Source organism: Helianthus annuus, chromosome 14 (genome assembly GCF_002127325.2).
Source record: "Helianthus annuus cultivar XRQ/B chromosome 14, HanXRQr2.0-SUNRISE, whole genome shotgun sequence".
NCBI classification, from domain to species: Eukaryota; Viridiplantae; Streptophyta; class Magnoliopsida; order Asterales; family Asteraceae; genus Helianthus; species Helianthus annuus.
Genome location: NC_035446.2, coordinates 157473696 through 157615669, shown reverse-complemented (window position 1 = coordinate 157615669; position 141974 = coordinate 157473696). Strand labels below are relative to the sequence as shown.

The 141974-nt window shown below is 38.4% G+C and overlaps 13 protein-coding genes and 1 long non-coding RNA gene across 25 annotated transcripts; 4 read left to right on the top strand and 10 right to left on the bottom strand.

Moving 5' to 3' along the window:
- Positions 1 to 42166: 42166 nt before the first annotated feature.
- Positions 42167 to 44419, bottom strand: LOC110888533 (F-box/LRR-repeat/kelch-repeat protein At2g27520). The gene is made up of 2 exons (XM_022136057.1): positions 43356 to 44419; positions 42167 to 42320 (listed from the first exon to the last, which is right to left on the bottom strand). Exons 1-2 carry the CDS (start codon positions 44417 to 44419, stop codon positions 42167 to 42169), a joined length of 1218 nt encoding a protein of 405 aa, XP_021991749.1.
- A 2229-nt stretch (positions 44420 to 46648) lies between these two features.
- Positions 46649 to 49100, top strand: LOC110890686. Its single transcript, XR_004879725.1, has 2 exons — positions 46649 to 47058; positions 47154 to 49100. It is a non-coding gene; the product is annotated as an uncharacterized LOC110890686 (long non-coding RNA).
- A 1488-nt stretch (positions 49101 to 50588) lies between these two features.
- Positions 50589 to 51548, bottom strand: LOC110890685 (zinc finger A20 and AN1 domain-containing stress-associated protein 5). Its single transcript, XM_022138308.2, has one exon. The coding sequence runs from the start codon at positions 51247 to 51249 to the stop codon at positions 50770 to 50772; it is 480 nt and encodes a 159-aa protein (XP_021994000.1). The 5' UTR covers positions 51250 to 51548; the 3' UTR covers positions 50589 to 50769.
- A 3667-nt stretch (positions 51549 to 55215) lies between these two features.
- On the bottom strand, positions 55216 to 67466 carry LOC110890684 (nifU-like protein 4, mitochondrial). 9 transcript variants are annotated; one of them, XM_035983437.1, is made up of 10 exons: positions 67315 to 67466; positions 67119 to 67234; positions 66405 to 66733; positions 66092 to 66320; positions 65856 to 65966; positions 57894 to 58050; positions 56102 to 56277; positions 55921 to 56024; positions 55725 to 55836; positions 55312 to 55636 (listed from the first exon to the last, which is right to left on the bottom strand). In XM_035983437.1, exons 5-10 carry the CDS (start codon positions 65961 to 65963, stop codon positions 55568 to 55570), a joined length of 726 nt encoding a protein of 241 aa, XP_035839330.1. In that variant the 5' UTR covers positions 65964 to 65966; positions 66092 to 66320; positions 66405 to 66733; positions 67119 to 67234; positions 67315 to 67466; the 3' UTR covers positions 55312 to 55567. The 9 variants fall into 9 exon arrangements, with proteins under 9 accessions (XP_021993999.1, XP_035839333.1, XP_035839330.1 ...); XM_035983438.1 differs by having other exon boundaries at positions 66405 to 66506; positions 66713 to 66733; positions 67119 to 67459; XM_035983434.1 differs by having other exon boundaries at positions 66405 to 67234.
- Positions 67467 to 67768: 302 nt separating this feature from the next.
- On the top strand, positions 67769 to 73937 carry LOC110890682 (R3H domain-containing protein 2). The gene is made up of 5 exons (XM_022138306.2): positions 67769 to 68293; positions 69994 to 70681; positions 70751 to 71111; positions 71868 to 72220; positions 73692 to 73937. The coding sequence occupies exons 1-4, from the start codon at positions 67945 to 67947 to the stop codon at positions 71916 to 71918; spliced, it is 1449 nt and encodes a 482-aa protein (XP_021993998.1). The 5' UTR covers positions 67769 to 67944; the 3' UTR covers positions 71919 to 72220; positions 73692 to 73937.
- Positions 73938 to 76078: 2141 nt separating this feature from the next.
- Positions 76079 to 79616, bottom strand: LOC110890681 (probable aspartyl aminopeptidase). The gene is made up of 10 exons (XM_022138305.2): positions 79352 to 79616; positions 78911 to 78998; positions 78563 to 78698; positions 78201 to 78473; positions 77968 to 78100; positions 77178 to 77414; positions 76953 to 77085; positions 76665 to 76846; positions 76431 to 76543; positions 76079 to 76328 (listed from the first exon to the last, which is right to left on the bottom strand). The coding sequence occupies exons 1-10, from the start codon at positions 79544 to 79546 to the stop codon at positions 76223 to 76225; spliced, it is 1596 nt and encodes a 531-aa protein (XP_021993997.1). The 5' UTR covers positions 79547 to 79616; the 3' UTR covers positions 76079 to 76222.
- Positions 79617 to 81416: 1800 nt separating this feature from the next.
- LOC110890679 (probable sodium/metabolite cotransporter BASS4, chloroplastic) lies at positions 81417 to 84422 on the top strand. 3 transcript variants are annotated; one of them, XM_022138303.2, is made up of 14 exons: positions 81421 to 81665; positions 81804 to 81915; positions 82016 to 82123; positions 82205 to 82272; positions 82420 to 82498; positions 82585 to 82643; positions 82743 to 82811; positions 82888 to 83001; positions 83223 to 83244; positions 83340 to 83407; positions 83522 to 83607; positions 83772 to 83901; positions 83990 to 84091; positions 84202 to 84422. In XM_022138303.2, exons 1-14 carry the CDS (start codon positions 81480 to 81482, stop codon positions 84274 to 84276), a joined length of 1278 nt encoding a protein of 425 aa, XP_021993995.1. In that variant the 5' UTR covers positions 81421 to 81479; the 3' UTR covers positions 84277 to 84422. The 3 variants fall into 3 exon arrangements, 1 of the variants encoding a protein (XP_021993995.1); XR_002564686.2 differs by lacking the exon at positions 84202 to 84422 and having other exon boundaries at positions 81417 to 81665; positions 83795 to 83901; XR_004879723.1 differs by having other exon boundaries at positions 81427 to 81665; positions 82016 to 82272; positions 82888 to 83098; positions 83191 to 83244.
- Positions 84423 to 84462: 40 nt separating this feature from the next.
- Positions 84463 to 88269, bottom strand: LOC110890680 (diphosphomevalonate decarboxylase 1). The gene is made up of 10 exons (XM_022138304.2): positions 87873 to 88269; positions 87358 to 87556; positions 87153 to 87216; positions 86334 to 86397; positions 86146 to 86226; positions 85975 to 86061; positions 85369 to 85526; positions 85223 to 85271; positions 84974 to 85098; positions 84463 to 84892 (listed from the first exon to the last, which is right to left on the bottom strand). The coding sequence occupies exons 1-10, from the start codon at positions 88086 to 88088 to the stop codon at positions 84664 to 84666; spliced, it is 1272 nt and encodes a 423-aa protein (XP_021993996.1). The 5' UTR covers positions 88089 to 88269; the 3' UTR covers positions 84463 to 84663.
- A 4214-nt stretch (positions 88270 to 92483) lies between these two features.
- Positions 92484 to 101749, bottom strand: LOC110890678 (proline-, glutamic acid- and leucine-rich protein 1). The gene is made up of 13 exons (XM_022138301.2): positions 101419 to 101749; positions 100656 to 100772; positions 100442 to 100506; positions 97770 to 97869; positions 97473 to 97544; positions 96951 to 97010; positions 96708 to 96837; positions 96446 to 96624; positions 95363 to 95547; positions 95142 to 95269; positions 94814 to 95052; positions 94464 to 94707; positions 92484 to 93289 (listed from the first exon to the last, which is right to left on the bottom strand). The coding sequence occupies exons 1-13, from the start codon at positions 101686 to 101688 to the stop codon at positions 92652 to 92654; spliced, it is 2427 nt and encodes an 808-aa protein (XP_021993993.1). The 5' UTR covers positions 101689 to 101749; the 3' UTR covers positions 92484 to 92651.
- Positions 101750 to 105504: 3755 nt separating this feature from the next.
- Positions 105505 to 108167, top strand: LOC110890677 (protein trichome birefringence-like 36). The gene is made up of 5 exons (XM_022138300.2): positions 105505 to 105854; positions 106235 to 106406; positions 107187 to 107368; positions 107443 to 107601; positions 107709 to 108167. Exons 1-5 carry the CDS (start codon positions 105523 to 105525, stop codon positions 108010 to 108012), a joined length of 1149 nt encoding a protein of 382 aa, XP_021993992.1. The 5' UTR covers positions 105505 to 105522; the 3' UTR covers positions 108013 to 108167.
- A 3000-nt stretch (positions 108168 to 111167) lies between these two features.
- LOC110890676 (germin-like protein subfamily 3 member 2) lies at positions 111168 to 112081 on the bottom strand. Its single transcript, XM_022138299.2, has one exon. The coding sequence runs from the start codon at positions 111927 to 111929 to the stop codon at positions 111279 to 111281; it is 651 nt and encodes a 216-aa protein (XP_021993991.1). The 5' UTR covers positions 111930 to 112081; the 3' UTR covers positions 111168 to 111278.
- A 1108-nt stretch (positions 112082 to 113189) lies between these two features.
- Positions 113190 to 114072, bottom strand: LOC110890674 (germin-like protein subfamily 3 member 2). Its single transcript, XM_022138298.2, has one exon. The coding sequence runs from the start codon at positions 114029 to 114031 to the stop codon at positions 113381 to 113383; it is 651 nt and encodes a 216-aa protein (XP_021993990.1). The 5' UTR covers positions 114032 to 114072; the 3' UTR covers positions 113190 to 113380.
- Positions 114073 to 122474: 8402 nt separating this feature from the next.
- Positions 122475 to 125975, bottom strand: LOC110890673 (zinc finger BED domain-containing protein RICESLEEPER 2-like). The gene is made up of 5 exons (XM_022138297.2): positions 125834 to 125975; positions 124765 to 125072; positions 122993 to 124680; positions 122846 to 122919; positions 122475 to 122704 (listed from the first exon to the last, which is right to left on the bottom strand). Exons 2-4 carry the CDS (start codon positions 125069 to 125071, stop codon positions 122854 to 122856), a joined length of 2061 nt encoding a protein of 686 aa, XP_021993989.1. The 5' UTR covers position 125072; positions 125834 to 125975; the 3' UTR covers positions 122475 to 122704; positions 122846 to 122853.
- A 3809-nt stretch (positions 125976 to 129784) lies between these two features.
- LOC110890672 (choline/ethanolaminephosphotransferase 1) lies at positions 129785 to 134754 on the bottom strand. 2 transcript variants are annotated; one of them, XM_022138295.2, is made up of 20 exons: positions 134599 to 134754; positions 133632 to 133796; positions 133489 to 133498; positions 133336 to 133386; positions 132958 to 133035; positions 132741 to 132816; positions 132617 to 132639; positions 132427 to 132527; positions 132213 to 132307; positions 131595 to 131663; positions 131439 to 131508; positions 131238 to 131301; positions 131115 to 131155; positions 130942 to 131026; positions 130792 to 130854; positions 130644 to 130702; positions 130458 to 130510; positions 130284 to 130356; positions 130154 to 130199; positions 129785 to 130069 (listed from the first exon to the last, which is right to left on the bottom strand). In XM_022138295.2, the coding sequence occupies exons 2-19, from the start codon at positions 133766 to 133768 to the stop codon at positions 130178 to 130180; spliced, it is 1170 nt and encodes a 389-aa protein (XP_021993987.1). In that variant the 5' UTR covers positions 133769 to 133796; positions 134599 to 134754; the 3' UTR covers positions 129785 to 130069; positions 130154 to 130177. The 2 variants fall into 2 exon arrangements, with proteins under 2 accessions (XP_021993987.1, XP_021993988.1); XM_022138296.2 differs by having other exon boundaries at positions 134477 to 134672.
- Positions 134755 to 141974: the final 7220 nt, after the last annotated feature.

Here is a 141974-nt window from a genome sequence, read left to right as displayed (position 1 = left end):
GAGAAGGTCACAGGTGTCCTATATTGCATGTAAGTTGATTGGTGAGGTTGGGAGGTGATGAAAGCTGGCTTCCACTCGCAAAATGGACCCAAATAGCTGCTGTTCGCGGATTTGTGGAGCTGGGCGTGGGTCGCGGCCCGCTTAAGGGTGCCCAGGCGGGCCGCCTGGGGCTTGCAGACCCACAAAAACTTGTTTAAATGTTGCAGTTTGGTCCCTGATCTTTGGCTACGAGGTTTTGGCCATTTATCTTGACCCTTAGACCCTCAAACTTAATTTTTAAGGACCTTGGGACATTTACCAACATGGTAAAGTCCTCGGTTAACTTTGCGCTCACCCGAAAAGTCACAAAATTCGACGTTGACGCTTTTAACCCTTCATGTACGGTTTTGGTCATAACTTTCTCATACGATAACGAAACTTCATGAAATTTTTACCACATATTCTAGTGAGTATATTTTAGCATTACAAAGCTTCGGGTTTGCCAAAAGATCACTCAGAGGTATAAATTCAGCATGTTGACACATTTAGCCCCTGTAGTTTGTAATTCCTCACTTTCTTACATTTTCCGCTTTGTATGATCCATGATTTAACCGTTTGAGACTATAAACATTATGTAGGGTTATTTTAGAGCCTATCTTTCCATTGTTGACACTTTGGACCCTTACAATTCCATAGTTTCACTGTTTGTCAACTTTAGTCCCTCTAAAGTATGTTTTCACATATTCAAAGCTTATGCCACGTGTCAATACATTATTGGCCGTAAATTTCCGAGGTGTTACAGTTGCCATTTAGTGTTGTTAAGATACAAAAACTGCAACTGGATGGGCCAGTTGTGTCGCACCCAAGGCCATTATGCGACTGGATGCTCTAAATGAGCCTCTTTTGCAACATCCGTGACACCCATTGATGCTCAACTCGCTTAGGCGTTCCATGCCTAGTGCTACATGAATTATAATATACCAGATTAGACATGTGACAACGGTGCGTCTGATCATATGGTACCCAACAGTGATATTGTTCCAAATTTCTATCCCACTCAAGGTAACAAACATTCTTACTCTGGTAATGGACAATCTTTACCTATTTCTCATGTCGGTAACACAAAACTTCTAATGTTGAAGGAAGGTTGAGATATGAAGAGCAAAGGAGAGGAGAATAAGATAGGAGGAATTGGCAGGCCATACATTATGGCCGACAGCTTGAATCCGAAACAGGTACGATTTCGCAAATCAACAAAGACACCATAGGGATTTCATTGAAGGAAAGCCCTACACTAAGTGATGTGCACAAAATGCAACATATAAATTACATCAATTGTGGCATAAAACTAACCCTTTTTTAGTACTAATGTTGGAAAAAGTGTGCTTTTGTCTTCCTTTTGTGTTTTCAGGATTAAATGAGCTCAAATGAACAAAAGAAGCAAAAAGGCAACTAAATCTAACACAAATACAAGAAAAAGAAGCAAACGTGGCATGCCCGACCCCCCGACAACATCTTCCCAAGCAAAATAAGGAAACAGAAGGCTGAACACGCCCCGTGCTCAATGAGCACGGGGGCGTGCCCAAGTGTCAGCAGAAAAGACAAAGTGGTAGAAGCTTCCATTGCCCACCACTGGGCCGTGCTCAGCGGACACGGGGCCATGGTCAACTATAAGATTCGCGAAATCCAGGCAAATCTTGATAGTACAAAGATGCTTCTGCACACGGGTCGTGCTCAGCGGACACGGGGGCGTGGTCAACTAATGCAGACAAACTGCATTTAATGAAGAAAGAGAGGAGGATGGACACGGGGTCGTGCCCGAGCTTCTGTTCAGCCTATAAATATGAGTGCTTGGAGCTCTTGCAACTCATCCCTTGGCACACCACCTCTCTCACACTTCACCCACCACCATCACAACACCATCATCCATTGTCCATCGTAGAGTGTGTGAGTCGTCTCGGGATCCAAGATTGATCGTAAGAGTTCTTGACAATCAAAGGCCATGTTTGCCTAAGTCTCTTACATCACTTGGTGAAGACAAGTGTTTAGTGTAATACTTTTTATTTTTAATCATTTGCACTTTTTATTTGGTTATGTATTAATGACTTTAATAACTAGTTTCTTATGTTGAAGGTGATTCTTCCTTATCGTTTGTCCGTGGTGTCTTGGCATTATTTTACTGTCTATATAAAATAAAAGATTTTCACCATTCATATCTCCACGGTCTATATGGAGGTATGTTGGCTACCTGGTCGGGGGTTAAGGGAACGGTTTGGTAAGAGTCTTGCCATTGTTCAGTGTATAGATCCTGCAAAGGACCTGGGTCAAATTTAGTAGGACCTCCTTCAATACCCACTGATATTAGATGGCGGGGGTCCAAACTCTTTGATCCCCAATTACTATTAAAACTTTAACCCGGTTACTTAGGACTGTATCCTTGCTGACTCAGACTACTTAGCCGAGGGTAACGTCGCCTTCAAAAGAGGGGCCTACCACATTATGCATTAATAACTTAATTAATTATCTTTCAATAATCCAACCCTTTAGGATTGTATCCTTGCTGACTCAAACTATTGGGTTGAGGGTAACGTCGCCTTCAAAAGAGGGGCCTACTACAATAACTAAGATAATCTCTTAAACAAGTGCAAGAGTGCGAAAATAATCAAAGGTTACACTACACACGAGTCGGATCCAAGTGATTCATCTTGTCTATCTGTTTTTACTTTTATTTTATTTTTCAGCATTTTAGTTAGTTTTATTTTTCTAGTTTAAAAACACTTTTTCTAACATTTTGATTTGATTAGACGTTGAGGATAAACCGGTACTAAAAGCTCTTGTGTCCTTGGACGACCTCGGTATCTTACCAACACTATACTACGTCCATGATGGGTGCATTTGCCCATATGTGCGATTAGTGTTCGTAAATATCGTGTTTTATAAATTTAAAACTTGGCTAAAAAGTGTAAAAAGAGCTTAAAATATACACTTAATATATATAACACTTCACACGCACCACTAAGCAATCGCCTACCCTATACCCAGACCATACGACCAGTAACAAATCAACGACTGAGATCGCCTCATATCTTCTCCAGTTTTACACCCTTGACCACTGGTTTCACTTTAGCGATCACCTCATTTCCCATGGTCTTGATATCAAAGTTACAAGCTTGTTGCTCCAGATATTTGTGGGTCCCACATAACGTTGTTCCACACCTGCACATGAACCCCATCAAACCCACACCATCGCTTGCACGACCCGCACCTGTTCCGCGGTTGCGACTTCACAGCCACTTACGTCATCACCAAATTGATGGAAACGGTGGCAAGTATGAAAGCCAGAGAGGTGGATTACGGTTGGTATTCCGGCTGAAATATACTCTTCTTGACGGCATGTCTATTTGGTTACCTGGCTTTTGCTTTAGACATTGGCATTTCATGCTGAACTTATGTTGGCATTTGAGTTTTGATGACATCTAATACTTTACATTTCGTTTTTTGTTAGGCCCTTTGTTGTGTTTGATTAAGTTTAGTCAAAAACTACGTGTGGTACAATTTTGCCACAAGTAGGGTTCTCGGGTTTTATAGCCTTAGGGTGTAAGGGGTGCTCTCGTCGTCTCCATCTAGCCAATCACACTATGCCACGTTAACTGTAAGGGGGCCCCTCTCCACTCCCTAGCCAATCATAGCCATTTGAGGGGTCAGGAGGTCAAATAAAATCAACATGGCACAAGTGGTGAGTAGTCCCTAGGTGTTTGAGTTTGCCGCACACAAAATGGGGATGGCGGCGGTGTTACCATGTAGTAACACCATCCCCCTAACACCCCGTTCACCCTTATAGTAAAAAGTACTACATTATTTCCCTTTTTGTTTGGCTGATCAAATGAAAGACATACTTGTTATTGTTACCTATTTTTTTAGGTTAATAAATCTTAAAATCCCCAAAAAAAAACGTCCATTAACAAATGACATTTTTTTTAAAATATTCACTCTGATTAAAAATTATATAAAATACTGGCCGAGTTACATCAATATGCCTTGCCTTTATCACTTGGTCTTTAACCAAAAATTATGATTACCTCGAAGAAATCATTTAACCAAAAGTCTTGAACATATCAAAAGATAATCAAATACGTTTACAAAAGTATTTAACATAAGTTTTGTTTTAAACCGAAGTTAGAAGGAAAACCGTGGCTTGAGATTTACTTGAATAATGGATATATTGTCTAAGACTTTAATGTGGGTGTAATGTGTCTGCAGGACTAAGGTTTGGATTTATACCTCAACAAGAAGAGGAAGTCGGTTGAAGTGGTTGGTGTCAGTTAAATCGGTTTTATGGTGGTGGGATTGATTTTAGAACTCGCCTGAAAACTCCACCGAGTGGGTTTTCTAATAAATAAATTTGACACTTTAGCAATTATAAGTGACCACCAAGGCTTCAGCATGGATCCAACTTGTTGTTTTGGATCCAACTTGTTGTTTTTTTTTTCAAATCTTAGTCTCCTCCTGGGCTCAGAGTTTCCTTCACATCGGATAACTTCATCGGTGACTGTCTATCCCCGGATTTTGAAGACGATGAACTGAATGGGTCCACGGATGAATTGAGTCGAAGAGATTTGTGAGAGCAAGATCTATTTCGAATGCTACCTGTGGAAAAGAAAACCATCATTATCAAGATGAAAAATGGGTCTCACTCACTTTATTATGTTCCATATGTATCAAGAAAAAATTGCAGACGTCTCATTTTTCATCTTGATAAGGATGGCTTTCTCTTCCACCGGTAGCATTCGAAATGGACCTCACTCTCACAAATCTCTTCGACTTAATTCATCCGTGGACCCATTCAGTTCATCGTCTTCAAAATCCGGGTATGGACAGTTATCGACAAAGTTGTCCGACGTGAAAGAAACTCTGAGCTCGGGAGGAGACGAAGATTTGAAAAAACAGCAAGTTGTATCCATGCTGAAGCATTGGTGGTCACTATTGATCCAACTGCTAAAGTATCAACATATCAAAATGTGAACAAGCATATTTTGGAGAATTAAACCTTTGGGGTTAGCGCCAATGAACTTGTGGATGCTCACAATAGAGCAATGATATATGGGCTTAAACCCGTTTATACATCCTTGAGAAACAAGTCTACAAACGTTCTGCTTCTAGGAGCAATCCTTCTGTTGGTACTTTAGTAGTTGGATCAACAGGACCACCAAGGCTTCAGCATGGATCCAACTTGTTTTTTCACATCTTAGTCTCCTCTTGAGTTCAGACTTTCCTTCACGTCGGATAACTTCATCAGTAACTGTCCATACCCGGATTTTGAAGACGATGAACTGAATGGGTCCACGGATGAATTAAGTCGAAGAGATTTGTGAGAGCGAGATCCATGTGATCGCACCTGATTGCTTTTCAACAACATTAAGCACCTTCTTCACCAACAAGGGGCACTTGTGGTTCATGTGATCGCACCTTATTGCTTTTTCGAAATGGACTAGAAAAATATTTTGGAAAATCACTTTCTAATGATTTATAAGTTACGCTTTGAAGAAGATTTTGAGTTTGTAATCGTTGAGGCCAACTCAATTAGCTTTGCTACTATCCAAGAAAATGGGGAGAATGAGGCTTTTGGGGTTACGTTTTCAAATTTTAAATATGCGGTTTGTTATTTTACACTCATATTCCATGTTTTTTGTACTAAAATCTTTTGCCCCTGTCATTAGAGGAAAAACTACTTAATTTGATTTTTATGGTTAGGCTAAAGGTTTACCACCATAGAAATGTAAATGAATATATGCATTGTTGAAAACATAAGATTACTTGCTCCCGATCCTAGTTTTAAAGTGTAGGAGTTAAATAAAGTTGAATAGACATTGTATTTGTTTCTCTCAAAAGTCAAAAGCAAATGCTATGATATTTTTTTGAAAAGTTAACTTCATTCAAGGCCGGCCCCATAAAAATACTATGATATACATAAGGATGTTTTGGTAGTTGCATTAGAGGTGTTAAAACTGAGGTAAGTCAATGTTAAGTTGATTGGCTGCTGGTGAACTTTTAACTTTTAGTTGCAAGCTGATTTTTTTTTTTGAAAGGCCAACATATTTTTATTCGACTTGATCCAACAACTGTTAGATCACACCAAGTACAAACGTAACAATTACAGGTTGCAAACTGGTTTAGGCGTATAAAAAGTTAAGTTGATTTTTCATATTTTGTGGCTTTCGTTGAAATGCTAATTGTTTGTTTTCTAGTTTTTTCATATAAAAAGTTAAGGTTTTTTTGGCAAGTATAGTTACTTGATCTATTGGTTTACGTTTTGTAGGGAGCCTAGCTATCTACTTCATGAAGGTTATGATGTCTCTCTTTTCAACAAGCCCTATATATACATACATCTGGACACCTAAGGGTGGGCGAAGTGGGTTCGGGGAGTGGAGCGGGGAGGGGACTTTGCCGCGCGGTGAAGTGGTGCCGGCCTTCAATCGGTGAGCGGTGAGTGGGTTGGGCGGTGACTTGTCACCGGCTCGGTGAAGAAGAGAAATGTGGGAGAGATATGGTGAATGGTGGGCCCCAACCCCTTTCAACTAATCACATTTTTTTAAATTGTTTACCACTCTCCATGTGTTTGACCATTGCTAGTGATTGAGTGCAAAATGGGGAGTGAAGTGGAAACTTGACATGACATGACATTATTGGTTAGAAAATTGTTTAAATACTCACCATTTGGTGACCACTCCCTCCACCCTAAGTGTTTTCATGTTTTTGGTTTTGGAGAGAAATTATGGTCATCTTGTTTTGTTTTGGTGATGAATGATGAATCATGGTTGCATCTTTTGAAGCTCTGTTAATCGTTTTGTTTTTATTTGGGATTGGTGTGTTTGTTTGAAACTATGTTTGGATTTATCGTTGTGTTTGTTTAAAATTATGTTTGGATTTATGGTGTCGTTTTAATTTGAATGTTGGATTTATGTGGTTTAACCTATAGATGCTTTTAATTTTTAGTGTGTTTGGGGTTCTAAGCATTTATGCTTTATATTTGGCATAGTTATATGAAAAGAATTGACATGTCTCATCTTCACACCTTCTTAGGGTGTAAGGGGCACTCCTCTAAGTGGGGAGTGACCTCTCTTACCCACACAGCCAATGAGCACGCGCCACGTCAACTTCCCACTTAACTCCTTCCACATCCTCAATTTGATGGTGGCACTCCTCTCTTGGGGACTTGGTTTTATTTTTTTTATATAAATATTTTTATAAAAGTATCACAAGGAAAAAAAAACTCAAGTTTCACACGGTGAACCCTCCCCGCTCCCCGATTTGGGTCACCGAGGGGTCGGCGGTGGTGTTCCCGATCGGGGAGTACACTCACCGCACCCCTCCCTGCAGGCGCCCGGACACCCTTAATTAATATCAAGCTTAACTCATTCTGAATACACGCATACAATTAAGTGCATATGTCTGTTAAATGCATGATGCTTGCTTGGAAGGGGGTAGGCCCAAGAAAAAGTCTTGTAATTCTTTAGTGGCCCAGACTCTTTTATGTAATGTGTGCCCCAACTTGTAAAAAAACAAAAGATTAAGGAACCTTTGGCCACTCAACAATCGACATGATGCTATCTCCTGTAGTAAACATTCTTTAATTATTTATTGTTCATGATACAATTTTTTTTTCTCCGTTTGAAACTTGCTTACTCTTGGTCCAAAACTGAGATCTGGAAGAGATTCACGATTCTCACAAAATTCAAATAAAGTATACCACCATAGTAAGTTGCTATCAAATACTTTTAGATTATAAAAGGAATTTTTCAAAAGAATAATCTTATTTTCCCAACAATCTCAAGTTCTCGTAGCTAATTAAAAAAGAAGGTTCTAACACGTACGTACCAATGAATTTGGTTTAGAACTACCAATCTACAAAGAAGGTTCATAATAGCAATCGTGATTATAGGGACTATTATTAGTAAATATTTGTGATTATCTTGTATCCATAATTATTGGCATTCCCTTGTATTATATATTGAATAATGATCAATGAGAAAGATACGGTTCATATTCCTTTATGGTATCAAAGACCAGGTTCTCTTCTAACCCTACTGCCGCCATCCATCTTTCTTCTCCTTCTTTTGCTCTTATCGACAGCCCCATCCTTTCTGGTTCTTCATGGCTGGCGATGATCAACCCCTCACCAACACCTCTAATTCAAACAACACCTCTCCCATTACCATCAAATCCACCCTGCCACCACTGTCACAAATATTAAAACCATCATCCCTTTCATTCTTGAGATTGAATCCAGCCAATATTCTTCTTGGGCAACCCTCTTTACCCTCCACTGTCGCGCACACCTTGTTGAAGACCACCTTAAGGCCAAACCCGAGACCACCACAGCTGAATCCTCCTCCGCCACCGCCACATGGAATCGCTTGGACGCCATTGTTTTACAATGGCTCTACAGTACGATTTCTAATGACCTCCTTCACACCATCATAGACAAAACTTCAACCGCACACGATGCATGGGTGGCCATCGAGGAATTATTTCATGATAATAAGGCCTCGAGAGCCATCTACCTTATGCAAAAATTTTCAAACACCCGGTTGGATGGATTTCCCAATATCTCATCCTATTGCCAAGCCCTCAAAACCTTAGCCGATCAACTAGCTAATGCCGATGCCCCGGTAACCGGTGAGCGGTTGGTTCTCCAACTTATTGCCGGTCTTAACGATCAATATGAAGGCATTGGCACTATCCTCACCCAACAACGACCTTTACCATCTTCTACAACGCCCGTTCACAACTTATCCAGGTTGAAACCCGTAAAAACGAACAAGCCTTGTTAGCCTCTAAGACCGCCTCGACCGCCCTAACCGCTCAAACCACCCGCTCCACCAACTCAGACTACTCCCGTTTTCCATCCGAGCCTACCCGTGGCCGAGGCCGCTCAGGCCGCCGAGGCCGAGGCCGAGGCTCCTTTGGCCGAGGTCGATTCAATCAGTCTCCCTATTACCCAAACCAACCATACCACCCATGGCATTCCTACTGGCCCACTCCAAACTACAACCCATCGGCCCAACACCCAGCTTACAACCCATCCGCCCCGCCACCTTATTGGCCTGCCCCACCATGCCCATACCCATCCACCAACCGGTCCTCACACCCTACTTATCAAACACAGCAGCCTGGCCTGCTAGGCCCACGTCCACATCAAGCCCACACTGCTTACAGCCCAACTAACATTGAACATGCTCTCTATACTATGTCTCTGCAGCAACCGGATTTGACTAAGTACATGGACACGGGCGCCACCTCCAACATGTCTAACGAACAAGGTGACTTTCATACTTTTTCTAATTCGTGCATTTCAAATAATATTCTTGTAGGCAATGGCGATACCATACCAGTTCTTGGCCATGGCACCAAATACCTACCCAAACCTTTCCCACCCTTTATCCTTAAAAATGTGCTTTATTCACCCAAACTTGTTAAAAATCTTATTTCAGTCCGTAGGTTCACTACGGACAACTCTGTTTCTGTGGAATTTGACCCGTTTGGTTTTCTTGTGAAGGATCTCAAGACCAAGACCCCGCTTCTTCGGTGCAACAGCAGCGGTGATCTCTACCCTCTGGTGCTCGGGTCATCTTCCACTCAACCCACTGCTTTGGCTGCTATCTCTTCACAACTCTGGCATCACCTACTTGGTCACCCAGGACGGCCGTCTTTGCATAAATTAAAAACTTCCAGTTTAATTTCTTTTGATAAATTTAAGAACCATGTATGCCAGTCTTGTGTTTTTGGTAAAAGTGTACGTTTGCCATTTTTTGCTTCCAATAATATGACTCGTAAACCCTTTGATATTGTTCATAGCGATGTTTGGACATCTCCAATCATCAGCTCCACTGGCCATAAATATTATGTATTATTTTTGGATGATTTTACTAATTTCTTGTGGACTTACCCAATCACTAATAACTCAGAAGTCTTCTCTTGTTTCTCTCACTTTGCCTCTATAATTAAAACTCAATTTGAATCAACCATTAAAACTTTCCAATGTGACAACGGCCGTGAATATGTTAATTCAACCTTCCAAAACTTTTTCGCCACCAATGGCATCCTTTGCCGTCTTTCCTGTCCCTACACCTCATCCCAAAACGGTAAGGCCGAACGTCAAATTCGCACCATCAACAACATGGTTCGAACCTTACTCGCACATGCCCACCTTCCCACCTACTTTTGGCACTTTGCCCTCGAAACCGCCACATATTTACTAAACATCCTACCCTATACACAAACCCAAAAAAAGACGCCCACTGAAATTCTATATCAAACCACACCCACTTATCATCATCTCCGGGTATTCGGGTGCCTCTGATACCCGCTCACACCATCCACCACCATTCATAAGCTCGAACATCGCTCTCGACCGTGCGTGTTCCTTGGCTACCCGCCAACCCATCGTGGCTACCGCTGTTTCGACCTTTCAACCAACCAAATATTTCTATCACGTCATGTTGCTTTTGACGAAACGACATTTCCTTTCAACCAAACCATAGGCCCTGCACCGGTTTATGATTTTTTAACCGAGCCCTTTCCTTATCACCTAGGCCCTCATATAACTCCCCCTCACCCCAACGCCACATCGCCCAACCCACCTCAGCCTACTGCCGGCCCACCTAACCTACCCACCGGCCCATCTACATCCCAGCCACCTACACATACACCACCACCCCAGGCCCACTCGACACCTCCCCAACCCCACCATCCCTCCACGGCCCGTTCAGCCCAACAACCTCAGCCAACCCTCTCGGCCACCCAACCCAACCCAACCCATCGACCCATTCTACTTCACATACTCACCCAACTGCCCCACCCACGAGCCTACCTACCCGTACCATTCACACCCGTTCCATGAGCGGAATACATAAACCTAAACTGCCTTTTAACCTGCTTGCAACCTCTGACCCACCCCCATACGACCCATTCCCAAGACCCCTACCGATGCCTTACGAGACCCGGTATGGTACTCTGCCATGTCTACTGAATATAATGCATTAATTAGAAACGGTACATGGGAGTTAGTACCGCGTTCGCCTGACATGAATATTGTACGAATTATGTGGTTGTTTAAACATAAATACAGGTCTGACGACACTTTGGAACGATATAAAGCCAGACTCATATGCGATGGTAGGTCGCAACAGGTGGGTATCGATTGTGGGGAAACGTTCAGCCCCGTAGTTAAACCAGCGACCATCCGGACTGTTCTGTCGATCGCTTTATCTAAGGAATGGGCCGTGCATCAACTGGATGTCACGAATGCTTTTTTACACGGGAACTTAAACGTGACAGTCTACATGCATCAACCTATGGGGTTTCGAGATCAAAAGTTTCCTGACTATGTTTGCCTATTGCGCAAATCTTTGTACGGGTTGAAACAGGCACCTCGCGCATGGTACCAACGCTTCATAGATTATGTTCTCACCATGGGGTTCCGTAACAGCAGATGCGATGCTTCCCTTTTCACTTACAAACAGGGGCCTGATACGGCATATTTACTATTGTATGTTGATGATATTCTTCTTGTCACCTCCTCTGACGCTCTTCGTCATCGTCTTCTAGCCACTCTTGCAACTGAATTTGCAATGAAAGACCTTGGTCCTCTCAGTTATTTCTTGGGCATCTCTGTTTCTCGGAACAAGAACACCATGTTCTTGTCTCAGCAGTCGTATGCCACCGATATTATCACTCGTGCAGGGATGCAGTCTTGCAACTCAGTTGCTACCCAATTGACACAAATGCCAAACTCAGTACCTTATCCAGTGACCCGTTTCATGATCCTACTCTGTACCGCAGTTTAGCAGGGGCTCTTCAGTATCTTACCTTCACTAGACCAGACATCACATATGCGGTTCAGCAGATTTGCATGCACATGCATGCCCCTTGTGTAGATCACTGGAATGCATTAAAGCGGATCATACGGTATTGTTTGGTCTCACTCTCAGTCCATCTTCTTCTACTTCCCTAGTGGCATATACTGATGCTGATTGGGCCGGGTGCCCTGACACCCGACTGTAACACCTCGAAAATTTTGTGTCCAATGATGTGTTAACACGTGTCATTTGATTACACGTGGCATTGATATTAAATAAAGGACTAATATTGACAAACCTTGAAAGTATATAAATTCGAGGGTTATAAATGTCGAACAAGGGTAAATATGTTGTATAGTAACCCTAAATAATGCTTGTACCTTCAAACGAATAAATCATAGATCGTACGGAAGCGAAACGCGGAAGAAAGTGAGAGATTACAAACCACAGGGGTTAACTGTGTCAACATGTTTAATTATACCTCTGAGTGACCCTTTAACGTTCCCGAGGCTTTGTAACAGTTTAATACACTCACTAGAATGCAATATATAAATTTCGCGAAGTTCCGTTTTAAAACGAGAAAGTTATGATCAAATTCGTAGGAGAAGGGTTAAAAGCGTCGATAATATAATTTAAGGCCTTCCGAATAATAAATAAATTAACCGGGGGCTTAACGATACGGGTAAATAGCGCGAGGTCCTTAACTGTAATTAATCAAGGGCCATATCGCAAAGTTACCCCTTCAAACCCGAAAGGTCAGGTAATTAATTACCAAGATTTTATAATCATTACTAAAAGATTTAAAAAGATTTATTTTTAACCCCTTACGGACCGTAAAGGGTATGCCTTACGGACCGTAAGGAGGGGGAATGATTGCTGATGATCCGCCTATGGCTTACGGACCGCAAGGCCGAAGCCATACGGTCCGTAAGCGACGCCCAGCGACAGATTGTTGGCTGTTGGCTGATTTAAACGGCCAAACAAGGAGTAATGGGTTTCTCAGAAGTATGGATGCCCCCTACTCGACCCATAACTCTCAGAAACACATGCCATCCATCCATGATCAGTTGTAGAGTGATGTGTGATGATCTTAGGTGCCTTGCTTGACTATAAATAGGCCTCTTATGCTCATAACTTTCATCACAACTCAAAACACTTCTCTGGTCACTTCTAAGAGCTCTCAAGCATTCCTCTTTGTTCTCTAAGCAAGTCTCAACTTCTGTAAGTCCATTAGATCCTTTGTGGTTTGATTTATACTTAGTAAATAGCTAAAAACCAAACCGTCGTAAATACGGTTTGACTTCAAAATAAGTCCGTAATGGCTCAGGCTTATGACGGATCAAAAGTAGTTATGAGTTGGTATTTATGTGGGTAATAAACCTCAAAAAGGGTTCCCTCTGATCACCACTCTAACTAGCTCAAATGTCGAGTCAAACGAATGCTTAAAAAGTCAACAGAAAGCTATTTTTGCGATTCTTACATAATCTGTAATGCATATGCTATGGAACCTGTTTAGACACTCATAAAACATGATATTAAGTATATAAACTTGTTTGCACTCGTTTGAATCGACCATTTGCCATATTGACCCGGTTCGGAGCCGAATGTCGCAAAAGTTTGACTTTTGCTTTGACTTCAGTTCTGACCCGTTTTAGTGAGGTATAGATATGCCTTAGGACTCTCTTAGGACCAGGTTACATGATGGTATAAACCTCTGTGACCGGTTCATAATTTGTCCGAGTCTTTTACGCATTTCTGTTAATCGCCTAAAAGTTGACCGTAACGGCCTTTTTAAAATAAAACGGGTATTTCGGACACGTGAACGGACCATAACCTTGCTTACTAAATTATAAGCATGTCCTTAAAGTTTCACGTCAATCCGAGGTCTAGAATGAGAGTTATGCTAAATAGCGCATTTATAAGAAACTTTCGTAATAAACGGCGCAATTAGCATAACGCCTATCTAGACCAAGATTTCGTCACCAAAACTTTTACCACTGTAGGAAAATAATATTTTTAGAATTTTAAAGATTTTTAATAAATTTTACCTTGCTCATAACCTGCGGTTATGGCTACGGTTCGGTAAATACCGAATATGCCCTTTTCGGCCAAAACTTGAGTTCTACAAGGTCTTTTGATCCGATTCCAGTTGCTACTGATTTTAAATAATAAATAAAGTATTTTAGACTTTATAAACTGTTCGGGAAACTCAGATTTCCTGTAGAACTCGAAAAGCTCTTTAAAAGTCTTTAAAATGACCGAAAAACCCCTACGGGGCGATATATTAACTAAAACTCGTTACGGGCATCACGGAAGGTATCCTATTGATACCACATCCTCTTTAAGGCATATTGACTTAGGAAATAAGCGTAAGACTCTCATGATTAACCGTTTCGCCTATTACGCGCACGGTTCGGCTTATGAAACTAGTTTTCATAAAATAGCCGATACGGGTCAAATTATATTATTTGGACCCCAAAATCCGGAGTGTGAACCTTAAACCCATCTAAAACAAGTCTCTGAACTTGTTGGGTCAGAATCACACTCCATTCTCGGTTTTCGCCTTTTCGCGCGATTAAACCGTATTCACATATCGGAACCAACCGGTCTAGGCTACGGCCAATATAAAGACTCGTTAGGATTCTAATAGGTTAATTAAAAGCTTCGTTCCAGAATAGGAGCCCCAGTAAAAGCTATCGGTGATTTAATCAAATTAAGGATAATACTTGCAAAGGTAAATACTTTTAACTTATTTTCCCTATACGGGCTTGGGATACGGTATAATATTTACCGCTTGATTGAGCATCATATCTTCCATCGCTTAGGTGGTTAATTGAATAATATGATCGGCTCATTTAAACAGTTTTGTTTCTTAAAAGCCTTTGGGGGGTTAATGACCGTTGTCCCGGATATCCTTGGCATCATTTTACGAAATGGCCACGACCTCGACATCCCGGTGTAGGCGTACACCCGGTATATTATGTCGACATTATTAGTTAAAAGACGTAGCTGTTGGTTTTTATACTACGGTTTTACGCAATGTGGTGTGTCTATTAATCTTTAACCCGGACAGTGTCACACCCCCAAAATCCACCCGCGGAGTACCACCGCTTGGGAGCGTGACTGACCAGGATCAAGCCATCAATCATATCAAACATAGCATTTAATATAAAAGTAATTAATGTAACTCATCATGACATGATTGATATTTCAAAACCACACATCGTTTAAGTAGCGGAAGCATAGTATGTAATCTCAAAATAATTATAAGTTCGAATAACGTTCATGAATCCAAATCCCACAACGACCTGCTCCTCCCTGTGCAAACTCCATAAAGTACCTAAGGTCCTGCAAGGCATGCAGCAAATAATCAACAAACTAGTTGAGCGAGTTCACAGTAAGTTCATAGTATAGTGTGCATGTTTAACTAGTGGGGGTTTCCCAGACTAATGTGTACTAAAGGTGGGGGCTTCCCATGTCTATCCTGGCTAATGAGGGCTTCTCATTAACGGTACTTACTAGACTAACTTCCGACCATGTGTTCTTCTTTACCGAGAACAGGAAAACGTACAGGGTCACGTAGGCTTTACGTGACGTGCCCTTCCCCGAGGACAGTGGTACGCGTGGGGGCTACGTAGGCTTTACGCAGCGTGGCCTTCCGACCTGGAAGCCAGTGGATGGTATTGGGTTACGTAGGCTTTACGTAACGTGTCCTCCCGACCCGGGAGACAAATGGCAAATAATCTGGGTTACGTAGGCTTTACGTAACGTGTCCTGACTAACCTGAGGACGATGGTCTATAGTCTAGAGAATGCGTAAGTACGAGTAACTCTTTTAACGATAACATATCCAACCCAATTCCCAACCCGGGAATCCCATGCCTTGGCTGTGTGAACTCACCTTGGTTTGCTCGGCAGATACACAAAGAGTACAGGTAGTAAGTAAATAGTCAACCACGTCCTATCATGGTTATTATGCAAGTCAGGTTCGTATATAGCACGTATATTCATGTATGCTATCAAGTATGATCATGGCAAAACACATACACGTATCAGCAGTTCATGTCATGTAACGAGACCAAGTAGTCGGCCCAAACAGATAAGCAGTCCAATTAGCAGTCAAGTGCACACTTGTGCGTGTTAACCCTGGCCCAACATAACCCGGCCCAAAAAGTAAACACATACTGGTCCAATTATCAAACAGTCCACAAATCCAAATCGTTGGGCCCAAATGATTGGACCCTGTGACAGTGAAGGCCCAACAGTGTACGTGCATTAACTCGCAATGGTGATCTCGAGTCGCAACCGGAGATTACGAGTCGCAACCGCTGGTTACGAGTCGCAATGGTGATCTCGGTTCGTCATGGTCTGGTTACGAGTCGCAACGGGACTCGCAACCATGGTCTCGGCTGGTGCTGTTTGTGGTCTCGAGTCGAGACGGTGAGGTTTCGACTCGCAATCTGAGTCGCAACCGTGTGTGTAACTGGTTTCCATAATTCCTGTAACAATCATTCCGTGATTCTAGCAAACAACTTAGGCAGTTTCACAATTCAGATCAATTAACAGTTTTTCCATAATCCAACAAGCATACTATCGATCAAACAGGACTTTTATCATGAATTTCGTATGAACATTAATAATCCAAAATCAAGAACATTTATCTAAACACATAAACACATCCGATTCTAACATTCACGAAGCCAATCAATGAGCATCCATTAATCCGATTTAGTTAGCATATTAACCAGTTACAATCTGATTTAATCACGTATACATATAGCCGATTACAATCATACAATCACCTATATCCGATTCATGAGCAAGCCAAATTTTATGAACACTAACTATCATTGATCAAATCTTAAAATTATCATGCAAACATAAACACTTCACAACCGGTAATCATACATCAATCAAGCAAACATACTAACCGATTACAAGTGAAGAAGGGTGATCCGAACAAGAGGAGGATCGGATGGTCTTGTGCCGTCGGGTCCTAAGCAAACCGAGAGAGAGGTAGAAAGCAATAGGGTTTGTGTGTGTTATGAAAGTTGTAACAATGGGAGAAACCAAACCCTTACCAAAGATTTGTGTTTGCGAGTGGGGAGTGGGCCGAGCCCAACTCGGTTACCAAATGGAGTCCGATTTCAAAGTGTGGCCCAAACGGGCTTGTGTGACCGGTTTGTGTAATTTGGGCTCGTGCAACACATAGCATACATACACACATAACAAATATTCATTTAAAATCATATAATTCAGTTCTCATAAGCACGTAACGTTACATCAAAGCAAGTCGAAAGTTCGAGTTGTCACATTATCCCCAACTAATTGGAAATTTCGTCCCGAAATTTGGTATGCACTCACTGAGGAAGCTAGGTAAACTGTATTCTTCACTGATTTTCCTGGGGTGTCACATCCTCCCCCCGTTGATCTGGAATTTCGTCCCGAAATTCCGAAGTAGTAGCTTCAGCCTCAGTTGTGGTAGCATTGGTTTCGAATAACTGGGGGTACTTTTCTGTCATCCTGTCTTCGCGTTCCCAGGTGTACTCTGGGCCACATTTGGAGTTCCAACGAACTCGAACAAGAGGGATTCTCTTGTGTTTGAGGACCTTCACATCCCGGTCCGTGATTTCCACTGGTTCCTCGACGAACTGCAACCGCTCGTCGATAGTAAGTTCCTTAAAAGGAATGATGAGGTTTTCATCTGATAGGCACTTCTTTAAGTTCGATACATGAAAGACATTGTGAACTGCCCCGAGTTCAGCTGGTAAATTCAACTTGTAGGCTACCTTGCCAATCTTTTCTATAATTTCGAATGGTCCGACGTACCGCGGATTTAGTTTGCCCCGTTTGCCAAAACGAACCACACCCTTCCAGGGTGAGACTTTCAATAAAACCCGGTCCCCGACCTCAAATTCCAATGGCTTTCTACGCTTGTCCGCGTAGGCTTTCTGACGGTCGCGTGCTGCCGCCATGCGTTGTCGTATCTGTGCAATCTTTTCTGTGGCGTCCACAACAATCTCTGGACCCGTGATCTGACTATCTCCCACCTCTGCCCAGCAGAGGGGTGACCGGCATTTACGTCCGTACAATGCCTCGAATGGAGCGGCTTGAATGCTGGTGTGATAACTGTTATTATACGAGAACTCCACCAAAGGGAGATGCTTTTCCCAGCCGTTGCCGAAATCAATAACGCATGCCCGAAGCATGTCTTCAAGAGTTTGGATCGTTCGCTCAGACTGCCCATCCGTCTGAGGGTGATATGCTGTGCTCATGTCTAGTCGTGAGCCGAAAGATTTATGCATCGCTTGCCAAAGTTCTGACGTGAATCGTGCATCGCGATCCGAAATGATGGATGTGGGCACCCCGTGCCTCGAAACAACTTCTTTTAGATATACGTCTGCGAGAGTGGAGAACTTATCCGTTTCCTTTATAGGTAGGAAGTGTGCAGACTTGGTGAGTCGATCCACGATGACCCATATGGTATCATTCCCACGCTGGGATCTAGGTAGGCCTGTAACGAAATCCATGGAAATTTCTTCCCATTTCCATTGAGGTATCTTAGGCTGCTGAAGTAGGCCAGCTGGTTTCTGATATTCGACCTTGACTCTCGCACAGGTCAAGCATTTTCCAACGTACGTAGCAATGTGGGCCTTCATACTAGGCCACCAATAAGTAGTGCTGATGTCGTGGTACATTTTATCCGACCCTGGATGTACCGAGTAGCGAGACTTGTGTGCTTCGTCCATCACAAGTTCGCGTAGACCGCCATAAAGTGGAACCCAAATACGCCCCGTTACATAGTAGGCGCCGTCTGTCTTCTGTTCCATTTGCTGACGTGAGCCGCGTAAGGCTTCAGCCTTGACGTTTTCGGGCTTCAATGCTTCTGCCTGAGCATTTCGTATCTGTGTAGGAAGGCTAGACTGAATCGTAAGCTGTAGCGCTCGCAAGCGCCGTGGTAAAGTGTCTTTCCGACTGAGGGCATCAGCCACAACATTGGCTTTGCCTGGATGGTACTTGATAGCGCATTCATAATCGTTTAGTAACTCGACCCACCTTCGTTGACGCATATTCAAATCCTTCTGCTTAAGAATATGCTCGAGACTCCTGTGATCGGTGTAAATCGTGCACCTGGTACCGTACAGGTAGTGTCGCCATATCTTAAGCGCGAAAACAACCGCTCCCAGCTCTAAATCGTGCGTCGTGTAGTTCCGTTCATGAACCTTGAGTTGACGAGAGGCGTAAGCGATAACCTTGTCGCGCTGCATTAACACACATCCCAGTCCCCGAATGGATGCATCACAATAAACCACGAAGTCATCTGTGCCCTCTGGCAAAGAGAGGATAGGTGCACTGCAAAGTCTATCCTTTAGGTGCTGAAAAGCAGTCTCCTGGGGCTCTCCCCAGCGATAGGTAACACCCTTCTGTGTCAGTAGCGTAAGCGGCTGAGCAATCTTCGAAAAGTCTCTAATAAACCGTCTGTAATAACCTGCCAGACCCAAGAATTGGCGTATTTCTGTCGGCGTACGCGGTGCAGGCCAGTTTCTGATCGAATCTACCTTGGATGGATCAACATGGATCCCATCCTTGTTCACTACGTGGCCTAGAAAGTGGACTTCACGAAGCCAGAAGTCGCATTTAGAAAGCTTGGCGTACAGCTGTTCCTTCCGAAGGAGTTCCAATATCAGACGAAGATGCTGCTCGTGTTCCTCCTGACTCTTGGAGTAAATCAGAATGTCGTCGATGAATACTATGACGAACTTGTCTAGATAGGGTTTGCACACCCTGTTCATAAGATCCATAAATACAGCAGGCGCGTTCGTTAACCCGAACGGCATGACAAGAAACTCGTAGTGGCCGTAACGAGTTCTGAAGGCTGTCTTGGAGACGTCCTCATCCCGGACTCTCAGCTGATGGTACCCAGACCTCAAGTCTATCTTCGAATAGTAGCACGACCCTTGCAACTGGTCGAATAAGTCGTCGATGCGCGGAAGAGGATAACGGTTCTTCACCGTTACCTTATTCAGTTCACGGTAGTCGATGCACATCCTGAACGTACCGTCTTTCTTTTTCACGAATAGTACTGGAGCTCCCCAAGGCGAAGAGCTTGGACGTATAAAGCCCTTTTCCAAGAGCTCTTGTAGCTGCTTTGACAGTTCCTCCAATTCTGATGGAGCTAGACGATATGGTGCGCGAGCTATGGGTGCTGCTCCTGGAGCGAGCTCGATCTGAAATTCGACCTGACGATGAGGCGGTAAGCCAGGTAAGTCTTCAGGAAACACCTGAGGGTAATCACGTACAATTGGAATATCCTCCAATTTCTTTTCTTTTGCTGATGCGTCTGTAACGAGTGCCAGAATGGCAGTGTGCCCCTTTCGTAAACATTTCTGAGCCTTCAAGAAAGAGATGATGCCAACCACAGCACCACTCTTGTCGCCTTGGACTTCGAGAGGTTCCTGACCAGAACGAGGAATGCGAATAACCTTCTCGCTGCATAAAATTTCTGCCTGGTGTTGAGATAGCCAATCCATCCCAATCACGACGTCGAAGCTACCCAAAACTATGGGAATCAGGTCGATAGAGAAGGCTTGACCAGCTAAGATAAGATCACAACCCTGAACTACGTGCGTGGCTTCTAGACTTTTACCGTTAGCTAACTCTACTACATGTTTGGTGGGTAAAAGTGTTGGTGCACGTTTTAGCAGTTGACACATTTTCACAGACATATAGCTTGTATCCGCACCCGAATCAAATAAAACAGTAACATAAATATTGTCGAGGAGAAACTTACCCATGACAACGTTGGGATCGTTCACTGCGTCTCCTCTTCCCAAAACGAAAGCTCGACCTCTTGCCTCGTTGCCATTATTGTTGTTGTTCCCGCCGTTGTTGTTGTCGTTGCCCTGGTTGTTATTGTTGTTGCGGTTCTGGTTCTGGTTCAACTGAGGGCAATCGCGTTTGAAATGACCTTCAGCCCCACACTGGAAACATCCCCGGTTTCCACGCTGTGGCTGCTGCTGCTGCTGTTGGTTCTGTGGAGCGGGTTGTTGCTGCTGCTGATTCTGATTCGCAGGACGAGGGCTCCTACAGTCTTTGGCCTCGTGCCCCATCTTAAGACACCTTTGACAACGACCCTTGTTACACGGGCCGTGGTGATGCCTGTTGCAGTTGTGGCACCTAGGTTGACTACCCTGGTATCTCCTTTGTCTGTGACTACCAGAGGATTGCTGGCTAGGACTCTGGTACTGGTCAGTCTTCTGTTGCTGAGCTTGAGACTGAACGGATGCTGAACCTCTGCTGGAATCTCCATCCCACTTTCTTTTACTGTCACCAGATGTAGCAGGAGTAACTGAGGTGGTGACGTTAGCAGTAGCATTAACACGTTTGGGCAGTCTATTCTGGTCCACTGCCTGATCGGTGATACGGTGAGCGAGACGCTGAATTTCCTGGATGTTTTCGAGGTTAGCCGACGTCACGTGGCTCTGAATTTCTGGCGCCAATCCCTTGAGATACAACTCAATGCGCTTGTATGGAGGGTCCACCATAGTAGGACACAGAATGGCCAGCTCGTTCGACCGTTTAGTATACGCTTCGATCTCTGATCCAACCATTTTCAGATTATACAACTCGTCTTCCAGCTTGTGAATATCTTCACGCGTACAATACTCACGCTTGATGAGTTCCTTGAAATCGTTCCATGGGTGGCGTTAGCAGCTGCCAACCCTAAGATCTGAACTTGAGCGTTCCACCAAGTCAGTGCTATTCCCTCCAAAGTACCGGTGGCAAACTTGACCTTGCGAGCCTCAGGGCACTCGCACATTTCGAACACTGATTCTAGCTTTTCAAACCAATGGAGGAGTCCCACTGCCCCCTCAGTGCCACTAAAAGAATTTGGACGACAGTCCATGAAGTTCTTGAATGTGCAGACAGGCTGCTGCGCGTGTTGACCTATTGTGTACGAATAGGACGAAGTTAAATACGAGAGTTAATGTAGGATCTAAATATCCTAGTGTGTGCCTATACTGCAGGATATACTACCTGCTTGAGCTGCTGCAACTGCCGCAGCAACTTGAGCTTGAACGAGAGCCTCTAGCTGGGCTTGTGTCATGTTGATTCGTCCAGACATGATCTTCATAGTAACAAGTAGCATAGGTAAGAATGGTTCGCGAATAGGGCGATGACAGAAAAGTGTAAGCACGTAGGGTTTCTCATGCTATAGTATCATGTGTATCTAAACGTAATGCGAGCAAAGTTCTAAACAGTTCTAGCAAACAGGCAATAAACATAAACCTTATTACCTAGGATGTCGAGTCTTGCACGTGGAGCGAAGCGTCGTTGTGGATCGTTGAGAGCACTGTTCTGGTTATAGTCCGGTTTTAATAAAAACGTTTTCCCCATATTAAAACCAAGTTCTCTATAACCAATGGCTCTGATACCAATCTGTCACACCCCCAAAATCCACCCGCGGAGTACCACCGCTTGGGAGCGTGACTGACCAGGATCAAGCCATCAATCATATCAAACATAGCATTTAATATAAAAGTAATTAATGTAACTCATCATGACATGATTGATGTTTCAAAACCACACATCGTTTAAGTAGCGGAAGCATAGTATGTAATCTCAAAATAATTATAAGTTCGAATAACGTTCATGAATCCAAATCCCACAACGACCTGCTCCTCCCTGTGCAAACTCCATAAAGTACCTAAGGTCCTGCAAGGCATGCAGCAAATAATCAACAAACTAGTTGAGCGAGTTCACAGTAAGTTCATAGTATAGTGTGCATGTTTAACTAGTGGGGGTTTCCCAGACTAGTGTGTACTAAAGGTGGGGGCTTCCCATGTCTATCCTGGCTAATGAGGGCTTCTCATTAACGGTACTTACTAGACTAACTTCCGACCATGTGTTCTTCTTTACCAAGAACAGGAAAACGTACAGGGTCACGTAGGCTTTACGTGACGTGCCCTTCCCTGAGGACAGTGGTACGCGTGGGGGCTACGTAGGCTTTACGCAGCGTGGCCTTCCGACCTGGAAGCCAGTGGATGGTATTGGGTTACGTAGGCTTTACGTAACGTGTCCTCCCGACCCGAGAGACAAATGGCAAATAATCTGGGTTACGTAGGCTTTACGTAACGTGTCCTGACTAACCTGAGGACGATGGTCTATAGTCTAGAGAATGCGTAAGTACGAGTAACTCTTTTAACGATAACATATCCAACCCAATTCCCAACCCGGGAATCCCATGCCTTGGCTGTGTGAACTCACCTTGGTTTGCTCGGCAGATACACAAAGAGTACAGGTAGTAAGTAAATAGTCAACCACGTCCTATCATGGTTATTATGCAAGTCAGGTTCGTATATAGCACGTATATTCATGTATGCTATCAAGTATGATCATGGCAAAACACATACACGTATCAGCAGTTCATGTCATGTAACGAGACCAAGTAGTCGGCCCAAACAGATAAGCAGTCCAATTAGCAGTCAAGTGCACACTTGTGCGTGTTAACCCTGGCCCAACATAACCCGGCCCAAAAAGTAAACACATACTGGTCCAATTATCAAACAGTCCACAAATCCAAATCGTTGGGCCCAAATGATTGGACCCTGTGACAGTGAAGGCCCAACAGTGTACGTGCATTAACTCGCAATGGTGATCTCGAGTCGCAACCGGAGATTACGAGTCGCAACCGCTGGTTACGAGTCGCAATGGTGATCTCGGTTCGTCATGGTCTGGTTACGAGTCGCAACGGGACTCGCAACCATGGTCTCGGCTGGTGCTGTTTGTGGTCTCGAGTCGAGACGGTGAGGTTTCGACTCGCAATCTGAGTCGCAACCGTGTGTGTAACTGGTTTCCATAATTCCTGTAACAATCATTCCGTGATTCTAGCAAACAACTTAGGCAGTTTCACAATTCAGATCAATTAACAGTTTTTCCATAATCCAACAAGCATACTATCGATCAAACAGGACCTTTATCATGAATTTCGTATGAACATTAATAATCCAAAATCAAGAACATTTATCTAAACACATAAACACATCCGATTCTAACATTCACGAAGCCAATCAATGAGCATCCATTAATCCGATTTAGTTAGCATATTAACCAGTTACAATCTGATTTAATCACGTATACATATAGCCGATTACAATCATACAATCACCTATATCCGATTCATGAGCAAGCCAAATTTTATGAACACTAACTATCATTGATCAAATCTTAAAATTATCATGCAAACATAAACACTTCACAACCGGTAATCATACATCAATCAAGCAAACATACTAACCGATTACAAGTGAAGAAGGGTGATCCGAACAAGAGGAGGATCGGATGTCACACCCCGATTTCCACGTGTCTCACCGGTGGGCCCGGTGGGGGATTATCGTGACGTAGTTGGCAACATTATAGTCAAACCACAATATTTAAAATGCACAGCGGAAGCATAAAGATAATTATATTTCAACATTCAGCGTAATATCAATGTATCACCATTGTCGAAATAGTAATCCACAGGGGGATCGAATTTAGAAATAACAAAAATATTGTTCAACAGACTTCGGCATCTAAAGCTTGCGAGACTTCTAAGATGCTAAGGAGTAATCCCAGCCAAATTACGCATAGTACCTGCATTTAGTCTTTTTGGGGAAAATACGTCAGTTTACACTGGTAAATACATTCAACCGACACTTTTGAAAAATGTTTATTAAAATTGATTTGAATGATCAAGGCACAAACTCTTTTATAACTTGGGAGAATTATTTAAATATATAATCTTGTGAACGATTTACATGTTTCTTATGCGTCCAGTAGCCCGAGTCAAAATCGGGTTAAAGATTAATAGACACACCACGTGGCATAAAACCGTGGCGGGTAACCAACGGCTATGCACTTATTTTATGGACATAATGCCGAGTGTACGCCTACACTCGGATGTCAGGGTCGTGGCCATTTCATAATGCTGCCAAGGATATCCGGGACATGGTCATTAACCCCCCAAAGGCTTTTTAAGTAACAAGACTGTTTAAACGAGTCACATTGACGTACCCAACTACAAATGAGTTGGGGGCAATTGCTCGATCAAGCGGTATACTATATACCGTAACCCAAGCCCGTATAACGGAAAATAAGTTAAAAGTATTTACCTTTGAAAGTATAATCCTTAATTGAGTAATTCACAAATAGCTTTTACTGGTCTCCTATTCTGGAACGAAGGTTTTAAATAACCTATTAGAATCCTAACGGGTCTTTATATTGGCCGTAGCCTAGACCGGTCAGTTTCAAAGGATAGATACGGTTTAATCGCGTGAAAGGCGAAAACCGGGAATGGAATGTGATTCTGACCCAACAAGTTCGGAGGCTCGTTTTATGTGGGTATGATAATCACACTCTGGAATTTGAGGTTAAACCGATAAGGTTTGGCCCGTTTCGACTAACTTATGTAAACTAGTTACATAAGTCGAACCGTGCGCGCAAACGGCGTAACGGGTAACCGTAAGAGTTTTACACAGTTTTCCTAAGTTAATATGCTTTAAAGAGGTTGTGCTATCAGTAGGATACCTTCCGTATTGCCCATAACGAGTTTAAGTTCATTATACGCCCCGTAGGGGTTTTTCGGTCATTTTAAAGACTTTTAAAGGGCTTTCCGAGTTCTACAGGAAATCTGAGTTTCCCAAACAGTTTAATAAGTTCAAAATACTTTATTTATTATTTAAAATCAGTAGCAACTGGAATCGGGTCAAAAGACCTTGTAGAACTCGAGTTATGGCCAGAAAGGGTATATTCGGTATTTAACGAACCGTTGCCATAACCGTAGGTTATGAGCAGGCTAAAAATAATTAAAAATCTTTAAAATTCCTAAAATATTATTTTAAAACAGTGTGCAAAAGGTTTGGTGTCGAAATCTTGGTTTAGAAGGCGTTATGTTAATCGCGCCGTTAATTACAAAAGTTTTCTTAAATTGCGCTATTTAGCATAACTCCTATTCTAGACCTCAGATTGACGTGAAACTTTAGGGACATGCTTAGAAATCAGTATTCAAGGTCGTGACCCTTTCACGTGTCTGAAATTCTCGTTTTAATTTGAAAAGGGCGTTACGGTCAACTTTTAAGCAATTAACGGAAAAGTATAAAAGACTTGGACAAGCGACGAACCGGTCACAGAGGGTTATACCATCATGTAACCTGGTCCTAAGAGAGTTCTAAGGCATATATACATTACACTAAAACGGGTCAAAACTGAAGTCAAAGCAAAAGTCAAAGTTTTGCGACTTTCGGCTCCGAACCGGGTCAATATAGCAAATGGCCGAATCAAATGAGTTTAGACAAGTTAGTATACTTATTATCATGTTTTATGAGTGTTCAAACAGGTTACATATCACCTACATTACAGATTATGCAAGAAATCGCAAAATGACTTTCTGTTGACTTTTTAAGCATACGTTTGACTCGACATTTGGCCTAGTTAGAGTGGTGATCAGGGGGAACCCTCTTAAGGGTTTATTACCCACATAAATACCAACACATAACTATCTTTGATTCGACAAATCACCGGACCATTCGTGATTTATCGTATAGTCAATCGTTAATTACAACGGATTGACTTTTAAGCAAAACTAAGCAAAAACTAAACCATAACAGGGTTAGACAACTTACAGAAGCTTAGTGCACGACTTAGAATGATAGAGGAAAGCTTGAGAGCTCCAAGAATGATCAAAAGATGTGTTTTGAGGTGTGATTTAATTATGAACTATGCATGGCCTTTTATAGTGAGAGAATGGCCTCTAGATCATTACACATTAGCCTACAATGGAGCATGGATGTTCAGCGGGTGGCCCTTGGTGCTAGGAGGCAAGTAGGGGGCGCCCATGCTTCATTTATTGCCTATATGGTCGTTCACTAGCTCAAAAGCAAGTCAGTCCAAACTTTCTGCATCTGGGTGGTTCACGCGGCCCGCATGAAGGAATCATGCAACTTGTTCGCGGGCCGCCTGGATCTTTAAATCAGGCGCGTATAATCAGAAGGCTCGCGGCCCGCGTTAACTTACTCCAATTATTAACGCAGCCCGCGTTAGGTCAGTTTTTCAAGATTTTTAAATCCTTTATAATCATTGCCTAAATCTTTGTAATTAATAACGAAATCTTTGGTAATTAATAACCTGACCTTTCGGGTTTGAAGGGGTAACTTTGCGATATGGCCCTCGGTTATTTACAATTAAGGGCCTCGTGCCATTTACCCGTACTGTCAAGCCCCCGGTTAGTTTAATTACTATCCGAAAAGCCTTAACTTTCATTGTTGACGCTTTTAGCCTTTCTCGTACAAATTTGATCATAACTTTCTCGTTTTAAAACGGAACTTCGCGGAATTTATACAGTACATTCCAGTGAGCGTATTTTACTGTTACAAAGCCTCGGGTTCGTTGAAGGGTCACTCAGAGGTATAATTAAACATGTTGACACAATTAACCCCTGCAGCTCGTAATCTCTCACTTTCTTCCGCGTTTCGCTTCCGTACGATCCATGATTTGTTCGTTCGAAGGTACGAGCATCGTTTAGGGTTACTATACAGTATATTTACCCTATGTCGATATTTATAACCCTCGAATTTACATACTTTCAAGTTTTGTCAACATTAGTCCTTTATTTAATATTTAATGCCACGTGTAAACTCATGACACGTGTTAACACATTATTGGACACAAAATTTCGAGGTGTTACATCCTCACTCCCTTAAAATAAATCTCGACCCGAGATTTACTCAAACAAATAAGGGTATTTTTCTTTCATCGTGGCTTCAACTTCCCACGTGAATTCGGGACCTCTACGGGCATCCCATTTGACCTTTACAATCGGTACATGCTTCCTTCGAAGCTTCTTCACCTGTCGATCTTCAATCGACAAAGGCTTCTCTACAAATTTCAAGCTCTCATCTATATGCACATCTGTGTGTGGGATCACCAATGATTCATCAGCGAAGCACTTCTTTAGATTGCAGATGTGGAACACATTGTGAATTCCATTGAGCTCTTCTGGTAAGTTCAACTTATAGGCAACTGACCCGACACGTTCGATAACCTCAAAAGCTCCTATGTATCTCGGGCTCAGTTTGCCCTTCTTACCGAAGCGCATCACCCCCTTCCAGGGTGATACTTTTAGTAACACTTTTTCACCTACCTCGAAGTGAAAATCCTTACGCTTTGGATCAGCGTAACTTTTCTGCCTATCTCGGGCAGCTTTGAGACGCTCTCGAATCTGGACAATCTTGTCCGTTGTTTCGAAGACTATCTCCGGTCCTGATAATTGGACCTCTCCAACTTCCGCCCAACATACAGGCGATCTACACTTTCTACCGTATAATGCCTCGAAAGGCGCAGCCTTTATGCTGGTATGGTAGCTATTGTTGTAGGAGAATTCGATTAGGGGTAGGTTCTTACCCCATTACCACCTAAATTGATAGCACATGCACGCAGCATGTCTTCCAACGTTTGAATAGTACGCTCACTCTGACCGTCCGTCTGTGGATGGTAAGCCGTACTGAAACTCAAACGTGTGCCCAAAGATTGCTGGAAACTTTTCCAGAAATGCGACGTGTATCTAGTATCTCTGTCGGAGATAATAGACACAGGTATGCCATGTAAGGCTACAATCTTATCCACGTATAACTGGGCTAACATATCGGAGCTATAAGTCTCCTTGATGGGTAAGAAATGCGCTGATTTAGTCAGCCTATCGACTATAACCCATATTGTGTCATTTCCTTTCCTTGTTTTGGGTAACTTGGTAATGAAATCCATAGTTACGCACTCCCACTTCCACTCGGGAAGTTCAGGCTGTTGTAGCAAGCCAGACGGATTTTGATGCTCGGCTTTGACTTGCGCACAAGTCAAGCATTTGGCTACATGGGTGGCTACAGACTTTTTCAAGCCTATCCACCAATAATTTGCCTTTAGGTCCTGATACATCTTATCAGCTCCAGGATGGACAGAATATTTGGAACTATGGGCTTCCTGGAGGATAACATCTCGTAGTCCCCCGTAAATTGGAACCCATATTCGTCTGTTCAATCTTAGGATTCCATCCTTACCAAGAGTTAAGTGCTCCTCAGTTACTCCTAGTTTCTCATTTGGATAGTTAGCTTCCAACACAGCTTCTCTCTGTGCAGCTAACAACCTTTCCATCAAATTGTTCTTCACTTCAATGCTTTTGGCATTGATTCGGATAGGTTTCACCCTTTCCTTCCGGCTCAAGGCATCAGCGACTACATTCGCTTTGCCGGGATGATATCTGATTTCACAATCATAATCATTCAAGGTCTCCATCCATCGGCGTTGCCTCATGTTCAGCTCTTTCTGATTAAACAGATGTTGAAGGCTTTTGTGATCAGAATAGATCACAAACTTAATACCATATAGGTAATGCCTCCACAGTTTTAGTGCAAACACAACGGCACCCAACTCCAAGTCATGGGTGGTGTAATTCTTCTCGTGCACCTTTAATTGTCTCGAAGCATAGGCAATAACCTTGCCTTTCTGCATAAGCACACATCCCATGCCCGTGTGCGATGCATCGCAGTAAACTACGAATTCTTCAGTACCTTGCGGTAGTGTTAGCACAGGAGCGTTGCTCAGCTTTTGCTTCAGAATTTCAAAGGACTCTTGCTGCTTAGGGCCCCAAATGAACTTTTCTTTCTTCTTAGTCAGGGAAGTTAGGGGTGCAGCAATCCTTGAAAAATTTTTAATGAATCTACGGTAGTATCCTGCTAATCCTAGGAAACTACGAATCTCTGTAGGCGTCTTTGGCTCCTGCCAATCCATGACGGCCTCCACTTTAGCGGGATCCACCTGGATACCACGCTCGCTTACAACGTGACCTAAGAATTGGACTTCTCGTAGCCAGAATTCGCATTTAGAGAATTTGGCATAGAGTTTCTCATGATGTAGCAGTTTGAGAATACAACGAAGGTGTTTCTCATGGTCATCTTGATTCTTCTAGTATATAAGAATATTGTCGATGAAGACGATGACGAATTTGTCCAAGTACGGCTTGCAGATGCGATTCATGAGATCCATGAACGCAGCTGGTGCATTAGTGAGCCCAAAAGGCATCACTAGGAACTCGTAATGACCATAGCGAGTCCTAAATGTTGTTTTATGCACGTCTTCATCTCTGACCTTCAATTGATGGTAGCCTGACCTTAAGTCAATCTTCGAGAAGTAACTTGCTCCTTGCAGCTGATCGAACAGATCGTCGATCCTTGGCAAAGGATATCTATTCTTGATGGTGACTTTATTCAGCTCGCGATAATCGATGCACAGACGCATTGATCCGTCCTTTTTCTTAACAAACAGGACAGGTGCTCCCCAGGGAGACGAACTAGGTTTGATAAAACCTTTTGCTAGCAGTTCATCTAGTTGGGTTCTTAATTCCTTCATCTCGGTTGGCGCTAGCCTGTAAGGCGCTCTAGCAATAGGTGCGGCTCCCGGGATGATGTCGATCCTGAATTCCACTTGTCTATCTGGTGGTAAACCAGGTAGTTCTTCGGGGAAAACCTCGGGGTATTCAGAAATGACTGGAATGTCTTCCATCCTTGGTTTAGGCTCGTCAACAATTACTTGTGCCATGTAGATGACACAACCTTTCCTCAAGCACTTTGAAGCTTTGAGCATAGTTACATGCTCAGGCAATCCGTACTGGGTATCTCCTTGAATGGTAAGTGATTCGCCAGACGGAGCCTTTACCACTACCTGCTTTCTATTGCAAACGATTTGGGCCTGGTTGTGGGATAACCAGTCCATACCCAGCACTACGTCAAAACCGGCCAATTTAAAAAGAAGTAGAGATAGAGGAAAAGAGTGGTTCCTAATGGAGATCTCACATCCTTCTAACACAGTGGAGACGGTTTCTATGGTGCCGTCTGCTAGCTCTACCTCATAATTCACATTTAAGGCTTTGACAGGCATATTCAGTAGTTTGCGAAATTTATGGTCTACGAAGGACTTATCAGCGCCCGAATCAAAAAGTACTCTTGCAAATATATTATTTACGAGAAAAGTACCTGTGATTACATTGTCGTCCAGCACTGCTTCCTTCGCATCCATTCGGAAGACTCTCGCATTGGTCTTCTTGTTTTCTTTCGGCTTTCTGGCATTCTTAGGGCAGTTGCTTTTAATGTCCCTTTCTCGTTGCAACCATAGCAAGTTGCGTCTTTGATCTTCTTGCAATCCAAGGTCTTGTGATCCTTGGACTTGCATAACCCGCATGCACGCGGCTTCGATTGAGCCTGCGAGTTTGACTCGAACTTGCACTTTCCAAAGTGATACTTCTGGCAGTTTTTGCATTTGGGCTTCTCACCAGACTGCCCATCCCTTCTTGACTCTGATCCTTTCTTGCCATCACCGTTTCCACGGTGTTTCTTGTTTGACCTTCGTGAAGTGGCGTCTTCACGCTTTCTCTTTTCCGCCTCTTTATTCTTTAGCGATCTCAGTCGGACCGCGTCCATCGTGAGGGATAAAGAGAGGTCAGTCACAGACCTGAAGGTCGTTGGCCGAGAGGCCTTCACACTGGCTTTGATTTCGGGTTCTAACCCCCAGATAAAACGAGCGATTCTTTTCGGTTCTGGGGTTACCAAATATGGAACCAACCGGGACATTGTATTAAAGCTCTTCAGGTAAGCCTGGCAGTCAAGATTTTTCATCACCAGTGATATGAAGTCGGATTCAATCTTCTCCACCTCGTGTTGAGGGCAGTAGTTCTCTTTGATGAGGGAGATGAATTCCTCCCATGACATGTTGTATAGAACAGCCTTTCCCGATGCCTGAACCAGTGACCTCCACCAAGCTAGGGCCTCGCCCTTAAATGATTGAGACACAAACTTCACCACGTCCCTTTCCGCACAGCCGCTGATGTCCACCACGGTGTCCATCTCGTCAAGCCATGTCATACAGTCGACCGCTCCTTTCTCCCCAGTGAAATCCCGAGGTTTGCACGACACAAAGTACTTGTAAGTGCAGCCTCTGGCGCGAGATGCGTCAGTATATACTCTTTCTCGACGGACACTGTTTTCGTTGGACGAATGATCTCATCGTCCTTTTTAGGTTTGGACGGCGGTTTGCTGTGAGATCGCGAGTGTGTTCTTGGTTTCGAGTGAGGTTTGGATGTAGTTCGGCTCCGAGATTCAGTATAATCGCTGTATTGTCGATCTAAAGCTGCCTTAACAGCATTATCGACTAGAGCTTTCAACTCTGCGCCCGTCAGATGAACTTGGGCGTTGTCATATTCGTCTTCTTTTGAGTGGCTATTTTCTCCGCTAGGGTCAGCCATGGTAACTTGTATCTGTTACAGAAGATAACAAAAATTTTATTTAGGAGTTTATTATGGAATTGTCTTTTATGACAATTTATTAACCATGGTAACAGAGACCATATCTGGTTAGCTTATTACTCACTTAGATTTAGGATTTGAATATATCCTATTTTAACTATAACAATAATGTTAGCGGCACAAAAGCCTAGTCACGAGGATGTTTTATAATATTAGCCGAGATTACAGAGGATCAAGGCACGGAGGTCTGAACCGCAGTTCTTTCACCTCTCCGACAGGGAGTCATAGACCACTACTGTCCTTTGTCTTATAAGACAATTATTACGGCCCGTGGGCACGACATCACTAATGGATGTTTAATGGTTTGATCATCTTTATTGATGATTTAACCCATGATTTATAAATCATTTAGTTGGGCTTTTGAAATCCTTAGAAGGATTTTTGTACAGAATGACATGTGCGATTTTTAACGAATCACATCTGCCATGGACGTTAACATGATCACAGAGGTTAACATAGATCTGAATCTTTTAATCAGGTCTTACCATCTTGGTCGGGTCTAAAAGACACTAGGCTAGGTTTCACTCTTTAAGATTCTTTATATATTAGGCAGATCAATTGAAGAGGAATGGTTTTGATTTATTTCATATATAGTAATATCAAAGATGAAATTTATAACATACATTCCATAAGCTTTTAAATACGATTACACGCTGCCCTAAACGGGACTTTTTAAACAAGCACATACCTACATAGAGGCTAATAAGAGACAAGTCCACACAGGGACTAATACAAGATAGGCGTCCTCGCAGGGACTAAAAAGATAAGTCCACGTAGGGACTGAAATACGATAAACGTCCACGCAGGGACTTATTTCAAAATAGAAATTACATTAGTACATCTATAAGGACTAATGGTCACGTTTCTTTTTCTTGCCTTTCAACAGGTTTGCTAGACCCTTAAGGAATCCCCTGTTGTTCTTCCTTTCTTCCTCGAATTCTTTTTCCACACGATTTAAACGGTGGAGGATTTCTTCTTGTTCAGGAGGAGAGAAACGTGGTTGTGGCGCCGGTTGCGGAACTGGAGGCCTAGGAGGTGCTGGATACCCATGAGCTGAGTAATCCGGTATCCCTCGGTTTCCAAGAGCTCCGTCGGGGTAGCGGGCATTATACCTCGCCGCTACCACATATGGGTCGCATTCATAGTTGTAATTGTAGTGTGCGTGCGACGACGGCTCGAACGGGTTGTATGCCGTTGGACCTGTGTATGCAGGTATTGGGTGGTCATACCCAAATGGTGGCGAAGATGGCGCAACTGGTGCGGAGTTCGCCTCCTGCACTGGACTGGAAGGTCCTTCTTCTTGTAGAGGCGGGTAGTGACTACTACTTGAGTGTCGAGGGGTGCTGAAGTGGAATTTCCCTCCTCGGGTGGACATACGAGCACCCGATCTTCTTCGCCTTGGCGGATCAGGCATTACTGGTTGAGCCGGTGGCGGAGGTGGTGGCGTAACTGCCACAAAATGTGGATCCTCGGAGGGATCTCGCGGATGCTGCTGCTGTTGCTGCGATGCCTGCTGAGATGGCGTATGGTACCACTCATGTTGGTTGAATAACGCCAGGAAGCTATCTGGGCCCTGATAAGGTGTCCCATGAAAAGAAGACCCATCGGAGATCTCGATAGGATGTGTGGGCGTACCACGAGCAGGTTCTGTTGGATCTGTGTCCTCATCCATGTGGTCTTCTGAGAAGTGATCTTGTGGTCCTAGCGGAACAAAGCCTGCAGGCTCCTGAATGTAATCAGCTGGATTAAACTGACCTCTGAAGTATGGAGTGGGATCGCCAAAAGCACGGTGCGACACCGAGCGCTGCAGAGGTAGATAGGATGGTTGAGGGTTGTTGGGATCTTTTTCGGAATCTGGTCCGAAAGAGTGACGGTACGATGGCGTTGAGCTATGCGAGGTAGAATGTCTCGCAGGTTCGAAAAGGTTTCTCCGTCTTTGTGGTTCTTCACTCCTTGTGGTCGAAGGAGCTCGCGTATTGGAAGGTCCAGCTTCGTGATCATTGTGAGTAATGATCTCTCCTCTGCCTCTTCTTCCTCTTCCTTTTCCTCGGAAAATTACAGGTGGCATATTTCCTGCTTTCAGAACTATTAAACCAAAATCACAGTAAAAATAAAAAGACAATATTCCAGTTTGTCCTATGTTCTTGTCTAGACTCAAGTATGTGCAATTGTGTCACTGAGATTAAACACATTAAGATAGTGTTTAATTCACTCAATGTTGGCTCTGATACCAACCTGTCACACCCCGATTTCCACGTGTCTCACCGGTGGGCCCGGTGGGGGATTATCGTGACGTAGTTGGCAACATTATAGTCAAACCACAATATTTAAAATGCACAGCGGAAGCATAAAGATAATTATATTTCAACATTCAGCGTAATATCAATGTATCACCATTGTCGAAATAGTAATCCACAGGGGGATCGAATTTAGAAATAACAAAAATATTGTTCAACAGACTTCGGCATCTAAAGCTTGCGAGACTTCTAAGATGCTAAGGAGTAATCCCAGCCAAATTACGCATAGTACCTGCATTTAGTCTTTTTGGGGAAAATACGTCAGTTTACACTGGTAAATACATTCAACCGACACTTTTGAAAAATGTTTATTAAAATTGATTTGAATGATCAAGGCACAAACTCTTTTATAACTTGGGAGAATTATTTAAATATATAATCTTGTGAACGATTTACATGTTTCTTATGCGTCCAGTAGCCCGAGTCAAAATCGGGTTAAAGATTAATAGACACACCACGTGGCATAAAACCGTGGCGGGTAACCAACGGCTATGCACTTATTTTATGGACATAATGCCGAGTGTACGCCTACACTCGGATGTCAGGGTCGTGGCCATTTCATAATGCTGCCAAGGATATCCGGGACATGGTCATTAACCCCCCAAAGGCTTTTTAAGTAACAAGACTGTTTAAACGAGTCACATTGACGTACCCAACTACAAATGAGTTGGGGGCAATTGCTCGATCAAGCGGTATACTATATACCGTAACCCAAGCCCGTATAACGGAAAATAAGTTAAAAGTATTTACCTTTGCAAGTATAATCCTTAATTGAGTAATTCACAAATAGCTTTTACTGGTCTCCTATTCTGGAACGAAGGTTTTAAATAACCTATTAGAATCCTAACGGGTCTTTATATTGGCCGTAGCCTAGACCGGTCAGTTTCAAAGGATAGATACGGTTTAATCGCGTGAAAGGCGAAAACCGGGAATGGAATGTGATTCTGACCCAACAAGCTCGGAGGCTCGTTTCATGTGGGTATGATAATCACACTCTTGAATTTGAGGTTAAACCGATAAGGTTTGGCCCGTTTCGGCTAACTTATGTAAACTAGTTACATAAGTCGAACCGTGCGCGCAAACGGCGTAACGGGTAACCGTAAGAGTTTTACACAGTTTTCCTAAGTTAATATGCTTTAAAGAGGTTGTGGTATCAGTAGGATACCTTCCGTATTGCCCATAACGAGTTTAAGTTCATTATACGCCCCGTAGGGGTTTTTCGGTCATTTTAAAGACTTTTAAAGGGCTTTCCGAGTTCTACAGGAAATCTGAGTTTCCCGAATAGTTTAATAAGTTCAAAATACTTTATTTATTATTTAAAATCAGTAGCAACTGGAATCGGGTCAAAAGACCTTGTAGAACTCGAGTTATGGCCAGAAAGGGTATATTCGGTATTTACCGAACCGTTGCCATAACCGTAGGTTATGAGCAGGCTAAAAATAATTAAAAATCTTTAAAATACCTAAAATATTATTTTACAACAGTGTGCAAAAGGTTTGGTGTCGAAATCTTGGTTTAGATAGGCGTTATGCTAATCGCGCCGTTAATTACAAAAGTTTTCTTAAATTGCGCTATTTAGCATAACTCCTATTCTAGACCTCGGATTGACGTGAAACTTTAGGGACATGCTTAGAAATCAGTATTCAAGGTCGTGACCCTTTCACGTGTCCGAAATTCTCGTTTTAATTTGAAAAGGGCGTTACGGTCAACTTTTAAGCAATTAACGGAAAAGTATAAAAGACTTGGACAAACGACGAACCGGTCACAGATGGTTATACCATCATGTAACCTGGTCCTAAGAGAGTCCTAAGGCATATCTACATTACACTAAAACGGGTCAGAACTGAAGTCAAAGCAAAAGTCAAAGTTTTGCGACTTTCGGCTCCAAACCGGGTCAATATAGCAAATGGCCGAATCAAATGAGTTTAGACAAGTTAGTATACTTATTATCATGTTTTATGAGTGTTCAAACAGGTTACATATCACCTACATTACAGATTATGCAAGAAATCGCAAAATGACTTTCTGTTGACTTTTTAAGCATACGTTTGACTCGACATTTGGCCTAGTTAGAGTGGTGATCAGGGGGAACCCTCTTAAGGGTTTATTACCCACATAAATACCAACACATAACTATCTTTGATTCGACAAATCACTGGACCATTCGTGATTTATCGTATAGTCAATCGTTAATTACGATGGATTGACTTTTAAGCAAAACTAAGCAAAAACTAAACCATAACAGGGTTAGACAACTTACAGACGCTTAGTGCACGACTTAGAATGATAGAGGAAAGCTTGAGAGCTCCAAGAATGATCAGAAGATGTGTTTTGAGGTGTGATTTAATTGTGAACTATGCATGGCCTTTTATACTGAGAGAATGGCCTCTAGATCATTACACATTAGCCTACAATGGAGCATGGATGTTCAGCAGGTGGCCCTTGGTGCTAGGAGGCAAGTAGGGGGCGCCCATGCTTCATTTATTGCCTATATGGTCGTTCACTAGCTCAAAAGCAAGTCAGTCCAAACTTTCTGCATCTGGGTGGTTCACGCGGCCCGCATGAAGGAATCATGCAACTTGTTCGCGGGCCGCCTGGATCTTTAAATCAGGCGCGTATAATCAGAAGGCTCGCGGCCCGCGTTAACTTACTCCAATTCTTAACGCGGCCCGCGTTAGGTCAGTTTTTCAAGATTTTTAAATCTTTTATAATCATTGCCTAAATCTTTGTAATTAATAACGAAATCTTTGGTAATTAATAACCTGACCTTTCGGGTTTGAAGGGGTAACTTTGCGATATGGCCCTCGGTTATTTACAATTAAGGGCCTCGTGCCATTTAGCCGTACTGTCAAGCCCCATTTAGCCGTACTGTCAAGCCCCCGGTTAGTTTAATTACTATCTGAAAAGCCTTAACTTTCATTGTTGACGCTTTTAGCCCTTCTCGTACGAATTTGATCATAACTTTCTCGTTTTAAAACGGAACTTCGCGGAATTTATACAGTACATTCCAGTGAGCGTATTTTACTGTTACAAAGCCTCGGGTTCGTTGAAGGGTCACTCAGAGGTATAATTAAACATGTTGACACAATTAACCCCTGCAGCTCGTAATCTCTCACTTTCTTTCGCGTTTCGTTTCCGTACGATCCATGATTTGTTCGTTCGAAGGTACGAGCATCGTTTAGGGTTACTATACAGTATATTTACCCTATGTCGATATTTATAACCCTCGAATTTACATACTTTCAAGGTTTGTCAACATTAGTCCTTTATTTAATATTTAATGCCACGTGTAAACTAATGACACGTGTTAACACATTATTGGACACAAAATTTCGAGGTGTTACAACACATGAACCCTCATTTTGTTGGATGGAAAAACATACACACCACTCTAACCTTACTCCTTAAATCCAAACCATTGTCTTGTCCCCCTAGGACTTGAACGCTCAATCTCACGGATTGGGACGCATCTTGATACCATTTAGTCAAAAGCGCTTTGGTTCACGGAACAAGCAACTATCTTCAACAATATACCCTTTATATTGTTGGATTGATGAATTCTGTAATTGGTTGCGGAAATGAAGTATGCTTGAATGGAGGAACGGTGTCGACTATTGGTTTGAAGCTCGCCAACTTATCTAAGACAAAAATATGAATCTCCATACTCATCATCTACCATTCATTATCATATCCTCTTACCTCATCTATCCTTAAGCCATGTAAAGTAACTACCATAATGAGCATAAATTGAAGGTTCATTTCTCTCAATTGCGTATATAAATCCAAGTTTTTATGTACAACTGAAACGATAATCTAGGAACAGCAAACGACTCAACCGTTCTTCTCTGTTATACGTATATAACTCAAAGAGTTAAATGCCCGGATAGTCCCTGTGGTTTGTACTTTTTTCATCTTTAGTCTCTAACTTTCTAAAATTACCGCTATAGTCCTTAACTTTTGCAATTTCGTTCCCGGATAGTCTCTGACGTGGATGAGAGTTAGTTTTCTCAGTTAAGTTGGTGTGAAATGACTATAATGCCCTTGCTATTAAAAATTAATAATTAAAACATAACATCAAAGATTAAAAAATAAATGTGGCCCCACCTAAATTACCACTCACCTCTTCTTCATCCCAACACCCCTGTTCATCCACCCACCTCCACCATCATCTTCAACCTCATCCCAACATTTAATGCGACCCCTTATACAATCCCACCCGCACCTGCTCCCGTGAATGCTCCTCTGTCTGCCCCACCTTCTGCCACCCAGAATATTCCCCTACACTATTGCCCACCACCATCCCGTACGCCACCTTAATGCCGCCCGATCACCACCACCACTAACCGTTCTATCTCCCCTTAAAAATCTCCTTCGTGTTCCTCATCGCCACCTTTATTTACACCCTTTATAAGTTTTACACCATCTGGTGTCGATCACGACCACAACGTACGATCTCGCAGCCAGAGTTGGTGGAAAATCAAGAATCTAATGTTGTTGTTGGTCACCCGATATGGTATATCAGGACCACCGGTCTTTAACAGCCCGTGATCAACGGATTAGCCATTGTGAAGTTTAATAAAGTCGACGGTGTAGGAGTTGTTGAGGGGACTGATTGTACTGTTTGTTTGACTGAATTTGAAGAAGATGACACGTTAAGATTGTTGCCTAATTGTAATGATAGTAATAATAATACGGTCGATGCGACATCGTTTGAGCAGAGTGATGGTGGTTTGGGGGCTATGGGGGATGATGGTGTGGGGGTTAAGGGTGGTGATCAAGGGGAAGCTAGTGGGAGTTCTGGGTTGAGAATTGGGGAGAATGATGAACAGGGGTATTGGGATGAAGAAGGTGGGTGGTAATTTAGGTGGGGCCCTCATTTATTTTTTTATTTTTTAATCTTTGACGTTATGTTTTATTTGTTAATTTTTAATAACAGGGGTATTATAGTCATTTCACACCAACTTAACTCAGAAAACTAACCCTCATCCGCGTCAGGGACTTTGCGGAAACGGAATTGCAAAAGTTGGGGACTATAGCGGTAATTTTAGAAAGTTAGGGACTAAAGGTGAAAAAAGAGAAAACCACAAGGACTATCCGAGCATTTAACTCTAACTCAAAAGTGATATGTACAATTTAAAGTGGACTGTATGATTGATTATAAAGAATATACGTTGCTGAGTGAGGAGGGTATGTTGATTTTTTTTTTTTGGGGGGGGGGGGGGAGGGGGGAATCGCATGCCCTATTTTTCGATTGAAATAGGGCGAGTTATTTAGGTTTACTTGAGAAGGGTATTTGTATATATTTTTTGCAAAGGAGGATATCGCGGTCAATGTGTAGTACAAAAGTTATAAGAAAAAAAATTACAATAAATTATGTGGAATTTAGGTCCCAAAATTCTTTATACATATATCGAAGAAAATGATGTGGAATTTAGGTACCAAAATTCTTTATTCTTTATACTTATATCATACTCGAGAGTTGTGCAATTCTCACAATTAACACTCATTGTAAGTTTGCCTAGTCACTTAGACCATGTGTAGTGGTAGTGGGTTATAATGCCCCCACCATGGGCATTATCCGACACGTGGCGTCCTAGTCAGCAATGAGGCATTATAGTAAAAGTGACGTAGTGGGGCATTATGTCAATAACCCCCATTCAATCATTTCACAATTATTTAGTTTAATTTAAAACATAAAAAACTTCATTAATTTAAAAAAATTACATTACTTGAAATAAAAATAAAATAAAACTGAAAATAAAAAAAAACTGAAAAAAAAACAGAAAAAAAAACCGAAAAAATTAAAATAAAGTTAAAAAAATAACATGATCTAGAGTCCATATTTTTCTCTAATTTTTTTGGCAACGCATTTGCGCAAGAATCAACGCATCGCCTTGTAGGTGGTCGATAGGTTTGGACAAAAACTCAATGTCCTTTTCCATTTGCCTCGCCTCTTGCATCTCGTTAAATTTTTTGGTTTCGGCCACTCGTTCCTTCATAATCTCATAACATTGGTGGCCGAGGTCGCGAATGTCTTGGAGACGACGGTTCATCTTCTCGAAATCTTCCTTTAACTCGAGATCGGAAGACGACTCGACCGTTTTTTCCCGGTTCCCTTTCTTCTACCGGTGAGTCGGACCAACTCTTCTTGAATTCCCTCGTCAACGTCCACCGCCTCATTTAAATCAACATTGCGGGCATCTGATGTCGGAGTTGACGGGTCAACGGAGGATGATGTTTTTGACCTTTTAGCCCGACGTCTACTACTAGACGTCATTGGATTAACTACCGCCCACTTTGGACTTTTTCGTAGTAGCTCCCAACACTTATAGTACGTGAAAGGGCATTTTGTCCTCTCGAACTCCTCCAAAGTCTTCGTTAAAACCCCGACGTCACCTTCACCGCTTGGGCGATTATCGTAATTTCGTTGGAAGACTTCTTGGAACGCATGACACTTGTTGTTGATGTCGGTCCATTAGCTAGAAATGGAATCTTGGTCCCGATGTTCGCCTTGACCCCACGTGCTAAAGAAGAGTGCACGAACCCTATCCCAAAAACCGGGCCCGTTTGAAAGTTTGCTACAAATAAAAAAAAATTATAAGTTGTATGTTAAAAAAAATAAAGTAACAAAATAAGTAAAATAATATATATATATATATATATATAAAATGGTTACCGGTATCTTCGTCCTCCGAAATATCGAGCCACGCCCGAGTCAACGTGAATTCCTCTTCCTTCGTCCATTTAATGATATTTTTTGTACGCCGTGGTGCGTCTTTTTCCTTCTTTTTATGCGACCTTTTGCCGCGTTTCGTTGTTTCTTGCACCGGTTCGGGTTGCATCTCCGGCACGACTTCGACATCGGGTTCGGGTTGTGACGGTTGAGACCCGCCGGCTTGACCATAGCCGAAAGTGGGAGGAACAAACGGAGGGGCGCCACTCAAGTAAGTCGCGTACGTTAAAAAGCTCGGGTCCATGTCTTGAAGGTTATACGGGGTTTGCGGTTGGGTTGTGTTCGGGTTCGTGGGTCTTGCGGGGACACCAAAAGGGGGGCGGTATGGATGCATGATTGTATAAAAAATAGGAGGAAGTGGGTTTTTTTTTATAAAAATTAATTAGAAGAAAGTGGGAGAGAAAGTAGGAGAGAAAGTGGGGTTTTTATAAAAAAGGTGAGAATGTGGGGTAATATATATATATAGTGGGTAATATTTTAAATTAAAAAAAAATATGACCGTTGTCAACGGTCAAAAAGTGGGGCCCCTCTCATTTTAAGCGTTTTAATTAAAACGCCGAACCAATTTTTTTTCGAAAATAACGCCCTATAACGCCGAGTGTAGTGGCTTATGGGGCGTTATAGGGCGTTTTATTTGAAATTTTTTTAAAAAAAACGCCCCACTACGGACGGCCTTACTAAAGTGCATGCCACAACTGCATTTAGTACTGATATATAGCTAAATTCTCATTACTTGTTCTAATTATGTAATGGGTCATTAATTAAATAATGAATTATACATCGAAAATAGTAATTAAAATACATTATGGCCGACAGCTTGAATCCGAAACAGGTACAATTTCGCAAATCAACAAAGACACCATAGGGATTTCATTGAAGGAAAGCCCTACACTGTCGCCTACCTCAGTAACAAATCAACGACTGAGATCCCCTCTTATCTTCACCAGTTTTACACCCTTGACCACTGGTTTCACTTTAGCGATCACCTCCTTTCCCATGGTCTTGATATCAAAGTTGCAAGCTTGTTGCTCCAGATATTTGTAGGTCCCACAGAACGTTGTTCCACACCTACACATGAACCCCATCAAACCCACACCATCGCTTGCACGACCCGCACCTGTTCCGCGGCTGCGACTTCACAGCCACCTCCGTCATCACCGAATTGATGGAAACAGTGGCAAGTACGAAAGCCAGAGAGGTGGATTACGGTTGGTATTACGGCTGAAATATACTCTTCTCAACGGCATGTCTTGATTTGGTTACCTGGCTTTTGCTTTAGACATTGGCATTTCATGTTGAACTTATGTTGGCATTTGAGTTTTGTTGACATCTACTGTAATACTTTACATTTCGTTTTTTGTTAAGTCCTCTGTTGTGTTTGATTAAGTTTTAAGTCAAAACTACGTGTGGTACAATTTTACCACAAGTAGGGTTCTCGGGTTTTATGGCCTTAGCGTGTAAGGGGTGCTCCCCTCGTCTCCATCTAGCCAATCACACTATGCCACTTTAACTGTAAGGGGGCCCCTCTCCACTCCCCAGCCAATCATAGCCATTTGAGGGGTCAAGAGGTCGAAAAAATCAACATGGCACAAGCGGTGAGCAGTCCCTAGGTGTTTGAGTTTGCCGCACACAAAATGGGGATGGCGGCGGTGTTACCGTAACACCATCCCCGCTAACACCCCGGTCACCCTTATAGTAAAAAATACTCCATTCTTTCATTTTTGTTTGGCAGATCAAATGAAGGACATACTTGTTATTGTTACCTATTTTTTTAAGTTAATAAATCTTAAAATCCCCAAAAAACAACGTCCATTTACAAATGACATTAGTTCCAAAAATATGCTTTGCCTTTATCACTTCAAGTCTTTAACCAAAAATTATGATTGCCTCGAAGAAATCATTTAACCAAAAGTCTTGAACATATCAAAAGATAATCAAATACGTTTACATATCCGAATCTCATGAAATGAAACTAAGAAAATCATAGATGTTTAAAAACAGTACGTCTCATAAGATTAAAAAAAAAGCATAAGGTTGTGTTAGATAAAACACATTTCAGAAGGTGAAACCCAACTTTCCACGTACTCGATTGAGCGTACAAACTTGAATTGAGAAGTACCGTATACCCCCTTGCAAACAAAAATCATCCTGTCGATATGATCAAGAGTTTCCAAAGCGTTGAGCGTCTTATATGAATCTTTTGACGTGTCATAGATAACAAATTGGATTGAGCTACATGTCATAAGAATTTTTCCGTTACCCAAAACACAAATAGGGTAGAACCTGTTACCTTCCAAACCGAAATTGAATGAATGTGCTTTCATCCACGAGTTCTCATCACACTGTTGTTTCATCAACCACACATCAAATCCAGTAGTACTTTTGTTAATCGTGCAAAGGCATCCACCTATGGATCCCAAAAGAAGCATTTCAGGGTCGAGTCCATGAGAAAGTTTTATCTTCAAAAATCCCATCTCCTTAACATTGAGGGCCAAGATGTTGAAACAGTGTTGTATTGAAGTTACCCAATACAAAAAGCCATTTAGAAACACACCCGCATCACCCCAAAAATAAAATTCCCGTTCAGTGAATTGTGGTTTGCTCCATGAACTAGTTTTAAGATCAAAGACGTCCCATCGGTAACATTTGGTACGGAGCATATAGTCAAATCTAACAATCTTTAAGTCATGTGGGTTCTCACCATGGCCAAATCCAAACACATCGGATAAAACATGACCAATGAAAGAATGTTGTTTCATATTCGCAACTACCTTGGATGCACGTGTTAAGGGATTGTATAGGATCAAGTCACACATAAGGAACCTATAAGGACAAGGAATAGCTGGAGGCCGCCTAATAGCCAAAAGCACAATGCCACTGAATGTTCCAACAATGGTAAGTTCTGATACTAATTCTGGTTCTAAAGGAGGAGGTATTCTGACCATGGAATGAGTATTGTCTTCTACCGGTACGTTTTCGTCTATAGCAACAAGAGGCTTTAGTAACGGGAAAAGGACCATTCTACGTGATCTCGACTTCATAAAATATGGGTCTGAAATTAGACGATTCCAATGCTTTGACGCGCATCTGAACCGTAGTAAAGGCTTTCCTGGAAGTCGAGCAAGGATGCTGCGAAGGACGTCATCGCCTATATAGACGTTCGCCATAGATTGATACTCCAGTGTTGTTTTAATGGCAACGGAGGGAGGAGAAGAAGATGATCGGCTGATGAACGTGTTTATTAGGAAGGATACCCTAAAGTATTCGGAAATATTGTAATCATTGAATTCTTAAAAATATTATATAGCAAATTAATATATCTTTCGGAGCTTATATATTTGTGTATTTCGTAATCCCCTTTTATTGGTAGTTAGGTATTTAATTATCAAAATTTACATTGAGATCGTTTGGTAAATATGATTTTATTAATAGGAAAATGGTAAAAAAAAAAATATGTTTTGGATGATAAACTCGTATCGTTGTTTTTTCTAAGTTAAATTAAATGTTGATAAATAAATACTCCTAATAATTCAACTTAACTGTTTATCCTAAGTTTCTTATTTCTTATACCCGTGTATATTATTTTTAAGTTATTTTAAATTTTCTAGCTACAACTAATTTATCATATATTTTCAGCTATATTTGTGATGCATTAAACTTAGAAATAATCCCTCAAAAGTAATTTACATACATGTGTTATGTGTTAATATCTTGTTGGAACTTTAAGATTTAACATTAACTTCTATTAAAGTTATGTTAAATTTGTGTAAATGGGCCTGTTTTATAACAAAAGTTATGTAATAGAATTAATTATCCCCTCTAATTAATATTAATATAAAGTAAGATACAAAAATAACCCGGTTGGTGATAAAAAGGTATTTTTGTCAATTTACACAAACTTAATGGTAACTAGTGTTAGACCTTAAGATCGTAACAAAATGAATACAAAAAACTCATAGATATATATTTTCTTAAAAACTTAGACATCAAATGTGCATGGGCGGTTCTTAGAAGGCATGTGCCAGGGCCACGGCCCTGGCAAGTTTTTCGGCCGTAGTGCTAATTTTCCGCGTTTCGATCGAAATTTTTTATATATACTATGTTCGGCCCGGGCATTTTTAGTGCCCGTGTCTTTCAGCCCTGGGAAGTTCAACGGGCAAGATCCGCCACTACAAATGTGTGATTAAAAACAAACTCACAAACCACGTAGGCTATTATTGTTAAAATTGTATACACTAAAGCTATGTAATTTCTAAAAAGTTTTTCAGATTTTATCTTTTTGTATTTGGAAAGTAACATGCTATCGAATGAATATAGGAAAAAGAAAATAAAGCAATGATAATGAGAGGAGGTCTCATGTTTTTAACCTGGGCTAGAGATAGTTTAAATTTATTTATGTAAATTTGATGTTAAAAAAAGTTGTTTAGATTATACATTTTCTGTCTTAGATTTCTTATTTTAAAGTACGCATTGATAAATAACTTCCAATAAATCAAAGTTACCACTTCAAATATTACTTTATTATATATTCTTAGGGTTGAGATCCTGTACAAACAGTGCTAATTATAAGAACCGTAAGAACAGATCTGAACCATTGATAATTTAAATCAAGGGTTGATATTGATTATAAATAAAACCCTTATAATTAAAAATTACTACTAACAAATTAGGGGTAATTTTGTAAAATTGCTAGTCATTTGACTATTTTCCATTAAATACAAATTCCACCAAGGTTTTTTAAACTAAAATAACTTTTATATATTTCATTATTTTTTTAAAAAAAATATACCATAAAATCAAGTATTTTTTTATCTTTAATATGAGTACCATATTGCTATACCTTTTTTGTATTTATAAAAGTGATTTTTAAAAAAGTTAACAAAAGATGTTTTATAATTGTGCTGATAACGTGCTGATTATGTGTTAATTACAAAATAATACAAACAAACATCAAAAGTAGATATAATCAGCACATCTGGTGTGCTAATAATGGAGAACAATTGAGGATGTTGTGCTAATGTCGTTTATGTTGAAAATGGAGAACGATTGAGGACGATGTGCTAATAATGAAGAACGATTAAGGATGTTATGCTAATTATATAGTGTTGTGCTGATTATATTTTTTGTAATTATTTTTAATTAGCTATTATTAAATATGGTCAAAAGGTCTAAATTACCCCTAAACTAATTTTTTATTGATGGACACTTGTCAATTATGTGTTGGTTCTTACGGTTCTTACAAACTTAAGTGTTTGTATTTGATCTCATTCCTATATTCTTATGTTCCCATTAAAGTCAATGGGAACAACATGCAATCTAAACCATTGGATCAAATTAAGATTAAATCCTCACCATTATAATTCAGAAAAACAAGGAGAGGTTAATTGGCGGTTAGGTCAAAGCCAGAAATTTAGTACATCCTCTCTCCCACGTTTCCACACTCAACCCTTTCAAAAGTTTTTCTCCACTGCGCATTTTTCACACTCCGATCGTCTTCCTCCTCAGTTCTTCTTTTAACCTTTTCTCACACTCCGTCCGGGTCATCATAGATAACGAAGATTACTAAGCCTTAACCGTTCTTTTAACCTTTTTTCTTCTTTTTTGGACTCAAGGCTAAATTGGTCAAATCGAAAGGTTTGTTTGTGTGATTTTGATGCAGTTAACCTTAAAGAAGACTTGGAAACGAAGGACAACCACCAATAGCCACCATCGCCAGCCTCTACCAAAAGAGTTCCAGTTGAAACAAGGCCACGATTTCCATCGCATCAACCAGTACCGATCGATTGTAAGTTAATCGAGATTCAAGGTAACAACTCCAATTCGTAAATAGATAGTTATCATCGTTATTAAATTTCTAGAAGTAGAATATAATACCATATGTGTTAACAAATTGATTTGCAGGTCTGTTGTAATGGTGTTTTGGGAAATGAATTTGAAGGTTCCTGTTGATGGTGGTTCTTTATAATTAACATCAAGATCATCATGTCAACTTCGTATTCGCCATATGTTGATAATTAGCATCATAATTTCATTGGGATTTTTGCCTATTACCTTTTTATCTTATGTTGTAGATATCGTTTTTTTTTTTTACATAAAGATATAAGCATCTAGAGTCTACGTATATTGAACTTGCTGGTAACTCTACTCAATGTTTACACCTTATATATAGCTTTGCATGAAATTAAATTGTGACGGAATCAATATTCTGGTGTTTGATTGCATGTTGGTTAAAGGAATGTCTATGAGCAAGAGACTTATCATTTAACCCTGAGAAGAAAGAGACAATGCAGGTTCTTTTTATGTTCCATACATATTTTCTTTTCTATTATTATTTTAATTAACCTGAGTATAATTTCAAGTTCTTGGTCACAAATAAAAAAGTTTGGTAACAATGTAATTATGAAGATCAATTGTGAAATTTATGTATAGAGAAAAAATCATTCTACAAAGTAAATGCACAAGAAACTTAAGGTTTACAGCTGAAAAATCTTTAAAATGGTTAGAATTGTGACATTTTACTGCACAAGAAACTTAAGTTTTGTAATCTATTCAGTGGCGGAACTAGAACATCAACTCAGAGGTATCCCAATTTTTTTTTATCGTGCAATCATATAATATTAAAAAAAACATGCCGCCCAATTGCCCAAATCAATAATCATTCAACTTTGGGCTATTATTTACTTATTTGGGCTTAGCAAATGTGTTATTATTTACTTATTTGGGCTTACCAACATCTTATTATTTTGTAAAAAAAAAAAAATTAAGGGGTGTCCTCGTACTTGTTCAGGGGTGTCCTATGTATAAAAATCGAAAAAAATAAAAAATTCAACACTACTAGTAAAAACTTGAGCCGTAGCCCGGGCTACGCCCCACATAACTAAAGATCCGCCCCTGAATCTATTAATGGGTCGGTACCGGTTTTACAGGAACTTTATGTCTAAAAGTTTCGTTTTTCCTTGTAATAAATAACTACCTAAGCGCAGCAATGGGAGACATGGAGATATGCAGGTGCTTGGAGTAAAATAAGCGCAACAATAGGGGACATGGAACAGGACTGAATTCTGGAGAGACAAGTGGTTGGGACATATACCGTTGAAAGAGGTCTTTCCCAGCTTGTATGACATGGAGAAACAAATATCGTGCCTGATTTCGGATAGAATCTTCGTCGGCAAGGATAGTGGCAAGCGGGTCAAATGGTGTTGGAAGATAAAAAGACTCCCGGGTATTATGGTGGAAGATATAAATGACTTGGAAGAGCTAATTATGAGTTATAACTTTACGTTAGAGGAAGACGGATAGGGCTGGAAGCTGGAATATTCGGGCGTCTTTTCGGTTAAATCTATGAGGAAGGCAATGTTAATGGACGATGGAGGAACATATCCAATGAGAAATTTTTAAGTGGATTTGATGGGTCCCATCTAAAGTCACGTGCTTTATATGGCATCTAGTGCAGAACAGAATCTCGGTGGCATGCAACCTAGGGGGTAGAGTTACCCTGCCATCTACAGTATGCAGCCTATGTTCAGCTGAGGAGGAATCTAAAAGCCATTTAATGCTCGAGTGCAATGCCTCTACGGATATATGGAATAAAGTTGCTTCATGGATCGGAATGGATTAAAAGAAGAGCAAAATCGAAAAATATAGACAGGGAGCTTTGGATTACAGATGGTAAGGAGCACTTAGGAGGCTTTAGGACCTTAGGTGTTGAAAGTGGGGTCTGGAATCTGGATTTTATTTGGATTGGTGTACTTATTTTCAACCTTTTAATATGACATTTCATTGCAATACTTATAGATGTAAGCCTTTTGTTTGATATATAGACATGGAAACCTTTTTTCCCCTTCTAAACCCATTCAAGGTTATTATTAGTGTAAAATGAAAAAAAGTATTATGGTTACTACTCCTTTGCAGTCGGAGGGAAGGGGCCTAAAGATGAAGTTCAAATATATATATCTGCAAATGAATGTTTTTTATATTAAAATATTCACACAGTTTTTTGGTTTTAAACAAATAATGTTTTGTTTAGATTACAAACAATAAAATACATGTCATTGTACCATCAATATGTCCGTCCACCGGACGGGTATAGAACTAGTTTTCTATGGGTTTTAGCTACAAATATATTTATCAAATACTTTTATTCAAAATGACATGATACGATGCTAAATTATATTGTTTCTACAAAAAAGAATTCAGGTCGGACTAGACAATATCAAGTACTTCCAACCTTAGAGCATCTCTATCGTTGGAGACAAGTTTGAAATCAGACCCGCCACCTCAGCGGGCCACATCATTCGAAACATCTACCTTAAACAACTATTTTTCCTTCACCACTAAACAAATCCAACCTCCACCTCACACTCTTTGTATAAAAAATATATATTAAAATAACAGTGTATGTGTGGTCCCCACCCCTTTGGATTCGGACGACTTCGCCACATCGGACCAGACCACCCTTTTTCCATCTCCTCCAACACTAGCTTGTTTTGGTTTGATTTCAAACTTGGTCCGGTTATAAGAAGCGATGGAGATGCTCTTAGACCCTAGTTGTAACCAAAAAAAGATAAAAAGGTTGGCGGTGATGAAAATCTATCCATGGCAAACAATGAAGAAGTTTGGATAGTGTTGTTGTCCAATATAGGAAATGAATCAAGGTTATTTGATGCTAGAGGTGACCCTTGGTTTGTAACTTGAGAGTGGGCTTTAATATGTTTTTTTTTCTCATTTGGGTCACTTTAGGGCTGGTCAACTTAAGTGATCTTATGGGCTGGCCAACTTTAATGGTCTTTGTCAATTGTCATGGGTGCCGATTAGATGGGTGAGGGGCTGTTTGTCAATATCTGAATGGTTAAGTACTGAACCAGTAAGATGTCTGAACCATTAAGTGCTGAACCAGTAAGAGGTCTAAACTATTTAGAGCATATATAATGCTTAACCGTGTTCAGAGGCAAATGTCTAACCAATTCAGGTTAGAGGTCTTAACCATTCAGACTCTGTATAAATCTTAACCACTCAGAGACAAATGTCTGAATCATTCAGACATCTGCTCGTGAAACAAAAAGTCTGAACCATTAAGTATTGAACCAGTAAAAGGTCTGAACCATTAAGAGACTAATTAAAAGGTAAACAAACAATCCCTGAGTGTTATTTGTATTGTGGAAATTCAAATATACACTCTATGTTTGGTTATTACATAGCAAGTAAAATATTTGTCATTTAAGCACATTTACGTATATTTTGATTAAGATAAAGATCAATGATGTATGTGTGTGATTATATAAGTTTCAAGTTGATATTGTAAGACTTTATAAACCAACTTAGTTGTGACATCGAAAATAATGGTGTTATATAATTCTTTGGATAAAAGATAAAAAAACTACACAACAATTTTAAAATATAAATAAAAAAGTACTCTTATAACTTATAAACATTCAATCAAACAGAACACTCCCCTCAACATCCCACCCTGCCCAGACCATATGATCAGTAACAAATCAAAGGCCGAGATCGCCTCGTCTCATATCTTCTCCAGTTTTACACCTTTGACCACCGGATTCGCTTTAGCGATCGCCTCTTTCCCCATGGTCTTAAAATCAAAGGTGCACGCGTGTTGCTCCGGGTACCTGTGGGTCCCACAGAACGTGGTGCCACACCTGCACGTAAACCCCGTGAGCCCCACGCGCCGCTTGCACGACCCGCACCTGTTCCGCGGCTGCGACTTCACAGCCCCCTCCGCCACCACCGAATCAGTTGAAACAGGAGCAAGTGCAGTTGCCAGAGAAGAGGAAGATGATGATGATGATTCTATTTGGTGTTGCGGCTGAGAAAAGCTCTTCTCAACGGCGATCTTTGCGGTTGACATATGTTGTTCTTTCACACAATGATCTTTGTAGCACTTGGAACAGAGGTTGAGCGTTGTTGGGCTCCCGAAGAACCCGCAATTATTCGCACACGGTGTGTGATTGTTTGTTTCTTCCCAGTTCTGTTCCTCCGCCATTATTTGTTCCTCGTGAGCGACCGATTTAAACTCAAACCAATCGCTCAATCACACGTAATCCAAGGTTAATTATCAAATCAGAATGAAAACAGGTATGAATAGAGAAAACGAAGGCTAACCCACCAGGAGAATGTGTGATTAAGTAAGGGCAGATAAGGAGATGATTGAATTGCGGGAAGGTAGGGAAGGAAGGAGATTAGGGAAGAAAATATAGAAAGGTGCAGGTAAGGTGTTTGTGGAAATGTCTAAAAGAGGAGAAAACAAGGAATAAACGGTGGTGAAGGTATTGGGATACGTGGTTATAGGAAGATTCCAAGAAATGGCTTGTAGGGTATGAATGCCTCAAAGGGAGGAGTCAATTTTGACTTTTTTTTATGGCTGATTCAATAACTTATTCATTTGTTTGGTGTGTTTGGTTCATATGATATGGTAAAATAATATTTGTATATTGTTTAAGAAATTATATATTTTTTAAAATAATTGTCTTTGATGAGTCACTAGATGTGCATTATTGAACAAAAAGTCAAATTAGTAATTAGCTTTGTTGTCATTGGAGAGTATGATTGCTAGATTAAACTAATAAAATTGTTACAAAAAGATACAAGTAATAAAGAATAGGTAAAACTGCAAATTATTGCCAACATAATTTGTGTTATTATATGTCACAATTTTTTAATTGAGACAACCTACAATAAAGAAAATGGCCAACCTACTATGTAGATTTAAAAATAAAGGCAACGTAACCGCTTTTTAATTGTTTTTTTCGTCCCTGTGGTTTGTAAAAAATCACTATTTCAGTTCATTAGTTTAAAAATTGCGATTTCAGTCCGTGTGGTTTCACTTTCGTAACCATTACAGTGCATCTCGTAACCATTTCAGTCCCTGTACTTAACAGAATAATGGATTGAAATGATTACGAAAGTGAAACCACAAGGACTAAAATGGTTACCAAAGTAAAACCACAGGGACTGAAATCGCAAATTTTAAACTAATGGACTGAAATAGTGATTTTTGACAAACCACAGGGACAAAAACAGTAATTAACTCTAAAACCTATGCATCAAGGTCTAAGTTTTGTTCCAAATAAAAACATTATAAAAAAGAATCTTCGTATTCTTATACAGCCTCACTTACCCCATGTCCTACACTTTATTACAGCCTCACTTACCCCATGTCCTACACTTTATTAGAAAATAATCAATTTACACCTCTTTGGTTATGTTGTAAAACTTTCACACATGTATCATTTACTTTCACGATCAACAAGTTTCTTTCCGCGTACCATCATTCACTCACCTATAGTGTAGAAAAGCGCATGAAATAAACGACGCATGAGTCTGAAACGTTTCAACTCAATCGCATGAATATTGTGTCTAAAATGTTGTTGAAAGATCTTAAACGGTATGTTCTTTTTCAAATTATGAAATTAATGGTTCCCGTGGATTAGACAATCGCTGGTAGATGTAAGCTTTTGGAGATAAATTCTACACGTATCTTTTGGAATGAATTGGAGTTTATAAGGAATTCGAATTATTCAAAGATAAATGATAAGGTGTTTGTGTAGGATCGTTAAACGACCTGACGAGTCGATCAGAAGAGTGCTTAGACTGAATCTGAGGCGGAATTCATTGATTCAGTCTTTGTTTAGCTTGATTTCACTATTTAACGTCTCTTTTATTGATCTGCTAACAATTTACAAGCTCTGGAGACAAACTGGCAGGGCTTCGCCGTTACACAACTTAACTACTGCTTAGATCCGCTTATCAGTCACCTATTTATAGGCTGATGGGTTCGCTTATATGGACATGTCCATATAAGCGGACCTCATATGTACGAATAAGCGAACCTACTACCTAATGACCATATAAGCGAACCTATATGGATGACACATAAGCGAACCTACTGATTCATGTGTTTCCTGATTTTCGTTCACTGTACACTCAGCCCTAACCTAAGACTCGAACTAAGATGTAGTCGACAGACAACTGCACCAACAGTTTGGTTAATAAATATGTAAAAGGCATTGAATTGCAAAAAAAAAATGGTTTACCTTCAAATGGTTGAGGAGAAAATGTTCCTAAACCAAACATATGATGGTTTTAACAACCACTAGTAGTGGCCTAATGTAAAAGGTGTATGCCCCTCACCCAAGTAATGTGAAGTTCTAGCCTCATTTAAGGTTAGGTTGACGTGAAGTAGGATTAGATTAGGGCCGTTAAAAAAAACATAATGGTTTTAAATCGATAGTGTTCAATCAATACTTTCTGTTCCTAAGTCTCATTTAACAGGGAGAGAGGATGGAAAAGAGAAGAAAATATGAAAAAACCACGTTACCGAGTTTTATTTAACATGGGAAGGGAGGGAAGAGGAGGGAAAAAGGAAGAAAATATGACCATATATTCATCCTCCCAAATTGGAGAGATTAGGAGAGAATTTTCCTTCCCCTCCCCCTGTTAAATGAGACTCCGGAACATTGATGGTTTCAAATCCAGAAGTTATTATGGGAAGGATGCTTACCCAAAACTCCCTGTCGTTCATATTAACCAGAGCGCATCATTCATTTTCATCTTAGTCAACGATTGAAAGAGATCCTACTAATTGTGATCCATGGGTCCTGTCCTATGTTGAAAAAAATACGACTACAATGTTCTACGATTCTAGGAAAGAAATTGAGGGTTGCATATCCATCATGACTTATGTGTCCTGTGTGTTACTTTGATCTCGTACGTGTTGGATACTTGGATCGATGGTTGTAATGGTTTCATACACATAAAAAATAACCGACTGACATGATTTTTATGAGGTTTTTTTTTGTTAAATAAAAAGGAGTGTATAAAAATGATACAAAGGTAAATCTGAATAAGTAATACATGCTTTTTAAGACCATGTGTAGTGGTGAACTAACATAATGCCCCCACCATGGGGCATTATCCGACACGTGGCATCCTAGTCAGCGTTGAGGCATTATAGCAAAAGTGGTGTAATGGGGCATTATGCCAATAATGCCCTTCCAATCATTAAAAAAGATTTAAAAAAAACAAAGAAAACTTATTTAAAAAGCTTTTTGCCCTTCCATGTCAGCCCACTTGTCCACCATACTCCTTCCCATTGGTATGCCCCCTTCTAAGTCAAACATGATGTCAGACAAAGCAACAAGTTGAGCGTTTTAATCAAAACGCCGAAGCACCTTTTTTCAAAAAAAAAAGAAAATAACGCCCCATATAATGGTAGTGGGGGCGTTTTGGGGCGTTATTTTTCAATTTTTTTTAAAAATCACGCCCCACTACGGATGGTCTAAGAACTTAATTTAAAAGATGCATTTATGAAAGGGTAAAACGAAAGTTACTGCCACTAACTTTTCAAAAAAACTTAATAAAAAATAAAATTATGAAATAGAAGATTCATAGAAAGTTGAACGATAAATATATCACTAAACAATCTGCTCTTACTTTAAACTTAAAAGAGAATTTTCCATCGAAAATATATTCACCAAATAGAACTACAAAAAGTTGCCCACAAAGTATGATTGTGACTTCTCAACCATAAAAAAAAAAAAAAAAAAAAAAAAAAACACAAGAATCAATATCAATTTCCACACAACAATGTTGGTTACCTTTCGTCCTTCATAAAAAAATATTCTAGAATATGAAACATGGATGCCAAACATAACTTAAAATGACCATGCCACCCCACAAGTCAGCCGGACAAAGAACCAAGCGTGTGAACCAGCTCTAAAAGAATAAAACCTTGGACCAGCACGACATCTTAGGGGCGTGGTTTAATGGGGTTATTTGGACTTCAGGTTATACACGACAAGTTACCAGTAAGTATCATACATGCAAAAAAAGGTTTTATGATCAATACTTAATATGTTATTTTGGGTACGGACATTTTCTACACCCTTACAACTTTACACATTTCTACACCCCTACAACAAAGGAAAATGGGCAGATCAAGCGAGCTATGTAACCGGTCAAAACAAGTAATTCTTACAAGAGTTGAATTATTTCACTACAAACGGTTCCTTGGGCTTTGTTATCAAAAGCTTATGCAAGGGAAAAATAAAGAAAACAACTTTAAAGTCCGAAAGAAAAAGTGTCGAATAATAACTCTAGAATGCCCTTGGACCAGCCAAAATGCTCCTACAGCCTATATGTGTGCAATTATTGAGTTGCATGACTTGCATCTAATGATCAGAACATAGAGTTGCATACAATACAATGGTCACAAACCAATGTTGAAAAACTTGGTTCTGATTTTTCTGTTTTTTTTTTACTCATATTAGTGTCCATTTGATCAACAAAGAAATACAGTCACCTCAGTCCAGCTGGCTCGTTAATTCTCCATTTTCATCTTCAGCATCAAATTCCTGTTCCACCGCTTTAACCTGCAAAACAAGCAAGTTCAATAACTATATGTGGCAATTTCAGCTCATAAACAAAAAAAAATGAGCAGCAGCGTCGAATAACGGTTACCTCCGGCACATAATGCATCAGCATATTTTCAATTCCTGATTTCAAAGTGACAGATGAGCTGGGACACCCGCTACACGCTCCTTGCATTTTAAGCTTCACAACTCCAGATTCTCTGGCAATTGTTAACAGATGAAAATTTTAGATAAGTTAAATGAATGTATATAGATATGATAATCAGATGTTCAAAGAAGCGTACGGATCAAATCCTATGTACTCAATGTCCCCGCCATCATCCTGCACAGCAGGTCGTATACGAGTTTCCAATAGCTCTTTAATCATTGCAACAGTTTCTGAGTCATCCTGTAACATCATGACATAGGATTGGTAACTTTAACGATCAAATATACAATTAATTACTGCGACAGAGAAAAATTTACTTCATGGATCGCTGTATCCATAGAAGCCGAAGTAGCTGCGTCCAGAAATAGTGGCTTGCCAGACGAGTAAAAGTCCATAATTGCTGCAAATATTTCAGGTTTTAGAAAATCCCAAGAAGCATCTTCAGACTTTGTTACAGTTACAAAATCTGAACCGAAGAACACACGAGTAATTCCTGCACCATAAATGGATAATATTGTTAATGTTGGCTCAACCTTGTAACTAATTAACCATGAAGCATAGCTGTCGATAGCGAATAGCGACAAGGCACCTATAGGCTACGTAGCGAATAGCGACAAATAGCGACGGCTATTTTATAAATAGCGATTACACTAGAAAAAGAATTTTGAAAATTTATATATATATATATATTAAATCAAAATACCCTTGTATATATGCTATTTTACATGTATATTTAACAAAAACCTATAAATCCAGCTATTTTATAGCTATATCTAATTATTATATATATCAAATGCTAACGTTAGGTTGCGCCAGCATAGTATATGGTTATTGGGTTTTGACACCAAAGTTTTGTTTGGTATATATTGGCCCCTTCTTGGTTTATGTGATTTAATTATTGCCGTTGCTTTTCAAATGGTTGACTGTGATTCAATTTGGTGGACAACTCATAGTTCTTTCTATCAGCTCACTGTTCTCTTCCTTCTTGTGTTGTGGTTTTGATTTATCGGAAGTTGCGAGAACTTAGAAGGTGCTGATTTCTTCATCTTTTGTGTACTTTAGCCGGTCGACTTTGGAGCCATGACGGTAACGAGTGTTCACCTGAGTTTTCCCTTGGATCTTGAACTGGGATATATGTATTGCTTGGATAGCCAATATGTTACTTAAAATCGATTTTAAGACTACCGGTGTTCTTTACTAGTGAAATTTATATGTTTCTTGACTAAAAATTTGTACCCTTTCTATTTCATTTCAGACAATTGAAGCTTGATTTTAAAGCAATCGAGGTTCTTTACCAGTATGTTTCCTGATTTTAAATCTGTCCACCAAATAGTTGAAGCTATTATGCGTATCTGAGCTTCAAATCTATTGACCTACACACCAGGTGTATGATGAAATGCTTTGATCATTAGAATTTATTCTTTAACCTGGATTGTTGGTTTTATTTGTCATTCCGATTATAACGGTTATTATACGACATGTGTTTGGTGAAAAGCTTTGTTCCTTTGATGGCTATGATGTTCGTACTTTGAAATTCTTGAAGCTTCAAAGGCTATGATGGTTAACAGAGCCTTGGTTGTTGAGTCTGTTAACCTAGAAATGTGCACATCAGGTATTCTTTGAAATGGTTTCAACGATGACATTGACGACATGGGCTTATCAATGAAAATCTATGTTCTCTAAGTTGTTAATCAGCTGCATAAAACCTTATCTTTAGTGATTATAATGTTTGTCTAAGTGCTCCTTAACAATAAGAATAAAGAACAGTAGGTGTTTTACTCATTTATGTTTTTTGATAACCCAAACCGATAACAACCAAACTCATGTCACGTTGTGTGGGGAAGAAACAACCAACTCCCGGCGCGAAGCGTGGGGAACAAACTAGTTGATATTAACATCAAAAAAAAAAAAAAAAAACCTAACTGTCGCTAAGTTCGCTATTTATCGCTAAGACCCATATAGCGACACTTGGTCGCATGGCTACATTTTTTTTGAAAGGCAGTCACATGGCCCATATAGCGACATAGCGCGCTATAGCGGTCGCTATAGCCGCTATTAACAACTATGCCATGAAGGCATGAATAATATTATAATACATGACAAACTCACCATCGATTCCATAAAGGGCCTTTGCTAGTGGAGAATTCATAGCCGAACGGGCATTTGGGAAGTCTGCACTCCCAACTTCCATCACTGGCTTCCCGGGATAAAACATTAATGATAGAGGATTGGGAGTGGATTGTGTTTGGATAAACATTGTCCTCTTCTGTCCTGTCAAAAATAAGGTCAGAATACACCAATAAAAGTTGTGATCAATACCATAACCATATCCATCGGTCGTTGTAGACGGCGACGCTATTTGTTTACATGTATAATATAGAAATTCAAGTGAGGATGTACTTCAAAAAACAATGGAGTTTCATACATTAAAGCCTAAAAGCAGCTAACAGAGAAGATAAAAGCAAGTAAAATATTAAAATTTAATAATATATTAATGTATAGGGGTTGGTTAACGTACAATTGGCCTTAACATACGATGGGTACGCTGTGAAAATATAACATGCGGAATTGAGGTCATAAACTTGGAAGACTCACAAACCCGGACGATTCATCATGCGCCTTCACAACCCGGACGATTACAACATGCGAATTTCACAAACTCGGACACTTTCAACATGCGGTTTCATAAACTCGGACACTTCCAACATGCGGTTCATAAACTCGGACAAATTCCAACATGTGACTATTTTTTTTAACATGTGGAATTTTGTTTTTTTTCATGTACATGCGAATTTACCTCCCATCCAGAAAACTGCATGTTGTATACCCAGAATCCGCATGTTATAAATTCTCAGCGTACGCAGCGTACGTTAAGCCTAATTGTACAATACACTTTCTCTTAATATATAGGGGTTGGTTAGCGTACGATGCGTACGCGATGAAAATATAACATGCGGATTTGAGGTTATAACATGCAGATTTGAACGTACAAACTCGGAAGATTCACCATGCGACTTAACAAACTCGGAAGGTTTCCAACATGCGGACTCACAAACTTGGACTCACCAAACTCGGAAGGTTTCCAACATGTGGACTCACAAACTCGGAAGGTTTACAACGTGCGGAATTCTCATCGCGTACGCTTGTACGTTAAGGCCAATTGTACAATACACCTTCTCTTAATATATCTCACCTCTTCAATAGGTAACTACACCATAGACCACTACCACGGACCTTTAAAACAGCCATTGCAAAAGTATATATGGATCAGTTACAGCTTTACATAGCATGACATCTTAGCAAAGTTGTGTTAATTAACTTAAAATCTGCCTTGAAGGTGGCATCATGATTGCCATTTTATATGAGCCAAAAATCTTCCATATCAACACACAATATGTAAACTATGACTTACCACTCCGCAAATAATCTATATCCTTATAATCTTATGGTAGTAATCCAATTGTAAAAGAAAATGAAGAATCATATCATAGTCAAAGGCTTCTATTCTTGGGAAAGTAAGGTTATTTTGTGTACAACAGATCAATATATAACTATTGACAAAGAAGTGTGCAATCTATATCATGAGAATCATCAAATGATCTTCGTTTTGACGGTCAAGCAAGTGAACTAGTGAAGCAAATTCCATTTTCCATAGTTGTATCCTTTTCCTCCCTAGAAATAGTGACTCACAAGTCCAAAGCTCAATATAAACTCCACCAAGCATTGAATTGGCATGGATAAGGAACTAAACCCTGTATGGAATCGGGTATTAGGTTTACGTTGATGGTTCAGTCCAGTTTAGAACATGTTCAATCTCAAACCTTGGGGCTAGTGATTTAAGTCTAATGCCCTAATTCCATACCAAAGTTGTTAAAAGACATCGCCTCTTGCGCCTAGGCCCATTTTTCAGGCAAGGCGAGGCAGTTGCGCTTTGAGTCGAGGATTTTTGCGCTTTAATTCTCCAGGTGATGGTTCAGACATTCCGGCGAGATTCCTAGATTCCGAATAGTTTCCGGCCAAATTCTCTAAATTCCGACAAGATTCTAGCCAGATTTCTACTTTTATCTAAAGAAAACTATTTTTCTACACTAATACATTAATATTTTTAGAACTTTTGGTTCTAAATAGATTATATATAGTTTTATATAATAGATTTTGTTTATTTTATTTGAAGAATAGTATTCTTTTTCTAATACATAGTATATTTTTTACTTTTTTTCATTATGCGCTTGATTTTTCTCAGACCCTCGCTTCTTTTGCGCTTTGCGCCTAGGCCCCAGGCGAGGCCTATGTGCCTTGAGCGCACTTAGCGCCTTTAATAACTATGTTCCATACCTAACCAAGTCGTTTCCTTAAATAAAAAAATCAGTTTTAAAACCGGACAGGAACCGAACTGAACAGTACGAATACCAAATCGAAAAGTGAAGAATTTCAAACCATGGACCATAAGCCAGACTACATATAACCAGAGCGATCTTGGTTGTGACTTGTGTTTTCTGGAGTTTGGAGTTGGACCAAGTTTTGCACACCCCTAGCTTCAATTTTCGTCTTGCCTACAACAGGTCCTCGTTCTCCTGTTTGGCACACCACTAAAAAAGAGCTTTAGCGATCAATAGAACATTAATGCCCTGCTCTAGATGAAGAATTTGCCAGTTACCCCTCCTTAACATTGTATATTACATGCGTGTTTTGGACTTTTTCACGACTTTCACAACAGGAGTCGTTTAAACTTTAAACGTAACTTTCATTCTGCCAAAACCTTATTTACACTCTTATAAGGCCCGTCATCCTTAATCTGGTTCTCTTTAATTTTGCTAGTCCACAAGTAGATGCTGACACCATGATAGTATGATTTGGAATCACATTATTCAATAATAACAACAACAACAACCATACCCAGTAAATCCCACAAATAGTAGAACTATTGGTAGGGTCTGGGGGAGATGGGATGTAGGCAAACCTTTCATCTATCCTAAGAATAGAGAGGCTGCTTCCTGAGAGACCCCCGGCTCGAAAACAACCAACAGGCAGATAGACAAAAGATGAATAAGTAAATAGCGTAGCAGTAGTCAGATAGATCATCAGCAAGCAACATATAAGCATAAATACAAGAAAAATCATCATATATTGGCCTACCTAAAGTGTAAAAGAAATCTAGCCCCCCTTCCCAAGGCAAAGCTTTGACACGTCTATACCCTCACCTACAAGTCCTTGACCTTAATCCTACGTCTCCACAAACTCCTATCCTGAACCATGTCCTCAGAGAGGTGCAACTCTACCAAATCTTGCCTAAGTCTTTCATCCCAAGTCAACTTGGGCCTGCCTCTACTCCTCCTTCTTTCCACTGTTATGGTTTCCACTGCTCTAACTGGTTCTGTCAACTGTCTCCTCTTCACATGCCCAAACCATCTCAATCTCCCCTCTTTTAACTTGTCTGATATACTAGCTACTCCTAACCAATTCCTAAAAACCTATGAAAATAAAAGAACACTGGGAACTTGTAAAAGGTATGCTCGCAATCGATGTTAACAATCATACCGGCAAAACTGTGCTAAAACTAGGTGCTTTCACAGTTTCACAGCAACCAAGACTAAACTTTTGAGTGATAACTGATATGTATGATTGTCAATATTGAGTCGGCATCTAGTTCAGTTTGATTAGTTAATACAAGTAAGATCTGGTCCTCATAATCGATAGTGATTTCTATACATCTCCTTAAAGCTTTTCACTTCAATTTTCATATTCTAGCTAAAGTTTCCCCTATTAACCAAATAAACATAAAGCATACAATCATAAGAGAATCAATTTCGACATTAATAGTTGTAAGTTTGAACCAACGAACCTACGAAATTGCTTAATCCAGAAGAGGCGTAGGAAGAAGGAACAGCAGGTGTAGAAATTGGGGAAGTGAAACGACAGATAACATTATTCGAAGAAGAAACTGATAACAGACGACGAGAGGTGTGTCGTGCAGCGAAGTTGTCGATGTAGGGTTCTAATCTCCGGTGACGATTGACTCGATGGGCTGCTACTAACCTCCGTAACCCCCTCATCACCACCGTCAAAATTGTTTATGTATTTCTGTTTTAGACAAGAAAGGTTTATTGTTGTAACGACGACTGGTTTCACAGGATATGATTTTGTTTCTGGTTTCACAGATGAAAGGTGTTGTTGATGTCGGTGGTGTATTTCAACATTTTCAGCGGAATCCATGTTTATTACCATTTTGTCCTTCGTCATTTGAGACTTTTTGTTTTAACGCGCCAACGAATTCTCCAAATAGGTTATTGGTGAAATTCACCACATCGGGATACATTCGCCTCCGAATATAGGAAAACTCTCACCTATGGCCAAAGCCCGTGAACACTCGCCCGAAGGCACGACAATACGATGAGATAAAACCCGCTCAGTTAAAATATCGAACTACCGATCTCCATCTATTCGCCTAGTCTCCCATCATCACCATGTGTCGTATAAAATAATGGGGAGGGCAGGAATATCGAACCTAAGGAGCTGTTTGTTTACCTCTTAATGGGGCTCTTAATGGTTCAGACCTCTTACTGGTTCAACACTTAATGGCTCAGACTGTTTGTTTCGCGAGCAAATGTCTGAATGGTTCAGACATTTGCCTCTGAATGGTTAAGAATTATGCAGAGTCTGAATGGTTAAGATCTCTAATCTGAATTGGTCAAACATTTTCATCTGAATGGTTAAACATTATACTGGCTCTTAATGGTTCAGACCTCTTACTGGTTCAACACTTAATGATTCAGACCTCTTACTTAGGCCTGTAAACGAACCGAACGTTCATGAATTGTTCGTGAACTTGTTCGGCGGGAAGTTCGTTTATGTTCGTTTATTTAATAAACGAACGAACACGAACAAAAAATTTTGTTCGTTCAATTAAATGAGCGAACATGAACACACCTTGTGTTCGTTCATTTATGTTCGTGAACATTCGTTTATGTTCGTGAACGTTCATTTATGTTCGTTTTAAATTTTAGTACATAAATAGTTATATTTATATAAATATTAGGTTTTCTAACTACTTTTATAAATATTAGGTTTTCTAACTACTTATATAAATATAACTAATTAGTAATTGAGTTTTCTAGTTATAAAAATGAAATTTTAAAATGTAACTGATCATTTACTTAATATTTATATAAAAAAGTACGTAATTTAGTGTCTATGAACCCTAATTTAGATGTGTTTTCGGATGAATTGTAATATATTAAACTTGTTCGTTTGTGCTCACTAATGTTAAATTGTGTTTGTTTATATTTGTTCAATTACATTCATTTGTGTTCGTTTATGTTTGTTCAATCATGTTTATTTATGTTTATTAAAATATGTTCAGTTAAGTTTTTTTTTTTTTTTTTTTTGGGTTCGTTTATGTTCGTTTAAGCTTTAAATGAACGAACATAAACGAACACGAACATGCCCGATTTCTTAATGAACGAACACGAACAAAAATTTGTGTTCGGTTATATGTTCGTGTTCGTGTTCGCATTCGGCTAAAGTTAAATGAACGAACACGAACATGCCTATGTTCGTGTTCGTTCGGTTCATTTACAGGCCTACTCTTACTGGTTCAGCACTTAACCATTCAGAAGTTGTTAAACAGCCCCTAAGTCCCTTAAAACACCAAATCTCTCCCTTACCGCTCCACCACCACCTTATTGGCGAGACATTTTTTTAGTGGATTCAAAACTAAAAGTTTATATTAAAAAAAATAAACATATATTTAACTAAATCTTATATCAAAAGTAAACAACAATAATTTTAAGGTCAGATTTTCATTTTTTTTCTAGATTTTAAATTATTTTTTTTAATCTTTTGAATTTTTAATATTTTTTTTATTTTCTTATTTTTTTCCAAAATTTTATTATTATTTTTTTTTGCCTATCATGACCAAAACCAATATTTACCCAAGCTCATCCTAACATTTTTCTTGATAAACCCATCTTAACCCAAACTCATCTTAATATATACCTATCATAACCTTTTTTTCTTAAATAAAACTCATCCTAACCCATAATCCAAACTTACCCAACCCATCACTTTTGCCACCCCTATAGTACTTTTTAATCTCCTTAGCAGTTTAATTATAAGTCAATAAACAAAGGGACATAGGGTCAGTGAACAACTAGTTTTTTTCAACAATATATAATTTTTTTCATTGTGGTCCATTGCATCTTGTAACTAAGACAATGAATTTGAAATGATCAATTATGGTTTTACGTTGACCACTTTTGTTTAGCTGTTATCTTACTAGGCTAAAAACGCGTATGGGTTGAATAAAGCCTAGGTTAAAAAAACTATTTGCAAAAGTGGTTGTGTTGATATAAGATCCGAGTATTTAGGTTTAATGGTTTTTTATAACATGTAAATGCATTGTAAAACATTTCTTTTTAATTTTCAATTTGACAAAGAAGACACGTGACATATTAGATCTTTATTTATTAAATAGTATAAATATAGATTATGAAATCAAATTATGTAAAACATTTTACTTGACAGGAGGAGATACAAACTCGTATTAACTTTGTATTTGGAACGATGAGTTAAATGCTTGGTTGGTCCTTGTGGTTTACAAAAATTGCAGACTTGGTCCTAGTGGTTTACTAATTACACCCGTGGTCCCAAAACTTGTAAAAAATGAACTCGGTTGGTCCCCAGCCCTAACCTCTGTTAAATTTCTCAGTTAACTATGTGTGAAATGACTATATTACCCTTGAACAATAAAAAAAAAAGACATACCCATCATCTTCTTCTCCACCATTTCCTCAAATCAACCTGCAACACCCCCACCCAATCGCCACCTCCTCACCTTCGTCGACACCCATCAATCCCGACAACTGATTCAGTTACAATTTGACCCATTTTACACTAACGTAATTAACTGCAACTGACTCATTTCAAATTGTAACCCACCTGTTATTGTGTTATCTTCCCAAATCAGAAACCAAGAGAGAAACCCTAGTTCTTTAAACAATCAAATTCTCGTAACACAACAAACAAAACACTTGTTCTCTGATTCAAAACGAATCGAAAGATGTATATTAGGCTTACCGGTTGCAAAACACAGTGAGTATCGAAGGATTCCAGCGAGATAACGTTCTTCGGCGAAACTTGCAGACGCGAACACATAACGATTTCGAGGAAAGATTGAAGGTGGTAAAGGTTTTGGGGATTGATTAAGTTTGGTATTTATACAAATTCGATAGGTAACAGATTAATTTGAGGCCTTGATACGAATTTTGAATGGTTACCGAAATAGAACGATTTTGGTAAGATTACAAACGATTCGGTCTGATTTCTTGTAAGGAGGTGGTGATTGTCATATAGTGAGCGGGAAATAGAAATGGGGGATTGGGTGGGGGTGTTGCAGGTTGATTTGAGGAAATGGTGGAGAAGAAGATGATGGGTATGTCTTTTTTTTATTGTTCAAGGGTAATATAGTCATTTCACACATAGTTAACTGAGAAATTTAACAGAGGTTAGGGCTGGGGACCAACCGAGTTCATTTTTGACAAGTTTTGGGACTACGCGTGTAATTAGTAAACCACTAGGACCAAGTCTGCAATTTTTGTAAACCACAGGGACCAACCAAGCATTTAACTCTGGAACGATCAATTATGTATTTTCATGTTGCACTAGTGGTTAGACCCGCGCGCGTTGCGGCGCGGGTATGTCACAAACATTGAATGGAACGGGTATAGGTATATTGCAAACATCATATGAATAACCTGACGTATTAGGTGTTCACTATGTTTCGTGAAGCAAAGTTGGTTGCTTTATATTGCAAACTATAGATTAAATACTTTGGTTATATTCTCATAACATTAGTGTCCCTGTCATGTTTTTTTAATACAAAAGTTACAACCTTTGTAATTCGTCCCAGTTGACCTGCACGTTGCTAAAATGGCATATGATATGCTGCCTATGGAGGCTAACCATGTCGTATTCTACTTGTAGGCTGGAATTTATAACTACAAGCATAATTACGAAAAATTATTTACAAAGTTAAAAAAAAATGTTATGAACGGTGCAAACTATTTTGTGCACCTGGAAAATGCCCGTCTTGTTAGATGCATCTGGAGTTGTTTCGGCCACCCAAAAAATTGCCTTGCCCAGTATCCTTTTACTGTTTTGCTTGCCTTCCTGTTGTTTCATTATCTATGGAACCAGTAAAGAGATGTTTATAATTTATTATTTCCTTATAGCAATACCATGGTATTGCATATATGCCATTATATTCTTTTGTTTTTACATTAATTTATGCATAAGTAAAGTCTATATACCTGGTGATCATTGCATTCTTTTTTTTGATGTCCCTGTTTTAGGATCTGGGGTCGCTGGGATTATAGGCAGCTTTGTTCATAGCCATGTTCCCCGTTCTCTTATGGACATATCAATAGGTGTAATTCTTCGAGAATATTAAAGATTTCTATAGGCATGATTTCTGGATCGTATGTCCGTCCTTGACCACCATGTCATAGCATGATTTATCCAACATTTGTACCATTGTACCTGATAATTTGAGAAGATAAATACAAAACTGAATATACCATGAACCAAATATTATTTTTTGTAAAATCTGACGATGAAGTTTACATGAAAACAGGGCAAGGAACACAGCCATCATCCTCACAAACGAAACCATTTACGATTTAGAGTGATTTCAGTTACCCATTCTTTGCATGTAAACTTGCTTTGCTGTATTTAATAAATACATGTAACTTAGTATAGTAGATTATAAAAAATTAGTAAGAGCAAATACAAGGAATATATTCATCAGGTGTACATCCCATTTTCGTGAAGTAAATATAAAGTAGATATTGATTCTACTAAGGTTTTAACTAACAAAAAACTTACTTAACAGACAACTAAAAAAACAAATACAAAACATATTGTATACTAACTTGATCGGGTAGTACCAGCTCCTGCAACACAAACGCAAAAACTATTATACATTTATTCAATATAAAAGGTAAAGTGGGAATACATCTCAACATTTTTTTTTAAATTAAATGATGGACGGTATAAGAGTTTTAAAGTTTATATCAGATGTATTTGATTTACATTTTTTAGTTGGATAAATATTTTATTTTAAAATTTAGAAAAGAAATATATGGAATTCACTTTTAAAATCTAAAAAAGATATATAAAATAGTTGTGAGATGCATCTTAGTGAAGGAAACCCCTCAAAGTAGTATAGGGTGGAAGACAATGACGGCTAATTGAGGGTTCCGTAGCGGTGGCGGAAGAGAAAGGGTCGTTGGCTTTTTAGTTTTAAAGCAAATAAACAAACATAGATTATTTCAATACCTTGACAAAAACTTCAAAACAACCAACAATCGAAGCATTAGGTTACAAATCTCATTAAATCGAAACTCATCTTACAACAAACAGCTACTTACTCAAAATCCAAAGCAAAACAACACCTGGATCATCAACAGTCAACTTTTCGTTGCATCATAGCTAATAAAATCATGTCTAACATACAGAAATTGATGAATCATACCGATGACTATCACGTGATGAGAAGAGCTTACGACGCAAAGACAGATGAACAGGATGGACAGACAACAAAATAACACAAAATCCAAACTTATAGGCAACAGAGACAACTCAGAGAAGGAACCGAGATACAGAAACACCGGAGAAGAAGAGAACCTAAAAAAGGCTTATAAGGCACGCAGGATTGCAGGAAGGACTAAGGCAAACAAACAAATAAAAGGAGAAGGGGTGAAAGTGTAACCAAAAAAAGGACCAAAACGGTAAAAAGCACCGACATTGCTTTTTAAGATATAGATAATAATATCTTTTCTTTACCGGTACCCTGATAAAAGTGAGGGATTTCGAGTGTTTTGTAGTTAGGGACATTAATGACGACTTTTATAACCCGAGGGCGTATTTGCAACAACAGTATTTTCTGCGGATGCAACTGCAATTTTATATGTAGCAAGAGTAAAAGTATACGGCACGTGCGACCGAAGAGGCAAGGCACTCTTTTCATCGTCAAACTCAAACCCTATCATCATCTTCTCCGATTCGTCTCTCTCATGAAATCAATCAAACTCTTCATCGAACCTAGGGTTTCTTCCCCGATCTTGAAGAACCTCAGATCACTACCATCGCCATCAATTTTCTGATGATTACTTCTTCTACACTCAATCCTACACCAACAACAATCACCGATCACTCGTCTACCACCACCGTCACCGCCGCCATGGCGGCCTCAGTGGACGATCTCGGACCAGATTCATGGGAGGTCGCCGACTTAGACGCCACTATGAGCCGCTTGATGTTATCTTCGTCTTCCAACAACAACAACACCTACGATTCAACTACTACAGCTAATTCTAATTCTAATTCTCCGTCGGAATTTGATACTGATGCTCAGGATAGGTCGTCATCAGGCGGTGTGTTGGAGAATTTGGTGAATTCTGTTGATCAGTTTCTTCGTGAAGCTTTGCAAAACCCTAGGGAGCGCCTTTCAGGTTTCTGTTTATGTTTTTTACAGTTTTTTTAGTGTTTGTGGTTTTTATGGATTGTATTAGTGTTATATGTTATGGTTGAATTGGTAATTAGAGAGGTATAGATTAATTAGCTTGAAAATTAGGTCAACTGTTAATGATTTAGGACCATTTGGCATGTTTTAATTGAACTGAGTGGTGGTTTAGTTTTTTAAAAAAAGATGCTGTTAGCAGTTGAGGGCAAGCTATACTAGATATAACGAAGTGCTTAGTGAATGATGGTTTTTATTAGGGTCAATATTACATGGGGAAAGAATTATACATCTGCAGTATACTTCAGGTTGAAGTCTAGATTTTATCATCTCATATTTAGGGTGAACGGAGTGGGGGCGGTAAACCCACTCGGTACCGACCCCCCTCCACTGCCAACATAGTTTGCCGATCAAGATTACCGAAATGGGGGGGGGGGGGATTCGGTGAAGGTTTACCGTCTCGGTGAAGGGAGGGAAGGGGGAGAGAGAGGGTGTGTGGTGGGGTCCATTTCTTCTCAACCAATCACACATTTTTTTTTAAATAGTTTACCTAAACCCCATTAGGTAAACCACCGCCAACGTTTTTTAGCATTAGGTAAACAATTGACATGGCACTATGTGATTGGGTGAATTGGGAGTTTACCTATTCCATTAGGTAACACTCCCTTCACCACTAGCTTATTAACTTTCAGAAAGTTATGGTGATGTGCTGGGACTGGGATGACCTCATGCTGCCATTTTTTCTTTTGTAGTTTTATTTTTGCTGAAGTTTATGGCTGCTAACAACTCACAAACGTATATGTGTGTATACATGTGTGTGTGCGTGTGCGTATTTTTGGGATTTTTCATCATTTTGTACAATTGTACAACAAGTATGAATATTTAATTTCTTAAATATCAAACTGGTTGGTGTATTATCCAACTTTTATAATCTATATAGTAGTTAGTATTATAACGTTTATTTATAAGTTTTATCCTTTTTAAGGAAAATTTCTTGGTGCTTATGTTCATGAAAATTGTTTCAATGGTTTAAGTGTTCCTTGCATGGCTCTTTTCTTGACTGGATGTTTTAGTGGTAAAGTACTTGTCAAAGAGGTTTAATAGGGACTAAGGGAGTCGTGTTTTTTTATTTCACATATTTGGCTGACTATATATTAGAGAGCACAATATTGAACCATAAATAATTGGTTTATTTGAGCCTGTATTTAAAAGTCGTGGGTTAATTTAGGTTAAATGTAAATTTTTTATGAGTTCAACTGGGCAAAAGTGAAGAAAGAAAATACGGGAGCGGGTCAACTGGGCAAAATTGTGTGTTAATTGCATGCTGTGTGTGGGTGATGGTGATCTTCTGTCGAGTTGTAATCTTTTTTCATTTAACTGTTGTGTTGTGTGTTTTCAAGGTTGTTAGTTTGAGGCTTCTTCTTATGTTGATTGCATATGTAATTGGTTTAAATTCATTTAGTTGTGTGAATTTGGACTCGTTGCTTGCTTGTGTTGTGTATCAGTTTTCTTGTTTTCGTTGTGTAAGCTTTGTGCTAATCACTTTCAAGTTTGTGTATACTCAGTGTGTAGAAATTTCATGAACTAGCCATAAGTTCGAAAAAAAACAAAACAAAATGGACAAGCTTGGAGGAATAGTCACGAAATTTAAAATAAGTCTAAAATTAAGAATTACCGTTGTGTTTTGTTCAGTACTACGGATGGAGCAAGATGTTGAGAAATTTATTAAAGATCCATCACAACAACAAATGGAGTTCCAGCAGTTGCCTACTTCATACCTTCGTTTAGCAGCACATCGTGTTGCTCAACACTATTCGCTCCAGTCCATGGTTTTATTAGACAACAACCTTCCGGATGGTTCTGCTTCCCGAATCATCGTTCGTAAGACTTCTGAGTTTCGGCTTCCATTAATTCGTTTAGCAGACATCCCTGTTAACATACCAACAGAAGACAACCTTAGCAGTAGCGTTGTTAAGGTTGCAATTAAACAACGTCCTAACAAACGATCACAAGTAAGCGGAGGACTAAACTCAAGTTCTTCGAAAAACAACAGTTTAAAGAGCGTGGAAGAGAGAAAAGAAGAGTATAATCGAGCACGTGCAAGAATATTTAGCTCTAGTTCTAGCTCTAGTGAAACAAGAACGCAAGAAGTTATACAGCATAATAGTTCATTACAAACTTCAAAAACCGAAGACGTATCTGTTGCTGATGTCAGCATTGGTCGGGCTTCAGTTGATTCCTCTGCAGGAAGCAGTAGACCTGGTAGAAGCAGGACCGAAAAAGAGCCAGTTGTGAGGTCAAGAAGCAATAGCAGAGTGGCTATTTTTCGTGACCGTGAAGTTGAACGGAAGGATCCCGATTACGACAGGAACTACGACAGGTTAGCAATAACTTTTTTTTGTTATTAGACAGCTTAACGAGGAACATTAATACTGTGTTTTTATTCCAGATATGCACAAAGATTTGATCCAGGGTTTGGGTTTAACGGTGGCTCATATCCTATACAGCCATTGTATACACCGGTTTTGAACTACAACACTGAATTTCCTCAGCTTGGTTCAGCTCATAGGTCTCCTATTTCTACCGAACACCAACCTCATGCACTCCCTCAGCATTTACCAGGCCCATGGGTCCCACCATCTTCACCTGCAGGAATAGGCTACAGGCCTCCAGATGCGATGATGGCTCCATTTAGTCCCAGCCACGCGGGGCCTCATTCAGTCTCCACGCTATATTTGCAGTATCCATGTCAGCGGCCTGGGATGACTTTCATTCATCCTCGTGACCAGATTAATCAACATTACGCACATGTAAGAAAGTCGTATATAATAATTAACTAGTAAATTTCTCCCGCCGTCGAAACGTAAAGTAACGGGAATTTATACTGTCTAATGAAAACATATTTTATTTGACTTGACTCATTTCCGAACAAAATTTACGTCAAAACATACACCAACTGAAAACGCACTAAAAATAAGCGCAAAACGTTTGTATTTAACCCACCTTATTCCCAAAAAAAAATTACATAGAAACGTAGGAAAATAGTGTTTATTTTTATATTAAAGGATGGTACCGCGTTGCCGTGGTGTCGAAACGTAAAGTAACTTGAATTTGTACCGTCTAATGAAAGCGTATTATATTTGAGCCGACTCATTTTCGAACGGTATTTACGTTAAAACGTAGCCCGACTGAAAGCGTAAATAAACATATGCACGAAAACGTATTATATTTGGCTCAACAAAATTTACGTCGAAACGTAAACCAAACCAACCTGAATTTATACCGACACGTACATATAAAATTAGCACTTAAAACTCGAGGGGTTTAAAATGACATTTCATAAAGTTTTTAGAAAGTAAGAAGGGCGTAAGTGTAAAAATTGAAAGTTAAGGAGCTAAAGTGAAAAAACACAAAAATAAAAAAAAAAAAAAAGAAAAAAAGTTACTGTAGCTCCGATGTGACGGACGCTATAGTAACCCCAAGTTGTATTTTAATAATATTTATTATAATAACTCAATAGGACACTGATTTTGCAAATAATGTTTTTTGATGACCTGGCATTGCAGTCTCAGCAGCAGCAATCTGATGCAAGTTTTGGATTAGCCCGGCCCCGCTGAGGGGCTTGGGCCATGCCTGCACCCTGCCAGAGCTTTCGAATCGCCACGTTTTATCTGAGCTGGCCAGGGTGCAGGCATCGTCTACCAGGGTTGACTGGGATGAACATAATATTCGATTTGTTACTTATTTGGTTCATGTCATCAATCCTGGTCTTGAGAGCTTCATTTGCTGTAGCTCGTTAGTTCCAACGGTTGTGTTGACTAGCTCTATGAGAGCTTTGCTTTGCCATTGATGACAACAAAGAATGATAAAAACGGAAGATCGTCGGAGCTGCAAACATACACCTCTCTTCCAAGCCATGGTACGTTTTCCTGCATACAAGTATTTTGTTTTTGGCTTTTTGCTGACTTTTATTTAGAAAAGATAAAGGGGAATACTTTTTGCAGTTTTTAAGACAAGATTGTACTTTGATCTTCTCTTGTTTTTATTAGCAAGTAACATGACAATATTTTCTAATGAGTCTAGGCATGTTGAGTACGCATAACCATACTTGGAAGTTATTATTTTAATAAGAGTAAAATGCACGGATAGTCCCTGTGGTTTGGTGAAATTTCACCTTTAGTCCCAAACTTTTCAAAATTACACTCTTGGTCCTTGTGGTTTGACAAGTTGTTTACTCGGATAGTCCCCAAAGCGGATGAAGGTTACCCGGATAGTCCCTGTGGTTTGACAAGTTGTTACTCGGATAGTCCCTGTGGTTTGACACGTTGTTACTCGGATAGTCCTTGTCATTTCACACCCACTTAACCAGAAAAACTAACCTCCATCCGCTTTGGGGACTATCCGAGTAACAACTTGTCAAACCACAGGGACTAAGAGTGTAATTTTGAAAAGTTGGGGACTAAAGGTGAAATTTCACCAAACCACAGGGACTATCCGTGCATTTTACTCTTTTAATAATATTCAAGAATGTTTAGTTTTTTTTGGTATTAAATGTGATGTTAAATTTAGGGTGGAGGGTATGATGGTTCAATCACTCTAGGGTGTTTGAGTTATTCTCTACCCAATAATAGCATGCCATGTCAAGTCCCCGTTCCACTCCCCATTTTGCACTCAATCAGAGGGTATGGTTCAAACACCTAGAGAGTGGTAAAGAATTTAAAAAAAAATTGTGATTGGTTGTTGGGACCTGCCATTAAACCCCTCTCCCTCCTCCTTCCCTCCTCTTCCCGCATCGGTGACTATATACCGAAAAAAGCTATCACCGAACCCTGAATGTTCATCACCGATTTAGCGGCAACCATTCACCGATCGGTGAATGGCATACCCCGATCACTTCACCGAAACCATACCGAGTGCCCTTAGAATTATGTACATCTTGACTAACAGAATGACTCAATCATTGTAAAGGGTGCTTAAGGCTATATTTACTGGAGGTTAAATTTAGCGTTAGTTATCACGGAAGTGTTATTGATATATTTTAAGGTGGTAAGCTGGACAAAGCTGGTTGGGCTGTTTTTAACATGTTTTGGTCAAAATGGGAAATTTTGGTTTTGTAGTTTTTGCATCAACAACTAGCGTCCAATTTGATTGCAAAAAATTTATTACTTCATTCGTTTTCTAACTTTTTAAATCAAATAGAAAATTTTATTCACTAAAACAAAACCATTTTGATTTTGTTTAGTTAAGCTGTTATTTTGATTTTTGCACTTTTGACATGTTGCGAGAAAAAAAGTAACCGAATAGGTCCTTTATAAGGAACTGGTCAAAACTGCATTATCTAGTGATTTTACTCAACATGGCGTATTGAATTTTTCTCGTGTTATTTGCAGCATAGTAGGGGACAATCAGGGTTACGGCTTGTGGATTCTTGTGAAAGAAAAAGGCTTCGATCATATCGCTCTTTTGTTGGGTGAAGAAACGAGAGTGGCATGCAATAACAGTAGTGGATTGGAATGTATAAATCTTTGTTTAGAAGTTTGAAGCTTGTGTGTCACGGCTTATGCTTTTTATTACAACTTCATTCCTGCATTATTTACTTTTAAAAAAATGTTGATTGTCGGTTAAGGATTGGGACATATGGGACCATGGCCCTATGAGCCAAAATGAACAAATGACAAGCATTCTGTTCTGCTGCAGAAATGCCAAAAAGTCTCAAGTAGGTTGTTGAACAGAAAGCCGAATTTAGAGTCTAGCTCAAGCCTTTATGGTCCAGCCCTAGTTCTTTAGAAGGAAATGACATAATTTGTGATAAGTTAAAACTAAGCCTGGTAACGAGGGGTCGAGTTCAAGTAATGGGTCAAAATATCATGACTTGTGACCAAATGGGTTACGAGTCAAAATGAGCTCAGACCAAATTGAGTACGGGTCAAAAGGAGCAGTTTTACAACACCCTCAACTTGGTCTGAACTCTTTTTGACTTTTGACCTGTACTCAATTTGGTCTGAACTCATTTAATCATTTTAAGTGAATTGCAGCGTTGATGGTGTTGGTGGCAGTGGTGTTGGGGCGGTGGAGCTGGTGCTCGTCCATCAGGACCCGTTCTAAGTTAAAAAAAAAAAAAAACTTTATAATAGCAACCAAAATTGATAAGCCGTAATAGCTTGAGTTGACCCAAGATGACACGTATGGTCAGAGAAGAGTAGGGCTGTGCAACAGTTCAGAACCAGACTAAACCGAACTGGAACCGTTTAATTCTAAATATAAGAACCGGAACCGAACCGTATTCTAACGGTTCCAGCTCGGTTTGGAACCGGGTTAAACGGTTCTAGCGTAAACGGTTCTTGCCGGAACCGGTTGTCAATTAAATCCTAAAACTAAGAACAAAATAAAAACAATTAAAACAATAAACCGTTTAAAACATATAACTAAGAGTTGTAACATCCACAATTTAAATTAGTCGGAGTAAAAGTAGCAACAATAAAATGTTTTAAACCGGAAGTATACAATTTAGAAAACCAAAAGTTACCATCACAAAAACTTCATTCAAACATTATGTCAAAACCATTTTAATATTCTTTAGTACTAGATACATTTTTCTAAATATAATATTTTTAGTTAAAATGAATTAATAGGGTTTTTAAATATATTATTTAAAGTTTAAAAACCCAAACGGGTTCTAGTGGTTCTTTAAACAGAACCGTCAGTTATAACCGGAACCGAACCGGGAACCATTTTCTCCCAAACTTAAGAACCGGAACCGGATCCGAAATACAACAATACGGTTCGGATCTGGCGGTTCCGGTTTGGTTCCCCGGTTCTGGCGGTTTCAGAACCGTAAATTGCTCAGCCCTAGAGAAGAAACCCAAATTGAACGAAAAAACAAGATATTTTTTTACCCAAATAAACTCATCTATTAACAAAAATAGGTTATAACTAAAGAGTTTGTAGACTAGTGATATCAAGGTTTATGTATAGATGATAGTACTCCTCTCACATTGTGGACAAAGGTAAAGATTTAGAAGCAAAAGTAGAGGCGATATCAGATGTTCAAAAAGTATAAATAGGTCATAACCCATAATTAACAAAACTATTGTTTTTTCTGGGGTCTTCAAAAGCACCATAACTAATAGTCTGTATTTTGTCTATTCGGTTCTTATTACAAGTAGTTTAATTATTACTTTTTCTATATAAAATGATTTGACTCTGTTATAACTTTACAGTTTGGACATGTAGAAGTCTACAAGACAACTTGGATGTGTTCCAAACCATCTATAACTTTTTATTATATTTTTTTAATAATGTGACACTTATTTATCTCATAGTTTGATTAATCAGAAGACAAGAGAAAAGACCCGTTTGCCCACGGTCAGTGACTCGTTATTTTAATGAGAATTAATCATTTGATTATCATATATAATTGCATATATCCTCTTCTAAATCTTCCTAATTGAACTTTTTACTGAAAGGTACTTTGACTTTAGACTTAACAAGTCAAATAGTTCAATCTATCTATTACATCATTTAACTCTGTCTCAGGGGCAAGAAAGGTCAACAGTTGAACCGGGAGAACCAGGCTCTGTTGACTGAGTTGAAGCGGAAACTCAGTCAACTGTTCAAAACACCAACTCAACCTCCAACTCATTTCCAGTTCCAGTTCCCAGAGAGAGAACAAATCCAGCAACACCAAAGCGCAGGATTTGCAAGTTTTACAAAACCTTGGTTGTCAACCGTGTTTTGTTCCTAAAATCTTGGTGGGAAGTAACTAGTCAACATTCAGTTTTCGGTCAACACTTTTCTTGACATTTATTCTCCAGATCTTAAAAAAAATACAGTTTTCTTGACAAATAAAAAGAATGTAGAAAAGTAGAGCTATCGGTTTGTCATACATGTGTTTTGTTCCTAAAATCTTGGTGGGAAGTAACTAGTCAACATTCAGTTTTCGGTCAACACTTGAGAATGTTTGGTAAAATGCCTTGAAATGATTGTAGGCGATATCTATGTCTTCCTTTCCACATATCTCTCTTACACTGCACTCATTAAAAAAAAACCCAAAATATTTAAAAAATATTTCTTGGTAACGTATCATTGTATCAAAACGGGTCATTTATAATGCAGGTCGGATTTATTACCTGTGCATGGAAAGCTGAGGAATGCCACAATCAACCGTACGGATACCAATTCCAGAAGCAAGTATAGGACCTATAGTGGACCCACATCCCATATCGTTTCTTACCACAAAGTCCTGCATATAAGGTCAAACAAATTTAGTTGGCTTCTTGGAGATTACAGAGGGGGTCCCGTTTCGTGCACTTTAACTGTATTAAAAATTAACGAAAACACTAATTACAGTAACAAATAATTACCTGAGTTGGAAGATTATGAATTTTACCGACTTCTTTAAAAAGGAAAGCAGTCGTTCCACTGGTGGCATAGCGTTGATTGGCATTATGCTTTATCACGAGACCCTTGTGCAATTCTGGTCGATGGTGTTCTTCGTGCTTGTCCATAAAATTAGGGTGAACTCCATGTGCCATGTCAGCAGAAACTGCAACAAGATATATTTTGTTCACTTGAAGTGTAGATTCTAATACCTTATTACACACGTTGATGCAATATAAAATAACAAAATGAAGTTTCTACGAGTTACAAACCAAGAAACGATTGACGAATTGCACGTTCAACGATGCTCTCCCTAATGTACTGATTAGCCAAGGAGTCGATTATCCGCTTCATGGCTTGAAACATTGTTGGTGCACCAGCACCTTGCATTGAATCAGAACCAACCTATACAACAGTGGAAATGATTGGTATCAAATCTTCGCATTTAAGTTGAGTACTGTTCAACAGTAAAAAAGCGGGAAATTGAACTGAAGTACCTCTTCATTATCAAAAAGTGCTACCATTCTAATTGCATGCTCGGCTGATAAATCTTTGGGCCCGCATGAGTCAACAAGAGCTCTGAGTGCACAAAAACTCGAAGCAAGATTGTCTAATCGTCCAGAAAATATAAACTCGTTGTTTGCACCTCCAAGACAGCTAGGCTGTGTATCGCATATGTTTAGTTCAATGTTCGCTATGTCATCAACTTCACACCCCAACTCCTCTGATAAGATCTAAAATTAAAAAAAAATAAACCATTAAACAAAATTGGTACAAAAAGCAACCATCTTTTCATCAAGAGTAAAATGCCATTTTCGTCCCTGAGGTTTGGCCACTTTTGCGACTTTCGTCCAAAGGTTTGTTTTATCCGCGTCTGGATCCAAAAGGTTTAAAATCTTGTCATTTTCATCCGACTCGTTAACTCCATCCATTTTTCTCCGTTAAATGAGGGGCATTTCCGTCTTTTAGACATTTTTTATTAAAATAAGAAACACTATAAGAAATAAAGATTCACCTCTGTTGACTTTCTACCCACCCAAACCCTTTAATCATCACCAAAAAAATGTCTAAAAAGACGAAAAAATACCCATGACTTGACGTTAAAAAATGGATGTAGTTAACGAGTCAGATCATAATGGCAAGATTTCAAACCTTTGGGAGTTTGGGTCTGGATGCGGAAAAACAAACCTTTGGACGAAAGTCGCGAAGGTGGCCAAACCTCATGGACGAAAATGACATTTTACTCTTCCATCAATAATACACCCAAAAAAACATGATTTCTATTACCTGCATGAGTAGAGGATGATGATAGGATTTACTTTTATCTTTTGCATCTGGGGATGCATCGTCATGTTTTGTTGCTAATAATGGGTTAAGGTGAGTCTCCAAATTAGGCTTAAAACCGTCCTGGTTAACCGTACTATAAGAAAAACAACAAAGAGATTGAGCTAATGAATATATTATTATATTCACATATATAGTTTATTCTATAAAGCAAGGAGAGAAAATAGCAAACAAACCGGTCAAGATGAATGGCAAGTGTAGGCACTCGTAAAAGAGGTCTTTTGACTTTGACTAACTTTTGTTGAAACGAGCCGTCGCTGGCTCTCAATATAACTCTTCCAGCTACACTTAAATCTCTATCAAACCAAGTATGCCATAATCCACCACCATACGTTTGCACATTTACCATAAGATAGTTGGATTTCGACAGTGCAGATTTCGGCTTCAATTTCAGACACGGGCTGTCGGTGTGTGCGGCAATTACATAGAAACCATTACCAACAGAGTACCTGAAAAACTGAACTATTCAATAATCAAAACATTAACCTAATAAAGGTAATAGAAAACTAAACGGTGAACGAAAACAATGGTGAATCACTTTTCTCCAATGGCGAAGGCAATTAAACAGGACATGTTCCGAGTGAAGAAGTAGCGTCCACCAGGTTTAAGCTCCCAGTCATCATTCTCACTGAGATGATGGAATCCAGCAGCAACCAGTTGTCGTTTTGCTTCCGCTATAGATTCACAAAAATATTATTAAGATAATGATCATTCAACCTCCTCTTATCAACTAGTGAAAACAACTAATAATATTTACACAAGGATTGTGAGATTTTCAACTAGACGTATCATAAATGCATAATGCATTTATCTGTAAATTTATCAATATTCAAACAATATATTTAGATGTAACAAAATTCCAAACAACAGCATTATAATTGCATACCTGTAGCATGAAACTGAGTCCAGGACTCATTGAGATAGTCCAGAAGATCACCAACTATTGATCCACCCGGTCCATTGGCTGGAGAATTCTGCAACAAAAAACTCTTACATCATATTAAAGTATTGATCCGCCCGGTCCATAACTGCAGTAATTATCATTACTATAGTTTTGAGCTATAGTAATTATGCTACAAAAAGTGAAGCATTGGTTCATAAAACAGTAGAGTAATAATAATAGTTATTTGTATGTTTAGCACGTTAAATCTATTTGTATTGATCCTAACACGAATAACGTAAGTGTTCAACTATCAAAAACAGTAACATCGAACAGAATCACTCTATTACTAGTACAATTTTGAGAGTGAATAAAGCGGATAAACAATAATGATTCATGAAGAAATGTAAACGTAACAATTTGAATCTATAAATAACGGTAAGCTACCTCGGGAGTGGGATTGGAGTTGGAGCAGAGTGAAGTAGTGAGATGGAGCTTGCGTATACGAGTGTTGTTCCGTAAGAAATTAGGGTTGCAGAAGAAGGACGATGAATTGGATAGTTGAAGTTTGGATGAGATAGAGGAGGGTTTAAGAACTGATGATGAGTGATGGAGGAAGTGCAGCCGAGCTATGGCTGCCATTGGTGAAGGATGCAAGGAGATCTTCAAGTCAATTTCGTTATCAGATTAAGTTCCTTTGTGTACAAAGTTTAATCTGAAAATATCCAAGGGGCAAAGTGTAAATTATGTTAACAAGGTGATTTGTCATATCATGATTATGATTATTGTATGAGTTAAATCCTTGGTTGGTTTATGTTTTTACAAATATTGCAGATTTGGTTCTAGTGGTTTAATAATTACAAAGTTTGTCTCCGCCACGACCTACAACCACCTCCACCTTCTGAATCACCACCACTTTCACAAACCACCTCCACATCTCCACCTTCACAAACCACCACCACCAATGGAAGCATCTCCGGCGACGACAACCAACCACCAGCAGTAGCAATTCAAGGTTTAAAAAAAAGTCTCTGGTTGACTTTTTCCTACTTTTATACAATTCAGAGTTCTAGTCGATTGAGTTTGTGAATGTTTTGAGATTCCTTCTCAAAAACAACTTATTAACTTATACAAGTCATAAGTTATAAGTTAGAATTTCTAACTTCTCAAAAACAACTTTTTCACATACAAAAACAACTTAAATAAGTTAAACCAAACACTATAAAAACAACTTATTAACTTTTATAAGTCAAGTTATAAGTTGCTCCAAAATAAGCTAACCCAAACACCTTGTTTAGTCAGTCAGTAGCAATTGTTGTTAATTCTAGTTTTCAACTACTTATTGCTGTTAATTCTAGTTTTCAATATGTTTGAATCAACATAATCTAGTTTTGTTCAACGTGTCGTCTTGTATTTTGATTATGTCTCTTGAATCCAATTAGAAAGATTAAAATTGAGTAAGAATAATAGGGGGCTTGCCTGATTTTAATGATCTTAACTATTCGTCGTTAGCCATCAACAGTTTCAACTTTAAAAATGATCACTGGTAGTCTCAACTATTAACATATTGGTCTCTATTGAACCCAGACTAACAGAACCCTAACTCGTTAGTCTCCGGTTGTTGGAAAACGTTTTTGGCCAGAAAAAGGTTCCTAAAGGTCCGATCTAAGGTTATAAAGAGGTTTGAGATGAAAATATTGAGTTTTCTGGCCAAAAAGTTGAGTTTTCCGGCGATATCAATAATTGAGACTTTTACTAGAAAAAAGGTTCCCAAATGTCTGTAATATTGTTACAAAGAGGTTTGGGACGAAAAGATTGAGCTTTCCGGCCAAAAAGGAGTTTTCAAGCCAAAAAACGTTTTTCCGACAACGGAAGACTAACGACATTAGGGTTTTGTTAGTCATGGTCCATTGGGGGCCAATATGTTAATAGTTGGGACTGTCAGTGGTAATATTTGAAGTTAGGACTGTTGGCGGCCAACAACGAATAGTTATGATTATTAAAATTCTATATTCTTTCATTACATGAAACTACTTATCATTTGTTATTGGAATTTAAAAAAATGTTATGTAGGAATAAATATAATGTGTGTAGATTAACTTTTTTAATATTTACGTAAAGCGATTATTATAAAAACTTTCAGGGCCTTTCCCGAGAATTCTTAAAAATCTATAAGTGTGAGATGAGTAGAAAAATTAGGCCCTTAAATTAATATTTTTTTAAAATATAAAAAAACTTAAAATGTATAAAATTATGAGACCCACACACGAGTTTGCCCATAGAAACCAATGATCTTATAAATAATTATATGTGACATAACGTGTAAGTGATAAGTACACAGCATTGTGAGATTGTGATGCATATTTAGCTCGTATGATTAATAGAAACATAAATACAAAAAAGGGGTAAAGTAAAAGTAAACATCCTTAAGGGTCAGTTTGTGAAAACAAAAAAGATAAAGGGTCTTATATAAAATTAATATGTGAACTGTTCTGTTCATGAATAACTGCCAGTTCCAAGACACAACCAAAAGCGAATGTGAGGCTGTGAGCTACCGTTCCCTGAGAGCCAGCCAATGGCGGGAACTGTTCAAACCCTAACCAATCTCCTTAATCCAGTCACCGGAACCCTTCATCTCCGATCTCTCAACTCAAAATCTAACAAACACTCCTTCAATGTCATCAATAACTCGTTGATACTCACGAAGGCTCGTTCGATTACACCAACACTCATCATTAGAAACCACACCAATTCCGATCAGGTTCCTTCGTTTTTATCATGCTTATTATTCTCATTGGAACAGTTTCTTCACTTCAAATTCAATTTGAATTTGAATTTGAATTTATGTAGAATTATCATTTATTTGGTTGTTCATTTTATTGAATTTATGTGGTTTCAGATTCACGGAAATGGCGGTGCAGATCTACCTGCTCGAAAATCTGGTATTTTGAGGTTTTCAGTTGTGGTAGAACCTCTATTCAGTTTCGCATCTAACAATTTTCTTCCGCTAGGTAATATAATACGCTTCGTCTATTTGAATGCTTCAGTTAATTATGATATGTTCAGCCAACGTTATTTATTAAGATATCTAGTATGTTTGATATTGTGCAGCTCTTGTTGGAGGAGTAGCATTGGGCCTTGCAAATCCGGTTCCTGGTTGTATTGCTCATAGATATCAGTTATCTAAAGTTAGCGCTTTTGGGATATTTATCATATCAGGCAAGAAGCTAAGAGTATTAGCTAGTAGCTACTGCTAGCTTTACTCTTAATCAGCTTATTCTCTGCCTTTTCATGATACAGGATTGACGCTTCGTAGCGAGGATATTAGTGCAGCTGCAGAAGCTTGGCCCGTTGGACTCTTCGGGCTAGTATGAACTCAAATTATTTAGTGTCACTTTGGTTATTAACTTGTTATAAGTTTTGTTTGATTTAACTGTAACCAATGAGTTTTAATCACTGTTATAATTAGGCATGATAGAGAAGTTTCAATACTTTTTACATTATTGTCACTGCAGGTCTCTATTTTATTGTTGACTCCCAACCTTTCCAGAATTATCCTGCAACTTCATCTCCAACCTCAAGAATTTGTTACGGGTGTGTTCATCATCAATCATCAGTCATAATTGTTTTTCTTTTCCTAGCATTAACGATTTGCTTATTTGTACTTTTTTTCCTTTAAGGCCTCGCTCTTTTTAGCTGTATGCCTACAACATTATCAAGTGGAGTTGCTCTAACCCGGGTTGTTAATTGTTATAGTAAATTCATTTAATTACTATGAAGCTTTGCATCATTGTATTTTTGATAATATAGTTGACTGTGTTTCGACCCACAAATGCAGCTTGCTGGAGGAAATGCTGCATTGGCTCTTGCAATGACCGTAACATCTAGTTTGTTAGCTATTATTATTGTAAGTAAAAAGCTGTGAACTTATTTTTCTCTGTTCTAAGACTCGAAAGAACTAATTGGTGACTGTATCTTTGTAGCTGCCGTTTTCCATATCGAATCTGATAGCTTGTGGACTAGGGGCAACTGTCCCAACTGGAAAATTGTTCAGACGACTTATCTTCACACTTTTGATACCTTTGATTTTGGGAAAGGTAATAATACCTTTTGTTGCCACTTTGAGGGACCGCATCAAATATCACAAATTCTTAATCATGCAGTGGAAGTATCATGCCCTTTTCTTGTAGAAAGGTAGAACATAAGAGCAATTGTCATGCATATATTGTGGTTTAGACTGTACATATTAGAGTGGGATGACAGTATGAAACCTGTTATATGTTCAGGTTTAAAAAAGTAATTTTTGGTTTCTTGACAGGCTTTTCGGGAATCCTTTAAAGGTAATTTTTCTTTCTCTTCTTAATCTCCATGTTATTTAGATATTTCAATATTTAATGAGTGTCTTCTTAATTCTCGAAAATCATATGTATTGCAGGTTTGGCAGATTTTGCTGACAATAACCGTAAGCTCTTATCCGTGCTGAGTGTATTATTACTCAGTTTGGTAAGCCTAACCTTCGCTGATAAAATTTTAATTTCTTATTCTCATCACATTCTTGGTATGTATTTTCTCATTTAAAGTCAATCTCGCGTTACTAAAAATCATAATCTTATTCAGGTCCCATGGATACAGGTAAGCAGATCAAGGCCCCTGCTTCTAATGGTTAAACCTGCAGCTTTTCTTGTAGTTGTCATCATGGGAATGTATGGTTTTCTTTTCTTTCTTTCTTTTTTTTTTTTTCTGAATCCTCTACACATTCATTTTTTTTTTCTTTTCTTGCTCACCGCGGTGCGTATTTTGTTTTATTTTTAGAAACTTTACAAGAAAATCAGATATGTTATGCATCAACTAATTTGAATATCTACAGACTTCTTCACGTCATACTATTAGGTTTCAATGCAATATCAATACGGTGCCTGTGTGCGCTATCTGGTGGTAGCAAATCGATTTTTGCAAAGAAGGAAAATTCCACTGCCCTGTTACTAGTTGCTAGTCAGGTAACAAATTATCGCTAGTATTTTTTTAATTAACAGTGTCGTAAACTGTTTTTTTTTTAAATTAGTAAGGGTGTAATATTATTTGTAGAAAGCATTACCGGTGCTGGTTGCAGTGGTGGATCAACTAGGTTGTACGTTTGGCGAATCGGGTTTACTCATCATTCCCTGTATTGCAGCACATTTAAACCAGGTTCACCACTTCATTCCGGTCTCTCTTATTGTCCATATACCCAATCAAGAACCAGCATATTGGTAATTTCTTTTATAGCTAACTAGTAAAATCTACGCCTTTTGGTTTAGATCATAATGGGCTCTATTCTCGTAAGCTATTGGAACAAAAACGAAGACTCCCTTGACAATACGAAGGCTGCATAAGACCTAAGTGATCAAAGATGCAACCAAGATTTTTTTTTTTTTTTTTTTTTTTCAGTCGGGATGGTGTTCTTCATATTCGACTCACGTGATCATAACAGTAACTTACATGTCATTACCCATTACCTATTTTTCATGCTTTCTGGTAACTTTATATGTATCTTAGTAGGGTATTATTATTGACAAGCATTAGTCAACTAGTTGAAATTATCAAAATCATCAATACATATTATTCAGTTGACATGTTTTGGGTACATAATCCTAAAAATGGGTAAAGTGTATTCTCACACAACTCCATACAAATCTCATTCTAAAATACTCAAAGCTCCGGAAAAAGCATTAGAAAACCGAATGATACACAAGGAAATAAACACGTTGAAAATGCACTTCTTATTTGGGCAAGCCAGTGAGTGGGTCCAGAAGAGCCTGAGTTTCATCGGACAGCACAACGGGGCCCCCACCAGGTCTCGTGCAGATAAAGTAACTAACATCCCCCTTCGATTTCTGAGCTGGTGGAATGCTGCTATCTTTGACTTCTGGAGGCGGGGTCAACGCTTCCACGTCCTTCATATCCTTAATCCCAGCATCTTTTAGTATAGACTTGTCCCCAATTATGTAGCTATCGAGTCAAAGATAAATAACAATTATCAAACAGATTACATAAAGCCTCTAAATTTTAGCTAAATTTCCATTATCGTACCTGTCTAAATTAGTATCGGATTGTGGAGGGAAGTTGTAAAGCAGCCTCTGGAGCAGAAGTGCGGCAGTTTTCCTGTTGCGTGCAATCATAACCGCATTTGGCCCTGCATCAAAGGTATATGCCACCTGCAGAGCGTCTCAAAGTTAGTCTACACTCCATACGCTCTAATATTACGTATATACATATGCATATGCAGGCATAGATATGGATGTATATACACGTTTGTTATGTTTGGAAAAAAACACAGACCTGAGGTGTTCCTTCTGCACGATTCCATTTCTCGACACAACTGATTATTCTGCAATAATATAACCGTTTCAAGTTAAACTTATTATTCTTGGCTTCTTGTAGTGCTGATTCACAATTAAAACTATTATACAAAACTAGAAACTTACCTATGGGATGTGTCATTCATGTAGAATATAGGAGGGTAAGTGTCAAGGCAGACTGCATGAAACTGATTGCTGTCTGTACAAGCTAGACGCGCAAAAGATGGGAAATCACGGTTTTGTATGGCCTCTTCCATTTGAACTACGCGTTTTGGCACAACTTCCTATATAAACCATGAGTATAGCAACGTATTATATGCACCACAAAACATAGAATGAGATTATTCAAGTACTAAGCATAGTTGTTAATGGCGAATAGCGACAAGGTACCTATATCGCTACATAGCGAATAGCGATAAATAGCGGGGCGCTATTTTATAAATAGCAATACCCTAGAAAAAAATTTAAAAACATTGTATATACGCTATTTTACATGTAAATTTAACAAAAACCTGAAGTCTAGCTATTTTATAGCAATATTTAATTGCTATTTATATTAAAAAAAAAAAATTAAAAGTCGCTACCATCGCTATCTATCGCTACTGACCCTATAGCGAGCCTAGACCTATACGCTACACTATTCGCTATAGCGAGCGCATCGATCACTATTGACAACTATGGTACTAAGGAAATGTGATTTTTATGATCATGAATGATTAACGTAAATATTACCTTGGCTCGATGTTGAATAAGTGCACTAGTTTCAACAGTATCACGCATGCCTGAAGTGCTACTGGTTTCTTTCTGTCGGGCACTTACCTGAAAGCATCGGAAGCAGCATTACCATGATGAAGTGTGTGAAAGTAAGTTACAAGCTCAAGAAGATAAAAACAAATAACATACCACAGCAATGATAATTACAAGTTCATCCCAATGTTTCTCATCTGCAAGTTGAATAGCAAGGCTGTCACTTCCATTATCCTCCTATAGTCAACACAGAGAGCTTCATAAGAACATTTGGTCCCGTAACGAAACACTTGGTAGAAAAAACTAATAACTTTCGAACATTGAATTTTAAACTAGAAACCTACTTTTCCCATGTCCCACTTTACAAATCCACCATATAAGCTGCGGCATGCGCTACCTGAACCTTGCCTGCACATAATTTATACATTATGATAATTGTTGTCATAAGTATTCACTTGCATTCCAAGTGAGTACACAAACTGATATATAGTTACAAACATTTCAACTACAATAATTAATTATACAACAAATACTTATTGTGTTCACATATGAAAGTAAAGGGCCACCATATGTGTGTGATTATGTGTATTAGAACTTAAAACTAGGGGTGCAAATGAGCCAAGCTACTCGAGCTCAGTTCAGAAAAAAACTCGAACGAGCCCAGCTTAAACGAGCTCGGGCCCAAGCCTGAGCCTAAAAACAAGCCCGTTTATTAAACGAGCCCAAGCCCGGGCTTCACTTATCGAGCTCGAGTCGGCTCACGAGCCTATTGTTTATATATATTTTTTTTATTAATATATTAAATATATATTTTAATAATTATAATTAATATTTATAAATTATGAAAATATAACTGAACTATATATAAAATAATATTTATAGAGAACTTCAATTAATTAACAAATAATAAACAAGTCGACCCCAAGCCGAGCTCGAGCTTTCATAAGTTAAACGAGCTCGGGCTCGGCTCGGCTCGTTTGCGCCCCTATTTAAAACATTACGTGGATGCTGAAAAGATTAGTATAACTGCATATCTCTTGGAAAAGGTAATAACTCAACACGAATGCACCCATCAGGACATAATTATTGACCAAAAGATGAACATGAAAACAATATCCAAGCCCTGGAGGCCACCTCATAAGAACCGGAAAAAGGAGAAGTACCTAGCAATAGCGGAAAGTTGGCTATTATCTTCTTTCAGATTCATCAGCTTGGCAAGGGAAAAAACTGCACACGAGTTAAATATCTTAAACTCTAGGCGGTAAACAACATCATGTATGCAATTACTTAGAAAAACTTAAATACTATCAACTAACATAGGAGCTAAACCACAATCATTTAACGTAGCTGCAAGTATGCAATCTGTACCTAGACAAGCAAGACCAGCAGCCGAAGAAGCTAAACCAGCAGCCGTTGGAAAATTATTGTAAGAAGCAATATGCAGATGCAGCTTTTGCCAATCTTCTTTCTTGATACAAACACCTTTCTTCTTGTCCTCTACATCTTGCGCACGCGCTCGAATCTCCCTCAGACAACTTTGAAATCTACCTCCTTGAAGAGATATCTCCTACATCAACCACCCAAAAAGCAACACAAAATTCCAACATTAAATAAAAAAAGTAACTAGACTATTAAATTCAAAGTCACATATCACCAAATGTTAAATCGAAGTTTAATGTAATACAAATTTTTGGGACTAATGAAAAATTAAAAACTACCTCGTTTTCTCCGAAGCAAAACCTACACATTTTTTAAAACTGTTTCACAATAGTATTCATTCAGTAACCTTACCCAAGTTAAACTACCTCGTATTCTCCGAATAAGCAAAATTACAGTTAATCAGATTAAATCAACATAAACTAGAAACATAAACATAAGCATACCTTCCCATTCAACCACATGCGATCTTGATCAAAGCTAGGGCTGACAGAGACAGTGGTGGTGGTACACAGGTGAGATGGATCTAAAGTAACACTGATACTGTCATTGATCGGTAATATCAACGTTTCATCTCTCTTCCCCCAGTACTTAATCACCGCTATGTTCGTCGGTGTTCTTGCGGTCACCATCAATACCCATTTCTCCTGTTCACCACCCATCGTTTGCACTTTGCAGTTGTTTTATTATTCGGAAATAACCAGATCAAGGATCGGAAGTGAAGAGTGACTGGAATGGTGGGTATGGTGTTTCAGAGAGTGATGTTTAGTGAATGTGTGTGTGTGGGTACTTATTTATATGGAGATTTGGAAGAACCAGCCATTGATGACTGACTGCAAGAGTGGGGCTTTTTTTGAGAGTTTTGGAGAGATGAATGGGCCCTTTGACTAGTTTCTTTTTTTATACTTTGGCCACCATGGTTTGCATTATCTGAGATTATGGTCACTTTTGAGTCTTATTTTTCATGAACTTGCCACTTTAGTTAGGAAGGTAGGGCCGGCCGTACGGGTTCAAATGTTCAATCCATTTATGATGCGAAATAACATGTTTGACTAATTATATGTAAAGGGGTTAGATTTGTAATTTTATAAATAGTTAAATATATTATAATTAAAATTCTCGATGATATTGTACGTTAAGGATATTATGGATTTTAACTATCGAGAATTTTTTGTTTGTCATGTTAGTTATACCTTATTGTTTTTTTAGTGTTAAAAGTGTCATTTCATTCATATCATTATACTAAAGATGCCATGTTATTTGTATTATTGACTTGATTATATTTTGTGATTAAGATCATAAGATGGTGGTGTGTTTGTGTAACTCAATAGCGGAGCTAGCCCATTAACTTAGGGGTATCCCGAATTTTTTTTTACCGTGCAATCACACAATGATAAAAAAGACGATAATAAATAAAGTAAAACAAATACCTATTAGAGGTTATTTTTTAGATTGCGGTATTATCTTCACTTCAAAGAATCAACTTTCAACTCCAAATCAAAGAATTCAACTCCCTACTCCCTAGTTTAACAACAAAAATAAAATCTCAAAACCTAACAATTAACAAGTATACAAACTACTAAACTAGAATTATAGATAAACTATAACATCATCATACAATAAATCAACAGAATTCTAGATAAACTATAACATCATCATACAATAAATCAAACTATCAAAGATTCAACGGACAAGAAATCGAACAAGTCTATCGATCAACGCCGGTCAACGGCGACACAACAGCGGGTTTAATCGATTTTCAGGCAGTGAGGCGCGAGCAGGGCTGAATTACTAATCTTCGGCTTATGTCCTGTACTTTTGTTCGTGCGATGTTGATTGTTCGACACTTCGACGTTTGGGTTTCCTTCCAATTTCCAATTGCCGCCCATGCTCATAATCAATGGTTGGCTTTATTATTAATTGGGCTTAATTATTAAACAAGTTTGGGCTTAATTAATAATATCAAGTTTCATATTTTTCTCTTTGGGGTATCCTCGTATATGTCTAAGGGTATCCTATGTATAAACTGAAAAAAAATACACTGCGAATAATGGGCTGACCCATAACCCATGCCACGGCTACTTAAACATTAGTGCCGCCCGTGGTGTAACCCGCCTTATAAAACATGCAGCTCACATTTTAGCAACTATAATATAGTCTCCTATAGCTAGCAGAGCCCGGAATACACCATGAAGATGATAAAAAAATAATAAGATTTGGGCTGGTCGATTAGTCTAACCAATTTTATAAACATGTTACATCTAGATTAACTTGTGTAACAGTTTAATACACTTCGAGTTTAAAGGTAAACGAGTTAACCAATTTAATGTTGGTGACTAGTTTGGTAATTTTTGCACTTTGGCCACCACTATTTTTATTATTTACATGTACTGCCCCTTTAAACGTCATTATTCAGGAACCATGCCATTCATTATTCCATTATTTGGATTAGATCTAATAGGATTTTTTTATAATATATAAAGCCCCATCACTTGGACTACTAGGTACCTTGTATCATTCAAAATATTGGCAAAACTGCTGTCCACATTTGACATTTCATAGAACATAATATAATAAACATATTAAATCTATATTTTTAATGGTTTGGACTTTTTTAAATCACTCACATTGCTACTTTATTTTCTTATCATATGAAAGATATATTGTTGATTAATTATGCAATAAATATATTGTTAACTAGCTGGTTATGCTGGAAATAACAACAAACAAAAAATAAAAACTGCTTTTTAATATCATCAGTATTATCAAAACTTCTGGCGATTATACATGAACAAATAGGTAAGGTTAAATCACCAATGGGGTGGTGGTCCGTTGACAAAGACAAAGCTTATAAACACCTGAGTCTGGAAATAGATGTCTTGGGTTCAAGTCTCACAGACAATAGGGGTTAAAAAAAATTTGTCGTGCAAATAAAAAAGTAAGGTTGAATCATAACTTTACTGATAAGGATGTAATATCAGGAGCGGATGTAGCTTGATGCTAGGGGTAGCCCCCGCCGCTCCGACGGTAGTGTAAATTTTGGAATAATTTGAAGTTTTTACGATTTTGCTGCCCCTATAGGAAAGAAATTTTTGAAACGTTACCCCTTGACATTTTTTCTAGATCTGCCACTGTGTAATGTCACATTTATTTGATACAAACAACTATAAGGCCATCCGTAGTCATAACGCCCCTTTGTGGGCGTTATGCGACACGTGGCGCGCCACGTCAGCGTGTGGGCGTTATGGGGCCTTATGCATTTAAGCCCGTAGTCATAAAGCCCCCGCCTAATCATTACCCAATTAATTAATAAACCTTTAAACTATACATATATATGTATATATATATGTCTGTGTGAGTGGAGAGAAAAGAAACAACAAGCATGGCGCCGCGAAATATATAACGGGAGGAGAAAATTTTTACCCCATAACGCCCCCCGTAGTGGTGTTCGGGGCGCTATGGGGGCGTTATGAAGGAAAAAGGCGCCATATACAGCCCCATTACACATGCTCTAAATGTAGGCTATTTATTAGGAACAGAGAGATCCTAAGTTATAATAAATGTAAACCAACTAATTAGGTGTTTAAAATATTAATTGTTAATTAAGAATAACCTATTGACATGGACGGAAATCAACCAAATCAATGAATATTTGTAGCCTTGTACTCAAGCTGTGAAGATATCAAGAAGTTGTTTGTTTATGTATTTGATGCTGATTTTTGAATACAACGTGTTTGTTGAGGGTCGTTTTAGAAGCATATTTTTCGTTTAGAAATTGTTGAGGGTATCCGTATTTAGAAGCATATTTTTCGTATAGAAATTAATTTCGTTAAGGGAGATTGATATTTTAAACTATTCTGTTAAGACAAACCTTGTGGGCTAATAATTTTGTGATTTCAAATAAGTTTGTTGCCTTATAGTATCATCTTCAAATGTTCTTATATCATAACACAATATTAAATAATGGTGGTGGTGAGACATTTTAATAAGTTTACGACTTACGAGATGCTTTGATCATTTTGAAAAAAAAAAAATAATTAAAAATTTCTCATGCATAATGAAGGTAAAAAGATTAAAACCGAGTCCTTTACGGTTTTACGATTCTTTTCTCCCTCCTAACCTCCCCACAGTGGCAAATCTAGTACAAAAATTCAGAAGTATCCAAATTTTTTTTTTTGATCAGGAGCATCCTTTGTATAAAAAATAAAAATTTTACACTATGTAGACGGAGTTGAAGGGTATTTTTATACTACGGAGACGGAGTTGAGGGATAGCCCGACCTACCCCTCCTTATACATTGGCTCCGCCCCTGACTCCCCGTTTTCAAACTTGTGTAACATAATATATGGAATAAAGTATTTTAATGAATATCAGCAATTACGTAAATCGTTATAATATTTCGTTATAATTGCTCTGTGAAATGAACAGGCTTGCACATTAATATGTTATAAACAAATTATGTAAAAGAATTACACTTTTTCTTCATAATCCACGTTTTTATGATATAAAAATGATCTTGTTTACGTTGATTCAGATTTGACACCTTCAGTTGTTTTTTAATTTTTCTAAAAGAATCTAAAACCTTGGAACTTATATCAACCAAGCGTCCAAGCTACACATCTAAATATGAAATGCTGATCTTCGGACCTGAGAGTTCTACAGTATTTTAAAAACTTCAATAATAATGTAGAAACCTTGCGTGACCACGTGTAATTGGAAAATCGTATTTCTTTCATGTATCATGAGTTTCATCATAGATGGGATGCACGTGACCAAAAAAGGGGAGCACGTGTTTGCATCTTTTTTTTGTTTTTCACATTTTTGGTTCTTTTGGAGCCATACACAATTTATAGGATTTGTAGAACAAAATAGCATTAGACTTGCTAAAATTGCAAATTGCAAAGTAATAATAAAAGTAAACCTTTATGCAGAAAAATAACAAAACAAGTTGAAATTTTCATTTTAATGTACATTTTTTATATGACTACAAAAATCAACTTTAAAAACAATGAAAACATGAATACTTATGCAGAAAAGCTTAAACTTACCCATCAGCATAAACCATATTCCAAACTCTCTATATTGCTTCATTCAGATAATCTAAAATTTGTCACTAAAGTGTAATTGCATATTTCAAAATTTTTGCATTTGCAAGAAAATACAAAACTTAATTTAATTAACATGTTACCACCATGGAATCCTATCAAAATTTCCACACCCTAGTACTATTCCTCATCAGAAGAATCTGGTTCCACATCAACAATATCAGGAATCTCGTCCATCGGATCATCATTATCACCTAAATCGAACTTTGACTCCATACCTCCAACAGGACCTGATACAGGTGTTTTATCTGTTGGCTCCGGATCACCCGTTACCATGTTATCCACCAACTTAAAGTCAACTGTTTGACTTTGAACTTCAGTCTGCTTTTTAACTTCTTCGACTGACGGTGTTTCTACCAATATCCCCTTCCCTTTATCTTCGGGAACTACTTCTGCACCAGACGACACTTCAACGGAAACAACCTTTTCGGCTAATTGTGGTGTTGTTTCATTAATTTCTTGCTCAATTACCGGTGGTTGGTTTCCATCATTATCCTTTACCCATTTGTCATACAGGTCATCTTCTGACTCAGGGTTTTCAGGCTCGTTTCTAGATGCGCCAACTGAAAATACATTGTGGTTTTGAGCACCGGAGTATGTGTAGTTCTCCGTAAACCTACTTTTTACTCCATTAACAGGGTACTCGATCGATGATCCAAAATCTATAAGTGGAATCGCTCTAGGATGTATTAAAAGTTCCAATGCCATTAATGCATGCGCACAAAATTCTGCAATTTTTGTTCCTGTTTCTTGCTTACCTGCCAGATGTTTTGTAAAGGCAAAGTTGATAAAAATGAAAAAGCCAAAAATTAAATTTACTGTTTTGACCTGTTACCCCAACCCACCAATTTTACCACTTCTACAAAGAAGCAGCACTAGGGGTGTAAACAAGGGCTCGAGAGTAGGGGTGTTAACAAGCCCAAAGGCTCGAGAGCTACTCGTGATCGGCTCGGTTAAAAGCTCGAACGAGTCGAGCCTTAAGGAGCCCGAGCTCGAGCCTGAAATAGAGCTCGTTTAGTTATCGAGCCCGAGCTCGAGCCTGAGCTCGAGCCTGAGCTCGAGCCTGAAATACAAAGCTCATTTAGGCTCGCGAGCCCAAACGAGCCTAAACAAATTTTTAGTTTTTTATATATATAATATAATAATGATGATGATAACATTGGTGAGCCGAGCTCGAGCCGAGCTTTGGCTCGCTTAATCGCTGTTGAAACGAGCTCGAGCCGAGCTTTTAGCTCATTTGAGGTTGTTCTCGAAATAGCTCGAGCCGAGTCGAGCCGAGCTCGAGCTTTGGGTTTTACTCACGAGCCGAGCTTGAGCTCAAAGAAGTAGGCTCGAACCGAGCCGAGCTCGAGCTCCATAAAAACATAACGAGCCGAGCTCGAGCCTAGTCAGGCTCGGGCTCGGCTCGGCTCGTTTACACCCCTACTCGAGAGCTACTCGGGATCGTTCGGTTAAAAGCTCGAACAAGCGGAGCCTTAACGGACCCGAGCCTGAAATACAAAGCTCGTTTAGGCTTGCGAGCACAAACGAGCCCAAACAAAATTTTAATATTTTATATACATTATAATGATAAATTGATAATGATAATGATGATTACAACACAATCCTAAAAAACCTAAGTCGGTTTCAACTTAGGCCCATATGATTTAAACTAATAACATTTGTGAGCCGAGCTTTGGCTCCCTTAAATGAGAGCTCGAGCCAAGATTTTAGCTCGTTTGAGATTGTTCTCAAAATAGCTCGAGCTTTAGGTTTTACTCGCGAGCCGAGCTCGAGCTCATATAAGCAGACTCGAACCGAGCCAAGCTCGAGCTTCATAAAAACATGACAAGCGGCTCGTTTACACCCCTAAGCAGCACTCCAGTGGAGTGAAAACAACATGTTAACATTAAAAGAAAATATTGCTAAAAAATGATCAACATACGAAGATACCTTTACGGTACAGTTCAAGACCATGGGCCAGATAGGGAGGGCGAATACGTCCAGGGGAAAGAAGGGATGCCAAAAGAGCACGTAAAGAAGCGAGCTGAAAATCGGCCCAATTAGAGCTACTATTGTGTGAATTATGGAAGTCGTTTGCTGGTTTTATCCATCCACCTTTACAAGCATCTGTAGCTACATTTATAACAAGTGAGTCTACACTTGATCGCCAGCTGTCAGATCCCGATGCACCACCCTGCCAATAAACAAAAAAATTACATTTTACAGGAGCATAAAACAAAGAAACTTGGCCACATTCAGCCAGCCAGTCAATGCAATAATGTTTATAAAGAAAAACATACCATGGTTAGAAGTGTTTCGAGTACTTCAAGTGCAGCAATCTTGAGAGCAATTGGAATAGGGTTTTTGGGCAAATAAACTGTTTGAGCCTGATCCCCAAAGGGCATAACTGTCATTTCACGTTTTCTTTTCTTTTGCGTAGATTCTGAATTAGAACGTGCTTCATCACCACGATCACCAATTGAATCCAGATCAGTTGAAGCATTGTGTACAATATCTTCAGCTAGGTATAGTGACAGCCCTGCTCCATTGCACAACCACAAAATTACACTTATTATTATGCAATTAAACGGTTAAACTATTAAAATCAAATAAAAGTTAAAAGCATACCAACACCCATGGACAGCAGCATCAGCTTTAAGAGAGCGTAGACTTTTACCCTAAGTTCGGATAATTCACATTTCCTAAGATACTCTGTTACAATTCGGATTATACGTGCAGCATGTGGTAACAGTTGACTGCAAAGAGAAGAACCATTGACATAATGTTATACACGCATTGACAAGAGAACGAGAGATGCATTTTTTTATGAATTATTATTTAGAGGTCACCTGTGTGCTTCCTTGACAATGCCACATAGGATATCCAAACAATGAGCATGATGAACGGGGAGTTCTAAACAAACGTATTCCTGTTGCATTGCGGTTATAGTTGGGTACAAGGTTTGTGTCAAGGAACCGTCCACCATAAGCACTCTTTCAACAAGCATTAATAATAACTGAACAGGAACTTTAGCCTGTGATAAAATAAATGGAACGTTAAATAATGTTTACGCCTTTGGATTAACTAAATCCGTTCAGCTCATTTATAAGTAAACGGGCTGAAATTGCCACCTCTAACTTAGAGGTGGTAATTTCAACCCATTTACTTAGAAAAGTAGAAAAATAGGAAAAAAGTTCAGATTAAAAACAGGTCAAATACTCAAATGAGCCGAGCAGATAAAAAGTTGAGCAAAGTGAACCATTCTATTTAAAACAATAGACTATTTTCGAAATAATAATTAGGGAAATACTAAAAATAGCGCTCAGGGATAAGATTAACAGCTATAAGATGATTATTTTGGTGATAAAGAATGAGATTTACGGTTATTTTCTGTAAATCGGTTGCTAGGTATAGCAATAAGCTGGGTAAATTAAAAAAAATTACAAAAATAATCGTTATAAGGTTGTTAACCATAGCCCTTAGCCCCTTAGGGATATGTTTAGCATTTCCTATATAATTTTGATAAACTACGTTCAGGTTTCAGCACACCAACTATATACAACAAATAATAACTACGGTTATGTTTAACTCTAACGGGTCAAACAGGTAAAACAAATAAAATAGACTAATTAAAAGTCAGATGGGTTGAACCAGTCAAAAGTCACCCAAAGTGCTATTTTATAGCAAAAAGTTAACCCCTCCTAAATCATTTTAATTAAATCACTAGATCATATTTAAGATGATCTCAAAATTGGTAACTATATTTGGCACACTAGCTATCTTCAAACAATTAAAACTTTGACAATGTGTTTCGGATCAACCAAACCCGACCCATTCCAGCCCACATGAATATTACCCATTTTGATCAGTTACCCAACTTGTCTGGTTTGTCTCCTCTAAAGATGACTATAATATAGAAAATTCGAAACTACCTGAGCAGGATAAGATGATGTAAGCATTGTAGAACAGCAAAGCATCAGAGAAGATATACAACCCATAGAGACCCGTTCTGGCTTTGTTGACTTATTAGAAAGGTCAAATATCATTAGGCCTCCAAGAGGGGTAGGCGGGTCTTTTCCTGAAGGAACTAGTGCACGCATGGTTTTAGTTTCTGCAGTGAGTGCATATAAAAATGTAAGTACTTGTGACATTGTCGAACATCAACGAAATAACTTTTAGTCTCTATTAACTTACCTTCTTCTAAACCTTGGAATGAATCATTCAAAAGAACGTTAATAGCTATTAAGATCTTCTGAATCATCAAATACCAGCTGTCTGCATCGCCTCTTGATTTCGGAAGTAAAGATAAGCAAAGGGCAAGTTTCTGGTTACAATAGAGAGTATACATAAAAATCCAACACCAATATGGGTCAAAACAGGTACCCTTTTAGAATGGGTCAAAATAACCAATGTCAAAGCATAGAAAATTGTGCTAACCTTCACCGTATCGGTATTGCATTTTCCAGACATAAGCTTTGTAACGATAGCAGCTTCAGCCTGCCAAACAAACTTTCAAATATCAGAAACCAGCTGCATTTATGGTAAGCAACTGTTAAAGCCATAATTGCTGAATATAGAAAAATGAGAAATAATGTCTAGTAACAAATAATAGTATATTCATAATACTTGTTATCACATATATTTTACGAAACTCAGAAAAAATAGCCTAAAGTTTAGGACGTAAAAACAAATGTTAGATCATGACCACTGATCAGGTTTAGATAAGTAAATGAGAAACTACTGCATAGATGATAAATGTTACCAACTGCCGATTTCATTTTATGATCATACTGCAAGTTCCGTAAAATGATAGGCTAAAAATATAAATATATATTTAACTGTTGTTATGCTAACGCTAACCAAATTAATATTTCCTAATTTTTTGCTCTATTCGAGTATTCATGTGCTACAATAAGCAAGATCATTGGCCACACTTTGCAAAAGAAACAGGTAACTTACAGAATCGTAGTTCTTCTGAAGTGATGATGGAAATAAAGTCAAAATTGTGCATAACAAAGTAACAGCTCCTTCCTGTAGAGAAGAAACGATATCGGTAACTAAAAGCATATAAAGTCAAAGTTATTCTTTAAGCAACAAAACAGTTATTTACCAGAAATAAAAACATGTTTCATAATAAGGGTAATTGCGAAGTAATAGCATTTTTCGGGTACAACTTTTTGAAGTTTTTAGTTAGCAATGAAACAAAACAAAACAAGAAAATAAATTAATCTGAACAATGATAATACCAATACATACAGCTTCTGAGCTATCCTCATGTAACAGCTTTAAAACTGGTTGAAGAAGTTTTGCAGCATGTGACGATCCATCTCTCTTTATATTCGGAAACCCACTCAACCTAATTCAGGTGAAAATACATACAAATTATAGCGTATTAAATTTACATAAATCTATTCTCTTTATATAGGTAACATAAGTGATACCAGTCCAAGTAAACAATAAGTAACGGTGCACAAAATACAAGTAACAGGCCCGTAAAATAAGAAGTAACAGCCCCGCAAAATAAGAAGTAGTAAACTTATGATATCAATATATGATGACACTGTCCATTTTATGTTTCCACATTTGGTGATACTCATGTTTGTTAAGCAACCTGTAACTATTTAAGTTTTGTTGCTCGATTTTTCCAACGAAAAGATGCAACATTTAACTTCACACGTAGTTTAATAATAGATGCAACGTTTAACTTCACCAAGTGTGTTTGAACATTTAAAAAAAACTGTTAGAACATTAATGGTCGTGAAGTTTTTGTCCAATGCGTTATTTTCTTTACCATTTTACATTGCATGTTAGAGAGTTTGGTGGCTTTTTAAAAACTGAAAGCCACGTACATCATTTCAAGTCGCCTTTCGCTCATTTTTGTAAGAAATAAATCATACTTCAAGCATATGAAATATTAACACATACAGAATAACAACAATCCTAAAAATGGTGGCAACAACCAGCACACAGATAAGATGGATTTAGAGATTCATATTCATAAAACTATGAAAGTGTCACGTGCGTTTTACATTATTTTTTCACTGTCTCGGCAAAACTTCATATTCTAAATCTTAACAACCATAGATTAACAAAAAGTGTGACATCATTGATGTAAAGCTTCATTTGAACAGTAGCATGTGACTAGAGGGGGCAATTCTGACCCAAAGTCTTTGATATGGGTCATTTTGGGTTATTTATAAAATACTATGGGTGGATTTGGGTAAAATAATTTAAGTTAATGGGTTGAAATGGGTTAATTAAAAAAACAAAAAAAACATCCACGGGTCAATACGGGTTGAGAGTTTTAAAGGAACGGTTCCTTTAGGGTTCTCTACCTCAACACGGGTTCACTGAACATAATCAGTTCCTAGTCATCACTCATCAGCGACGCCGACGCCCCAATCTCCACCCTCTCCGCCGTCTCCTCCGCCACAACCCCCCACCGTCTCCGCGTCTCCATCGTCTCCTCCGCCACAAACCCCCGCCCCTTCGCCGGCATCTTCATCAGCGACGGCATCTTTTCCGATGAAGGTATCATCATCACTTCATGAGCCACGTAGCTGATGGATTTGATGTGTGTATGTGTAAATGTTTTAAATTTTCAAGGTGTGTTGGAAGAGTTATGTGTGTACTGCTGTTGAGGATGGACCTGGGTGTTTGACTTTGAGGTGTCCGGAGCCGTCTTGCGAGGCTGCGGTTGGGCCGGATATGGTTCGCTTGTTGGCGAGTGAAAACGAAAGGAAAAGGTATGATTTTTTTCTGCTTAGGACTTATGTCGAGAGTAATAAGAGGGTTAAGTGGTGTCCTGGGCCGGGATGCGAGTATGCTGTTGAGTATGATGATGATTTCGAGTTTGGTAGTTACGATGTTTCGTGTAATTGTAAGTATGGTTTTTGTTGGAAGTGTATGGAGGATGCTCTCATCCGTTGGATTGTGAAACCGTCGGTAAATGGGTGTTGAAAAATAACGCTGAAGCAGAAAACACTAACTGGATTCTCGCGTACGAAGCCTTGTCCGAAATGTAAGCGGTCGATTGAGAAGAACCACGGTTGTGTGTGGATATGAGTTTTGCTGGTTGTGTCTTGGGCCGTACAGGGGACATGATGGCAGAGCGTGCAACGGTTATGCTAAAGAAGGGGTTCCGGTTCATGAAGCGGAACGTCAAAGAGAGTTGGCTAAAAAAGCAATTGGGAGATATACGCATTACTACGAGCGTTGGGCTGCAAATGAGAAATCGAGAAAAGAAGCTCTTACAGACTTGCATAAGATTGAAACCGTTGATCTAGTTATGTGTTGGCGTCCCATGGATGATACACACAAACATGCGGCTTGGATGGCTGGTGAGTCATCGGGCAATGATTAACCGAGTGATCAAGACATGTTTGTCTAGTTATGTGTTGCTTTGAACATGAATGGTGTGCAGGGTATTTGGTATAGTTGTTTGTAAAACTGCATAAGTTATTTCCTTTACTTCTAACTTTAAAACTTCTTTCTGTTTGTGGACAATCTAATTTGTGTTTTATTTTTTTGGTTTCTCTGCCTTTTGCATTTTTTGTGGACGGTCTTGGCACCAGTGATGCTGTAAGTTTAAGTGGATCGGTACGGGTCAAAAGGAGTAATTTTTTGGTACAAGTTACTACCGATTGGTCGGCTCGACTCAGTTTTTGTTCAAAAAAAAAAAAACTGACCCGACCCGACCCGAAACCCGTTCCGACCCGGACCCGTTCTGACCCGGACCCGTTCCGACCTGGACCCGTTTTGACCCGGACCCGTTTCGACCCGAACCATAACAACCCTTTTTTATAATTGACCCGTTTTGACCCGAACCCGTTTTGACCCGAACCCGTTTTGACCCATGACCCGACCCAACCCGACCCGACCCGTTTGCCAGGTCTACATGTGACTAAAACAAAAGATATAGCATATACCTTGTAAGAAAATCTGAAATAGAGGCACAACATGCAAGTTTCACAAAGTTAGACCCTGCAGAAGCCTGATTTACGTGCAAGATTAAAATTTGTGTTAGATCAGAAATTCCAAGATAGCCGGTGAAGTTTACTAATCTCCCACCCCTTTGGCATTACATGCACCATACACATGAATGTCAGGCAAACTATAAAAGCGAAACAAAAATCTAAATACCTGAAGATGTTTAAGCAACTCCTGAAACCAAACAGAGTAAGATGCAAGAAATCGCTCGGAACTGCATACTTCAAAAGTCACCCCTAACAAAGATATTCCAGCCCAAGCTTTATCTGGCTACATCACACATAACCTAAGTAAATTTAAACTCATGGTTCTGAAATCGACTATAAAGTACATCAAAACGATCACACTATTATCTTCCCTTTTTAAATTAAAATAGATATCTAGTAACTTAAATTATAGCCAGTGTTGTAAACATCGAGATTAATCGGCAATAAGTAGTTTACTGACTAATTCACCTAGCTGAACCTAAAATCGGTAGGTGGTCAAAAGCAGTCAAAATTAATAAAAATTGGTCAAAATCTTTGAAGTATTCGAAAAATTATACTTATTAATCCAATCCAATTAATAAGTTTAAAAAACTATATATAAAAAATTTGAAAAGTTTTGTGTGTGTATACACATATAAGTTTGAAAATTTACATACAGAATTCAAACCCGATTAATCACTATTAATCGGATCAAAGGCCAGTCAGTACTCACCACCCGACTAGCGCCTAGTGATCTTTACAACCATTTTAAATAGCTGCTTAAAGCCTCTAAACCTAATAAGCCTAAACTAATTCACATAAACCAAAACTGAAGTAACACATTTTCATTTAAACATAAGCATAAAACAATTCATATTAACTGAACATGTCTAGTCATGTCATCATACTAATTTGCATATTAAAAAAAAAAACACTGAATTGAAATGTACCATTTTGCTAGACACTAGCATGAGCACACGATCAACCCATAAATCAACAGCTGACTTCCACTTTTCAATCAACTTTTTGTTATCGGCAGAGTGAACAACGCGTTCAGACAACAATTCATGAGTTCTGATTGCAGAGGCAACGTGTAGAAGCCGTAATGAATCCCCCAACGGTTGTTTATCTTCCGGGATGTGCTCGTTGATGAGTGAACGGAGAAGTCTAGGTTTTAGAGCGACGTCGTATAGATTCTGAGCGTAGTCAAATGCCGCCATTGTTGAGACCTCTGCAACTGAAGACTGGGGTTTAGGGAAGAAAGGGGGAAGAGCTAGGGTTTATGAGAACTGCCTTAATAAAACTTTTGTTGCATATTAGACCCTCAAGTATTATAATGTTTCTATTTTGTTATAAAAAGCCCTAAATTTTAAAACCACTAGGTCTCGAATTAGGTAGTGTTCGTTTTATCGAATTGGAATTGGAATTGAAAAGAACTAAATTTAGAATTCAAACGTTCCAATATGAATTGTAATTTGATGGAATTGGAATCTCAATTCCATTCTTGATGTGTTCGTTTGGCAAATTAATTGAAATCTAACAATCTCTTCCTGCTAGGGTTGTTCACGACTCGACTCGAATCGAGCCGAGCTAAGGCAAAACTCGGGCTCGGCTCAATTATAAACCAGGCTGGCTCGGCTCGAATCGGATTTGAAACCGAGTTGAAAATCTAAACTCGGGCTCGGCTGGGTTTTAAACCGAGTCGGCTCGGCTCGACTTGGTTTAGCTCAATTTTAAAAAGAAAAATTAATACATGACTCTTAAAATTCAGTAACTAACATATTATTTAATAACTCAAAAGAACATATCAAAAATAAGCTCAACCTAATATATTACATGCCAAAATCAAGTTTAGCAACACAAAATACGTTCTTAATTTCAACGAAATTCAATATAAGTTCATTAGCATGGTAATCCTTTAAATGTGGTATAGATATCAAATTACACTCCTGATCACGTGTAAATAATATTCACTTTTTGTGATATATTATAACGTATATAAAAATAAAATATATTAAAAGTAAAATAATCCGAGCTAAGCCAAGCCGAGCTGGTATGCGAGCCAAACCGAGCCAATCCGGCTCGTTACCAACCGAGCTAGACTCACTTTCTAATCGAGCCGAGTCAGCTTGGCTCACTTTCAAACATAGCCACATCGAGCGAGCTTTTACCGAGCGAGCTCCGAGCCGCGAGCTTTTTGGACAACCCTACTTCCCGCTGATCGGGTGAGCTAGTTTAGGTTGTTAACGAGCCGATTCAAGTGCATAGCAGGTTGGGTCGAGACATTTCAGATCATTAATGAGCCAGATCGGGTTGAGACGTTTTGGGTCGTTAATGGGTCGGTCAATTCAATATGTTTCGGGCCGAATCTAGGCATTTCGATCGTTAACAGATCGGTTCAGATCGGGACGTCTTGGGTCGTTAACGGGGGCTAGGTCGGGTCGAGACGTTTCGAGTCATTAACGGGTCGGGTCTGTTCCATACGTTTTGGGTGGTTAACAGGTCGGGTCGAGACGTTTCCATTCGTTAACGGGTTAGGTCTATACCTGTCCGGTTGATGCTAGGTCAGGTCGGGTCGGGTCGTATGAGACGTTGCAGGCTGATCAGATCGAATTTTTGTGGGTAGGCGGTGGGTCGGGGGAGGCGTTGCGTGTCGGCGATTGACGAGTTCGGGTAGAGACGTTTTAGACATCGGTGACTGGTCAAATATTCCACTGATTTTACTTGAATTTCTTCAAAATTTGGAAGAATTTTGAATTCATTTAGTTTAAAAAATTTAAAGAACTTTATTTCTTTATTGAAACAAACAACATAAGAAATGGAATCTAAATTTCAATTCCATCCAGATTCCATTCTACTATGTGAAACGAACACTATCTTAATCACTTATGGATCAGTTTCGATTTACATGGTAGTTCGTGGGTTTTCTTCATCTTTTAACCAATTTTTTGGGCTTCGACCCAGTGCCATTTTTTGGATTCCAAAACAACTAGAAAGGCTAAAAAACAAAGTGGCCTAGGCCAGACCCAAACTAAAACTATACATAATTTAACAAAACAGAATTAAAAATACCAAAAAACTACACAAAAACAAAATTAACGAGGCCGAATTTAGAAAATATAAAAAATATGCCCCATCGAACATAAAAATATTTAGACCTTAAAATAACAAACATTATCATCTAAAAATTTAAATTTCACATTACGTATTAAAATTGATTGAATCGTCACTATTTATACGAATTGAGCATTGAGAGTCTAGTTTGATACTTAGTTTGTGTCAAAGATGACTATATATCCGCTATTCATTAGCCTTTTGAACTAAACGGTTGAGAATATCTTGAAGTGCACAAAAGTTATGTTGAATTATCATGTACCGTTATTTTGTTCATGGTACTATATTCTCTCGTACTTATAACAACAAATCAATTGAAGGTGTGATACATGTCTAGTAGAATTTAAGTCCAAACTATTTTATTCCTTTTAGTTTAGTAATACAATATCTTTTGGTGAAAAATATGGCTGAAATCCATTATTTTTAGGTTCCGTTTGTGTCTTGTATGTATGATGACAGAATTTGGGATCAAACCAATTCAAAACTAGCATTGTGTTAACCTGTACTATATGGTCTAGTGGTAATCTTTTTCTTAAATTTTATGAATAATATAAACATTTTTCTTGTTAAGCTTTATGCTTTATGACAACATTCAAAGAAGCCAAGATTATCTATTATTATTTACCTTCAATCATATTCAAAGAAGCTAAGATTATCTACTATTATTTACCTTTAACCATATTCAACTATAATTTTATAATAATAAAAAAGATGGTAGGTAGAGTGATAATGTTCTTGGTCCTTTGGACTTGTCATGCCTTTCATAATTACTTTCACCCTTCCACAAATTAAACCATATGATTTCCATGGTCCAACATGGGTCCAGCTTTTAAAGTTAATCTTTTACTTTTTTTTATTTTATGATTTTGGTTATCACAAATTTAAAAGGAAATACTTCTCAACTATATGAACACTTTTATAGATGAAATTTTAAAATATATTTTATTTTGATAAATTATCAATTATTTTATCAAGAGCTTATAAATTTATAAAGGATGGCATTTATCATTTTAGCATAAAAATGTGTTTTCATATGGATATCAGAAAATTAATTTGGATCCTCCACACACATAAAAAAGCTTTTCTAACCCGTATTCTCAAGTCGTTGTCAATATAGTTACCTTGTATAAGTTTTCAATCTGAGTATGGATTGAAGGCAACTTATTTGTTTGCTAATACTATAATATAAAATAGCTCGCTCGTTAACTTATATAAATTTTCAAGTCAGACATTATTTTTTTAAACGTGTTCCTTTGTATGATAGTAGTTTAGTATTACTTTATACGAGACTCCTTCAAATTATCCGAATCTGAAATTTTTGAAAATTCACATCCGAATCCGAATTTTCAGATATACGGATATCTGAGATTTCGGATATTTCGGATTCAGGTTCGGATATCAATATTCACTATCCGAAATTTTCAGCGGATAATCCGATTTTGAACACCCCTAGACATATGTTATACGTGTTATAACATAAATTGTCTAAATTGTTTCATGTTATGTCATCATTCATTGTTGTTTTATTTAACATGATTCATTTTTTACCCTCGTTAATGAAAATTCCTAGACCCATTGTCAACAACCTTACACGTAAATGGGTTACCCTCCAAAAGTCAGTTAACTAAAATTTAATTAATAGTTTAATACCTTTATCAATAAATCATATATCTACCACCGTTGAATTTTGTACCCCTTGAAAATTGTCCTTTATAAATTGCAACCATAAAACTGTTTGCTCTAATATAAATTATCGCATTTCACTGTGGGCATTCATGATTGATTGTAGCCTCTTGATGACTCAATTTCATCGCATGTCATGCCTAAATTTAACACAATTTCGTCCAACTTTTCATAAAGTGTCCCCACATGTTTTTTTTTTTTTACTTTGGCCCTATATACCACCAATTCATGTCTTCTTTCAACCTTTGTAATGACTAATGGCTTCCTCCACCTTCATTTTGTGTTTCCTTGCCTTCTCATTGCTACTTGGTCTCGTTAGACTGACTAGAGCGTCGAAACTCGAGATTGAGGAGTTGTCGTGGCTCGATGATGACAAGGATGAGGAGATCAACATGGTCCTGGGACGTCACGATTCACTAAGAAAATGTGATTTTGGGTCGGGAAAATGGGTGTATGATCAAACCTATCCTCTTTACGATGCAGCCACTTGCCCGTATCTTAGTACTAGAGTAACTTGTCGAAAAAATGGGAGGCCCGATTCTGATTACGAGAAATGGAGATGGAAACCACATGGTTGTAACATTCCTAGGTATGTATTTTCTCTTTCACCTTGTCGTATATTATTAGAGTTAGACAAAATAAGTGACGAGTTAAAATGTTTTATGTTATATGTCAAATGAGTCGGGCCAAGTGATGTTGGGTTGAAACACATTTTCAACCCGTTTTATATGTTTTGTTCTTTTTAGTTAACTAAAAGGTCTTATTTTTTGGCCTATCCAGAGGCCAAAATGACAAATCCTAACAAGTCATACTTTTTAACTTTGATTATTTAAACTCAAAAAACATGTCTAGCCTACAACAATTGGTTTATTATCTAGTAACTAGTAATAGTATATGATCAATGTTTTGTAATTTGTGCAACAAAAGTTGTACCTTAAGATTGGATGGGTAAAACTCATGTTATTTCAGGTTTGATGCATTGGAGTTTCTTGGAAGAATGAGAAGGAAAAGAATAATGTTAGTAGGTGATTCCATAATGAGAAACCAATGGGAATCTCTCGTTTGCTTGGTCGAATCCGTAGTGCCAACTGACCGCAAAACGGTTACTTATGCAGGCCCAACGATGGCCTTCCATGCCCTGGTGAGACCGATTGTATTTATAAGTTATAACCACAACATACATACATATTAGCGAGTTGTAACATACATTTGTTGGTCGACCATATATGTCAAAGGTATGCAACAATATATTGTACTATGAATCTATGACATCAGGGTTGTCCCGAGAATCTTAAACATGACGAGTAAAAAAAAGGCCCCTATAATACAAAGTCAATAATCATATATAAAAAAAACACAATATGACAAAATAATTGATATAAATTGGTAATGAGTTTTAATTGTTGGTTTTTTTTATTTAATTGTTTACCAATTTAAATAATTGGGCCTATTTTTATTCGGGTCTAAAATCTAATTTAGGTTTAATTGTTTAAACTAGTCGGGTCTTATATTATTTGAAATTAAATATACATGTTTAAAAAAATTACAAATGTAATACAATCTTTTTTAAACCCATGCCCTTTGGGCGACCAGGCCGAGGGTCGTCACCCACCTGACCCTCCCTCAAAGCCGGCCATGTCATAGTATGCATCAACAAAATATTATATTGTACAACTCATCAATACAAATATATAAATATATGGAACCGGGGATTTGTATAATACCATAATGTGCCTAGGGCGGTTCAAGCTTTTTGAGGCCTAAAGCACATAAAAAATTGAGACCCAATTTATCTACATGTAATTTTTAATATCAAGGGCCATTAGGGAAGCGAGCCCAAAAGCTATTGCTTTATTTCACTCTACTCTAGCCACCCCTAAGATACAAGTTTGACATGGTTGTTCATTGTCTTCTTTTCCAGGATTTTGAGACATCTATTGAGTTTTGTTGGGCCCCACTTCTTGTTGAACTGAAGAAAGGGCCTGGAAACAGGAGGATTTTGCATTTGGATTTGATAGAAGAGAATGCCAAGTATTGGAGAGCTGCTGATGTGTTGGTTTTTGATTCGGCACACTGGTGGACCCACTCTGACAAATGGACCTCGTAAGCAATAAAAGTACTAACTTGTACATTACAATTTACAACTTATAAATTGTAATTTTGTATGATGTTTTCAGGTGGGACTTGTTGATGGAGGGAAAGCATGTAGCCCGGGATATGAACCGAATGGTTGCATACCAAAGAGGGCTTCGAACATGGGCTAAATGGATCGATTTGAACCTCGACCCACGTCAGTCCCGTGTCATATTTCGTAGCATGTCACCTCGGCATAATAGGTACCTTGTGTATAAATCTTACTAAATATATGAGATGTCAAAACGGGTCATGGGTAGTTGTAAGTTGTGCATAATAAGTTGTACCTAACACAAAGAAAGTTGTACAGGGACAATGGATGGAAATGCTACAAGCAAAGGGAACCGTTAGCGTATGCTAGTCACCCCCATGTACCTGAAGAGATGATGATTCTTAAAGGCGTGCTAAAAAGTATGAGATTTCCTGTTTATCTACAAGATATAACTGCTATGTCAGCTCTACGAAAAGACGGACACCCATCTGTTTACACACAAGCTGGTGGAGATAAAGTCGAGAAACAACACGGGACGGGCCATGGTTCGGCTGATTGTAGTCATTGGTGCCTGCCTGGTGTTCCTGATATCTGGAATGAGATGCTAAATGCTATGCTTTGAAGATTAAATAATTACCGTTGATGGATGGTTAGGTTAATGAAATTAAATCACGTGTGGTTTATTTGGATTGTAACCTCCCTCTTGTTGGTAGTACTAGTTAATTAGGTCCGTTTATTTTAACTAATATTTCAAGTTCCGAGTTCTGGTCTCTTAAACGATTTATCCCTTTTAAGGAGTTTCCTCCCACATCAGTTCCAATCCAAGCTCGGTAATGTCTAGAACTAGTCCAACCCGACCAGTAACATGAGCCAAAATGAAAATATTGCATATAATTAGAACTATTGTGGTTAAATTTGAGTTTTACGCTTTAAAGAGTAATGTCTTGAACAAAGCACAAGTTAATGAATAGTTGCATTATATTTTGGTATAAAACATTTGGGAAGTTAGTAACAACTAAAGGTGATATAGCAATGGTCTAAACTCTAATCCTTTTAAGTGGTAGCTCAAGTCGTGTACCATCGTTAACGAATGAGGTAGATGAGTCGATGTTTCATCTATTTGATTGCTTGGATCATGTGTAAAATAACTCTAATTATTGGTTGATCCATCCAAATATGACTATCAGTCTTACCCCTAAGATGGATAAAAGTGAATAAACAGAATAGCCATTTCAATATGTTTCGGTAAAAGTAGTTTTTAGGCTATGATTGAGCATTAGAGACAAAATGTTATATGATGCACATGCACTTTTTTAATCTTTAAACACAAGCCTGGTAAACGACTGGGTAGGGTAACTTGTCAAATTGGATTCAGGTCAACTAGTGTTTTATTCAAAACGGGTCGTTTATAGAAAGTATCAATTTGATTTAGGTCCAACCTAATTTGATTTAGGTCAAACTTATTTTAACAAATTTGGCTCACCTTGAAATGGGTCATGGTAGAAAACAATTATCAAGATGGGCTCACCCACAATATTTGCTTTTACGTCGGCTAATGCTAACGACAGTGGCGAATACGATAATGGCAGCCAAGTGGGCCATGATAATCGTAGAGGTGGCATAAATGGTGGTGATTATTGGTTATGGCAGTGATTGTAGTGCCAACTAGTAGATGGTGGCGACACAATGGGGATTGCCGGTGGGTGGTGCTCTCCCATTTAAACTTGTTTTAAGTTGCTAGGTTTTATAAAAATATCTTACGTTGATCCATTGTACCATTTAAGTAGAACACCTAAGCAAACTTATTTAGACCATTTGTCATACCTGCAAGTAGGGCTGGCAATATGACACCTGTATAAGACATGATTAAACATGTTTGCTGAAAAGTACACTGCGTGATTGTATAACTTTTTTAAAAATAAATAAAATTAGTAGGCTATGATCCATCATTTCTTCTTCTTGATACATAAAACATACAACTTTGTTATCGAATAGGATATAAAGTAGTTAAACGAGTTGTATTCATGTTTAATACTTAGATAATTCGTGTTGTCAGAGACCTGTTAAACACGATTAGAAGGCTAAGAGACCTGTTAAACACGATTAGAAGGTCAGGATCCATAATTTCTACCTGCTAGGTGCTTAATTAAGTGGCACGAAAGGGTCGAGCAGGAAAACCACCCTAGAAATGGAAGCATGATGTGCCACCTACAGGAAACCTTTAGTACGAGCCATGTGTAGAATGATTATAACACATGCCTTAAGGTTATGCTTAGCAAATTCCTTAATATAATAATATTCCTTAAAAAAATTAGTAAGGTTACTTATTCTACATGAACTCATAAATCACTTAGAGTAAATTACAAGTTTTGTCTTTATGTTTACATCAAATTTCAGACGTTGTCCTTTTGGCCAAAAGTTGACAGTCGTTGTCCTTTACCTTTCCAAATCTTGCACGTTTTGTCCTTTAGGCCAAACCCAGTTAGAATTTTTGGTTAAATCTGATCATGTGCCTTACACACGAGGGCATTGTTGTCATTTCATCTCTTTAGAGACTATTGTGTAAAAAACTTATGTTTAGGGACTAGTTTGTAAGAAACTCTATTTATAATTAATCATTGAAACCATTTTTCACTCTCATCCATTTCTCCCTCAACCTCTTCTATATTACCACAACCAACCACCATCAACCATACCATACCATCACAACCTACCACCACCGCCAGCACCTTACCCACTAATATGAAGACCACCCCGCCAGACCGTCACCAACACCTCACCCCGTTGTATGAACCCTAACCCACCACCAACCGCCACTAGCCACCACCACGACAACCAAAAAACAAAGAATCAATGGCCAAAAAAACCCCTCATACAGAACAGTTGATACTTTGAAGCATGCTGAAACTCTGACCCAGTCGCAACACTTCGATCCAGAAGTTTTAAATCCAAATCTGATCTAACCTCTAACTAGATTCGGCACCGTTTTCAGGTTTTCCATTTAGGGTTTGAACGACGGCGATAAATAAAGTTCTAAATCCCCTTCGATTTTGTGGTGGTGGCAGGTTTGACTGGTTTCAGCTTTCGCTGGTGAGTTAGGATTTTTATTTGGTTTGATTTTGTGGTGGTGGTGGCAGGTTTAGAGAAAGAGACGGTGAGGAAGATAGAGAGATGACGAGGAAGATAGAGAGAGAGTGGTGGTGGGATGAGCAATTTGAACAGTTTTTGTGACTCTAAACAATGATTTTGATTGTTTTTTGTTCAAGTTTCAGGGTTATTGTTTATTCGAGGGGTGGTGGTGGTAGCCGACAAGTGGTAGTGGTGGCCGTTGGCGGTAGCCGACAGATGGTAGTGGTGGTTGTTTGTAGTAGAGTAGAGAGAGATGGGATAAGAAAGGCTATAATTAACTTTTATAAAACATATATAAACAAATAATTAAATGTTTTAATTTATAAACTAGTCTCTAAACATAAGTTTTTTACACAATAGTCCCTGAAGAGATGAAATCACAACAATACCCTCATGTGCAAAACACATGACCAGATTTAACCAAAAATTCTAACTTAGTTTGGCATAAAGGATAAAACGTACGAGATTTTGAAAGGTAAAAGACAGCGACTGTCAACTTTTGGCCAAAAAAACAGCGACTGAAATTTGATGTAAAGATAAAGAACAAAACTTGTAATTTACTCAATCACTTAAGTTCTTCTCAAAAAGAAACTCTCATGTAAAAACCATAACAAAAAATCTACAAAGTAGAAAACGATCAAACAAGTGTCTGTTACCAAAACTCTTATTGCTAAAAACATACATCAACAAATTTTCATGCTATAATAAAACCAATAAAGAATAAAATACACTACTCAAACTCAAACTCAAAACTCATACCTATTCTTCATTTTCACTCCCAAATCTCTTCTTCAACTTATGAATCTCTTTATCTTTCAATCCAAAAGCCTTCTCCAACAACTCCTCATTGATCCCGGACCCGAACAAAGCTACCGGAAGTTTCATCGACCCCGGATTCTGGCTATCAAAACTCCCAAGAACCGCAGCCGGAGAATCACCAACATTCATCTGAAAATGCAACACACCTCTAGGAAACACCATCACATCCCCCTTTTCAATCACTTTTGCGAAAACTTTATTATTTGTGTCAACAAATCCTGAATAAACCTTCCCTTCAAGCACATACGCCACCTCGGTGGCCCGAGGATGATAATGAGGAACATTGATGCCACCAACCTCGAAGTCGGCTCTAACTAGCGACATTCCGAGTGTGTTAAGGGCTGGAAAGACTGCGGCGGAAACGGGTATTCCAGAGAATTTGTTGGTGAAGTTTCCGGGGTGTTTTATGCCGGAAAATATGAAGTCGTCAACGGTGAGAGATGAAGAGTTTTTGCATTGGTGGTGGGTGTGGGGAGAGGGTAGACAGTAGTCTTGGATTGGATCCGGGTCGGATCCGGAAACCGGTGAGGGTGGGTGGGTGGTGAAGTGGAAGATGAACATAACTAACATAACGTTCGTTTTGGGGAACATGGTTATAGCGATGGGGTAGGGTGGGGATGAAGATGGAAATTTATAGGTAGTTTAATTTAATGGATTTTTTATTAGTATGATTGCTACTGAGGTTCAATCATGTACCATACATTTTGTTTTTCCTTAAGATGGATAACAGTGAATAAACAGAATAGCCATTTCAATATGTTTCGGTAAAACTAGTTTTTCGGCTATGATTGAGCATTAGAGACAAAATGCTATATGATGCTCTGCACTTTTTTAATCTTTAAACACAAGCCTGGTAAACGAGTGGGTAGGGTAACTTGTCAAATTGGATTCAGGTCAACTTGTGTTTTGTTCAAAACGGGTCGTTTATAGAAAGTATCAATTTGATTTAGGTCAAACCTATTTTTGACAAATTTGGCTCACCTTGAAATGGGTCATTGTAGAAAACTATTATCAAGATGGGCTCACCCACAATATTTGCTTTTACGTCGGCTAATGCTAATGACTGTGGCAAATACGATAGTGGCAGCCAATGTGGGCCATGATAATCGTAGGGGTGGCATAAATGGTGGTGGTGATTATTGGTTATGGTAATGATTGTAGTGCCAACTAGTAGATGATGGCGACACAATGGTGATTGCCGGTGGGTGGTGCTCTCCCATTTGAACTTGTTTTAAGTTGCTAGGTTTTATAAAAATATCTTATGTTGATCCATTGTACAATTTAAGTAGAACACATAAGCAAACTTATTTAGACCATTTGTCATACCTGCAAGTAGGGCTGGCAATATGACACCCGTATAAGACACGATTAAACATGTTTGCTGAAAAGTACACTGCCTGATTATTTTACTTTTTTAAAAATAAATAAAATTAGTAGGTTAGGATCCATTATTTCTTCTTCTTGGTACATAAAAATACAACTTTGTTATTGACATGGGATATAAGTAGTTAAACGAGTTGTATTCAAGTTTAATACTTGGATAATTCGTGTTGTCAGAGATCTGTTAAACACGATTAGAAGACTAGGATCCATAATTTCTACCTGCTAGGTGCTTAATTAAGTGGCACGAAAGGGTCGAACGGGAAAACCACGCTCGAAATGGAAGCATGATGTGCCACCTACGAGAAACCTTTAGTACGATCCCCAACCTTAGGGTCGGGACGAGCCATGTGTAGAATGATTATAACACATGCCTTAAGGTTATGCTTAGCAAATTCCTTAATATAATAATATTCCTTAAAAAATTACTAAGGTTACTTATTCTACATGAACTCATAAATCACACTCAAGTTCTTTTCAAAAAGAAACTCTCATGTAAAAACACATAACAAAAAATCTACAAAGTAGAAAACAATCAAACAAGTGTTTGTTACCAAACTCTTATTGCTAAAAACATACATCAACAAATTTTCATGCTATTATAAAAACAATAAAGAATAAAATACACTACTCAAACTCAAACTTAAACTCAAAACTCATACCTATTCTTCATTTTCACTGCCAAATCTCTTCTTCAACTTATGAATCTCTTTATCTTTCAATCCAAAAGCCTTCTCCAACAACTCCTCATTGATCCCGGACCCGAACAAAGCTACCGGAAGTTTCATCGACCCCGGATTCTGGCTATCAAAACTCCCAAGAACCGCAGCCGGAGAATCACCAACATTCATCTGAAAATGCAACACACCTCTAGGAAACACCATCACATCCCCCTTTTCAATCACTTTAGCAAAAACTTTATTGTTTGTGTCAACAAATCCTGAATAAACCTTCCCTTCAAGCACATACGCCACCTCGGTGGCCCGAGGATGATAATGAGGAACATTGATGCCACCAACCTCGAAGTCGGCTCTAACTAGCGACATTCCGAGTGTGTTAAGGGCTGGAAAGACTGCGGCGGAAACGGGTACTCCAGAGAATTTGTTGGTGAAGTTTCCGGGGTGTTTTATGCCGGAAAATATGAAGTCGTCAACGGTGAGAGATGAAGAGTTTTTGCATTGGTGGTGGGTGTGGGTAGAGGGTAGACAGTAGTCTTGGATTGGATCCGGGTCGGATCCGGAAACCGGTGAGGGTGGGTGGGTGGTGAAGTGGAAGATGAACATAACTAACATAACGGTCGTTTTGGGGAACATGGTTATAGCGATGGGGTAGGGTGGGGATGAAGATGGAAATTTATAGGTAGTTTAGTTTAATGGATTTTTTATTAGTATGATTGCTACTGAGGTTCAATCATGTACCATACATTTTGTTTTTCCTTGCCTTTTAAGGTTCGATAATTTTATTAGCTAGTAGGATATTGTTAGTGTGTTCTGATTTTTTTTTATAACAAGCATGTGACTTTTGTAAGTTACTAGTAAATTTTTCCCGTGTGTTGTGTCAGGAATCCAGACGGTATCATTTCAATTTGTTACGATATTGATACAATACCGACACTTAGTATAACAATCAAAAGAAAAAAAATCCAAAAGTACAATAAAAAAATCGGTATAATCAATGAACGCAATTATTTAAAGTATACGGGTGCTATTAAAATTAAAAAAAAAACACACAAAAATACAAAAACCACAAAAGCGGCTCATTTTAGCGTAAATAGTACAACTTATTTGAGTTTATAATTTAGATTAAGTTAAAAAGTTTATTTTACAAGCATATTCTTTATAAACTCAAAGAAACTTCAAATCCGTTTAAATTTATATTTATAAAAAATATAAATAAAACAGGAAAATTACTTTCAATCATATTAGTCAAATATAAATTAGTCAATCTAGTTATTAAATGGCATTTTAGTCATTTTAGTAAGATTTAACAAAACAGAACGTTAACACCTGATTTTGTAACAAAAAACTATCGGTATACGACATTGAAATATGCCAGAAACCAAAAGGACCAAACGGTGTAATTGTTTCTTCATGTTATTTTGAAAAATTCTCTATGAATTCTTGTAAAATAAGTACTTATATGCTAATTTTAGTTGTTTAATATACTTCTGTAATTGTGTATAAGTTTTTATTAATGTTAGTTGGTGTGAATATCGGAAATTCGGAAGTAATTATTGGAGATGAATGATGAGTGGTGGTTAACTGGTTATGGCTTTTTATGTGTGGAAGATGGTGTAAAAGGGAAAGATTCATAGGAGACTTGTAGTAGAAGTGAAGTGAAGATAATAATGCTGCCCACATGTATCATCACGGTTGCATTTGTCTTCTTACGATTCTACATAACTTTAACAAAAAGTTCGAAAAATAACTTTGTTCATTACGTTACAAAATTCATTTATCAATTTTAATATATGTTGTTTCAAAAATGACTTTTTCATTTTACAGTTGTTACAATCTTGATTCATTTATTCATTCTGGTCATTACTTTAAAAAAAAGGGAAACACACACCACCTATCATACTAACTGTTTTGTAATTGTTAAAACAAATAGCCTCGTTGCAGTAAACCTCTCTAGGGATGACAGGCCGGCCGTTCACAATTCCGGCCAATATTCTTTCAAGAATCACTAAGATTTTCGTCACTAATTTGCCAGATAAATGTAGCGGTAAAGATCTATCGGAGTTTATTCGTTCTTATGGGGATATCTATGATCTCTATATTGCCCGTAAACGAGACAAAGCAGGTAACCGGTTTGGTTTCGTTTCATTCCTCGATGTTAAGGATTCAGCGGATTTGATCAAGAAGATTTGCAACACTCGATCGGTGAATGTTGGTTGAAGGCTAACATAGCGAAGTTTACGCTAGAAGAAGGCGAAATAAGATCTGAGAAGATCAATCACAATAGGCAGCAGGGTGTTAACAGGAACAAGGCACCAAAGGTAGATGAAAGGTCGCAAACTGCAGCATTCTCGTCTTTCTACAACGGCACACGTTCGTTTACAGACACTCTCCTTGGTAAAGCAGCCTCCGGGAATGTTGGAAAGTCTCCTGTCATCGATAATGAAGTCAATGCTTTCAAAGGTTTGCATGGGAAGGCTTTGGTTGCACGTATGATTGACTTGGAGGCCCTCAAGAGCATTCACGTGATCCTGAACGACATATGCCCAGGTCTGGGTAAGGTTCAATATTTAGGGGGCCTCTCTGTTCTTATATCCTTTGATGATGAAAAGGTTACGTCTTTGGTTCTTGAAGCAGCCCTTGAAGTGTTAGGCAGGTTTTCGAAGATCGATGTTTGGATGGGTCAATCTTTTGGTTTTGAACGTCTAGCATGGCTAAAAATTACGGGTCTTCCGTTGCAATTGTTTTCTCGTGAAGTTATTGATGTTGTTGGCAATTCTTATGGTAAGATTGTTCATAGAGCCGCTAGATCAGATGGTGATGACGATTTATCGTACGATTATATCAGGGTTTTAGTGGGCGACGGTAAAAGAATTGCTGAATCGGTTTCCCTGGCTTGGAGGGATAGGAAGTTCTCTATCTGGGTTGCAGAAGAGGCTGGGGATTGGATCCCCGAATTCTACAAAGTGCCTTCTGCTTCCTCCGATCGGGACTCTCACACAGACAATGTAGAAGACATAGAGGTCGAAGTTGATACTGACGGAATGAGGGTTGATAATGAAGTCGTCGGAGATGAATCGGTTTTACCACCAGTCTCCGATGAAGAAATTCCGGCAGCTAGGACTGAGGCGGTTTTTTTGGAAACTCCCATTCATATTAATGGTGTTAATGACCTTCCTAATTCCTTGGAGAAAAATATAGAATGTATTAATGGGATGGAAGATTTTGTGCCAGGGGATCAGTTCAATTTTGAGGACAATAATTTCTCTGACATAGAGAATGTTGACCAGAGGGTTTTGATCAATAAAAGAAAAAAAAATCTCTCCTGGGTACTTTGGGCCGACCCAATCCGGCTTACTCAAGTAGCCTTGAGAAAACTAAGGTGGGGAAAAAGGCCAAGGGTAATGAAGATTTGTTTGGTCTTGATTCTTTGCTGGGACTAGAATCTGATATGGGGTCTCGGTTGAAGACGGCCCAAGCAGAGTCCAACATCCTAGACCTCAACTTTCAACCTTCTAACAGCAACACTGACATTCCTGCTGCCCCTGTTCATTCTCCTTGCTCTAATACAGAGGTGCTCAAGTCCCAAGCTGATGAAGTCGATGCCACGGTTGCGATGGGTGTGATGTTAGGTGCTGACTTACAGGCCTCTAACAAACTAATTCAGGAGTCGTTAATTCTTGAGGGGGTACAAGATGGTAAGGTATGAATTGTCTTTCTCTTAACATTCGTGGGGTTGGGGGTCGTGGCAAATCGGATTGGGTTAAGAAACTTAAGAATATACATGGGGTATCGTTTATCGGGTTACAAGAGACAATGGTGAGCGATATTTCAGCGGGTTTGGTTGAGAAATTTTGGGGAGGAACTGGGCTCGATTTTGATTTTGTTGGTTCGATTGGTAACTCGGGAGGTATGGTTTCTATGTGGGATCCTAAAGTATTTGTTAAAGACACTGTTCACAAAGACCGTAATTTCTTGCACGTGGCTGGTTATATTCAGGCAGGATCCATTCGGTTAAATATTGTTAACGTCTATGCTCCACAGTCTACTAGTGGTAAGCGCCAGTTGTGGGCTAAAATCAGAATTCTGATGAGTGCAAATCAAGGATAGGAGTAGTTTTTGGTGATTTTAATGCGGTCAGAGATGGGGATGAGAGAAAAAACTCGGTATTTGACCCGATCTGTGCTCATGACTTCAACGAGTTTATTGATGATACCGGGTTACGGGAATACAATTTGAAAGGGTCTAAATTCACTTGTATGACTATTAGAAAAGGGGTTTGCAAGTTTAGTAGAATCGATAGGATGTTTGTGTGTGATAATATTTTCAACAAGTGGCCTAACGTATGTGTCCGGGCATTGGGTAGGGAGCGTTCGGACCACGCTCCGCTGCTTTTGACAGTTAAAGACCTTAATTTTGGGGCTAAGCCTTTTCGATTTTTCGACTCCTGGTTGGAAAGGCCGGGATGCACTACTGAGGTTAACAAGGTTCTAGGGAGTTAGAACAATCAAGGAGCGGCTGATTTGAATTTGCACAACAAATTAAAGAGACTCAGGGATGTTCTTAGAGCTTGGTTTAAAGACTATAGTACCAAAGAAGCGGAGGAAGAGGCCAGATTGAGAAAAGAGAAAGATGACATGGAGTTGCAAATGGAGACTAATGAGATGGAAGACTCGGATATATGGATTTGGACAGAGTGCAAGAAAGCATTAGAAGACATTGAATTTCTAAAGGCGCGAGATATCAAGCAAAAATCTCGTGTCAAGTGGGCTTCTGTGGGCGATGAAAACACCAATTTTTTCCATAGTATGGTAAACGGTAGAAAGGCTCGAAACTCTTTACCGGGTATCATTGTTAATGGGGACTGGATTACAAAGCCGGCTTTGGTTAAAAGAGAGGTTTTACGGTTTTTTTAGAGATCACTTCAAAGAGCAATATCATTCTAGGCCGAACTTATGCTGTGAGGGGATTAACAAACTCGAGGGTCAGGTAAGTGAAGACTTAGTCGCTACTTTTTCTAGACAAGAAATTAAAGAGGCAGTGTTTGGTTGCGGTTCTAATAAGGCGCCGGGCCCCGACGGTTTTAATTTTCGGTTTGTTAAGCGTTTTTGGAATTTTTTTGAAGACGATTTTTACAATATTATGTTGGGTTTTCACGAAACTGGTGTGATTAGCCCGGGTTGTGGTTCCTCTTTCATCACCTTGATCCCCAAGATTAAAACTCCTTTAGGTTTAAAAGATTATAGACCAATAACTTTGGTTGGGATGATTAGTAAGGTCATTTCTAAATGCCTTGCGAATCGCCTAAAACAAGTTATGGGTCTCATTATTTCCGAGTCTCAATCGGCATTCTTGTCAGGGCGCTTCATTTTGGATGGGCCTTTAGTTGTTAATGAAGTAGTCGATTGGTTGAAGAAAAGAAATAGAAAGGCGTTTTTACTGAAGATCGATTTCGAGAAGGCTTACGATAACGTCAACTGGAATTTCCTTTTGTCGATCATGGCTCAAATGGGCTTTCACGGTAGGTGGTGTGAATGGATCAAGGGTATATGTCATTCTTCTAGAGCCGCGGTTTTGGTGAACGGGTCTCCAACCTTTGAATTTAATTGTGAAAAGGGGCTCCGCCAAGGAGATCCCTTATCGCCTTTTCTCTTTTTTATTGTTATGGAAGCACTGTCGTGGCTTTTGGATAAGGCGAAACATCATGGGATTTTCAAAGGTATTTGTTTCTCGAACGGGGAGGTGGACATTACTCATCTATTCTATGCGGATGACACACTTATCATAGGTGAGTGGTCGAAGGATAATATTCGTAGTATTGCAAGGATTCTTCGCATTTTTTATATCTGCTCGGGGCTTCGTATTAATCTTCATAAGTCGAATATTTATGGGATCGGCACGGAGGAAGCCGAAGTGGATGACATGATGGGATTTCTTGGTTGTGTGCGTGGAGATTTTCCGTTTAAATATCTTGGTATCCAAGTTGGTGCTAAGATGTCCCGTATTTGGAGTTGGGACCCGGTCTTGGAGGTCATTCGTAACCGGCTTGTCATTTGGAAAGCTAAGTCGCTTTCGATAGGGGGTCGTCTCACCCTCATTAAATCGGTGCTAGAAAGTCTTCCGGTTTATTATCTCTCGCTATACAAAGCTCCAAAGGCTGTGCTCGAGTCTATTGAGTCTATTATGCGTCGCTTTTTGTGGGCGGGGTCTAGCGAGGAGAAGAAGATTCCATGGGTTGCGTGGGATATTGTCACTTTGCCTAAAAAGAAAGGAGGTTTGGGGGTTGTTAAACTTCAAGATGTCAACACCGCGCTTTTATTAAAGTGGACATGGAGATTCAAAAGAGAAGGTAATTGTTTGTGGAAGAATATTATCATAGGTTGTCATGGTGCAAGTAGACCGTGGGCTCTTCTCCCCTGTAGCGCATCATCTTCTGGGTGCTGGAAGAATATTGTGAAAGTGGGAGAGCTGAAACTGTCAAACAGGTCGGTGCTCAACTCCTTCTTTAGTGGTAAACTCGGGGAGGGTAAGACTTTAGCGTTTTGGGGTGATGCTTGGTTAAGTGATGAACCTCTTAGACTCGTCTACCCAAAACTGTTCAGGATTGAAAAAAATAAATGGGTTAAAGTGTCGGAGCGAATCAAGATGGTTAATAATATCAAAACTTTACAGTGGGAATGGAACTCGAACCCCAGCTCCGAAGCCGAAGTGACTGAGCTGTTTCAGCTTCTTAATGATATTCATGACATCGATTGGAAGGGAGGTCCAGGTAATTGGATTTGGAGGCCTGATGGGGACGGCGTTTTCAGCGTGAAATCGGCCAAAAGCCTGCTGCTTAGTTCATACGATGCTGTACAGATTCAGAAGTTTAAGTGGAAGGTGTGGGTACCGATCAAATGCAGGATCATGGTTTGGCGAGCTGCTCTCAACCGACTCCCAACTAACACTGAGCTCATAAAACGGGGTGTTAATCTTCTTCATTCAGGCTGCACTTTCTGCCAGGTTGGTACCGAAACAGCTTGTCATCTTTTCACAGGTTGTTCGTATTCGAATGAAGTGTGGAATAGGATTGAAGTATGGTGTCGATTAGCCCCTAATATTCTGTTTGATGTTTCGGATGTTTTACAAATGCCGGAGAACCAGTCGCTGAATAAGAAGGCTAGAGGTATCTTAAGAGGTATTATTTACACGACCTTGTGGGCTATTTGGATCGAGCGTAACAATCGTATTTTTAATAGCAAGTATCGGAAGCCGATCGAGATTGTGGAGACCATTAAATATACGACTTTCCTCTGGGTTTGTAATATAGGTCTAGATGGAAAGATATAGAATGGTCTAGTTGGTATTTGTACCCCTTGGATTGATGTATCTTTTTTGGGTGGCTCATTGGTCCTTGTTTTGAGGACTCATCAGGCGTTTTGTTAATGAAATTTTCCTTTCAAAAAAAATATATATATTATTGTTAATTGTAGACCCGAACCCTGAAACTCATGGTAAACTACACCACTATATAAATATCTTTAATAAACCCTAATTCTGATCGTTAGTATTCGAAGCATGGTTGCAAAAGTTGTTTGGCGCTCCCTAGTCGATCGACCAGGGAGTGGAGAGTACTCGGCATAGGCGGAGAGTACTCATGGAGTACTCGGACATGTTAAATTATAACGAAATTGGTTTTTGGAAATTAAATATATGTCTAAAAACATAAATTTAGTAATATTTATAACAAAATACGTGAAAATATATTAATTTTCTTTAATATAATAGGCATAGAAATTATGTTCTATTTTTTTTAAGTCAAACTCGGCCTGAGTTAAGCTACTAGATTCGGTTATGGCCGAAGTTGACCGCGTTTGATCGATTTTGAGTAATTAGGCGGAGTTGAAGAAAGTCGCCTCGACAGCCTATCTTGTAGCGACTACTCGGGGAGTACTCAGCTTTGGAGACCTTGTTTTTTAACCATGCTCCAAAGTAGGCCTGTTCACGAGCCGAGCCGAACCGAGCGGACCTTTGCTCATGCTTGGCACGTTTACAAACCGTACCGAGCGGAGCGGCTCGTTTAAAATCGAGCCTCAAATCAAGCGAGCATTTTTCGAGCAGTAAATATTCCGAGCAAGCGTCGAGCGAAGTTCGAGCGATTTGGACAACCATGTCGCCCGATTGAAATTCGCTAAGAGAGCTAGTGACAATGTTCGATCTCAAGTTTTTATGTCTTTAAAAACATGCACGTTTCATGACATAATATTTTCCTTCTGAATAACAATGTTGTGGCCGATGAGGCGATGATCATATTGCACGAACAATTACGTTGAGAGCAGGAGACGATCGACTTAAGGTAACAACATAAAACATTGAGACGATGAGCAGCTTGTCATTTATCGATTTAGGATTTAACTTTTAGGTTTTGATATTAATTTTGTATTGGTGTGGTTGGGTTAGTACATATAGATATAGTTGTAAATTTGTATATAGTGGACCAAAATCTAATAGAGTGGTATATATAAAACTAAAAATTTAAATTATATTTAAGTATATATGTATGTGTAATGTGTGTGTATATATAGGTGTGTGTATATATGTATAATTTATATTTGTGTATATATATGTGTATATACATGTTTATATATGTATGTGTATATGTGTAGGGGGAGGTTCATTTGAGAAGAAAATTTAATTGAGAAGAAAAAGAACAAAGGGTACAATTGTAAAATATCAAGTAGTTATTCTTTCATCTCATTTATTACAATCATTAAGTAATTAATTACTTATAAAGACTATTATTCTCTACACTAATTTTCATTGCCTACACACATAAAAGATATCCTACACATAGGGGTGTAAACGAGCCGAGCCGAGCCGAGCCAGGATGGGCTCGAGCTCGAGCTCGATAGGAATCGAGCCAGCTCGGCTCGGCTCGAAAATGTAAACGAGCTAGATTTTTTAGCTCGAGCTCGACTCGAAAAAACTCGAGCCAACTCGAGGCTCGACAAGCCAGCTCGATTTTCTTTTCTTTTGTATAATTTATATTTTTACATATTGTTGTGTTTAAAGAAAATAAAATACTATATTAACATAGATACATCCAGCTCAATGCATTAAAATAAAACCAAATTCAAGATATCCATTCGGAAAAAAAAAACCCAAGTTAATTACATAAGTTCTTAACCAAGTTAGAAAAAGTAAATAACAAGTAGAACTAAGTTCTTCAAAACAACGTCACTAGCACCAATGCCATCACTAAAAAATTTGCCCATCACCATCTTATATTCCTTCACCAACACTTGCCCATAGCCATGAGAACGAATTAATCTACAATGTCAAAAACAAAGTTAATTATGTGTATATATTGCTAGATCAAAGACCTTTGTAATTAAATTTTCAATTAAAATCTAAGTTGCAATCTGTTTTACACTCAATATATATATATATTGTAAATAGTAGTTAAATTACCTTTTATGTTAACTAGATGCCCCATCACTCGTCGGGATTGGAATTTCTAAATTTTCTTCTTCCTTTGCCGATTGCTACATATAAAAAAATACGAACATTAGAAATAAATTATAAAACTAAAGATTTGAAAGATATATATAAACTTACTTCTAGTGTTTTAATAAATGATTTTGATGCCGACTTTATCCAATCTCCTCCACAAACAAGAAGCTCGACCATATCTTTAGAAAGAGAGCTTCTATAGTCATCCAATACACGTCCCCCAGCACTAAATGCTGATTCCGAGGCAACCGTTGTGATTGGAATGCAAAAAATGTCACGAGCCATTTTGCTTAGCACGGGGTACTTGCTAGAATTTTGACACCACCATTGTAACACATCAAACTTTATAGTTCTTGGAACTACAAAATTTGGCTCTTCTAAATACACATCAAGTTCTGATTTTTGTGTACTTTCAACGGGTTTAGTTTCAAGATAAGCGTAAAAATCATCGTCTCCATCACGAATACTTGGGCCCTCAGATGATGTACCATTTAGATTGCTATCGGCAGCCCTAGCCACTTGATATGCATTAGAGTATTTTTCAAAAAGTGGTTTTAACTTATTAATCACATCTTCAACCCGACCATCAACCTCATTTTCTGGATACAACTTCTTAAATGTCCAAGAAATAGATTCCTTCTTAAAACGCGGGTCTAAAAGAGAAGCAATTGACATAAGTACCCCGATTTCTCCCCAATACTTCTCAAACTTGTCAAACATTGGCCTTCCCATATTTTTCAAGAAATTATCATTTGATTTAACAGCATTAGTTATCTCTCTTTTTACTTTAAAAATCTCAACAAGAAACAAATTTGCGGTCGGATATAATGTACCCGAAAACAAATCTGTAGCATCCGAAAACACCTCAAGTAGCTTGCATACCTTTTTAGCCCGATCCCACTCCTCATCCGTAAGAGACCACTCATAATTCGAATCCCTCAACGCGTAACCTTCAAAAGCATGTTTGTAGTGAATCGCTGATTTAAGCATACGATGTGTTGAGTTCCATCGGGTTTTTACATCAATACACAATGATCGGCGGGTTTCGATACCAAGGGTGATCGAAATTTCACCAAACTTCAAGAGGCGACCCGCTGACTTCTTCAAATATTTCACACCTTCTCTTATTTTGACAAGACAACCATCAATTGTTCCAAGTCCATCTTGTACAACCAGGTTTAGTATATGAGCACAACATCTCACATGAAAAAATAAACCCTCAAAGTGCAATGTTCCCTTTCCTTGAAAGGTATTCCTTAAAATTGCGGCCGCCCTATCATTATTTGATGCATTGTCTAATGTTATTGTACCTATTTTATCTTGTATACCCCATTTAATGAGGCACTCTAGAATAGCATCCGAAATGACCTCACCACTATGGGGCGGTGCTAGCTCATTAAATCCAATTATGCACTTTTTCATTTTCCAATCAGAGTCAATATAATGAGCTGTCAAACACATATACCCAATAGTTTGATTTGAGGTCCAACAATCACTAGTAAGTGAGATCATATCAGTCTTTTTAAAAACTTTCTTCATCTTCTCTCTTTCTGATTCAACCACTTTAATGCAATCTTTTCTAATTGTGGCTCTACTCACTTTTTGAAAAAGAGGGTTCAAGTATTTCAACAGGGCATTAAACCAATGGTACTCTACAAAGGAAAAAGGTAGCTCATGGGCTACAATCATTTTGGCAATTATTTCCCTACATTTTGTTTGTTCAAATCCCCCACTCAACCCATATTCAGTTGCTTCATTACCAGCTTTTTCAAAATTTATAAAACCTTTTTTACCTGTGCAAATTTATATGATTTATACAAGATTAGTAAGTATAATTCACGTATGCTACAAGTATGTTAGGAGTAGGTGTGTCATACCTTTTGACCTTTTCAAGTATGAACACTTATTCAAGTGTCGCTTTAGCTGTGTTGTGGCCTTTGAAGCTTGTGGTTTGTATAGCTTCTTACAATGTATGCATCGATCTTTCATGACCTTCTTCTCTCCTTCCATCATTTCAACTGTTTCAAAATGAAGCCAAACTTCAGATTTACTTTTTCGTTTTGAACCAGCATCAACATCATCTTCGTCAATCATATTTTCTTCTTCAAAACTTTCCTCATCATTTAAATCAACATGCTCACTTGGGTTGTCGGTCGCATCAAGTGATTCTTTAAGTGAAGACATCCTACAAAGTGAGACACCCAAAAATATTCGCTAACAATGATTAGTACAACATACATTTACACCCCTAGAAATATTTTAAGCATACATTTATTTCATGTTTGATGAATATAATAAATTAAATTTATATAGTATAAGTAAATTAATAACTAATTAACAAATCAAACGATCTAAAAATATACATAAAAAAGGTGTGTCTGATTTCATAACCTAAACTAAATTAATTAGCTGATGATAAAGTTATTCATATTCTACAAAAAATATAATAACATAATAACCTAAACTAATGATTCAAATAATAAATATAATAACGTAATAACCTATACTAATAATTCAAATAATAAATATAATAATATAAGAACCTAAACTAACAATTCAATTCAAAGAAACTAGATTTAAACAACATTATCACTAATATGTTACGAGCATTATCACAAAAGGTGTTCACCATTATCAGTTAGTGAATTTCTTTTTTAGTAGCACTTGTTTTTTTCAATCATGTTTGATTTAAACACCATAATCATACTAACATGATACATACTAACAAAAAAACAGTTATCAAATCTATTTTTCTCATAACAAAAGAATGATCAATTGTCATTCATCATAAGACATACAGTTACATTATCAAGATATTTTATACCACCAACTAATATCTACCAAGCATGTCACCTTTTCGTAAATAATAAATATGTATATGGAGATGAAGCAGTTAGGAAAGATTGTAATTAAGAGGTTAACATGAATATGTAGATGAATCTTTACCTTGAATCAAGAAAGATGAATTGCTAGGGTTTAGTCGCAGGGGTTGAGTTGCCGCTTGTGTATTTGTGTGAGAGAAATCAAAGAATTTAGGAATGAAATAGATTATTGTGTAAATTGCATATGGAAATTGGTTTTGAATGGATTTAGGGTAATATGGCGGTGACTTAAATTTCAAGCATATATATTTTTATTAATTAATAGATATGTTTATTGTATGTAATATGTTAAGATATCTTTTAAATAAACAAAAAGATATGTTTTCATTATATTGTGGACAAACTGTTTATTATTGAGGTACATTTTATTAATTTAATAATAATTTTTATATCAATCAATCTACCATTTAACAAACTGATACTAGGACAGTTTTAAAAACATTTCGTAGCCTACATCATATCAACAAAAAGGTTTCTGATGATGATATGAAAACTATATAACTAGTTATTATTAATTAATATCTATTATATAAAACATATGTTTATCAAGCCACGAGTCGAGCCACGAGCCGAGCCAACGAGTCGAGTCACGAGCCGAGCCAACGAGTCGAGCCACGAGCCGAGCCACAAGCTGAGCACCCTAGCTCGAGCTCGGCTCGTTTATGAATCGAGCCAGCTCGGCTCGGCTCGATAGCAAAACGAGCTTTTTCGAGTCGAGCATTTTTCGAGCATTTTTCGAGCGAGTTTCGAGCGAGCCGCGAGCCGCGAGCATTTTGTACACCCCTACCTACACATTTTGAAAATTATCCTACACATACGTAAATTTATCCTACACAACTCGTAATTTATCCTACACAACTCGTAATTTATCCAACACACCTAGTAATTTCTCCTACACTTTAAACTATTTTTTTTATTTTTTGAAAAAATATTTATTTTGAAAATAAGTTACAAATTTATTATAGTTAGCTATTAAAAAGGAAGACTAGAAATTAATGATCTATGTAAGTTTACAAATATACCCTTACATTAAAATTAAATGCAAATATTAAATAATGTAAAATGAAACATTCTTATTGGTTGAAAGTTATTCTTTTTTCTTCTTACAAAAAATTTCTTCTCATTTGAACCTTCCACTATATGTGTATGTATATATATAGTAATTATCAATTAAAAATAATTCGAGCCGAACCGAGCCGAGCGAACCTTTGCTCATGCTTGGCTCGTTTACAAACCGAACCGAGCAGAGCTGCTCGTTTACAACCGAGCGTCAAATCGAACGAGCATTTTCCGAGCAATTTCCGAACGAGCGTCAAGCGAGCGATGAGCGGCGAGCGATTTGAACGGCCCTACTCCAAAGTACCAAGTACAAAGTGTTTACTATTAACTTGGAAATTAGAATTTCTTTCCTTTTTGTGATTTCTTCAATTGTGTTGGTGTTTGGTGGAGCTAGCGGAAAGTAAAAACTAGTGTCACACATTTAGTTAGAAAACATTCTAATCACTCAATTCAGGTTAGGTTTGGATACACAAAGTGCTTTCAGACTCCACCTCTCCATCTTTAATGAGTGCATCCGCTTGTGATTTCACCCCTTTTTTTGTAAAATGGATGTTCAAAATATTTTTTCAGAAAAGTTATTAGACATGTCATTTGGCTCGCAACAATGATGTGTAACCAAATTTGATGTTTTTGCTTAAAAGCACTTACGTTATGTTAGGATGAAACAAAACACATTACAATAGTTGTTGGGAGCTGACATTAATGTCGTCTATTGCCAACGACAACTAATCATAGTTTGGTCTATTTGAGTTTAAGGGTAAACGATGTGGGAGCAAGAGTATGTAAAATTGTACTCCATACTCCGCGTTACCTAATTAGTCAATACTCGTTACATGTTCGTATGTTTTTCTACATGTAGCTCTCGCTTTATGATTTTTGGTGGTTCAAATTACATCTTTGGATTCCCGTCAATGAATCCCGATCTCAAACTCATCCTAAAAATCGACTTGAAATGGCGAATATGAAAGTACAATTATAACAATTTAGCAACTTCAGTAACCTAAAAAATTAATTATTATACTTGTAAAATCCAATTTGTAATTTCGTAGCCCACTTAAAGAGTAAATTACTGTTTTAGTCCCTGTGGTTTAGCCAGTTTAACCATTTCAGCCTAAAAATTAATCTTTTAACATATCAGACCCCGAGATTGCATTTTATAACGGTTTTGACTATTGACCCGTGTCACTAACTTTGTTATTTTTTTGCAGTTAAGTGTAACAGTAATTAGATAATTATATACCTTAAGGGTTGTTTTTAATAATTACAAAGTTCTTTTAATATTTAACAGATTATTAATGCAATTACTCAAGTTTTTTTATTTCGTTATTTTAACAATTCTTATTTAACAAAATATGTTTTACACATACAAATAAATATGTATTTTCATTAAGGGTTTGTTTTTTATAAAAGTCTTTTTTAAAATCATTTACTTTTTAACCTTTTTTAAATCGTGTATCGTTTTTAAAATTATTCATTTTTAAACCGCTTGTTTATTAAAATCATTCTTTTTAAAGTTGTTTGTATTCTAAAGTTTTTTTTAACGATTCATGTTATACCGTTCTTTTTAATTCATTTTTAACTTTTTTAAACAATCGTTATTTTAAGTTGTTAATTTTTAAAACTGTTTCTTTTTAAACCGTTCCTTTTACAACCGTTTTTGAAATCGTTTATTTTTTAAATTTTGTATTCAGTTTCCTTATAACCGTTAGGGAAAAAGAACTTCTGAAAATGAATGATTTCAAAAAAAATAGAAGGAATTTAAATACGATCGATTTTAAACGAACAAGTGATTTAAAAAACAAAGATTAAAAAATGACGTTTATAAAAAAACAAAACCTTAAAAAAAAAAGTTAACAAATGTAAGGAACTAAAAACCCACGATTTTAATAAACGAATTGTTAAAAAAATAAAGAATTTTGAATAAACAAACAGTCCAAAGAAATAGAAAATTTGAAAAAGAAATAAATCATTCTGAAAAAAGTTTGAAAAATGAACAATTTTTTGCAAACTTTTATTAGAATTTTTTTTTCAACTTTTACATTTCTTTTGTTTTTTATACATGTTTTTTAAAATTTAAAAAATGAACAACTTAAAAGAAATGTTTAAAAATAAATAATTTTAAAAAAGAATGATATAAAATAAAGTGTTTAACAAACTTCAAAAGACAAACGACTTTAAAAAGAATGATTTAAAAAAAACAAATAGTTTAAAAATAAACAATTTTAAAAACGATATAGGGTTTAAACAAAATGTAAAATAACACATTATCATTATTTAAAACGATTTTTATAAAACTAAACGGTTAATGAAACTACATATTTATTTATATATTTAAAACGTATTTTGTTGTCTTTAAAAAAACATATTTTGTTAAATAATAATCGTGAAAAAAAAAAGCGAAATAAAAAAACTTGAGTAATTGCATTAATAATCTTTTAAATATTAAAAGAACTTTTTAATTATCAAAAACAACCCTTAAGGTATATAGTGACCTAATTACCCTTACACTTAACTGCAAAAAAGTAACAAATTTAGTGTCAGGGGCCAAAATTGTTATAAAATGCAACCTTGAGGTCTAATATGTTAAAAGATTCCATTTTGGGCTGAAATGGTTAAACTAACTAAACCATATAGGCCAAAACAGTCATTTACTCCTTTTAATAACTACCCTTTTAAGTCTTGGCTGTTTGGCAACATCTGAATGGTTAAGTGCTGAACCAATAAGATGTCTGAACCATTAAGAGTCTGTATAATGCTTAACCGTTCAGAGGCAAATGTCTGACCAATTCAGATTAGAGGTCTTAACCATTCAGACTTTATAAATCTTAACCATTCAGAGGCAAAAGTCTGAACCATTCAGACATCTGCTCGTGAAACAAACAGTCTGAACCAGTAAGAGGTCTGAACTATTAAGAGTCACATTAAGAGGTAAACAAACGGCCCCTTAACAACCATGTCACTTATAACATTCATGCTCAACTTTAACCGAAATACCAAACCGCATGTCATAATTAATACAACACAGGATCCAGATTTACGGTTCAACTCTTCTAACAATCTGCTTTTAGAAATCGCAAAAAGGACAATTATATAACTATAAATAAAATATCAAAATCCCTGAACAGAACTGTGTCACCCACCATTGGGTTGAAAGAAGTAAAACACTTGCATCTAAACACTAGACTACAACCACCAATAAGACATAAGGATATCCAATTCCAATTTGTGCGGTGAAAGTAACCTGAAAATATAAAATGAACCCAATATTTATTTGGTAAAAGTAGGGCGACGAAATTGAACATTTTGATCTGAAAAAAAAGCATACCTTCATATCGAACATGAACATGTCTCAGGCCTTTTTCTTTGCGATTCTGATATTTTTTTTAAATATGATTAGAGGTCAAAAGGTCAAAACATAAAACATATACAAGTAAAGTAACCGAAGTTTTTGTTACCTAAAACAGTAGATTCCAAGAGCTGTTGTTATTTCATGAATGACTGATGTGGCAAAATGCAGATACAGTACAGCTGCAATAACCAAAAATTTGTTCAACAATTACTTTCCACTATGCAGTATGTATGTAAAATTGTTCAAGTATTACTTCAAATCATCGCGATGAACACCATACCTGTGTATATACAGAAACCGAGAAGCACCCATTTCTCATCAATTAACGGAACTCTGCAAATTTACGCAATTCCTAAACGTTACATACAAACTAAAGAGGAGGGTATTTCTGACATTTTTACATCAAATATTAAAAAAAAAAAAAAAAAAAACTATGCCTTTAACTTTGAAACAGATAACTACTAACCCATCATTTAACCGGGCGGTAAGCGTATTTGCAATTGCAAGCGGAAGATAAAACAACGACTGCAGTTTCAGTTAAAACGACAAATAATATTAACTTAATTCAATGATTACAAAATGGAATACTTAACGGTCGTTGCAAAAGGACTTACGGTGGACATTCCGGTTTTCAATCCCTTGGGTTCATCACACAAGTGAGCCAATACCATCCGTCCCTGCCAAACAAAGGATCTTCACATTAACATATAAAATAAAAGAATAAACTGAAATATATAAAATAAAAGAGATAACGATAACATTACCACGAGAAATCCAAATGCGAGTCCAGTTCCCATCACAACCATGTGTGGGTAGTTTCCAATTAAATCAGATGGAGACATAAAATCCCTGAAAAAAGAAACAAAAAACATTTAACCGCAACTCAAATGTATAAAATACCTTCCAAGATAAAATAAAAAGGAAAGTTGATGCATACCAGAGAATAATTACGGCCAGTAGCACACAAAATGGGACAAGCTGGCATGAAATGATAATAAAACGACCAGTAAGCCTCTTCGGGATTAAAGAAAAGTCAATGAACAAAAGAAAAGGTGTTTACCATAGCCAATGCATTTAGCATGCTTCCTTTTCTCGATTGTACAACCTTATAAACGTTCTGTACGCTATGACCAAGAAATTACAAAAAAAAAAAAAACAAGTTACATAAAAAATATCTGTATAAATATAATGAAAATGCATATATGAAAAAAAAGTAAAAATATAGTGAAGCTTGTTTGATGAAATGAAGAGTTTTACTTACTTGAATGAGACAGTAGGTATAACAGCAAATAACACCATAAACAACAAAACAACTTCAGAAGTAGGGATTCCTGAATACAACAATACATCAAACCAAAAGTCAACAAAAATTATACTACATCAATATTCCATAATATACTAATCACCGGCTACTTACCATTTATAAACGGAACCCAACTCAGAAGGGGAAAAGATTTCCCAAAAGCCTGGGCCCACCACTCCGCACCTGAAATTATATATAACCAACTATGATGTAGCTAAGAATCATTTAATCCAGCTAAAAAGTTACAAGAGACAAATAACATGTGTTTGGTTACTAAAAATGAAGAGTAAAATCCCATTTTCGTCCCTGAGGTTTGACCAGTTTTGCGACTTTCGTCCAAAGGTTTGTTTTTCCGCATCTGAATCCAAAAGGTTTGAAATCTTGCCATTTTCATCTGGCGCGTTACCTCCCTCCATTTTCTTCGTTAAGTCAGGGATATTTCCGTCTTTTTGTTAACTTAAAGGGCAATTCGGTCTTTTTCACTTTATGTACAAGCATTTAGCATAATGTACATATATTCAAAAGATCAAATTGCCCTTTAAGTTAACAAAAATAACGAAAATCCCCCTGGCTTAACGAAGAAAAAGTGAATGGAGTTGATAAACCGGATGAAAATGTCAGAGGTTTCAAACCTTTTGGATCCAGATGCAAAAAAACAAACATTTGAACAAAAGTCGCAAAACTGGCCAAACCTCAGGGACCAAAATGGCATTTTACTCAAAAATGACATACCAACTATAGATGTAAAGAAGTGTGCCATATATATCAGCATGAGACCCTCTGTTGGTCCATTTACAGCTGGAAGAATTAAGGTGTTGGTGAAATAGCTGCAATATGAAAAATAATCAGCGTGTTCTTAAAATGATGTCTGTTTTAGAAACTTGTGCAAGGATCATGTGAAAAATAGTAGAAAATTTAATAAAAAAAGCGTGTTTGCACCACTTACTGTTCCCAAGTTGCACCATAAAATGGAACAGCCGAAATTACCCAGAACCAAAATGTATTTCTTCCACACATAGCAGTGCTCCCGAAAGCCAAGGCCTCCAACTAAACCATGCAATTAAGAAATAATAATAATTAAAATGGAAAATGGCAGTAGGAGTAGCAAGTATAATTAAGCTTGAAAGAGGACGTACCGCACATGCAAGAGCATCACATCCTGCACCATAAGTCAAGGTCATCAATTTACGTATTTTAGCAATGGTCAAAAAGGAAAAGAAAAGTCAAAGGAAATGTGTATAAAAGATATTTATAGCTCACCGTGATCAAAAAGTTCTCCTAATGGACTAGAAGAGCTTGTTCTTCTTGCTTGTTTTCCGTCAACGGCGTCAAAGGTCTAGCATATACATCAAGAAAGTTGGAAGTAAATCAATGAACAAACAAAGCTTCTTACTGGAAATGATGTAGATAAATTTTGTTAAAATTAATATGTAAAAACGAGAACAGTAAAACCTTTTTAACCATGGTAAAAACAAACCTGGTACAAGAAAAGAAGTAGTCCATGAGCGAAATGAACCCATCTTGGTGGTGGAGAATCCAAATGAGGTGAATATATCTATAGCCAGTGTCCACACATAGAATATAAATAAGTCTATACTGACACAAAAGAAAATACTCTTAAAGAGAGTCTTGAACTGTCCATAAATACTTAATGACACACCATTGCTTTTTTTGCACATACCAACTTAGAATATATTCTGCTAGGATAATACTTTAATATCATGCTTTTAATGCCACGTTGCCACAATAAAAAGGCGAATAAAGGTCAACAACATCAAAAACTTTCACCAACAAGTGAAATAAAGCATAGTGTATAAGACATAATATATAAAAAATAACCAACTCATGTACTCACATAGCCAAGCACTGCAGAGACCAGCAAGAACATGAATCCCGTAAGAGTAATCTGAAAATAATAACATGTGCTAGCTAAGCAAAAGAAATGAAAGGGAAAATCTTGAATTTATGTATCAAGGAAGTATAATGTAGTTCGAAAATGCATGCTTACCATATTAGGCCTGAGGCGTCCATGATATGCAAAACCGAAAGATATAAAGCAGTTAGGTGATTACATAAAAGAATTAACATCTAATAATGTAACAACATGTTTAATATATGAAAAACACATCAAAAAATTAGAGTACTGCTTACGGCATCCAAAGAGGGAAGAGAGTAACAAATCGAGTCCAAAAAGGTTGTAAGACATATTTTGAAACATAAGAGTGATCAACTCCACTGTACTTGTATTTATGTAGTGCATTAATACCATGAGCACCTATATACCCCATTGCTTACAGCACTTTTAGCTTTTACAACCTACAATTTATAATAAAAAAGAAATAAAAGAACAATCAACTCACAAAACTGAAACCAAAAAACAAATAGATAAAATACCGTAATTACATAATAGCTCAAGGCAACACTTTCATCGACTACATTATGTAACAATGGCAATCAAAAGCCAAACAATAGTTTCAGAACCTGTGTGATATGTTTCAACATACATATCGCAACAACTGAAGCATAACCCTATCAATCATCATAGTTATGAAAAGGTACAAAAATAGATACGGGGCATGTACACATTTATAACGAAGGTTTCAAGTTTCACGCTGAACCCCGATCCCCATGGCCCCTAATCTGCACATGTTTACCAGTAAGCTGGCCTACTGTTGCAGTAGTTTTACTTATTACACATGTTTTTTTCATTTTTCTATCTCCTGTACTCCCCAATCCCTCTATATATATCATATATGTATCTATTCCTGTTCTTAATTTCTAATTTGATTGTTAGGGTTTGAAATATTTAGCACTTGCATAGAACTATAAATCTATACACAAATTCAACCACAAAAATGACCAAATCGAAACTAACGTACCGGATATGTATCGATAAACTGAGATTACAGATTACATGAAGAAAAACATACAAGAATATGTAGCATAAAATCGCAAATAGAATATGAATACAACACAGAGTAATTAGGGGTGAGAACCTGGGCCGGAAACAATGGAGTTGCATGTGAAAAAAAAAAAAAAAAAAAAAAATCTGATGAAGATCGAAAGGGAAAGGTGAATATAAAAATAAAAGGAGATCTGAGATTGAGATTGAGCGTACCAAGACAGGGGGATGCAAGGGCTTGTAGTTTGGCTTCTCAATGATTCGATTTGTGAAATATCTCCTCCACTCCCGCCCTATAGGATAAAAACCAGCATAAAAATATTCGACTTTTTGGCAAGGCTACTTTTTCTTACTTGTAGGGTTCGGTTCATTCCACCGCGTGTGCCGTACGCCTATACGGGTTGTCGTAGCCGGTACGCGGTCTCACCGTGTGCATTGGGTCCCAAGATTTGAAGGATCTTTTTTTTACTGGTAAATTTGGTACGATTTTACGATTAACCAGATTTGTAAATAAAATAATTAGTGTGTTGCGGTGGCAGCATTAAATCGAAAAGAAACACTACCTTAGACTATGGGTATGGGGCGTGGGTTGGGTACAAACGTCCAAGTCACCACCCCGGATGGGCTTGTGTTTCGGCGTGGCCCCTTGGACGGGGGTTTCAACCCGGGCGTTGGGCGGGCCTTGCGGTCTTCCGTGGCCGGCTCTCATTGGCTGAGTTGGCTAGGCTAGTTGACTAGGATTTAAATTTAAAAAATAACCGCTTGGCTTGGTCAAACGGATACCCCAACTACTATAAAACCCTCCACCGCCTGTCCACATCGCTACCCCAACCCTTCACTCCACCTACCCGAACCGGCTACCCACACTTGAAAAATGGCCACATGGACGCACGAGGAAGAGATAGCACTTGTAACGAGCGTCGTGGACGCGTTGAAGGGCCGCCAACCCGGTGAGACCCGTTATTGGCCGGAAGCTTTCGCTAGCTACCTGCACAACGACCGGCACAATCTAAACGTGTGCCAACACAAGTGGCGCGAACTACGACCGAAGCTCGACCGTTTTAAAGCCTACTACGACAGCGTCCCGGGCGGTGATATAAGTCACGAAGACCGGGTGGCGGTGGCCAATATCGAGTTCCGAGGCAAGAAGCGGAAGCCGTTTAACAAGCTCGCCCTGTTCAAAATCTACCTAACGCTTAATTAAGGGTTTTTTTATATGTCTAATGTTTTTTTTTTAGATTTGTAATCTTTTTTTTTTGTAGGTTTTTGTAATTTTTAGGAAATTTTAATAATAATTTAAGGCTTTTTTTTATTTTGTGTGTATTTTTATAATAACTAGGATTTTGACCCACCGCGCGTTTCGGCGGCGTCTAAAGTTAAAGTAACTCGTATTTATACTGTATATTTGACCCGACTCTTTACTTAAAAAATTACATCGCCATCGAATGAAAATGTAGTATATTTGACCCGACTTGCTTTTAAATACAGTTTACGAACGTACACAAAATAAGTAGACCATAGATAAAAAAAAAAGTATAATAATTTGTCCACGTTGCGGTGTAAAATCGTAAAAGTCATTTAAACCAAATGAGGTGTCAAGTTATTAAGTAGAAAAGGTTAAGAAGGTCAAAGTTGTCAATTACAGAAAGTTAGAAGTGAATGTGCAACTTACTTAAAGATAAAGGTTAATAGTATTTCATGTCAAAAAGTTAAGGGTGTAAAGTGGAAAAACTTGAAAGTATAAGGGTCTTTTTTGTTGGTTCAAAACTTTAATGAAAAGAAATGAAAATGTAAAAAAAAAAAGTCAAAAACTTTAAAAGAGAAAGGTCTAGCAACTCTAGAACTCGGTCAAAGGAAGCAAATGAATGCACATTTGTTTTGTTTTTTTATGGAGGATATAAAGACAAAGGTCACCGACGTTTGTCTTTAATATTATATAAATTTTAGGTTTTTTCATTTTTTTATAATAATTGACACGTGGCCAACCTACGCGGGCTAGCCACGCCCCGCCATACCGACCTAACCCACACGTGACCAGCGTTGCCCCTCGAAGTCCACGTGTCAACCCATGCCCCAAACCCCCGCCCCACCATACCACACGGTTTTAGGTAGCGTTTGGTATGAGTTAATGGAATGGACGAGTGAATGAAATGAGCGAGGTAATATAATGGATGAGATAATGGAATAGACAAAAGAATCAAATTGATCGTTACCATTGCATTATCTTGTTTGTTACCATGTGAGAATGGAATGAACCATTATTTTGTGTTGTTTGGTAGGTAGGAAAAAAAGGAATAAAATCGATTGTGAGTGACGGTGGTGGTAGGTGTGGGTGGTGGTGGATGGTGGGTGGTGGGTGGCGATGACAAGTGGTGGTGGCGGTGGCAGTGAGTGGTAGTGGTTGGTGGTAGATGATGGTGGTGATCGGCGATGGGCAATGAGCAGTGGTCAATGCTGGTGGTGGTGGTGGTAACGGTAGTGGTGCGTGGTAGCGGTGGGTGGTGATGGCAATGGTCGGCGCTAGTAGCGGTGGGTGGTGAGTAGTGGTGATGAAAAGTGAAGGAGGGAATAAAATGAAAAAAATCAGGGGTGGATGATAAAAGTTTGAGGTGTTTAGAGCATTCAAAATATCATCTTCATCTCGATAATTATACTAAAAATTACTATATTTCTCACTCATTTTCAATTTAAGAATATTTTTTTTTACTTTTATCATTATTTTTTTTCTCTTATTCACTCATAAACACTTTCAAAATATATTGAAAATTGTAGAGGTAAATAATATTTTTCTCCAAATTCACTAATAAACAATAACATTTGTTTTTTTCTCATCCACTCACAGCCACTCTATACAGTATAGAGATCTCAATCACATAAATATAAAGCATCATATGTAAAAATGCTCTTAGAAGTGTCACTGTGTAGAATTCTTGGGAATTAGGGTTCATACATAATTTGTTAAAAAAGAAACTTTATTGGTAAAAAAAAGTTTTAGATATTAGTCATACGTGTGGTGAGTTTTGTTGACTTAATATGACTACGTGGTCACAAATAAACTATAATACACTTAATGAGTCATCAACGGGTCGCCGGATTAACCTGGTCAAACTTGGTTAACCGAGTCAAACTAAGTGAACATTTTCAAAACTTAAACACCGAGAGTGTTTGGATACATGGGTCTTGTGAACCTACACGAACACACGCTTATATACATTATATGTAATAGGTAGCCGTGAGCGGTTCATCTATTCTTATTTGCATTTGTCGGAAAACACGCACCCTAAGGTGAGTTTCACTATCTATTTTACACACACTTTTATGGGATAAACCATAAACATAACTGTTAGATTGTGTATTTCCTTTATATCACTTATGTACTACACGCAACTCATGAAAGTCCTTACACACTAAACCGTTAATACAGGAAGTTAGCAAGGTAATTTGAGTAGTACTACTGGGTTTGACAAACTCCACCGGCCTAGTCGTGCTAGCACAACTGGGAGTCGAACGTGTGTACTATTGACCTAACATTTGCACCGTCGTTTATGATAGACGTGGTGGAAAGCATCAAACACATTTTAGTCAACTTCGGTTCAAAACGTGTAGTAACTTGTAAACGGGCTAGCTACCTAATGATATAATTGAACTTTACATTTTCTAGCAATCATTTATTTCTATTGAAACTTGTGAACTCACCAACCTTATGTTGACACTTTTTAGCATGCTTTCGCAGGTCGTTAGGTATGCACGTGATTTAGGGCATGAGATATGTGAATCTTTCTCCCTTCATCGAATATATATACCCATCGCATTTAATGCGATGGGTAAACGTGCTGCATTCGCCGTTCACCTGGCCAACCAGAGGATGCCACGTAACGCGTAAAAGCAGGGGTGACGGTTACCACGCGCGCGTGGGCCTCACTCTCCTGACGAAAAGTGGAACCGTCACAGACGGCATGATGACATCCGTGCCAGGAGTCAACTCAAGGGTCACAATCAGAGACTTATCTCACCAAACCGTCAGAATTCAAATTTCGAGGGATTTCCCGCCCAAATCTCCCAACACTTAACAAAGAAGTTACCTAGAAGCGCGCAATTTACCTTGTACACAAGATACCCGCGCGATAGCTTATTTAATGGGCAAAACTCAGCTAACAGATACATAGTCGCGCCGTAATAATCGCCAGCTCCTTTACGCGCGCGCCTATAAACCCAAAACAAGCAACCTCTATAATTTACTTTTTCTAAGTCCAAAGCTCCAACCACTTGCCTTGCGCATGGTGCAGCATTGGACTGGGGGGACTTGAAGGGGTATGGCCCCAAAAAGCTGCGCAATCCTTCATCAAGGGTGCGCAAAGGCCATACTCCTTATTCAACAATACTCTTGCTAAGACAACCTCGCGCGCGTATTGGCACATCCCACGAAGAGGCGCGAGGTCCAGGCAGAATAGAACTACAATTACGACACTTAGCAATCTGACAAGAACCTTCACTACCTGCAAACCCGCGCAACTCACACAAAGGTTGCAGCGCGGGCCCAGAGTATGAAGGTACAAAGGGTACAAGTGGCAGAGAAAAGGAGCCAATGAACATCCAGCAGGCTCTGTTCAATCGTGCGCCACGATCTTCTGACGTACAGAGAACAAGAAGTACTTAAGGACGCCTACGTGGCACCAATCAGAGGACGGAGACATCTGTCCCACGATCTCCACTTGTCTGCTGATGGCAGAAGGACGACATGACCGACAACAATGACACGTGGCTCCAATCAAGGCGCGCCAGCGCCGGAGAGCTTCTAGAAGCCACTAACGGTCGACACCAGTGAGACAAAGAGCATATCCATTATGTTGTCAATTACTGGCCCAAGGCCCATCAGCCCATATCCTCTTACACCTCTCCGGCTATAAATAGAGACCACACTCCACAGGTTAAACATTCGACTCCCTCTACTCTCACTCTTAATACTTGATTATCCTCCCAAAGCAGTCGCTTATTCTCACGCCGGAGCCCGGTTAAGAGGGAAACCCCCACATTCCCCTCTTAACGAGTAACGGTGTTCTGTTTTGCAGGATTAAACATCAAGGTCGGAGCTCAGATAAATCATTAGAAGATTAACCATTATGGTAGAAACATAAACCAAACTGATTAGTCTCATAATTAGTTCAGTGTTTCTTCACTATAAATTACTGAACAATAATAAATAAAACTTATAGTTAATAAATCATCTATTGATACGTGGGTGAAAACCGGTGCTTGTAATTGTTTAATTTGATGTTTTTACACAAGTTTTAGTTTCGAATTGCCTACTCTTGATTAGATTTGTGTTTTGCAGGTTTAAGGGAGTTTAAGGAGCTTTTCGGAAGCTTTACGGGTCACCGGAGCGAAAACGGAACCACCGGGAAGCGACATGGGTCAACCGGAAGCAAGGAATGAGAAAAACAGAAAACCAAACATTCAAACACCGTCGCCGACGCCCATAGGGGCCGTCGCCGACGGTCTATGCATATTCCCGTAGCCAAAAGTTCTCCGTAGACAGGAAGTTAGGCCGTCGGCCAAAAGTGAACAAGCAAGCACCGTCGCCGACGGGGCTTCAGGCCGTCGGCGACGGCTCGTCAATTGTGGAAACGCGCAGATTTTGGTTTGGGGGTTATGTTTGATTATGATTGGTTCTTGGAGATTCAATTCGGGAGTTACACTTCATTTGGAGTTTGAAAACAAGTCTTGGAGCCATTATTCACCCATCTTTCATCACCACTTCATCTCTATTCCATATTCCATCCTCTCAACAACCCGAATTCTCATCCAAATCTAAACCCTAGTTCATCACCATTACAACCATTCAACCCATTCATCACCACCAACCATTCCAAACCCTAACCATTCAACCATCCATCTTCAAGCTCCAAGATGACCCAATTCAAGTCTCGTGCATCCGTTGATCGTGCCATTTACACCATGAGCGGCTAATTCCTCGGAGGTTTCACCCCGGTGTAGGTTAATTGTAAGTCTAGGGTTTGAACAATGATTTAGTTTGGTTTTGTGACAACTTGAGTTGTATTTGAATTGATTGACAATTGTCTTGCATTTGAACTATATTTGTGAATTGTCGAGTGAGTTATGAAATTTGACTTTGCGAAATAAGTTTGTGCAATTATGCCTTGTCATTCAAAAGGTTTTACTTGTCTGAAGTAACGAAGTGCATTGTAGTCCGTGTATGCGTTGATAACAATTGGCACCTAAGCTTTGATGATAGAAATCCGTAAATAACATATTCAAGTGAATTAAATCTAAAACTTGTAAGAACCCTAGGATTGCAATAACCGAACCGGGTGTGAACCTTGTTTCTCTATCTTGTCAAATCCTTATTTACATTATTGCAATTGCTTGTTTTTAGTAGTTATAATTTATATCTTCCAATCAAACAAAAACACAAAAACATATCTTAGCAAGCTTCATAAAAGTGACATTTTCTACATTTCATTCAAAGTCCATTCGCAAACCACCTACTCTTCGTGGTTCGACCCCTTGCTACCACTAGCTATTTGTTAAGGGTAATTAGGGTATATAAATATTATCTTTGACCGGAGCGCGACACTCCGATCAAATTTTGGCGCCGCTGCCGGGGAGTGCGTGCGCTTTGTGTTTGGATATTGTTTGAAATTGTGTGATTAACTGTTTAATTTGTTTTGCTTTCTTTTTGTATTGTCTTTTTCCTTGTTATGCGGGGTGTGTTACTTGTGCAGGTTACAGGTAGTGCATGCGTACACGAAATTCCGGGAGGACTTCACCTCTAGTCTACGAACCGGAAATTGAAAGACTCGCAAGAAGAAACTTAGCAAGCCGGTTAGAAGCAACTCTTGCTTCTAATCAAACCAACCAAACACCACCATTCACACCAACCATTGAAACCGATTAAATGGCAAACCACAATTCCAACCAAGACTTTAACCCGAACCAAAACCTCCACCCAAATCAATTCCAATCCCGAGGAGCCTTTTATCCCGCTCAAGAGCAACCGGGTGGTAACACCAATGCAAGACCACCCACTCCACCTTTCCGAAACCAAAACACCAACAACACCCAACGAACACCTCAACAACAACCTCTTCACCGACAAGCATCGTTACCTATTAACCTTGATGATCGGAATGTCAACTCCGATCGAAGAGGTAACCGTGATCACGGCAATCCCGTGAACGAAGACCCGTTTTTCAACATCGACGATTTAAGGAATGCAATTCCCGATGACGAACCGTATAGTGTTCCCGGTTATCAATCACCGGAACACGTGAGCATTCATACGGAAAATTCGGACGATGGGGGTTATTATGATGATCGAGCCAATGATGATGAAGATTGGGGTTACTTAAATAGGGGAAACGTATACAATGCTCGAAGGTACGACGATGAGGAGTTTGGGTCTCAAAACGCCAACTATGTTGGGGAAGAGGAATATGGCTACGGGGGTGGAAGAAACAATGGTTATGGGAACAACCATCAACCACAAAACAACAACCAACGGAACCGGAATGAAGGGTTTTACAACAACAACAATAACAACAACAATGTAAACCCTAACCGGATTCCTCGTT

Coding starts and splice junctions, on each gene's coding strand:
- LOC110890684 (XM_022138307.2), bottom strand. CDS start 61,837: ATGAGGGGGTTACGGAGGTTAGTAGCAGCCCATCGAGTCAATCGTCAC. Junction 58,056..61,626: donor TGGATTAAGCAATTTCGTAG/GTTCGTTGGTTC, acceptor TATTTTTGACAG/GACAGAAGAGGACAATGTTT. Junction 56,025..56,101: donor TGGATACAGCGATCCATGAA/GTAAATTTTTCT, acceptor ATGATGTTACAG/GATGACTCAGAAACTGTTGC.
- LOC110890679 (XM_022138303.2), top strand. CDS start 81,480: ATGGCGGGAACTGTTCAAACCCTAACCAATCTCCTTAATCCAGTCACC. Junction 82,124..82,204: donor TGGGATATTTATCATATCAG/GCAAGAAGCTAA, acceptor TTCATGATACAG/GATTGACGCTTCGTAGCGAG. Junction 83,902..83,989: donor TGTTACTAGTTGCTAGTCAG/GTAACAAATTAT, acceptor TATTATTTGTAG/AAAGCATTACCGGTGCTGGT.
- LOC110890674 (XM_022138298.2), bottom strand. CDS start 114,031: ATGTTCCCCAAAACGACCGTTATGTTAGTTATGTTCATCTTCCACTTC.
- LOC110890682 (XM_022138306.2), top strand. CDS start 67,945: ATGATTACTTCTTCTACACTCAATCCTACACCAACAACAATCACCGAT. Junction 68,294..69,993: donor CCCTAGGGAGCGCCTTTCAG/GTTTCTGTTTAT, acceptor TGTTTTGTTCAG/TACTACGGATGGAGCAAGAT. Junction 71,112..71,867: donor TTAATCAACATTACGCACAT/GTAAGAAAGTCG, acceptor CTGGCATTGCAG/TCTCAGCAGCAGCAATCTGA.
- LOC110890681 (XM_022138305.2), bottom strand. CDS start 79,546: ATGGCAGCCATAGCTCGGCTGCACTTCCTCCATCACTCATCATCAGTT. Junction 78,699..78,910: donor GACTCAGTTTCATGCTACAG/GTATGCAATTAT, acceptor GTGAATCTATAG/CGGAAGCAAAACGACAACTG. Junction 76,329..76,430: donor CCTCAGCTTTCCATGCACAG/GTAATAAATCCG, acceptor TAATGAGTGCAG/TGTAAGAGAGATATGTGGAA.
- LOC110888533 (XM_022136057.1), bottom strand. CDS start 44,419: ATGGCGAACGTCTATATAGGCGATGACGTCCTTCGCAGCATCCTTGCT. Junction 42,321..43,355: donor TACGGTACTTCTCAATTCAA/GTTTGTACGCTC, acceptor GTTCATGTGTAG/GTGTGGAACAACGTTCTGTG.
- LOC110890677 (XM_022138300.2), top strand. CDS start 105,523: ATGGCTTCCTCCACCTTCATTTTGTGTTTCCTTGCCTTCTCATTGCTA. Junction 105,855..106,234: donor CATGGTTGTAACATTCCTAG/GTATGTATTTTC, acceptor ATGTTATTTCAG/GTTTGATGCATTGGAGTTTC. Junction 107,602..107,708: donor ATGTCACCTCGGCATAATAG/GTACCTTGTGTA, acceptor AAAGTTGTACAG/GGACAATGGATGGAAATGCT.
- LOC110890678 (XM_022138301.2), bottom strand. CDS start 101,688: ATGGCGGCATTTGACTACGCTCAGAATCTATACGACGTCGCTCTAAAA. Junction 97,011..97,472: donor TTCAGAAGAACTACGATTCT/GTAAGTTACCTG, acceptor TTTGTTTGGCAG/GCTGAAGCTGCTATCGTTAC. Junction 93,290..94,463: donor TCTTGAACTGTACCGTAAAG/GTATCTTCGTAT, acceptor AACATCTGGCAG/GTAAGCAAGAAACAGGAACA.
- LOC110890680 (XM_022138304.2), bottom strand. CDS start 88,088: ATGGGTGGTGAACAGGAGAAATGGGTATTGATGGTGACCGCAAGAACA. Junction 85,272..85,368: donor ATGAATGACACATCCCATAG/GTAAGTTTCTAG, acceptor ATATTATTGCAG/AATAATCAGTTGTGTCGAGA. Junction 84,893..84,973: donor TCCGATACTAATTTAGACAG/GTACGATAATGG, acceptor TTGACTCGATAG/CTACATAATTGGGGACAAGT.
- LOC110890672 (XM_022138295.2), bottom strand. CDS start 133,768: ATGGGGTATATAGGTGCTCATGGTATTAATGCACTACATAAATACAAG. Junction 131,156..131,237: donor TGCTAAATGCATTGGCTATG/GTAAACACCTTT, acceptor ATTTCATGCCAG/CTTGTCCCATTTTGTGTGCT. Junction 130,703..130,791: donor TGAAAACCGGAATGTCCACC/GTAAGTCCTTTT, acceptor CTGAAACTGCAG/TCGTTGTTTTATCTTCCGCT.
- LOC110890673 (XM_022138297.2), bottom strand. CDS start 125,071: ATGTCTTCACTTAAAGAATCACTTGATGCGACCGACAACCCAAGTGAG. Junction 124,681..124,764: donor ATACTTGAAAAGGTCAAAAG/GTATGACACACC, acceptor AAATTTGCACAG/GTAAAAAAGGTTTTATAAAT. Junction 122,920..122,992: donor CATTTATTAAAACACTAGAA/GTAAGTTTATAT, acceptor TTTTATATGTAG/CAATCGGCAAAGGAAGAAGA.
- LOC110890685 (XM_022138308.2), bottom strand. CDS start 51,249: ATGGCGGAGGAACAGAACTGGGAAGAAACAAACAATCACACACCGTGT.
- LOC110890676 (XM_022138299.2), bottom strand. CDS start 111,929: ATGTTCCCCAAAACGAACGTTATGTTAGTTATGTTCATCTTCCACTTC.